This window comes from Nothobranchius furzeri, chromosome 7 (genome assembly GCF_043380555.1).
Source record: "Nothobranchius furzeri strain GRZ-AD chromosome 7, NfurGRZ-RIMD1, whole genome shotgun sequence".
Classification (NCBI taxonomy): Eukaryota; Metazoa; Chordata; class Actinopteri; order Cyprinodontiformes; family Nothobranchiidae; genus Nothobranchius; species Nothobranchius furzeri.
The window spans coordinates 11,893,610-12,037,788 of NC_091747.1; positions in this window are offsets into that span (position 1 = coordinate 11,893,610).

A 144,179-nucleotide genomic window follows, 5' to 3' on the forward strand; every position below is an offset into this window, starting at 1 on the left:
AACAAGCCTGACCTCTCTAGGACATTCAGAAGCCAAGTTATAATCCCACAAAGGTGTAACTGGACTACTTATTTAAAGTGACACCAGGCCCGGTGACCTTTGGGACATGGTTTGACCCTCTATAGGAATGTGCGATCATCATGAAACGTTCAGATCACTTACAACTCAATAGATTCTACCTTCTTGTAATGTTTCAGCCTGATTGGACCTTGTTTTCACACAAATGAACCCAGAATGATGTGAAATTGTGCTTCGTGCAACATAATTCTTTGTGCCATTTAAAAACCATAAGTGCTAATGACTCCATTCCTTTTTGTGGTTGTAGGGGCTGTTGATTGTAGTACTCTGAAACAAACCTGATCACTCTAGGACATTCAGAAGCCAAGTTATAAGCCCACAAATGTGTAACTGGACTACTTCTTTACATTGACACCAGGCCCGTTGACCTTTGAGACATGATTTGACCCCCTATAGGAATGTGCGATCATCATGAAACGTTCATATCACTTACAAATCAATAGATTCTACCTTCTTGTAACGTTTCAGCCTGATTGGACCTTGTTTTCACACAAATGGACCCAGAATGATGTGAAATTGTGCTTCGTGCAACATAATTCTGGGTGCCATTTACAAACCATAAGTTCTAATGACTCCATTCTTTTTTCTGGTTGTAGGGGCTGTTGATTGGAGTACACTATAAACAAACCTGATCTCTCTAGGACATTCAGAAGCCAAGTTATAAGCCCACAAATGTGTAACTGGACTACTTATTTAAAGTGACACGAGGCCCGGTGACCTTTGGGACATGGTTTGACCCCCTTTAGGAATGTGCGATCATCATGAATCGTTCAGATCACTTAAAACTCAATAGATTCTACCTTCTTGTAACGTTTCAGCCTGATTGGACCTTGTTTTCACCCAAATGGACCCAGAATGATGTGAAATTGTGCTTCGTGCAACATAATTCTGGGTGCCATTTAAAAACCATAAGTGCTAATGACTCCATTCCTTTTTGAGGTAATAGGGGCTGTTAATTTGAGTACTCTAAAACAAACCTGACATCTCTAGGATATTCAGAAGCCAAGTTATAAGCCCACAAATGTGTAACTGGACTACTTCTTTAAATTGACACCAGATCAGGTGACCTTTGGGACATGGTTTGACACCCTTACGAAAGTCCTATCATCATGAAACGTTCAGATCACTTACAACTCAATAGATTCTACCTTCCTGTAACGTTTCAGCCTGATTGGACCTTGTTTTCACACAAATGAACCCAGAATAATGTGAAATTGTGCTTCGTGCAACATAATTCTGGGTGCCATTTAAAAACCATAAGTGCTAATGACTCCATTCCTTTTTGTGGTTGTAGGGGCTGTTGATTGGAGTATACTAAAACAAACCTGATCTCTCTAGGACATTCAGAAGCCAAGTTATAAGCTCACAAATGTGTAACTGGACTACTTCTTTAAATTGACACCAGATCCGGTGACCTTTGGGACATGGTTTGACCCCCTTAGGAAAGTGCTATCATCATGAAACGTTCAGATCACTTACAACTCAATAGATTCTACCTTCCAGTAACGTTTCAGCCTGATTGGACCTTGTTTTCACACAAATGAACCCAGAATGTTGTGAAATTGTGCTTCGTGCAACATAATTCTGGGTGCCATTTAAAAACCATAAGTGCTAATGACTCCATTCCTTTTAATGGTAATGGGGGCTGTTGATTGGAGTACACTAAAACAAACCTGATCTCTCTAGGACATTCAGAAGCCAAGTTATAATCCCTCAAATGTGTAATTGGACTACTTCTTTAAAGTGACACCAGGCCCGGTGACCTTTGGGACATGGTTTTACCCCCTATAGGAATGTGCGATCATCATGAAACGTTCATATCACTTAAAACTCAATAGATTCTACCTTCTTGTAACGTTTCAGCCTGATTGGACCTTGTTTTCACACAAATGGACCCAGAATGATGTGAAATTGTGCTTCGTGCAACATAATTCTGGGTGCCATTTAAAAACCATAAGTGCTAATGACTCCATTCCTTATAACTTGGCTTCTGAATGTCCTAGAGAGATCAGGTTTGTTTTAGTGTACTCCAATCAACAGCCCCTAAAACCACAAAAAGGAATGGAGTCATTAGCACTTATGGTTTTTAAATGGCACCCAGAATTATGTTGCACGAAGCACAATTTCACATCATTCTGGGTTCATTTGTGTGAAAACAAGGTCCAATCAGGCTGAAACGTTACAAGAAGGTAGAATCAATTGAGTTTTAAGTGATATGAACGTTTCATGATGATCGCACATTCATATAGGGGGTCAAACCATGTCCCAAAGGTCACCGGGCCTGGTGTCACTTTAAAGAAGTAGTCCAGTTACACCTTTGTGGGCTTATAACTTGGCTTCTGAATATCCTAGAGAGGTCAGGTTTAATTTAGAGTACTCCAATTAACAGCCCCCATTACCCCAAAAAGGAATGGAGTCATTAGATCTTATGGTTTTTAAATGGCACCCAGAATTATGTTGCACGAAGCACAATTTCACATCATTCTGGGTTCATTTGTGTGAAAACAAGGTCCAATCAGGCTGAAACGTTACAAGAAGGTAGAATCTATTGAGTTGTAAGTGATCTGAAAGTTTCATGATGATCGCACATTCCTAAGGGGGTCAAGTTATGTCCCAAAGGTCACCGGATCTGGTGTCACTTTAAAGAAGTAGTCCAGTTACACCTTTGTGGGCTTATAACTTGGCTTCTGAATGTCCTAGAGAGATCAGGTTTGTTTTGGTGTACTCCAATCAACAGCCCCTACAACCACAAAAAGGAATGGAGTCATTAGCACTTATGGTTTGTAAATGGCACCCAGAATTATGTTGCACGAAGCACAATTTCACATCATTCTGGGTCCATTTGTGTGAAAACAAGGTCCATTAAGGCTGAAACGTTACAAGAAGGTAGAATCTATTGAGTTGTAAGTGATCTGAACGTTTCATGATGATCGCACATTCCTATAGGGGGTCAAACCATGTCCCAAAGGTATCCGGGCCTGGTGTCACTTTAAAGAAGTAGTCCAGTTACACCTTTGTGGGCTTATAACTTGGCTTCTGAATGTCCTAGAGAGGTCAGGCTTGTTTTAGTGTTCTCCAATCAACAGCCCCTACAGCCACAAAAAGGAATGGAGTCATTGGCACTTATGGTTTGTAAATGGCACCCAGAATTATGTTGCACGAAGCACAATTTCACATCATTCTGGGTCCATTTGTGTGAAAACAAGGTCCAATCAGGCTGAAACGTTACAGGAAGGTAGAATCTATTGAGTTGTAAGTGATCTGAACGTTTCATGATGATAGCACTTTCCTAAGGGGGTCAAACCATGTCCCAAAGGTCACCGGGCCTGGTGTCACTTTAAAGAAGTAGTCCAGTTACACATTTGTGGGCTTATAACTTGGCTTCTGAATATCCTAGAGAGGTCAGGTTTAATTTAGAGTACTCCAATTAACAGCCCCCATTACCCCAAAAAGGAATTTAGTCATTAACACTTATGGTTTTTAAATGGCACCCAGAATTATGTTGCATGAAGCACAATTTCACATCATTCTGGGTCCATTTGTGTGAAAACAAGGTCCAATCAGGCTGAAACGTTACAGGAAGGTAGAATCTATTGAGTTGTAAGTGATCTGAACGTTTCATGATGATAGCACTTTCCTAAGGGGGTCAAACCATGTCCCAAAGGTCACCGGATCGGTGTCAATTTAAAGAAGTAGTCCAGTTACACATTTGTGGGCTTATAACTTGGCTTCTGAATGTCCTAGAGTGATCAGGTTTGTTTCAGAGTACTCCAATACACAGCCCCTACAACCACAAAAAGGAATGGAGTCATTAGCACTTATGGTTTGTAAATGGCACCCAGAATTATGTTGCACGAAGCACAATTTCACATCATTCTGGGTCCATTTGTGTGAAAACAAGGTCCATTCAGGCTGAAACGTTACAAGAAGGTAGAATCTATTGAGTTGTAAGTGATCTGAACGTTTCATGATGATCGCACATTCCTATAGGGGGTCAAACCATGTCCCAAAGGTCACCGGGCCTGGTGTCACTTTAAAGAAGTAGTCCAGTTACACCTTTGTGGGCTTATAACTTGGCTTCTGAATGTCCTAGAGAGGTCAGGCTTGTTTTAGTGTACTCCAATCAACAGCCCCTACAGCCACAAAAAGGAATGGAGTCAAAAGCACTTATGGTTTGTAAATGGCACCCAGAATTATGTTGCACGAAGCACAATTTCACATCATTCTGGGTCCATTTGTGTGAAAACAAGGTCCAATCAGGCTGAAACGTTACAAGAAGGTAGAATCTATTGAGTTGTAGGTGATCTGAACGTTTCATGATGATCGCACATTCCTAATGGGGTCAAACCATGTCCCAAAGGTCACCGGGCCTGGTGTCACTTTAAAGAAGTAGTCCAGTCAAACCTTTGTGGGCTTATAACTTGGCTTCTGAATATCCTAAAGAGGTCAGGTTTGTTTTAGAGTACTCCAATCAACAGCCCCCATTACCCCAAAAAGGAATGGAGTCATTAGCACTTATGGTTTTTAAATGGCACCCAGAATTATGTTGCACAAAGCACAATTTCACATCATTCCGGGTTCATTTGTGTGAAAACAAGGTCCAATCAGGCTGAAACGTTACAGGATCGTAGAATCTATTGAGTTGTAAGTGATCTGAACGTTTCATGATGATCGCACTTTCCTAAGGGGTTCAAACCATGTCCTAAAGGTCACCGGATCTGGTGTCACTTTAAAGAAGTAGTCCAGTTACATATTTGTGGGCTTACAACTTGGCTTCTGAATATCCTAGAGAGGTCAGGTTTGTTTTAGAGTACTCCAATTAACAGCCCCTATTACCTCAAAAAGAAATGGAGTCATTAGCACTTATGGTTTTTAAATGGCACCCAGAATTATGTTGCACAAAGCACAATTTCACATCATTCTGGGTCCATTTGTGTGAAAACAAGGTCCAATCAGGCTGAAACGTTTCAAGAAGGTAGAATCTATTGAGTTGTAAGTGATCTGAACGTTTCATGATGATCTCACATTCCTAAGTGGGTCAAACCATGTCCCAAAAGTCACCGGATCTGGTGTCACTTTAAAGAAGTAGTCCAGTTACACATTTGTGGGCTTATAACTTGGCTTCTGAATGTCCTAGAGAGATCAGGTTTGTTTTAGTGTACTCCAATCAACAGCCCCTACAACCACAAAAAAGAATGGAGTCATTAGCACTTATGGTTTGTAAATGGCACCCAGAATTATGTTGCACGAAGCACAATTTCACATCATTCTGGGTCGATTTGTGTGAAAACAAGGTCCAATCAGGCTGAAATGTTACAAGAAGGTAGAATCTATTGAGTTGTAAGTGATATGAACGTTTCATGATGATTGCACATTCCTATAGGGGGTCAAACCATGTCCCAAAGGTCACCGGGCCTGGTGTCACTTTAAAGAAGTAGTCCAGTTACACCTTTTTGGGCTTATAACTTGGCTTCTGAATGTCCTAGAGAGATCAGGTTTGTTTTAGTGTACTCCAATCAACAGCCCCTACAACCACAAAAAGGAATGGAGTCATTAGCACTTATGGTTTGTAAATGGCACCCAGAATTATGTTGCACGAAGCACAATTTCACATCATTCTGGGTCCATTTGTGTGAAAACAAGGTCCAATCAGGCTGAAACGTTAAAGAAGGTAGAATCTATTGAGTTGTAAGTGATCTGAACGTTTCATGATGATCGCACATTCCTAAGGGGGTCAAGTTATGTCCCAAAGGTCACCGGATCTGGTGTCACTTTAAAGAAGTAGTCCAGTTACACCTTTGTGGGCTTATAACTTGGCTTCTGAATGTCCTAGAGAGATCAGGTTTGTTTTGGTGTACTCCAATCAACAGCCCCTACAACCACAAAAAGGAATGGAGTCATTAGCACTTATGGTTTGTAAATGGCACCCAGAATTATGTTGCACGAAGCACAATTTCACATCATTCTGGGTCCATTTGTGTGAAAACAAGGTCCATTAAGGCTGAAACGTTACAAGAAGGTAGAATCTATTGAGTTGTAAGTGATCTGAACGTTTCAAGATGATCGCACATTCCTATAGGGGGTCAAACCATGTCCCAAAGGTATCCGGGCCTGGTGTCACTTTAAAGAAGTAGTCCAGTTACACCTTTGTGGGCTTATAACTTGGCTTCTGAATGTCCTAGAGAGGTCAGGCTTGTTTTAGTGTTCTCCAATCAACAGCCCCTACAGCCACAAAAAGGACTGGAGTCATTGGCACTTATGGTTTGTAAATGGCACCCAGAATTATGTTGCACGAAGCACAATTTCACATCATTCTGGGTCCATTTGTGTGAAAACAAGGTCCTATCAGGCTGAAACGTTACAGGAAGTTAGAATCTATTGAGTTGTAAGTGATCTGAACGTTTCATGATGATAGCACTTTCCTAAGGGGGTCAAACCATGTCCCAAAGGTCACCGGGCCTGGTGTCACTTTAAAGAAGTAGTCCAGTTACACATTTGTGGGCTTATAACTTGTCTTCTGAATATCCTAGAGAGGTCAGGTTTAATTTAGAGTACTCCAATTAACAGCCCCCATTACCCCAAAAAGGAATTTAGTCATTAACACTTATGGTTTTTAAATGGCACCCAGAATTATGTTGCACGAAGCACAATTTCACATCATTCTGGGTCCATTTGTGTGAAAACAAGGTCCAATAAGGCTGAAACGTTACAGGAAGGTAGAATCTATTGAGTTGTAAGTGATCTGAACGTTTCATGATGATAGCACTTTCTTAAAGGGGGTCAAACCATGTCCCAAAGGTCACCGGATCGGTGTCAATTTAAAGAAGTAGTCCAGTTACACATTTGTGGGCTTATAACTTGGCTTCTGAATGTCCTAGAGTGATCAGGTTTGTTTCAGAGTACTCCAATCATCAGCCCCTACAACCACAAAAAGGAATGGAGTCATTAGCACTTATGGTTTGTAAATGGCACCCAGAATTATGTTGCACGAAGCACAATTTCACATCATTCTGGGTCCATTTGTGTGAAAACAAGGTCCATTCAGGCTGAAACGTTACAAGAAGGTAGAATCTATTGAGTTGTAAGTGATCTGAACGTTTCATGATGATCGCACATTCCTATAGGGGGTCAAACCATGTCCCAAAGGTCACCGGGCCTGGTGTCACTTTAAAGAAGTAGTCCAGTTACACCTTTGTGGGCTTATAACTTGGCTTCTGAATGTCCTAGAGAGGTCAGGCTTGTTTTAGTGTACTCCAATCAACAGCCCCTACAGCCACAAAAAGGAATGGAGTCAAAAGCACTTATGGTTTGTAAATGGCACCCAGAATTATGTTGCACGAAGCACAATTTCACATCATTCTGGGTCCATTTGTGTGAAAACAAGGTCCAATCAGGCTGAAACGTTACAAGAAGGTAGAATCTATTGAGTTGTAGGTGATCTGAACGTTTCATGATGATCGCACATTCCTAATGGGGTCAAACCATGTCTCAAAGGTCACCGGGCCTGGTGTCACTTTAAAGAAGTAGTCCAGTTACACCTTTGTGGGCTTATAACTTGGCTTCTGAATATCCTAGAGAGGTCAGTTTTAATTTAGAGTACTCCAGTTAACAGCCCCCATTACCCCAAAAAGGAATGGAGTCATTAGCACTTATGGTTTTTAAATGGCACCTAGAATTATGTTGCACGAAGCACAATTTCACATCATTCTGGGTCCATTTGTGTGAAAACAAGGTCCAATCAGGCTGAAACGTTACAAGAAGGTAGAATCTATTGAGTTGTAGGTGATCTGAACGTTTCATGATGATCGCACATTCCTAAGGGGGTCAAACCATGTCCCAAAGGTCACCGGGCCTGGTGTCACTTTAAAGAAGTAGTCCAGTTACACCTTTGTGGGCTTATAACTTGGCTTCTGAATATCCTAGAGAGGTCAGTTTTAATTTAGAGTACTCCAATTAACAGCCCCCATTACCCCAAAAAGGAATGGAGTCATTAGCACTTATGGTTTTTAAATGGCACCTAGAATTATGTTGCACTAAGCACAATTTCACATCATTCTGGGTTCATTTGTGTGAAAACAAGGTCCAATCAGGCTGAAACGTTACAGGAAGGTAGAATCTATTGAGTTGTAAGTGATCTGAACGTTTCATGATGATAGCACTTTCCTAAGGGGGTAAAACCATGTCCCAAAGGTCACCGGATCGGTGTCAATTTAAAGAAGTAGTCCAGTTACACATTTGTGGGCTTATAACTTGGCTTCTGAATGTCCTAGAGAGATCAGGTTTGTTTTACTGTACTCCAATCAACAGCCCCTACAACCACAAAAAGGAATGGAGTCATTAGCACTCATGGTTTGTAAATGGCACCCAGAATTATGTGGCACGAAGCACAATTTCACATCATTCTGGGTTCATTTGTGTGAAAACAAGGTCCAATCAGGCTGAAACGTTACAGGAAGGTAGAATCTATTGAGTTGTAAGTGATCTGAACGTTTCATGATGATAGCACTTTCCTAAGGAGGTAAAACCATGTCCCAAAGTTCACCGGATCGGTGTCAATTTAAAAAAGTAGTCCAGTTACACATTTGTGGGCTTATAACTTGGCTTCTGAATGTCCTAGAGAGATCAGGTTTGTTTTAGTGTACTCCAATCAACAGCCCCTACAACCACAAAAAGGAATGGAGTCATTGGCACTTATGGTTTTTAAATGGCACCCAGAATTATGTTGCACGAAGCACAATTTCACATCATTCTGGGTCCATTTGTGTGAAAACAAGGTCCAGTCAGACTGAAACGTTACAAGAAGGTAGAATCTGTTGAGTTGTAAGTGATCTGAACGTTTCATGATGATCGCACATTCCTATAGGGGGTCAAACCATGTCCCAAAGGTCACCGGGCCTGGTGTCACTTTAAAGAAGTAGTCCAGTTAAACATTTGTGGGCTTATAACTTGGCTTCTGAATATCCTAAAGAGGTCAGGTTTGTTTTAGAGTACTCCAATCAACAGCCCCCATTACCCCAAAAAGGAATGGAGTCATTAGCACTTATGGTTTTTAAATGGCACCCAGAATTATGTTGCACAAAGCACAATTTCACATCATTCTGGGTCAATTTGTGTGAAAACAAGGTCCAATCAGGCTGAAACGTTTCAAGAAGGTTGAATCTATTGAGTTGTAAGTGATCTGAACGTTTCATGATGATCTCACATTCCTAAGTGGGTCAAACCATGTCCCAAAAGTCACCGGATCTGGTGTCACTTTAAAGAAGTAGTCCAGTTACACATTTGTGGGCTTATAACTTGGCTTCTGAATGTCCTAGAGAGATCAGGTTTGTTTTAGTGTACTCCAATCAACAGCCCCTACAACCACAAAAAAGAATGGAGTCATTAGCACTTATGGTTTGTAAATGGCACCCAGAATTATGTTGCACGAAGCACAATTTCACATCATTCTGGGTCGATTTGTGTGAAAACAAGGTCCAATCAGGCTGAAACGTTACAAGAAGGTAGAATCTATTGAGTTGTAAGTGATCTGAACGTTTCATGATGATCGAACATTCCTACAGGGGGTCAAACCATGTCCCAAAGGTCACCGGGCCTGGTGTCACTTTAAAGAAGTAGTCCAGTTACACCTTTGTGGGCTTATAACTTGGCTTCTGAATGTCCTAGAGAGATCAGGCTTGTTTTAGTGTACTCCAATCAACAGCCCCTACAACCACAAAAAGGAATGGAGTCATAAGCACTTATGGTTTGTAAATGGCACCCAGAATTATGTTGCACGAAGCACAATTTCACAGCATTCTGGGTCCATTTGTGTGAAAACAAGGTCCAATCAGGCTGAAACGTTACAAGAAGGTAGAATCTATTGAGTTGTAAGTGATCTGAAAGTTTCATGATGATTGCACATTCCTAAGGGGGTCAAATTATGTCCCAAAGGTCACCGGATCTGGTGTCACTTTAAAGAAGTAGTCCAGTTACACCTTTGTGGGCTTATAACTTGGCTTCTGAATGTCCTAGAGAGATCAGGTTTGTTTTGGTGTACTCCAATCAACAGCCCCTACAACCACAAAAAGGAATGGAGTCATTAGCACTTATGGTTTGTAAATGGCACCCAGAATTATGTTGCACGAAGCACAATTTCACATCATTCTGGGTCCATTTGTGTGAAAACAAGGTCCATTAAGGCTGAAACGTTACAAGAAGGTAGAATCTATTGAGTTGTAAGTGATCTGAACGTTTCATGATGATCGCACATTCCTATAGGGGGTCAAACCATGTCCCAAAGGTCACCGGGCCTGGTGTCACTTTAAAGAAGTAGTCCAGTTACACCTTTGTGGGCTTATAACTTGGCTTCTGAATATCCTAGAGAGGTCAGTTTTAATTTAGAGTACTCCAGTTAACAGCCCCCATTACCCCAAAAAGGAATGGAGTCATTAGCACTTATGGTTTTTAAATGGCACCTAGAATTATGTTGCACGAAGCACAATTTCACATCATTCTGGGTCCATTTGTGTGAAAACAAGGTCCAATCAGGCTGAAACGTTACAAGAAGGTAGAATCTATTGAGTTGTAGGTGATCTGAACGTTTCATGATGATCGCACATTCCTAAGGGGGTCAAACCATGTCCCAAAGGTCACCGGGCCTGGTGTCACTTTAAAGAAGTAGTCCAGTTACACCTTTGTGGGCTTATAACTTGGCTTCTGAATATCCTAGAGAGGTCAGTTTTAATTTAGAGTACTCCAATTAACAGCCCCCATTACCCCAAAAAGGAATGGAGTCATTAGCACTTATGGTTTTTAAATGGCACCTAGAATTATGTTGCACTAAGCACAATTTCACATCATTCTGGGTTCATTTGTGTGAAAACAAGGTCCAATCAGGCTGAAACGTTACAGGAAGGTAGAATCTATTGAGTTGTAAGTGATCTGAACGTTTCATGATGATAGCACTTTCCTAAGGGGGTAAAACCATGTCCCAAAGGTCACCGGATCGGTGTCAATTTAAAGAAGTAGTCCAGTTACACATTTGTGGGCTTATAACTTGGCTTCTGAATGTCCTAGAGAGATCAGGTTTGTTTTACTGTACTCCAATCAACAGCCCCTACAACCACAAAAAGGAATGGAGTCATTAGCACTCATGGTTTGTAAATGGCACCCAGAATTATGTGGCACGAAGCACAATTTCACATCATTCTGGGTTCATTTGTGTGAAAACAAGGTCCAATCAGGCTGAAACGTTACAGGAAGGTAGAATCTATTGAGTTGTAAGTGATCTGAACGTTTCATGATGATAGCACTTTCCTAAGGAGGTAAAACCATGTCCCAAAGTTCACCGGATCGGTGTCAATTTAAAAAAGTAGTCCAGTTACACATTTGTGGGCTTATAACTTGGCTTCTGAATGTCCTAGAGAGATCAGGTTTGTTTTAGTGTACTCCAATCAACAGCCCCTACAACCACAAAAAGGAATGGAGTCATTGGCACTTATGGTTTTTAAATGGCACCCAGAATTATGTTGCACGAAGCACAATTTCACATCATTCTGGGTCCATTTGTGTGAAAACAAGGTCCAGTCAGACTGAAACGTTACAAGAAGGTAGAATCTGTTGAGTTGTAAGTGATCTGAACGTTTCATGATGATCGCACATTCCTATAGGGGGTCAAACCATGTCCCAAAGGTCACCGGGCCTGGTGTCACTTTAAAGAAGTAGTCCAGTTAAACATTTGTGGGCTTATAACTTGGCTTCTGAATATCCTAAAGAGGTCAGGTTTGTTTTAGAGTACTCCAATCAACAGCCCCCATTACCCCAAAAAGGAATGGAGTCATTAGCACTTATGGTTTTTAAATGGCACCCAGAATTATGTTGCACAAAGCACAATTTCACATCATTCTGGGTCAATTTGTGTGAAAACAAGGTCCAATCAGGCTGAAACGTTTCAAGAAGGTAGAATCTATTGAGTTGTAAGTGATCTGAACGTTTCATGATGATCTCACATTCCTAAGTGGGTCAAACCATGTCCCAAAAGTCACCGGATCTGGTGTCACTTTAAAGAAGTAGTCCAGTTACACATTTGTGGGCTTATAACTTGGCTTCTGAATGTCCTAGAGAGATCAGGTTTGTTTTAGTGTACTCCAATCAACAGCCCCTACAACCACAAAAAAGAATGGAGTCATTAGCACTTATGGTTTGTAAATGGCACCCAGAATTATGTTGCACGAAGCACAATTTCACATCATTCTGGGTCGATTTGTGTGAAAACAAGGTCCAATCAGGCTGAAACGTTACAAGAAGGTAGAATCTATTGAGTTGTAAGTGATCTGAACGTTTCATGATGATCGAACATTCCTATAGGGGGTCAAACCATGTCCCAAAGGTCACCGGGCCTGGTGTCACTTTAAAGAAGTAGTCCAGTTACACCTTTGTGGGCTTATAACTTGGCTTCTGAATGTCCTAGAGAGATCAGGCTTGTTTTAGTGTACTCCAATCAACAGCCCCTACAACCACAAAAAGGAATGGAGTCATAAGCACTTATGGTTTGTAAATGGCACCCAGAATTATGTTGCACGAAGCACAATTTCACAGCATTCTGGGTCCATTTGTGTGAAAACAAGGTCCAATCAGGCTGAAACGTTACAAGAAGGTAGAATCTATTGAGTTGTAAGTGATCTGAAAGTTTCATGATGATTGCACATTCCTAAGGGGGTCAAATTATGTCCCAAAGGTCACCGGATCTGGTGTCACTTTAAAGAAGTAGTCCAGTTACACCTTTGTGGGCTTATAACTTGGCTTCTGAATGTCCTAGAGAGATCAGGTTTGTTTTGGTGTACTCCAATCAACAGCCCCTACAACCACAAAAAGGAATGGAGTCATTAGCACTTATGGTTTGTAAATGGCACCCAGAATTATGTTGCACGAAGCACAATTTAACATCATTCTGGGTCCATTTGTGTGAAAACAAGGTCCATTAAGGCTGAAACGTTACAAGAAGGTAGAATCTATTGAGTTGTAAGTGATCTGAACGTTTCATGATGATCGCACATTCCTATAGGGGGTCAAACCATGTCCCAAAGGTCACCGGGCCTGGTGTCACTTTAAAGAAGTAGTCCAGTTACACCTTTGTGGGCTTATAACTTGGCTTCTGAATATCCTAGAGAGGTCAGTTTTAATTTAGAGTACTCCAGTTAACAGCCCCCATTACCCCAAAAAGGAATGGAGTCATTAGCACTTATGGTTTTTAAATGGCACCTAGAATTATGTTGCACGAAGCACAATTTCACATCATTCTGGGTCCATTTGTGTGAAAACAAGGTCCAATCAGGCTGAAACGTTACAAGAAGGTAGAATCTATTGAGTTGTAGGTGATCTGAACGTTTCATGATGATCGCACATTCCTAAGGGGGTCAAACCATGTCCCAAAGGTCACCGGGCCTGGTGTCACTTTAAAGAAGTAGTCCAGTTACACCTTTGTGGGCTTATAACTTGGCTTCTGAATATCCTAGAGAGGTCAGTTTTAATTTAGAGTACTCCAATTAACAGCCCCCATTACCCCAAAAAGGAATGGAGTCATTAGCACTTATGGTTTTTAAATGGCACCTAGAATTATGTTGCACTAAGCACAATTTCACATCATTCTGGGTTCATTTGTGTGAAAACAAGGTCCAATCAGGCTGAAACGTTACAGGAAGGTAGAATCTATTGAGTTGTAAGTGATCTGAACGTTTCATGATGATAGCACTTTCCTAAGGGGGTAAAACCATGTCCCAAAGGTCACCGGATCGGTGTCAATTTAAAGAAGTAGTCCAGTTACACATTTGTGGGCTTATAACTTGGCTTCTGAATGTCCTAGAGAGATCAGGTTTGTTTTACTGTACTCCAATCAACAGCCCCTACAACCACAAAAAGGAATGGAGTCATTAGCACTCATGGTTTGTAAATGGCACCCAGAATTATGTGGCACGAAGCACAATTTCACATCATTCTGGGTTCATTTGTGTGAAAACAAGGTCCAATCAGGCTGAAACGTTACAGGAAGGTAGAATCTATTGAGTTGTAAGTGATCTGAACGTTTCATGATGATAGCACTTTCCTAAGGAGGTAAAACCATGTCCCAAAGTTCACCGGATCGGTGTCAATTTAAAAAAGTAGTCCAGTTACACATTTGTGGGCTTATAACTTGGCTTCTGAATGTCCTAGAGAGATCAGGTTTGTTTTAGTGTACTCCAATCAACAGCCCCTACAACCACAAAAAGGAATGGAGTCATTGGCACTTATGGTTTTTAAATGGCACCCAGAATTATGTTGCCCGAAGCACAATTTCACATCATTCTGGGTCCATTTGTGTGAAAACAAGGTCCAGTCAGACTGAAACGTTACAAGAAGGTAGAATCTGTTGAGTTGTAAGTGATCTGAACGTTTCATGATGATCGCACATTCCTATAGGGGGTCAAACCATGTCCCAAAGGTCACCGGGCCTGGTGTCACTTTAAAGAAGTAGTCCAGTTAAACATTTGTGGGCTTATAACTTGGCTTCTGAATATCCTAAAGAGGTCAGGTTTGTTTTAGAGTACTCCAATCAACAGCCCCCATTACCCCAAAAAGGAATGGAGTCATTAGCACTTATGGTTTTTAAATGGCACCCAGAATTATGTTGCACAAAGCACAATTTCACATCATTCTGGGTCAATTTGTGTGAAAACAAGGTCCAATCAGGCTGAAACGTTTCAAGAAGGTAGAATCTATTGAGTTGTAAGTGATCTGAACGTTTCATGATGATCTCACATTCCTAAGTGGGTCAAACCATGTCCCAAAAGTCACCGGATCTGGTGTCACTTTAAAGAAGTAGTCCAGTTACACATTTGTGGGCTTATAACTTGGCTTCTGAATGTCCTAGAGAGATCAGGTTTGTTTTAGTGTACTCCAATCAACAGCCCCTACAACCACAAAAAAGAATGGAGTCATTAGCACTTATGGTTTGTAAATGGCACCCAGAATTATGTTGCACGAAGCACAATTTCACATCATTCTGGGTCGATTTGTGTGAAAACAAGGTCCAATCAGGCTGAAACGTTACAAGAAGGTAGAATCTATTGAGTTGTAAGTGATCTGAACGTTTCATGATGATCGCACATTCCTATAGGGGGTCAAACCATGTCCCAAAGGTCACCGGGCCTGGTGTCACTTTAAAGAAGTAGTCCAGTTACACCTTTGTGGGCTTATAACTTGGCTTCTGAATGTCCTAGAGAGATCAGGCTTGTTTTAGTGTACTCCAATCAACAGCCCCTACAACCACAAAAAGGAATGGAGTCATAAGCACTTATGGTTTGTAAATGGCACCCAGAATTATGTTGCACGAAGCACAATTTCACAGCATTCTGGGTCCATTTGTGTGAAAACAAGGTCCAATCAGGCTGAAACGTTACAAGAAGGTAGAATCTATTGAGTTGTAAGTGATCTGAAAGTTTCATGATGATTGCACATTCCTAAGGGGGTCAAATTATGTCCCAAAGGTCACCGGATCTGGTGTCACTTTAAAGAAGTAGTCCAGTTACACCTTTGTGGGCTTATAACTTGGCTTCTGAATGTCCTAGAGAGATCAGGTTTGTTTTGGTGTACTCCAATCAACAGCCCCTACAACCACAAAAAGGAATGGAGTCATTAGCACTTATGGTTTGTAAATGGCACCCAGAATTATGTTGCACGAAGCACAATTTCACATCATTCTGGGTCCATTTGTGTGAAAACAAGGTCCATTAAGGCTGAAACGTTACAAGAAGGTAGAATCTATTGAGTTGTAAGTGATCTGAACGTTTCATGATGATCGCACATTCCTATAGGGGGTCAAACCATGTCCCAAAGGTCACCGGGCCTGGTGTCACTTTAAAGAAGTAGTCCAGTTACACTTTTGTGGGCTTATAACTTGGCTTCTGAATGTCCTAGAGAGATCAGGTTTGTTTTAGTGTACTCCAATCAACAGCCCCTACAACCACAAAAAGGAATGGAGTCATTAGCACTTATGGTTTGTAAATGGCACCCAGAATTATGTTGCACGAAGCACAATTTCACATCATTCTGGGTCCATTTGTGTGAAAACAAGGTCCAATCAGGCTTAAACGTTACAAGAAGGTAGAATCTATTGAGTTGTAAGTGATCTGAAAGTTTCATGATGATTGCACATTCCTAAGGGGGTCAAATTATATCCCAAAGGTCACCGGATCTGGTGTCACTTTAAAGAAGTAGTCCAGTTACACCTTTGTGGGCTTATAACTTGGCTTCTGAATGTCCTAGAGAGATCAGGTTTGTTTTGGTGTACTCCAATCAACAGCCCCTACAACCACAAAAAGGAATGGAGTCATTACCACTTATGGTTTGTAAATGGCACCCAGAATTATGTTGCACGAAGCACAATTTCACATCATTCTGGGTCCATTTGTGTGAAAACAAGGTCCATTAAGGCTGAAACGTTACAAGAAGGTAGAATCTATTGAGTTGTAAGTGATCTGAACGTTTCATGATGATCGCACATTCCTATAGGGGGTCAAACCATGTCCCAAAGGTATCCGGGCCTGGTGTCACTTTAAAGAAGTAGTCCAGTTACACCTTTGTGGGCTTATAACTTGGCTTCTGAATGTCCTAGAGAGGTCAGGCTTGTTTTAGTGTACTCCAATCAACAGCCCCTACAGCCACAAAAAGGAATGGAGTCATTGGCACTTATGGTTTGTAAATGGCACCCAGAATTATGTTGCACGAAGCACAATTTCACATCATTCTGGGTCCATTTGTGTGAAAACAAGGTCCAATCAGGCTGAAACGTTACAGGAAGGTAGAATCTATTGAGTTGTAAGTGATCTGAACGTTTCATGATGATAGCACTTTCCTAAGGGGGTCAAACCATGTCCCAAAGGTCACCGGGCCTGGTGTCACTTTAAAGAAGTAGTCCAGTTACACATTTGTGGGCTTATAACTTGGCTTCTGAATATCCTAGAGAGGTCAGGTTTAATTTAGAGTACTCCAATTAACAGCCCCCATTACCCCAAAAAGGAATTTAGTCATTAACACTTATGGTTTTTAAATGGCACCCAGAATTATGTTGCACGAAGCACAATTTCACATCATTCTGGGTCCATTTGTGTGAAAACAAGGTCCAATCAGGCTGAAACGTTACAGGAAGGTAGAATCTATTGAGTTGTAAGTGATCTGAACGTTTCATGATGATAGCACTTTCCTAAGGGGGTAAAACCATGTCCCAAAGGTCACCGGATCGGTGTCAATTTAAAGAAGTAGTCCAGTTACACATTTGTGGGCTTATAACTTGGCTTCTGAATGTCCTAGAGAGATCAGGTTTGTTTTACTGTACTCCAATCAACAGCCCCTACAACCACAAAAAGGAATGGAGTCATTAGCACTCATGGTTTGTAAATGGCACCCAGAATTATGTGGCACGAAGCACAATTTCACATCATTCTGGGTTCATTTGTGTGAAAACAAGGTCCAATCAGGCTGAAACGTTACAGGAAGGTAGAATCTATTGAGTTGTAAGTGATCTGAACGTTTCATGATGATAGCACTTTCCTAAGGAGGTAAAACCATGTCCCAAAGTTCACCGGATCGGTGTCAATTTAAAAAAGTAGTCCAGTTACACATTTGTGGGCTTATAACTTGGCTTCTGAATGTCCTAGAGAGATCAGGTTTGTTTTAGTGTACTCCAATCAAATGCCCCTACAACCACAAAAAGGAATGGAGTCATTGGCACTTATGGTTTTTAAATGGCACCCAGAATTATGTTGCACGAAGCACAATTTCACATCATTCTGGGTCCATTTGTGTGAAAACAAGGTCCAGTCAGACTGAAACGTTACAAGAAGGTAGAATCTGTTGAGTTGTAAGTGATCTGAACGTTTCATGATGATCGCACATTCCTATAGGGGGTCAAACCATGTCCCAAAGGTCACCGGGCCTGGTGTCACTTTAAAGAAGTAGTCCAGTTAAACATTTGTGGGCTTATAACTTGGCTTCTGAATATCCTAAAGAGGTCAGGTTTGTTTTAGAGTACTCCAATCAACAGCCCCCATTACCCCAAAAAGGAATGGAGTCATTAGCACTTATGGTTTTTAAATGGCACCCAGAATTATGTTGCACAAAGCACAATTTCACATCATTCTGGGTCAATTTGTGTGAAAACAAGGTCCAATCAGGCTGAAACGTTTCAAGAAGGTAGAATCTATTCAGTTGTAAGTGATCTGAACGTTTCATGATGATCTCACATTCCTAAGTGGGTCAAACCATGTCCCAAAAGTCACTGGATCTGGTGTCACTTTAAAGAAGTAGTCCAGTTACACATTTGTGGGCTTATAACTTGGCTTCTGAATGTCCTAGAGAGATCAGGTTTGTTTTAGTGTACTCCAATCAACAGCCCCTACAACCACAAAAAAGAATGGAGTCATTAGCACTTATGGTTTGTAAATGGCACCCAGAATTATGTTGCACGAAGCACAATTTCACATCATTCTGGGTCGATTTGTGTGAAAACAAGGTCCAATCAGGCTGAAACGTTACAAGAAGGTAGAATCTATTGAGTTGTAAGTGATCTGAACGTTTCATGATGATCGCACATTCCTATAGGGGGTCAAACCATGTCCCAAAGGTCACCGGGCCTGGTGTCACTTTAAAGAAGTAGTCCAGTTACACCTTTGTGGGCTTATAACTTGGCTTCTGAATGTCCTAGAGAGATCAGGCTTGTTTTAGTGTACTCCAATCAACAGCCCCTACAACCACAAAAAGGAATGGAGTCATAAGCACTTATGGTTTGTAAATGGCACCCAGAATTATGTTGCACGAAGCACAATTTCACAGCATTCTGGGTCCATTTGTGTGAAAACAAGGTCCAATCAGGATGAAACGTTACAAGAAGGTAGAATCTATTGAGTTGAAAGTGATCTGAAAGTTTCATGATGATTGCACATTCCTAAGGGGGTCAAATTATGTCCCAAAGGTCACCGGATCTGGTGTCACTTTAAAGAAGTAGTCCAGTTACACCTTTGTGGGCTTATAACTTGGCTTCTGAATGTCCTAGAGAGATCAGGTTTGTTTTGGTGTACTCCAATCAACAGCCCCTACAACCACAAAAAGGAATGGAGTCATTAGCACTTATGGTTTGTAAATGGCACCCAGAATTATGTTGCACGAAGCACAATTTCACATCATTCTGGGTCCATTTGTGTGAAAACAAGGTCCATTAAGGCTGAAACGTTACAAGAAGGTAGAATCTATTGAGTTGTAAGTGATCTGAACGTTTCATGATGATCGCACATTCCTATAGGGGGTCAAACCATGTCCCAAAGGTCACCGGGCCTGGTGTCACTTTAAAGAAGTAGTCCAGTTACACTTTTGTGGGCTTATAACTTGGCTTCTGAATGTCCTAGAGAGATCAGGTTTGTTTTAGTGTACTCCAATCAACAGCCCCTACAACCACAAAAAGGAATGGAGTCATTAGCACTTATGGTTTGTAAATGGCACCCAGAATTATGTTGCACGAAGCACAATTTCACATCATTCTGGGTCCATTTGTGTGAAAACAAGGTCCAATCAGGCTTAAACGTTACAAGAAGGTAGAATCTATTGAGTTGTAAGTGATCTGAAAGTTTCATGATGATTGCACATTCCTAAGGGGGTCAAATTATATCCCAAAGGTCACCGGATCTGGTGTCACTTTAAAGAAGTAGTCCAGTTACACCTTTGTGGGCTTATAACTTGGCTTCTGAATGTCCTAGAGAGATCAGGTTTGTTTTGGTGTACTCCAATCAACAGCCCCTACAACCACAAAAAGGAATGGAGTCATTACCACTTATGGTTTGTAAATGGCACCCAGAATTATGTTGCACGAAGCACAATTTCACATCATTCTGGGTCCATTTGTGTGAAAACAAGGTCCATTAAGGCTGAAACGTTACAAGAAGGTAGAATCTATTGAGTTGTAAGTGATCTGAACGTTTCATGATGATCGCACATTCCTATAGGGGGTCAAACCATGTCCCAAAGGTATCCGGGCCTGGTGTCACTTTAAAGAAGTAGTCCAGTTACACCTTTGTGGGCTTATAACTTGGCTTCTGAATGTCCTAGAGAGGTCAGGCTTGTTTTAGTGTACTCCAATCAACAGCCCCTACAGCCACAAAAAGGAATGGAGTCATTGGCACTTATGGTTTGTAAATGGCACCCAGAATTATGTTGCACGAAGCACAATTTCACATCATTCTGGGTCCATTTGTGTGAAAACAAGGTCCAATCAGGCTGAAACGTTACAGGAAGGTAGAATCTATTGAGTTGTAAGTGATCTGAACGTTTCATGATGATAGCACTTTCCTAAGGGGGTCAAACCATGTCCCAAAGGTCACCGGGCCTGGTGTCACTTTAAAGAAGTAGTCCAGTTACACATTTGTGGGCTTATAACTTGGCTTCTGAATATCCTAGAGAGGTCAGGTTTAATTTAGAGTACTCCAATTAACAGCCCCCATTACCCCAAAAAGGAATTTAGTCATTAACACTTATGGTTTTTAAATGGCACCCAGAATTATGTTGCACGAAGCACAATTTCACATCATTCTGGGTCCATTTGTGTGAAAACAAGGTCCAATCAGGCTGAAACGTTACAGGAAGGTAGAATCTATTGAGTTGTAAGTGATCTGAACGTTTCACGATGATAGCACTTTCCTAAGGGGGTCAAACCATGTCCCAAAGGTCACCGGATCGGTGTCAATTTAAAGAAGTAGTCCAGTTACACATTCGTGGGCTTATAACTTGGCTTCTGAATGTCCTAGAGTGATCAGGTTTGTTTCAGAGTTCTCCAATCAACAGCCCCTACAACCACAAAAAGGAATGGAGTCATTAGCACTTATGGTTTGTAAATGGCACCCAGAATTATGTTGAACGAAGCACAATTTCACATCATTCTGGGTCCATTTGTGTGAAAACAAGGTCCATTCAGGCTGAAACGTTACAAGAAGGTAGAATCTATTGAGTTGTAAGTGATCTGAACGTTTCATGATGATCGCACATTCCTATAGGGGGTCAAACCATGTCCCAAAGGTCACCGGGCCTGGTGTCACTTTAAAGAAGTAGTCCAGTTACACCTTTGTGGGCTTATAACTTGGCTTCTGAATGTCCTAGAGAGGTCAGGCTTGTTTTAGTGTACTCCAATCAACAGCCCCTACAGCCACAAAAAGGAATGGAGTCAAAAGCACTTATGGTTTGTAAATGGCACCCAGAATTATGTTGCACGAAGCACAATTTCACATCATTCTGGGTCCATTTGTGTGAAAACAAGGTCCAATCAGGCTGAAACGTTACAGGAAGGTAGAATCTATTGAGTTGTAAGTGATCTGAACGTTTCATGATGATCGCACTTTCCTAAGGAGGTAAAACCATGTCCCAAAGGTCACCGGATCGGTGTCAATTTAAAAAAGTAGTCCAGTTACACATTTGTGGGCTTATAACTTGGCTTCTGAATGTCCTAGAGAGATCAGGTTTGTTTTAGTGTACTCCAATCAACAGCCCCTACAACCACAAAAAGGAATGGAGTCATTAGCACTTATGGTTTTTAAATGGCACCCAGAATTATGTTGCACGAAGCACAATTTCACATCATTCTGGGTCCATTTGTGTGAAAACAAGGTCCAATCAGGCTGAAACGTTACAGGAAGGTAGAATCTATTTAATTGTAAGTGATCTGAACGTTTCATGATGATAGCACTTTCCTAAGGGGGTCAAACCATGTCCCAGAGGTCACCGGATCTGTTGTCAATTTAAAGAAGTAGTCCAGTTACACATTTGTGGGCTTATAACTTGGCTTCTCAATGTCCTAGAGAGATCAGGTTTGTTTTAGTGTACTCCAATCAACAGCCCCTACAACCACAAAAAGGAATGGAGTCATTAGCACTTATGGTTTTTAAATGGCACCCAGAATTATGTTGCACGAAGCACAATTTCACATCATTCTGGGTCCATTTGTGTGAAAACAAGGTCCAGTCAGGCTGAAACGTTACAAGAAGGTAGAATCTGTTGAGTTGTAAGTGATCTGAACGTTTCATGATGATCGCACATTCCTATAGGGGGTCAAACCATGTCCCAAAGGTCACCGGGCCTGGTGTCACTTTAAAGAAGTAGTCCAGTTAAACCTTTGTGGGCTTATAACTTGGCTTCTGAATATCCTAAAGAGGTCAGGTATGTTTTAGAGTACTCCAATTAACAGCCCCCATTACCCCAAAAAGGAATGGAGTCATTAGCACTTATGGTTTTTAAATGGCACCCAGAATTATGTTGCACAAAGCACAATTTCACATCATTCTGGGTTCATTTGTGTGAAAACAAGGTCCAATCAGGCTGAAACGTTACAGGATGGTAGAATCTTTGAGTTGTAAGTGATCTGAACGTTTCATGATGATCGCACTTTCCTAAGGGGGTCAAACCATGTCCTAAAGGTCACCAGATCTGGTGTCACTTTAAAGAAGTAGTCCAGTTACACATTTGTGGGCTTATAACTTGGCTTCTGAATATCCTAGAGAGGTCAGGTTTGTTTTAGAGTACTCCAATTAACAGCCCCTATTACCTCAAAAAGAAATGGAGTCATTAGCACTTATGGTTTTTAAATGGCACCCAGAATTATGTTGCACGAAGCACAATTTCACATCATTCTGGGTCCATTTGTGTGAAAACAAGGTCCAATCAGGCTGAAACGTTACAAGAAGGTAGAATCTATTGAGTTGTAAGTGATCTGAACGTTTCATGATGATCGCACATTCCTAAGGGGTCAAATTATGTCCCAAAGGTCACCGGATCTGGTGTCACTTTAAAGAAGTAGTCCAGTTACACCTTTGTGGGCTTATAACTTGGCTTCTGAATGTCCTAGAGAGATCAGGTTTGTTTTGGTGTACTCCAATCAACAGCCCCTACAACCACAAAAAGGAATGGAGTCATTAGCACTTATGGTTTGTAAATGGCACCCAGAATTATGTTGCACGAAGCACAATTTCACATCATTCTGGGTCCATTTGTGTGAAAACAAGGTCCATTAAGGCTGAAACGTTACAAGAAGGTAGAATATATTGAGTTGTAAGTGATCTGAACGTTTCATGATGATCGCTCATTCCTATAGGGGGTCAAACCATGTCCCAAAGGTATCCGGGCCTGGTGTCACTTTAAAGAAGTAGTCCAGTTACACCTTTGTGGGCTTATAACTTGGCTTCTGAATGTCCTAGAGAGGTCAGGCTTGTTTTAGTGTACTCCAATCAACAGCCCCTACAGCCACAAAAAGGAATGGAGTCAAAAGCACTTATGGTTTGTAAATGGCACCCAGAATTATGTTGCACGAAGCACAATTTCACATCATTCTGGGTCCATTTGTGTGAAAACAAGGTCCAATCAGGCTGAAACGTTACAAGAAGGTAGAATCTATTGAGTTGTAAGTGATCTGAACGTTTCATGATGATAGCACTTTCCTAAGGGGGTCAAACCATGTCCCAAAGGTCACCGGGCCTGGTGTCACTTTAAAGAAGTAGTCCAGTTACACATTTGTGGGCTTATAACTTGGCTTCTGAATATCCTAGAGAGGTCAGGTTTAATTTAGAGTACTCCAATTAACAGCCCCTATTACCCCAAAAAGGAATTTAGTCATTAGCACTTATGGTTTTTAAATGGCACCCAGAAATATGTTGCACGAAGCACAATTTCACATCATTCTGGGTTCATTTGTGTGAAAACAAGGTCCAATCAGGCTGAAACGTTACAGGAAGGTAGAATCTATTGAGTTGTAAGTGATCTGAACGTTTCATGATGATAGCACTTTCCTAAGGGGGTAATACCATGTCCCAAAGGTCACCGGATCGGTGTCAATTTAAAGAAGTAGTCCAGTTACACATTTGTGGGCTTATAACTTGGCTTCTGAATATCCTAGAGAGGTCAGGTTTGTTTTAGAGTACTCCAATTAACAGCCCTATTACCTCAAAAAGAAATGGAGTCATTAGCACTTATGGTTTTTAAATGGCACCCAGAATTATGTTGCACGAAGCACAATTTCACATCATTCTGGGTCCATTTGTGTGAAAACAAGGTCCAATCAGGCTGAAACGTTTCAAGAAGGTAGAATCTATTGAGTTGTAAGTGATCTGAATGTTTCATGATGATCGCACATTCCTAAGTGGGTCAAACCATGTCCCAAAAGTCACCGGATCTGGTGTCACTTTAAAGAAGTAGTCCAGTTACACATTTGTGGGCTTATAACTTGGCTTCTGAATGCCCTAGAGAGATCAGGTTTGTTTTAGTGTACTCCAATCAACAGCCCCTACAACCACAAAAAAGAATGGAGTCATTAGCACTTATGGTTTGTAAATGGCACCCAGAATTATGTTGCACGAAGCACAATTTCACATCATTCTGGGTCGATTTGTGTGAAAACAAGGTCCAATCAGGCTGAAACGTTACAAGAAGGTAGAATCTATTGAGTTGTAAGTGATATGAACGTTTCATGATGATCGCACATTCCTATAGGGGGTCAAACCATGTCCCAAAGGTCACCGGGCCTGGTGTCACTTTAAAGAAGTAGTCCAGTTACACCTTTGTGGGCTTATAACTTGGCTTCTGAATGTCCTAGAGAGATCAGGTTTGTTTTAGTGTACTCCAATCAACAGCCCCTACAACCACAAAAAGGAATGGAGTCATTAGCACTTATGGTTTCTAAATGGCACCCAGAATTATGTTGCACGAAGCACAATTTCACATCATTCTGGGTCCATTTGTGTGAAAACAAGGTCCAATCAGGCTGAAACGTTACAAGAAGGTAGAATCTATTGAGTTGTAAGTGATCTGAAAGTTTCATGATGATCACACATTCCTAAGGGGGTCAAATTATGTCCCAAAGGTCACCGGATCTGGTGTCACTTTAAAGAAGTAGTCCAGTTACACCTTTGTGGGCTTATAACTTGGCTTCTGAATGTCCTAGAGAGATCAGGTTTGTTTTGGTGTACTCCAATCAACAGCCCCTACAACCACAAAAAGGAATGGAGTCATTAGCACTTATGGTTTTTAAATGGCACCCAGAATTATGTTGCACGAAGCACAATTTCACATCATTCTGGGTTCATTTGTGTGAAAACAAGGTCCAATCATGCTGAAACGTTACAAGAAGGTAGAATCTATTGAGTTGTAAGTGATCTGAACGTTTCATGATGATCGCACATTCCTATAGGGGGTCAAACCATGTCCCAAAGGTCACCGGGCCTGGTCTCACTTTAAAGAATAAGTCCAGTTACACCTTTGTGGGCTTATAACTTGGCTTCTGAATATCCTAGAGAGGTCAGGTTTATTTTAGTGTACTCCAATCAACAGCCCCTACAACCACAAAAAGGAATAAAGCCATTAGCACTTATGGTTTGTAAATGGCACCCAGAATTATGTTGCACGAAGCACAATTTCACATCATTCTGGGTCCATTTGTGTGAAAACAAGGTCCAATCAGGCTGAAACGTTACAAGAAGGTAGAATCTATTGAGTTGTAAGTGATCTGAATGTTTCATGATGATCGCACATTCCTATAGGGGGTCAAACCATGTCCCAAAGGTCACCGGGCCTGGTGTCACTTTAAACAAGTAGTCCAGTTTCACATTTGTGGGCTTATAACTTGGCTTCTGAATGTCCTAGAGAGGTCAGGTTTGTTTTAGTGTACTCCAATCAACAGCCCCTACAACCACAAAAATGAATGGAGTCATTAGCACTTATGGTTTGTAAATGGCACCCAGAATTATGTTGCACGAAGCACAATTTCACATCATTCTGGGTTCATTTGTGTGAAAACAAGGCCCAATCAGGCTGAAACGTTACAAGAAGGTAGAATCTATTGAGTTGTAAGTGATCTGAACGTTTCATGATGATCGCACATTCCTATAGGGGGTCAAACCATGTCCCAAAGGTCACAGGGCCTGGTGTCACTTTAAAGATGTAGTCCAGTTACACCTTTGTGGGCTTATAACTTGGCTTCTGAATATCCTAGAGAGGTCAGGTTTGTTTGAGAGTACTCCAATTAACAGCACCCATTACCCCAAAAAGGAATGGAGTCATTAGCACTTATGGTTTTTAAATGTCACCCAGAATTATGTTGCACGAAGCACAATTTCACATCATTCTGGGTTTATTTGTGTGAAAACAATGTCCAATCATGCTGAAACGTTACAAGAAGGTAGAATCTATTGAGTTTTAAGTGATCTGAACGTTTCATGATGATCGCACATTCCTATAGGGGGTCAAACCATGTCCCAAAGGTCACCGGGCCTGGTCTCACTTTAAAGAATAAGTCCAGTTACACCTTTGTGGGCTTATAACTTGGCTTCTGAATATCCTAGAGAGGTCAGGTTTGTTTTAGTGTACTCCAATCAACAGCCCCTACAACCACAAAAAGGAATAAAGCCATTAGCACTTATGGTTTGTAAATGGCACCCAGAATTATGTTGCACGAAGCACAATTTCACATCATTCTGGGTCCATTTGTGTGAAAACAAGGTCCAATCAGGCTGAAACGTTACAAGAAGGTAGAATCTATTGAGTTGTAAGTGATCTGAACGTTTCATGATGATCGCACATTCCTAAGGGGGTCAAACCATGTCCCAAAGGTCACCGGTCCTGGTGTCACTTTAAATAAGTAGTCCAGTTACACCTTTGTGGGCTTATAACATGGCTTCTGGATATCCTAGAGAGGTCATGTTTAATTTAGAGTACTCCAATTAACAGCCCCCATTACCCCAAAATGTAATGGAGTCATTAGCACTTATGGTTTTTAAATGGCACCCAGAATTATGTTGCACGAAGCACAATTTCACATCATTCTGGGTTCATTTGCGTGAAAACAAGGTCCAATCAGGCTGAAACATTACAAGAAGGTAGAATCTATTGAGTTTTAAGTGATCTGAACGTTTCATGATGATAGCACTTTCCTAAGGGGGTAAAACCATGTCCCAAAGGTCACCGGATCAGTGTCAATTTAAAGAAGTAGTCCAGTTACACATTTGTGGGCTTATAACTTGGCTTCTGAATGTCCTAGAGAGATCAGGTTTGTTTTAGTGTACTCCAATCAACAGCCCCCATTACCCCAAAAAGGAATGGAGTCATTAGCACTTATGGTTTTTAAATGGCACCCAGAATTATGTTGCACGAAGCACAATTTCACATCATTCTGGGTCCATTTGTGTGAAAACAAGGTCCAGTCAGGCTGAAACGTTACAAGAAGGTAGAATCTGTTGAGTTGTAAGTGATCTGAACGTTTCATGATGATCGCACATTCCTATAGGGGGTCAAACCATGTCCCAAAGGTCACCGGGCCTGGTGTCACTTTAAAGAAGTAGTCCAGTTAAACCTTTGTGGGCTTATAACTTGGCTTCTGAATATCCTAAAGAGGTCAGGTTTGTTTTAGAGTACTCCAATCAACAGCCCCCATTACCCCAAAAAGGAATGGAGTCATTAGCACTTATGGTTTTTAAATGGCACCCAGAATTATGTTGCACAAAGCACAATTTCACATCATTCTGGGTTCATTTGTGTGAAAACAAGGTCCAATCAGGCTGAAACGTTACAGGAAGGTAGAATCTATTGAGTTGTAAGTGATCTGAACGTTTCATGATGATCGCACTTTCCTAAGGGGTTCAAACCATGTCCTAAAGGTCACCGGATCTGGTGTCACTTTAAAGAAGTAGTCCAGTTACATATTTGTGGGCTTATAACTTGGCTTCTGAATATCCTAGAGAGGTCAGGTTTGTTTTAGAGTACTCCAATTAACAGCCCCTATTACCTCAAAAAGAAATGGAGTCATTAGCACTTATGGTTTTTAAATGGCACCCAGAATTATGTTGCACAAAGCACAATTTCACATTATTCTGGGTCCATTTGTGTGAAAACAAGGTCCAATCAGGCTGAAACGTTTCAAGAAGGTAGAATCTATTGAGTTGTAAGTGATCTGAACGTTTCATGATGATCTCACATTCCTAAGTGGGTCAAACCATGTCCCAAAAGTCACCGGATCTGGTGTCACTTTAAAGAAGTAGTCCAGTTACACATTTGTGGGCTTATAACTTGGCTTCTGAATGTCCTAGAGAGATCAGGTTTGTTTTAGTGTACTCCAATCAACAGCCCCTACAACCACAAAAAAGAATGGAGTCATTAGCACTTATGGTTTGTAAATGGCACCCAGAATTATGTTGCACGAAGCACAATTTCACATCATTCTGGGTCGATTTGTGTGAAAACAAGGTCCAATCAGGCTGAAACGTTACAAGAAGGTAGAATCTATTGAGTTGTAAGTGATATGAACGTTTCATGATGATCGCACATTCCTATAGGGGGTCAAACCATGTCCCAAAGGTCACCGGGCCTGGTGTCACTTTAAAGAAGTAGTCCAGTTACACCTTTGTGGGCTTATAACTTGGCTTCTGAATGTCCTAGAGAGATCAGGTTTGTTTTAGTGTACTCCAATCAACAGCCCCTACAACCACAAAAAGGAATGGAGTCATTAGCACTTATGGTTTGTAAATGGCACCCAGAATTATGTTGCACGAAGCACAATTTCACATCATTCTGGGTCCATTTGTGTGAAAACAAGGTCCAATCAGGCTGAAACGTTACAAGAAGGTAGAATCTATTGAGTTGTAAGTGATCTGAAAGTTTCATGATGATCGCACATTCCTAAGGGGGTCAAATTATGTCCCAAAGGTCACCGGATCTGGTGTCACTTTAAAGAAGTAGTCCAGTTACACCTTTGTGGTCTTATAACTTGGCTTCTGAATGTCCTAGAGAGATCAGGTTTGTTTTGGTGTACTCCAATCAACAGCCCGTACAACCACAAAAAGGAATGGAGTCATTAGCACTTATGGTTTGTAAATGGCACCCAGAATTATGTTGCACGAAGCACAATTTCACATCATTCTGGGTCCATTTGTGTGAAAACAAGGTCCATTAAGGCTGAAACGTTACAAGACGGTAGAATCTATTGAGTTGTAAGTGATCTGAACGTTTCATGATGATCGCACATTCCTATAGGGGGTCAAACCATGTCCCAAAGGTATCCGGGCCTGGTGTCACTTTAAAGAAGTAGTCCAGTTACACCTTTGTGGGCTTATAACTTGGCTTCTGAATGTCCTAGAGAGGTCAGGCTTGTTTTAGTGTACTCCAATCAACAGCCCCTACAGCCACAAAAAGGAATGGAGTCATTGGCACTTATGGTTTGTAAATGGCACCCAGAATTATGTTGCACGAAGCACAATTTCACATCATTCTGGGTCCATTTGTGTGAAAACAAGGTCCAATCAGGCTGAAACGTTACAGGAAGGTAGAATCTATTGAGTTGTAAGTGATCTGAATGTTTCATGATGATCGCACATTCCTAAGTGGGTCAAACCATGTCCCAAAAGTCACCGGATCTGGTGTCACTTTAAAGAAGTAGTCCAGTTACACATTTGTGGGCTTATAACTTGGCTTCTGAATGCCCTAGAGAGATCAGGTTTGTTTTAGTGTACTCCAATCAACAGCCCCTACAACCACAAAAAAGAATGGAGTCATTAGCACTTATGGTTTGTAAATGGCACCCAGAATTATGTTGCACGAAGCACAATTTCACATCATTCTGGGTCGATTTGTGTGAAAACAAGGTCCAATCAGGCTGAAACGTTACAAGAAGGTAGAATCTATTGAGTTGTAAGTGATATGAACGTTTCATGATGATCGCACATTCCTATAGGGGGTCAAACCATGTCCCAAAGGTCACCGGGCCTGGTGTCACTTTAAAGAAGTAGTCCAGTTACACCTTTGTGGGCTTATAACTTGGCTTCTGAATGTCCTAGAGAGATCAGGTTTGTTTTAGTGTACTCCAATCAACAGCCCCTACAACCACAAAAAGGAATGGAGTCATTAGCACTTATGGTTTCTAAATGGCACCCAGAATTATGTTGCACGAAGCACAATTTCACATCATTCTGGGTCCATTTGTGTGAAAACAAGGTCCAATCAGGCTGAAACGTTACAAGAAGGTAGAATCTATTGAGTTGTAAGTGATCTGAAAGTTTCATGATGATCACACATTCCTAAGGGGGTCAAATTATGTCCCAAAGGTCACCGGATCTGGTGTCACTTTAAAGAAGTAGTCCAGTTACACCTTTGTGGGCTTATAACTTGGCTTCTGAATGTCCTAGAGAGATCAGGTTTGTTTTGGTGTACTCCAATCAACAGCCCCTACAACCACAAAAAGGAATGGAGTCATTAGCACTTATGGTTTTTAAATGGCACCCAGAATTATGTTGCACGAAGCACAATTTCACATCATTCTGGGTTCATTTGTGTGAAAACAAGGTCCAATCATGCTGAAACGTTACAAGAAGGTAGAATCTATTGAGTTGTAAGTGATCTGAACGTTTCATGATGATCGCACATTCCTATAGGGGGTCAAACCATGTCCCAAAGGTCACCGGGCCTGGTCTCACTTTAAAGAATAAGTCCAGTTACACCTTTGTGGGCTTATAACTTGGCTTCTGAATATCCTAGAGAGGTCAGGTTTATTTTAGTGTACTCCAATCAACAGCCCCTACAACCACAAAAAGGAATAAAGCCATTAGCACTTATGGTTTGTAAATGGCACCCAGAATTATGTTGCACGAAGCACAATTTCACATCATTCTGGGTCCATTTGTGTGAAAACAAGGTCCAATCAGGCTGAAACGTTACAAGAAGGTAGAATCTATTGAGTTGTAAGTGATCTGAATGTTTCATGATGATCGCACATTCCTATAGGGGGTCAAACCATGTCCCAAAGGTCACCGGGCCTGGTGTCACTTTAAACAAGTAGTCCAGTTTCACATTTGTGGGCTTATAACTTGGCTTCTGAATGTCCTAGAGAGGTCAGGTTTGTTTTAGTGTACTCCAATCAACAGCCCCTACAACCACAAAAATGAATGGAGTCATTAGCACTTATGGTTTGTAAATGGCACCCAGAATTATGTTGCACGAAGCACAATTTCACATCATTCTGGGTTCATTTGTGTGAAAACAAGGCCCAATCAGGCTGAAACGTTACAAGAAGGTAGAATCTATTGAGTTGTAAGTGATCTGAACGTTTCATGATGATCGCACATTCCTATAGGGGGTCAAACCATGTCCCAAAGGTCACAGGGCCTGGTGTCACTTTAAAGATGTAGTCCAGTTACACCTTTGTGGGCTTATAACTTGGCTTCTGAATATCCTAGAGAGGTCAGGTTTGTTTGAGAGTACTCCAATTAACAGCACCCATTACCCCAAAAAGGAATGGAGTCATTAGCACTTATGGTTTTTAAATGTCACCCAGAATTATGTTGCACGAAGCACAATTTCACATCATTCTGGGTTTATTTGTGTGAAAACAATGTCCAATCATGCTGAAACGTTACAAGAAGGTAGAATCTATTGAGTTTTAAGTGATCTGAACTTTTCATGATGATCGCACATTCCTATAGGGGGTCAAACCATGTCCCAAAGGTCACCGGGCCTGGTCTCACTTTAAAGAATAAGTCCAGTTACACCTTTGTGGGCTTATAACTTGGCTTCTGAATATCCTAGAGAGGTCAGGTTTGTTTTAGTGTACTCCAATCAACAGCCCCTACAACCACAAAAAGGAATAAAGCCATTAGCACTTATGGTTTGTAAATGGCACCCAGAATTATGTTGCACGAAGCACAATTTCACATCATTCTGGGTCCATTTGTGTGAAAACAAGGTCCAATCAGGCTGAAACGTTACAAGAAGGTAGAATCTATTGAGTTGTAAGTGATCTGAACGTTTCATGATGATCGCACATTCCTAAGGGGGTCAAACCATGTCCCAAAGGTCACCGGTCCTGGTGTCACTTTAAATAAGTAGTCCAGTTACACCTTTGTGGGCTTATAACATGGCTTCTGGATATCCTAGAGAGGTCATGTTTAATTTAGAGTACTCCAATTAACAGCCCCCATTACCCCAAAATGTAATGGAGTCATTAGCACTTATGGTTTTTAAATGGCACCCAGAATTATGTTGCACGAAGCACAATTTCACATCATTCTGGGTTCATTTGCGTGAAAACAAGGTCCAATCAGGCTGAAACATTACAAGAAGGTAGAATCTATTGAGTTTTAAGTGATCTGAACGTTTCATGATGATAGCACTTTCCTAAGGGGGTAAAACCATGTCCCAAAGGTCACCGGATCAGTGTCAATTTAAAGAAGTAGTCCAGTTACACATTTGTGGGCTTATAACTTGGCTTCTGAATGTCCTAGAGAGATCAGGTTTGTTTTAGTGTACTCCAATCAACAGCCCCCATTACCCCAAAAAGGAATGGAGTCATTAGCACTTATGGTTTTTAAATGGCACCCAGAATTATGTTGCACGAAGCACAATTTCACATCATTCTGGGTCCATTTGTGTGAAAACAAGGTCCAGTCAGGCTGAAACGTTACAAGAAGGTAGAATCTGTTGAGTTGTAAGTGATCTGAACGTTTCATGATGATCGCACATTCCTATAGGGGGTCAAACCATGTCCCAAAGGTCACCGGGCCTGGTGTCACTTTAAAGAAGTAGTCCAGTTAAACCTTTGTGGGCTTATAACTTGGCTTCTGAATATCCTAAAGAGGTCAGGTTTGTTTTAGAGTACTCCAATCAACAGCCCCCATTACCCCAAAAAGGAATGGAGTCATTAGCACTTATGGTTTTTAAATGGCACCCAGAATTATGTTGCACAAAGCACAATTTCACATCATTCTGGGTTCATTTGTGTGAAAACAAGGTCCAATCAGGCTGAAACGTTACAGGAAGGTAGAATCTATTGAGTTGTAAGTGATCTGAACGTTTCATGATGATCACACTTTCCTAAGGGGTTCAAACCATGTCCTAAAGGTCACCGGATCTGGTGTCACTTTAAAGAAGTAGTCCAGTTACATATTTGTGGGCTTATAACTTGGCTTCTGAATATCCTAGAGAGGTCAGGTTTGTTTTAGAGTACTCCAATTAACAGCCCCTATTACCTCAAAAAGAAATGGAGTCATTAGCACTTATGGTTTTTAAATGGCACCCAGAATTATGTTGCACAAAGCACAATTTCACATTATTCTGGGTCCATTTGTGTGAAAACAAGGTCCAATCAGGCTGAAACGTTTCAAGAAGGTAGAATCTATTGAGTTGTAAGTGATCTGAACGTTTCATGATGATCTCACATTCCTAAGTGGGTCAAACCATGTCCCAAAAGTCACCGGATCTGGTGTCACTTTAAAGAAGTAGTCCAGTTACACATTTGTGGGCTTATAACTTGGCTTCTGAATGTCCTAGAGAGATCAGGTTTGTTTTAGTGTACTCCAATCAACAGCCCCTACAACCACAAAAAAGAATGGAGTCATTAGCACTTATGGTTTGTAAATGGCACCCAGAATTATGTTGCACGAAGCACAATTTCACATCATTCTGGGTCGATTTGTGTGAAAACAAGGTCCAATCAGGCTGAAACGTTACAAGAAGGTAGAATCTATTGAGTTGTAAGTGATATGAACGTTTCATGATGATCGCACATTCCTATAGGGGGTCAAACCATGTCCCAAAGGTCACCGGGCCTGGTGTCACTTTAAAGAAGTAGTCCAGTTACACCTTTGTGGGCTTATAACTTGGCTTCTGAATGTCCTAGAGAGATCAGGTTTGTTTTAGTGTACTCCAATCAACAGCCCCTACAACCACAAAAAGGAATGGAGTCATTAGCACTTATGGTTTGTAAATGGCACCCAGAATTATGTTGCACGAAGCACAATTTCACATCATTCTGGGTCCATTTGTGTGAAAACAAGGTCCAATCAGGCTGAAACGTTACAAGAAGGTAGAATCTATTGAGTTGTAAGTGATCTGAAAGTTTCATGATGATCGCACATTCCTAAGGGGGTCAAATTATGTCCCAAAGGTCACCGGATCTGGTGTCACTTTAAAGAAGTAGTCCAGTTACACCTTTGTGGTCTTATAACTTGGCTTCTGAATGTCCTAGAGAGATCAGGCTTGTTTTGGTGTACTCCAATCAACAGCCCGTACAACCACAAAAAGGAATGGAGTCATTAGCACTTATGGTTTGTAAATGGCACCCAGAATTATGTTGCACGAAGCACAATTTCACATCATTCTGGGTCCATTTGTGTGAAAACAAGGTCCATTAAGGCTGAAACGTTACAAGACGGTAGAATCTATTGAGTTGTAAGTGATCTGAACGTTTCATGATGATCGCACATTCCTATAGGGGGTCAAACCATGTCCCAAAGGTATCCGGGCCTGGTGTCACTTTAAAGAAGTAGTCCAGTTACACCTTTGTGGGCTTATAACTTGGCTTCTGAATGTCCTAGAGAGGTCAGGCTTGTTTTAGTGTACTCCAATCAACAGCCCCTACAGCCACAAAAAGGAATGGAGTCATTGGCACTTATGGTTTGTAAATGTCACCCAGAATTATGTTGCACGAAGCACAATATCACATTATTCTGGGTCCATTTGTGTGAAAACAAGGTCCAATCAGGCTGAAACGTTACAGGAAGGTAGAATCTATTGAGTTGTAAGTGATCTGAACGTTTCATGATGATAGCACTTTCCTAAGGGGGGTCAAACCATGTCCCAAAGGTCACCGGGCCTGGTGTCACTTTAAAGAAGTAGTCCAGTTACACATTTGTGGGCTTATAACTTGGCTTCTGAATATCCTAGAGAGGTCAGGTTTAATTTAGAGTACTCCAATTAACAGCCCCCATTACCCCAAAAAGGAATTTAGTCATTAACACTTATGGTTTTTAAATGGCACCCAGAATTATGTTGCACGAAGCACAATTTCACATCATTCTGGGTCCATTTGTGTGAAAACAAGGTCCAATCAGGCTGAAACGTTACAGGAAGGTAGAATCTATTGAGTTGTAAGTGATCTGAACGTTTCATGATGATAGCACTTTCCTAAGGGGGTCAAACCATGTCCCAAAGGTCACCGGATCGGTGTCAATTTAAAGAAGTAGTCCAGTTACACATTTGTGGGCTTATAACTTGGCTTCTGAATGTCCTAGAGTGATCAGGTTTGTTTCAGAGTACTCCAATCAACAGCCCCTACAACCACAAAAAGGAATGGAGTCATTAGCACTTATGGTTTGTAAATGGCACCCAGAATTATGTTGCACGAAGCACAATTTCACATCATTCTGGGTCCATTTGTGTGAAAACAAGGTCCATTCAGGCTGAAACGTTACAAGAAGGTAGAATCTATTGAGTTGTAAGTGATCTGAACGTTTCATGATGATCGCACATTCCTATAGGGGGTCAAACCATGTCCCAAAGGTCACCGGGCCTGGTGTCACTTTAAAGAAGTAGTCCAGTTACACTTTTGTGGGCTTATAACTTGGCTTCTGAATGTCCTAGAGAGGTCAGGCTTGTTTTAGTGTACTCCAATCAACAGCCCCTACAGCCACAAAAAGGAATGGAGTCAAAAGCACTTATGGTTTGTAAATGGCACCCAGAATTATGTTGCACGAAGTACAATTTCATATCATTCTGGGTCCATTTGTGTGAAAACAAGGTCCAATCAGGCTGAAACGTTACAAGAAGGTAGAATCTATTGAGTTGTAAGTGATCTGAACGTTTCATGATGATCGCACATTCCTAAGGGGGTCAAACCATGTCCCAAAGGTCACCGGGCCTGGTGTCACTTTAAAGAAGTAGTCCAGTTACACCTTTGTGGGCTTATAACTTGGCTTCTGAATATCCTAGAGAGGTCAGTTTTAATTTAGAGTACTCCAAATAACAGCCCCCATTACCCCAAAAAGGAATGGAGTCATTAGCACTTATGGTTTTTAAACGGAACCCAGAATTAAGATGCAAGAGGGACAATTTCACATCATTCTGGGTTCATTTGTGTGAAAACAAGGTCCAATCAGGCTGAAACGTTACAGGAAGGTAGAATCTATTGAGTTGTAAGTGATCTGAACGTTTCATGATAATAGCACTTTCCTAAGGTGGTAAAACCATGTCCCAAAGGTCACCGGATCGGTGTCAATTTAAAGAAGTAGTCCAGTTACACATTCGTGGGCTTATAACTTGGCTTCTGAATGTCCTAGAGAGATCAGGTTTGTTTTAGTGTACTCCAATCAACAGCCCCTACAACCACAAAAAGGAATGGAGTCATTAGCACTCATGGTTTGTAAATGGCACCCAGAATTATGTGGCACGAAGCACAAGTTCACATCATTCTGGGTTCATTTGTGTGAAAACAAGGTCCAATCAGGCTGAAACGTTACAGGAAGGTAGAATCTATTGAGTTGTAAGTGATCTGAACGTTTCATGATGATAGCACTTTCCTAAGGAGGTAAAACCATGTCCCAAAGGTCACCGGATCGGTGTCAATTTAAAAAAGTAGTCCAGTTACACAATTGTGGGCTTATAACTTGGCTTCTGAATGTCCTAGAGAGATCAGGTTTGTTTTAGTGTACTCCAATCAACAGCCCCTACAACCACAAAAAGGAATGGAGTCATTAGCACTTATGGTTTTTAAATGGCACCCAGAATTATGTTGCACGAAGCACAATTTCACATCATTCTGGGTCCATTTGTGTGAAAACAAGGTCCAATCAGGCTGAAACGTTACAGGAAGGTAGGATCTATTTAGTTGTAAGTGATCTGAACGTTTCATGATGATAGCACTTTCCTAAGGGGGTCAAACCATGTCCCAGAGGTCACCGGATCTGTTGTCAATTTAAAGAAGTAGTCCAGTTACACATTTGTGGGCTTATAACTTGGCTTCTCAATGTCCTAGAGAGATCAGGTTTGTTTTAGTGTACTCCAATCAACAGCCCCTACAACCACAAAAAGGAATGGAGTCATTAGCACTTATGGTTTTTAAATGGCACCCAGATCTATGTTGCACGAAGCACAATTTCACATCATTCTGGGTCCATTTGTGTGAAAACAAGGTCCAGTCAGGCTGAAACGTTACAAGAAGGTAGAATCTGTTGAGTTGTAAGTGATCTGAACGTTTCATGATGATCGCACATTCCTATAGGGGGTCAAACCATGTCCCAAAGGTCACTGGGCCTGGTGTGACTTTAAAGAAGTAGTCCAGTTAAACCTTTGTGGGCTTATAACTTGGCTTCTGAATATCCTAAAGAGGTCAGGTTTGTTTTAGAGTACTCCACTCAACAGCCCCCATTACCCCAAAAAGGAATGGAGTCATTAGCACTTATGGTTTTTAAATGGCACCCAGAATTATGTTGCACAAAGCACAATTTCACATCATTCTGAGTTCATTTGTGTGAAAACAAGGTCCAATCAGGCTGAAACGTTACAGGATGGTAGAATCTATTGAGTTGTAAGTGATCTGAATGTTTCATGATGATCGCACTTTCCTAAGGGGTTCAAACAATGTCCTAAAGGTCACCGGATCTGGTGTCACTTTAAAGAAGTAGTCCAGTTACATATTTGTGGGCTTATAACTTGGCTTCTGAATATCCTAGAGAGGTCAGGTTTGTTTTAGAGTACTCCAATTAACAGCCCCTATTGCCTCAAAAAGAAATGGAGTCATTAGCACTTATGGTTTTTAAATGGCACCCAGAATTATGTTGCACAAAGCACAATTTCACATCATTCTGGGTCCATTTGTGTGAAAACAAGGTCCAATCAGGCTGAAACGTTTCAAGAAGGTAGAATCTATTGAGTTGTAAGTGATCTGAACGTTTCATGATGATCTCACATTCCTAAGTGGGTCAAACCATGTCCCAAAAGTCACCGGATCTGGTGTCACTTTAAAGAAGTAGTCCAGTTACACATTTGTGGGCTCATAACTTGGCTTCTGAATGTCCTAGAGAGATCAGGTTTGTTTTAGTGTACTCCAATCAACAGCCCCTACAACCACAAAAAAGAATGGAGTCATTAGCACTTATGGTTTGTAAATGGCACCCAGAATTATGTTGCACGAAGCACAATTTCACATCATTCTGGGTCGATTTGTGTGAAAACAAGGTCCAATCAGGCTGAAACTTTACAAGAAGGTAGAATCTATTGAGTTGTAAGTGATATGAACGTTTCATGATGATCGCACATTCCTATAGGGGGTCAAACCATGTCCCAAAGGTCACCGGGCCTGGTGTCACTTTAAAGAAGTAGTCCAGTTACACCTTTGTGGGCTAATAACTTGGCTTCTGAATGTCCTAGAGAGATCAGGTTTGTTTTGGTGTACTCCAATCAACAGCCCCTACAACCACAAAAAGGAATGGAGTCATTAGCACTTATGGTTTGTAAATGGCACCCAGAATTATGTTGCACGAAGCACAATTTCACATCATTCTGGGTCCATTTGTGTGAAAACAAGGTCCATTAAGGCTGAAACGTTACAGGAAGGTAGAATCTATTGAGTTGTAAGTGATCTGAACGTTTCATGATGATAGCACTTTCCTAAGGGGGTCAAACCATGTCCCAAAGGTCACCGGGCCTGGTGTCACTTTAAAGAAGTAGTCCAGTTACACATTTGTGGGCTTATAACTTGGCTTCTGAATATCCTAGAGAGGTCAGGTTTAATTTAGAGTACTCCAATTAACAGCCCCCATTACCCCAAAAAGGAATTTAGTCATTAACACTTATGGTTTTTAAATGGCACCCAGAATTATGTTGCACGAAGCACAATTTCACATCATTCTGGGTCCATTTGTGTGAAAACAAGGTCCAATCAGGCTGAAACGTTACAGGAAGGTAGAATCTATTGAGTTGTAAGTGATCTGAACGTTTCATGATGATAGCACTTTCCTAAGGGGGTCAAACCATGTCCCAAAGGTCACCGGATCGGTGTCAATTTAAAGAAGTAGTCCAGTTACACATTTGTGGGCTTATAACTTGGCTTCTGAATGTCCTAGAGTGATCAGGTTTGTTTCAGAGTACTCCAATCAACAGCCCCTACAACCACAAAAAGGAATGGAGTCATTAGCACTTATGGTTTGTAAATGGCACCGAGAATTATGTTGCACGAAGCACAATTTCACATCATTCTGGGTCCATTTGTGTGAAAACAAGGTCCAATCAGGCTGAAACGTTACAAGAAGGTAGAATCTATTGAGTTGTAAGTGATCTGAACGTTTCATGATGATCGCACATTCCTAAGGGGGTCAAACCATGTCCCAAAGGTCACCGGGCCTGGTGTCACTTTAAAGAAGTAGTCCAGTTACACCTTTGTGGGCTTATAACTTGGCTTCTGAATATCCTAGAGAGGTCAGTTTTAATTTAGAGTACTCCAAATAACAGCCCCCATTACCCCAAAAAGGAATGGAGTCATTAGCACTTATGGTTTTTAAATGGCACCCAGAATTATGTTGCACGAAGCACAATTTCACATCATTCTGGGTTCATTTGTGTGAAAACAAGGTCCAATCAGGCTGAAACGTTACAGGAAGGTAGAATCTATTGAGTTGTAAGTGATCTGAACGTTTCATGATGATAGCACTTTCCTAAGGTGGTAAAACCATGTCCCAAAGGTCACCAGATCGGTGTCAATTTAAAGAAGTAGTCCAGTTACACATTTGTGGGCTTATAACTTGGGTTCTGAATGTCCTAGAGAGATCAGGTTTGTTTTAGTGTACTCCAATCAACAGCCCCTACAACCACAAAAAGGAATGGAGTCATTAGCACTCATGGTTTGTAAATGGCACCCAGAATTATGTGGCACGAAGCACAATTTCACATCATTCTGGGTCCATTTGTGTGAAAACAAGGTCCAATCAGGCTGAAACGTTACAGGAAGGTAGGATCTATTTAGTTGTAAGTGATCTGAACGTTTCATGATGATAGCACTTTCCTAAGGGGGTCAAACCATGTCCCAGAGGTCACCGGATCTGTTGTCAATTTAAAGAAGTAGTCCAGTTACACATTTGTGGGCTTATAACTTGGCTTCTCAATGTCCTAGAGAGATCAGGTTTGTTTTAGTGTACTCCAATCAACAGCCCCTACAACCACAAAAAGGAATGGAGTCATTAGCACTTATGGTTTTTAAATGGCACCCAGATCTCTGTTGCACGAAGCACAATTTCACATCATTCTGGGTCCATTTGTGTGAAAACAAGGTCCAGTCAGGCTGAAACGTTACAAGAAGGTAGAATCTGTTGAGTTGTAAGTGATCTGAACATTTCATGATGATCGCACATTCCTATAGGGGGTCAAACCATGTCCCAAAGGTCACCGGGCCTGGTGTCACTTTAAAGAAGTAGTCCAGTTAAACCTTTGTGGGCTTATAACTTGGCTTCTGAATATCCTAAAGAGGTCAGGTTTGTTTTAGAGTACTCCAATCAACAGCCCCCATTACCCCAAAAAGGAATGGAGTCATTAGCACTTATGGTTTTTAAATGGCACCCAGAATTATGTTGCACGAAGCACAATTTCACATCATTCTGGGTTCATTTGTGTGAAAACAAGGTCCAATCAGGCTGAAACGTTACAGGATGGTAGAATCTATTGAGTTGTAAGTGATCTGAACGTTTCATGATGATCGCACTTTCCTAAGGGGTTCAAACCATGTCCTAAAGGTCACCGGATCTGGTGTCACTTTAAAGAAGTAGTCCAGTTACATATTTGTGGGCTTATAACTTGGCTTCTGAATATCCTAGAGAGGTCAGGTTTGTTTTAGAGTACTCCAATTAACAGCCCCTATTACCTCAAAAAGAAATGGAGTCATTAGCACTTATGGTTTTTAAATGGCACCCAGAATTATGTTGCACAAAGCACAATTTCACATCATTCTGGGTCCATTTGTGTGAAAACAAGGTCCAATCAGGCTGAAACGTTTCAAGAAGGTAGAATCTATTGAGTTGTAAGTGATCTGAACGTTTCATGATGATCTCACATTCCTAAGTGGGTCAAACCATGTCCCAAAAGTCACCGGATCTGGTGTCACTTTAAAGAAGTAGTCCAGTTACACATTTGTGGGCTTATAACTTGGCTTCTGAATGTCCTAGAGAGATCAGGTTTGTTTTAGTGTACTCCAATCAACAGCCCCTACAACCACAAAAAAGAATGGAGTCATTAGCACTTATGGTTTGTAAATGGCACCCAGAATTATGTTGCACGAAGCACAATTTTACATCATTCTGGGTCGATTTGTGTGAAAACAAGGTCCAATCAGGCCGAAACGTTACAAGAAGGTAGAATCTATTGAGTTGTAAGTGATATGAACGTTTCATGATGATCGCACATTCCTATAGGGGGTCAAACCATGTCCCAAAGGTCACCGGGCCTGGTGTCACTTTAAAGAAGTAGTCCAGTTACACCTTTGTGGGCTTATAACTTGGCTTCTGAATGTCCTAGAGAGATTAGGTTTGTTTTAGTGTACTCCAATCAACAGCCCCTACAACCACAAAAAGGAATGGAGTCATTAGCACTTATGGTTTGTAAATGGCACCCAGAATTATGTTGCATGAAGCACAATTTCACATCATTCTGGGTCCATTTGTGTGAAAACAAGGTCCAATCAGGCTGAAACATTACAAGAAGGTAGATTCTATTGAGTTGTAAGTGATCTGAAAGTTTCATGATGATCGCACATTCCTAAGGGGGTCAAATTATGTCCCAAATGTCACCGGATCTGGTGTCACTTTAAAGAAGTAGTCCAGTTACACCTTTGTGGGCTTATAACTTGGCTTCTGAATGTCCTAGAGAGATCAGGTTTGTTTTGGTGTACTCCAATCAACAGCCCCTACAACCACAAAAAGGAATGGAGTCATTAGCACTTATGGTTTGTAAATGGCACCCAGAATTATGTTGCACGAAGCACAATTTCACATCATTCTGGGTCCATTTGTGTGAAAACAAGGTCCATTAAGGCTGAAACGTTACAAGAAGGTAGAATCTATTGAGTGGTAAGTGATCTGAACGTTTCATGATGATCGCACATTCCTATAGGGGGTCAAACCATGTCCCAAAGGTATCCGGGCCTGGTGTCACTTTAAAGAAGTAGTCCAGTTACACCTTTGTGGGCTTATAACTTGGCTTCTGAATGTCCTAGAGAGGTCAGGCTTGTTTTAGTGTACTCCAATCAACAGCCCCTACAGCCACAAAAAGGAATGGAGTCATTGGCACTTATGGTTTGTAAATGGCACCCAGAATTATGTTGCACGAAGCACAATTTCACATCATTCTGGGTCCATTTGTGTGAAAACAAGGTCCAATCAGGCTGAAACGTTACAGGAAGGTAGAATCTATTGAGTTGTAAGTGATCTGAACGTTTCATGATGATAGCACTTTCCTAAGGGGGTCAAACCATGTCCCAAAGGTCACCGGGCCTGGTGTCACTTTAAAGAAGTAGTCCAGTTACACATTTGTGGGCATATAACTTGGCTTCTGAATATCCTAGAGAGGTCAGGTTTAATTTAGAGTACTCCAATTAACAGCCCCCATTACCCCAAAAAGGAATTTAGTCATTAACACTTATGGTTTTTAAATGGCACCCAGAATTATGTTGCACGAAGCACAATTTCACATCATTCTGGGTCCATTTGTGTGAAAACAAGGTCCAATCAGGCTGAAACGTTACAAGAAGGTAGAATCTATTGAGTGGTAAGTGATCTGAACGTTTCATGATGATCGCACATTCCTATAGGGGGTCAAACCATGTCCCAAAGGTCACCGGGCCTGGTGTCACTTTAAAGAAGTAGTCCAGTTACACCTTTGTGGGCTTATAACTTGGCTTCTGAATATCCTAGAGAGGTCAGTTTTAATTTAGAGTACTCCAATTAACAGCCCCCATTACCCCAAAAAGGAATGGAGTCATTAGCACTTATGGTTTTTAAATGGCACCCAGAATTATGTTGCACGAAGCACAATTTCACATCATTCTGGGTTCATTTGTGTGAAAACAAGGTCCAATCAGGCTGAAACGTTACAGGAAGGTAGAATCTATTGAGTTGTAAGTGATCTGAACGTTTCATGATGATAGCACTTTCCTAAGGGGGTAAAACCATGTCCCAAAGGTCACCGGATCGGTGTCAATTTAAAGAAGTAGTCCAGTTACACATTTGTGGGCTTATAACTTGGCTTCTGAATGTCCTAGAGAGATCAGGTTTGTTTTAGTGTACTCCAATCAACAGCCCCTACAACCACAAAAAGGAATGGAGTCATTAGCACTCATGGTTTGTAAATGGCACCCAGAATTATGTGGCACGAAGCACAATTTCACATCATTCTGGGTTCATTTGTGTGAAAACAAGGTCCAATCAGGCTGAAACGTTACAGGAAGGTAGAATCTATTGAGTTGTAAGTGATCTGAACGTTTCATGATGATAGCACTTTCCTAAGGAGGTAAAACCATGTCCCAAAGGTCTCCGGATCGGTGTCAATTTAAAAAAGTAGTCCAGTTACACATTTGTGGGCTTATAACTTGGCTTCTGAATGTCCTAGAGAGATCAGGTTTGTTTTAGTGTACTCCAATCAACAGCCCCTACAACCACAAAAAGGAATGGAGTCATCAGCACTTATGGTTTTTAAATGGCACCCAGAATTATGTTGCACGAAACACAATTTCACATCATTCTGGGTCCATTTGTGTGAAAACAAGGTCCAATCAGGCTGAAACATTACAGGAAGGTAGAATCTATTTAGGTGTAAGTGATCTGAACGTTTCATGATGATAGCACTTTCCTAAGGGGGTCAAACCATGTCCCAGAGGTCACCGGATCTGTTGTCAATTTAAAGAAGTAGTCCAGTTACACATTTGTGGGCTTATAACTTGGCTTCTCAATGTCCTAGAGAGATCAGGTTTGTTTTAGTGTACTCCAATCAACAGCCCCTACAACCACAAAAAGGAATGGAGTCATTAGCACTTATGGTTTTTAAATGGCACCCAGAATTATGTTGCACGAAGCACAATTTCACATCATTCTGGGTCCATTTGTGTGAAAACAAGGTCCAGTCAGGCTGAAACGTTACAAGAAGGTAGAATCTGTTGAGTTGTAAGTGATCTGAACGTTTCATGATGATCGCACATTCCTATAGGGGGTCAAACCATGTCCCAAAGGTCACCGGGCCTGGTGTCACTTTAAAGAAGTAGTCCAGTTAAACCTTTGTGGGCTTATAACTTGGCTTCTGAATATCCTAAAGAGGTCAGGTATGTTTTAGAGTACTCCAATTAACAGCCCCCATTACCCCAAAAAGGAATGGAGTCATTAGCACTTATGGTTTTTAAATGGCACCCAGAATTATGTTGCACAAAGCACAATTTCACATCATTCTGGGTTCATTTGTGTGAAAACAAGGTCCAATCAGGCTGAAACGTTACAGGATGGTAGAATCTATTGAGTTGTAAGTGATCTGAACGTTTCATGATGATCGCACTTTCCTAAGGGGGTCAAACCATGTACTAAAGGTCACTGGATCTGGTGTCACTTTAAAGAAGTAGTCCAGTTACACATTTGTGGGCTTATAAGTTGGCTTCTGAATATCCTAGAGAGGTCAGGTTTGTTTTAGAGTACTCCAATTAACAGCCCCTATTACCTCAAAAAGAAATGGAGTCATTAGCACTTATGGTTTTTAAATGGCACCCAGAATTATGTTGCACGAAGCACAATTTCACATCATTCTGGGTCCATTTGTGTGAAAACAAGGTCCAATCAGGCTGAAACGTTTCAAGAAGGTAGAATCTATTGAGTTGTAAGTGATCTGAACGTTTCATGATGATCGCACATTCCTAAGTGGGTCAAACCATGTCCCAAAAGTCACCGGATCTGGTGTCACTTTAAAGAAGTAGTCCAGTTACACATTTGTGGGCTTATAACTTGGCTTCTGAATGTCCTAGAGAGATCAGGTTTGTTTTAGTGTACTCCAATCAACAGCCCCTACAACCACAAAAAGGAATGGAGTCATTAGCACTTATAGTTTGTAAATGGCACCCAGAATTATGTTGCACGAAGCACAATTTCACATCATTCTGGGTCCATTTGTGTGAAAACAAGGTCCAATCAGGCTGAAACGTTACAAGAAGGTAGAATCTATTGAGTTGTAAGTGATCTGAAAGTTTCATGATGATCGCACATTCCTAAGGGGTCAAATTATGTCCCAAAGGTCACCGGATCTGGTGTCACTTTAAAGAAGTAGTCCAGTTACACCTTTGTGGGCTTATAACTTGGCTTCTGAATGTCCTAGAGAGATCAGGTTTGTTTTGGTGTACTCCAATCAACAGCCCCTACAACCACAAAAAGGAATGGAGTCATTAGCACTTATGGTTTGTAAATGGCACCCAGAATTATGTTGCACGAAGCACAATTTCACATCATTCTGGGTCCATTTGTGTGAAAACAAGGTCCATTAAGGCTGAAACATTACAAGAAGGTAGAATCTATTGAGTTGTAAGTGATCTGAACGTTTCATGATGATCGCACATTCCTATAGGGGGTCAAACCATGTCCCAAAGGTATCCGGGCCTGGTGTCACTTTAAAGAAGTAGTCCAGTTACACCTTTGTGGGCTTATAACTTGGCTTCTGAATGTCCTAGAGAGGTCAGGCTTGTTTTAGTGTACTCCAATCAACAGCCCCTACAGCCACAAAAAGGAATGGAGTGATTGGCACTTATGGTTTGTAAATGGCACCCAGAATTATGTTGCACGAAGCACAATTTCACATCATTCTGGGTCCATTTGTGTGAAAACAAGGTCCAATCAGGCTGAAACGTTACAAGAAGGTAGAATCTATTGAGTTGTAAGTGATCTGAACGTTTCATGATGATAGCACTTTCCTAAGGGGGTCAAACCATGTCCCAAAGGTCACCGGAACTGGTGTCACTTTAAAGAAGTAGTCCAGTTACACATTTGTGGGCTTATAACTTGGCTTCTGAATATCCTAGAGAGGTCAGGTTTAATTTAGAGTACTCCAATTAACAGCCCCCATTACCCCAAAAAGGAATTTAGTCATTAGCACTTATGGTTTTTAAATGGCACCCAGAATTATGTTGCACGAAGCACAATTTCACATCATTCTGGGTTCATTTGTGTGAAAACAAGGTCCAATCAGGCTGAAACGTTACAGGAAGGTAGAATCTATTGAGTTGTAAGTGATCTGAACGTTTCATGATGATAGCACTTTCCTAAGGGGGTCAAACCATGTCCCAAAGGTCACCGGATCGGTGTCAATTTAAAGAAGTAGTCCAGTTACACATTTGTGGGCTTATAACTTGGCTTCTGAATGTCCTAGAGTGATCAGGTTTGTTTCAGAGTACTCCAATCAACAGCCCCTACAACCACAAAAAGGAATGGAGTCATTAGCACTTATGGTTTGTAAATGGCACCGAGAATTATGTTGCACGAAGCACAATTTCACATCATTCTGGGTCCATTTGTGTGAAAACAAGGTCCATTCAGGCTGAAACGTTACACGAAGGTAGAATCTATTGAGTTGTAAGTGATCTGAACATTTCATGATGATCGCACATTCCTATAGGGGGTCAAACCATGTCCCAAAGGTCACCGGGCCTGGTGTCACTTTAAAGAAGTAGTCCAGTTACACCTTTGTGGGCTTATAACTTGGCTTCTGAATGTCCTAGAGAGGTCAGGCTTGTTTTAGTGTACTCCAATCAACAGCCCCTACAGCCACAAAAAGGAATGGAGTCAAAAGCACTTATGGTTTGTAAATGGCACCCAGAATTATGTTGCACGAAGCACAATTTCACATCATTCTGGGTCCATTTGTGTGAAAGCAAGGTCCAATCAGGCTGAAACGTTAGAAGAAGGTAGAATCTATTGAGTTGTAAGTGATCTGAACGTTTCATGATGATCGCACATTCCTAAGGGGGTCAAACCATGTCCCAAAGGTCACCGGGCCTGGTGTCACTTTAAAGAAGTAGTCCAGTTACACCTTTGTGGGCTTATAACTTGGCTTCTGAATATCCTAGAGAGGTCAGTTTTAATTTAGAGTACTCCAATTAACAGCCCCCATTACCCCAAAAAGGAATGGAGTCATTAGCACTTATGGTTTTTAAATGGCACCCAGAATTATGTTGCACGAAGCACAATTTCACATCATTCTGGGTTCATTTGTGTGAAAACAAGGTCCAATCAGGCTGAAACGTTACAGGAAGGTAGAATCTATTGAGTTGTAAGTGATCTGAACGTTTCATGATGATAGCACTTTCCTAAGGGGGTAAAACCATGTCCCAAAGGTCACCGGATCGGTGTCAATTTAAAGAAGTAGTCCAGTTACACATTTGTGGGCTTATAACTTGGCTTCTGACTGTCCTAGAGAGATCAGGTTTGTTTTAGTGTACTCCAATCAACAGTCCCTACAACCACAAAAAGGAATGGAGTCATTAGCACTCATGGTTTGTAAATGGCACCCAGAATTATGTGGCACGAAGCACAATTTAACATCATTCTGGGTTCATTTGTGTGAAAACAAGGTCCAATCAGGCTGAAACGTTACAGGAAGGTAGAATCTATTGAGTTGTAAGTGATCTGAACGTTTCATGATGATAGCACTTTCCTAAGGAGGTAAAACCATGTCCCAAAGGTCTCCGGATCGGTGTCAATTTAAAAAAGTAGTCCAGTTACACATTTGTGGGCTTATAACTTGGCTTCTGAATGTCCTAGAGAGATCAGGTTTGTTTTAGTGTACTCCAATCAACAGCCCCTACAACCACAAAAAGGAATGGAGTCATCAGCACTTATGGTTTTTAAATGGCACCCAGAATTATGTTGCACGAAACACAATTTCACATCATTCTGGGTCCATTTGTGTGAAAACAAGGTCCAATCAGGCTGAAACATTACAGGAAGGTTAAATCTATTTAGTTGTAAGTGATCTGAACGTTTCATGATGATAGCACTTTCCTAAGGGGGTCAAACCATGTCCCAGAGGTCACCGGATCTGTTGTCAATTTAAAGAAGTAGTCCAGTTACACATTTGTGGGCTTATAACTTGGCTTCTCAATGTCCTAGAGAGATCAGGTTTGTTTTAGTGTACTCCAATCAACAGCCCCTACAACCACAAAAAGGAATGCAGTCATTAGCACTTATGGTTTTTAAATGGCACCCAGAATTATGTTGCACGAAGCACAATTTCACATCATTCTGGGTCCATTTGTGTGAAAACAAGGTCCAGTCAGGCTGAAACGTTACAAGAAGGTAGAATCTGTTGAGTTGTAAGTGATCTGAACGTTTCATGATGATCGCACATTCCTATAGGGGGTCAAACCATGTCCCAAAGGTCACCGGGCCTGGTGTCACTTTGAAGAAGTAGTCCAGTTAAACCTTTGTGGGCTTATAACTTGGCTTCTGAATATCCTAAAGAGGTCAGGTATGTTTTAGAGTACTCCAATTAACAGCCCCCATTACCCCAAAAAGGAATGGAGTCATTAGCACTTATGGTTTTAAATGGCACCCAGAATTATGTTGCACAAAGCACAATTTCACATCATTCTGGGTTCATTTGTGTGAAAACAAGGTCCAATCAGGCTGAAACGTTACAGGATGGTAGAATCTATTGAGTTGTAAGTGATCTGAACGTTTCATGATGATCGCACTTTCCTAAGGGGGTCAAACCATGTACTAAAGGTCACTGGATCTGGTGTCACTTTAAAGAAGTAGTCCAGTTACACATTTGTGGGCTTATAACTTGGCTTCTGAATATCCTAGAGAGGTCAGGTTTGTTTTAGAGTACTCCAATTAACAGCCCCTATTACCTCAAAAAGAAATGGAGTCATTAGCACTTATGGTTTTTAAATGGCACCCAGAATTATGTTGCACGAAGCACAATTTCACATCATTCTGGGTCCATTTGTGTGAAAACAAGGTCCAATCAGGCTGAAACGTTTCAAGAAGGTAGAATCTATTGAGTTGTAAGTGATCTGAACGTTTCATGATGATCGCACATTCCTAAGTGGGTCAAACCATGTCCCAAAAGTCACCGGATCTGGTGTCACTTTAAAGAAGTAGTCCAGTTACACATTTGTGGGCTTATAACTTGGCTTCTGAATATCCTAGAGAGGTCAGGTTTGTTTTAGAGTACTCCAATTAACAGCCCCTATTACCTCAAAAAGAAATGGAGTCATTAGCACTTATGGTTTTTAAATGGCACCCAGAATTATGTTGCACGAAGCACAATTTCACATCATTCTGGGTTCATTTGCGTGAAAACAAGGTCCAATCAGGCTGAAACATTACAGGAAGGTTAAATCTATTTAGTTGTAAGTGATCTGAACGTTTCATGATGATAGCACTTTCCTAAGGGGGTCAAACCATGTCCCAGAGGTCACCGGATCTGTTGTCAATTTAAAGAAGTAGTCCAGTTACACATTTGTGGGCTTATAACTTGGCTTCTCAATGTCCTAGAGAGATCAGGTTTGTTTTAGTGTACTCCAATCAACAGCCCCTACAACCACAAAAAGGAATGCAGTCATTAGCACTTATGGTTTTTAAATGGCACCCAGAATTATGTTGCACGAAGCACAATTTCACATCATTCTGGGTCCATTTGTGTGAAAACAAGGTCCAGTCAGGCTGAAACGTTACAAGAAGGTAGAATCTGTTGAGTTGTAAGTGATCTGAACGTTTCATGATGATCGCACATTCCTATAGGGGGTCAAACCATGTCCCAAAGGTCACCGGGCCTGGTGTCACTTTAAAGAAGTAGTCCAGTTAAACCTTTGTGGGCTTATAACTTGGCTTCTGAATATCCTAAAGAGGTCAGGTATGTTTTAGAGTACTCCAATTAACAGCCCCCATTACCCCAAAAAGGAATGGAGTCATTAGCACTTATGGTTTTAAATGGCACCCAGAATTATGTTGCACAAAGCACAATTTCACATCATTCTGGGTTCATTTGTGTGAAAACAAGGTCCAATCAGGCTGAAACGTTACAGGATGGTAGAATCTATTGAGTTGTAAGTGATCTGAACGTTTCATGATGATCGCACTTTCCTAAGGGGGTCAAACCATGTACTAAAGGTCACTGGATCTGGTGTCACTTTAAAGAAGTAGTCCAGTTACACATTTGTGGGCTTATAACTTGGCTTCTGAATATCCTAGAGAGGTCAGGTTTGTTTTAGAGTACTCCAATTAACAGCCCCTATTACCTCAAAAAGAAATGGAGTCATTAGCACTTATGGTTTTTAAATGGCACCCAGAATTATGTTGCACGAAGCACAATTTCACATCATTCTGGGTCCATTTGTGTGAAAACAAGGTCCAATCAGGCTGAAACGTTTCAAGAAGGTAGAATCTATTGAGTTGTAAGTGATCTGAACGTTTCATGATGATCGCACATTCCTAAGTGGGTCAAACCATGTCCCAAAAGTCACCGGATCTGGTGTCACTTTAAAGAAGTAGTCCAGTTACACATTTGTGGGCTTATAACTTGGCTTCTGAATGTCCTAGAGAGATCAGGTTTGTTTTAGTGTACTCCAATCAACAGCCCCTACAACCACAAAAAGGAATGGAGTCATTAGCACTTATGGTTTGTAAATGGCACCCAGAATTATGTTGCACGAAGCACAATTTCACATCATTCTGGGTCCATTTGTGTGAAAACAAGGTCCAATCAGGCTGAAACGTTACAAGAAGGTAGAATCTATTGAGTTGTAAGTGATCTGAAAGTTTCATGATGATCGCACATTCCTAAGGGGTCAAATTATGTCCCAAAGGTCACCGGATCTGGTGTCACTTTAAAGAAGTAGTCCAGTTACACCTTTGTGGGCTTATAACTTGGCTTCTGAATGTCCTAGAGAGGTCAGGCTTGTTTTAGTGTACTCCAATCAACAGCCCCTACAGCCACAAAAAGGAATGGAGTGATTGGCACTTATGGTTTGTAAATGGCACCCAGAATTATGTTGCACGAAGCACAATTTCACATCATTCTGGGTCCATTTGTGTGAAAACAAGGTCCAATCAGGCTGAAACGTTACAAGAAGGTAGAATCTATTGAGTTGTAAGTGATCTGAACGTTTCATGATGATAGCACTTTCCTAAGGGGGTCAAACCATGTCCCAAAGGTCACCGGAACTGGTGTCACTTTAAAGAAGTAGTCCAGTTACACATTTGTGGGCTTATAACTTGGCTTCTGAATATCCTAGAGAGGTCAGGTTTAATTTAGAGTACTCCAATTAACAGCCCCCATTACCCCAAAAAGGAATTTAGTCATTAGCACTTATGGTTTTTAAATGGCACCCAGAATTATGTTGCACGAAGCACAATTTCACATCATTCTGGGTTCATTTGTGTGAAAACAAGGTCCAATCAGGCTGAAACGTTACAGGAAGGTAGAATCTATTGAGTTGTAAGTGATCTGAACGTTTCATGATGATAGCACTTTCCTAAGGGGGTCAAACCATGTCCCAAAGGTCACCGGGCCTGGTGTCACTTTAAACAAGTAGTCCAGTTTCACATTTGTGGGCTTATAACTTGGCTTCTGAATGTCCTAGAGAGGTCAGGTTTGTTTTAGTGTACTCCAATCAACAGCCCCTACAACCACAAAAATGAATGGAGTCATTAGCACTTATGGTTTGTAAATGGCACCCAGAATTATGTTGCACGAAGCACAATTTCACATCATTCTGGGTTCATTTGTGTGAAAACAAGGTCCAATCAGGCTGAAACGTTACAAGAAGGTAGAATCTATTGAGTTGTAAGTGATCTGAACGTTTCATGATGATCGCACATTCCTATAGGGGGTCAAACCATGTCCCAAAGGTCACAGGGCCTGGTGTCACTTTAAAGATGTAGTCCAGTTACACCTTTGCGGGCTTATAACTTGGCTTCTGAATATCCTAGAGAGGTCAGGTTTGTTTGAGAGTACTCCAATTAACAGCCCCCATTACCCCAAAAAGGAATGGAGTCATTAGCACTTATGGTTTTTAAATGTCACCCAGAATTATGTTGCACGAAGCACAATTTCACATCATTCTGGGTTCATTTGTGTGAAAACATTGTCCAATCATGCTGAAACGTTACAAGAAGGTAGAATCTATTGAGTTGTAAGTGATCTGAACGTTTCATGAGGATCGCACATTCCTATAGGGGGTCAAACCATGTCCCAAAGGTCACCGGGCCTGGTCTCACTTTAAAGAATAAGTCCAGTTACACCTTTGTGGGCTTATAACTTGGCTTCTGAATATCCTAGAGAGGTCAGGTTTGTTTTAGTGTACTCCAATCAACAGCCCCTACAACCACAAAAAGGAATAAAGCCATTAGCACTTATGGTTTGTAAATGGCACCCAGATTTATGTTGCACGAAGCACAATTTCACATCATTCTGGGTCCATTTGTGTGAAAACAAGGTCCAATCAGGCTGAAACGTTACAAGAAGGTAGAATATATTGAGTTGTAAGTGATCTGAACGTTTCATGATGATCGCACATTCCTAAGGGGGTCAAACCATGTCCCAAAGGTCACCGGGCCTGGTGTCACTTTAAATAAGTAGTCCAGTTACACCTTTGTGGGCTTATAACATGGCTTCTGGATATCCTAGAGAGGTCATGTTTAATTTAGAGTACTCCAATTAACAGCACCCATTACCCCAAAATGGAATGGAGTCATTAGCACTTATGGTTTTTAAATGGCACCCAGAATTATGTTGCACGAAGCACAATTTCACATCATTCTGGGTTCATTTGTGTGAAAACAAGGTCCAATCAGGCTGAAACATTACAGGAAGGTAGAATCTATTCAGTTTTAAGTGATCTGAACGTTTCATGATGATAGCACTTTCCTAAGGGGGTAAAACCATGTCCCAAAGGTCACCGGATCAGTGTCAATTTAAAGAAGTAGTCCAGTTACACATTTGTGGGCTTATAACTTGGCTTCTGAATGTCCTAGAGAGATCAGGTTTGTTTTAGTGTACTCCAATCAACAGCCCCTACAACCACAAAAAGGAATGGAGTCATTAGCACTTATGGTTTGTAAATGGCACCCAGAATTATGTGGCACGAAGCACAATTTCACATCATTCTGGGTTCATTTGTGTGAAAACAAGGTCCAATCAGGCTGAAACGTTACAGGAAGTTAGAATCTTTTGAGTTGTAAGTGATCTGAACGTTTCATGATGATAGCACTTTCCTAAGGAGGTAAAACCATGTCCCAAAGGTCACCGGATCGGTGTCAATTTCAAAAAGTAGTCCAGTTACACATTTGTGGGCTTATAACTTGGCTTCTGAATGTCATAGAGAGATCAGGTTTGTTTTAGTGTACTCCAATCAACAGCCCCTAAAACCACAAAAAGGAATGGAGTCATTAGCACTTATGGTTTTTAAATGGCACCCAGAATTATGTTGCACAAAGCACAATTTCACATCATTCTGGGTTCATATGTGTGAAAACAAGGTCCAATCAGGCTGAAACGTTACTGGAAGGTAGAATCTATTGAGTTGTAAGTGATCTGAACGTTTCATGACGATAGCACTTTCCTAAGGGGGTAAAACCATGTCCCAAAGGTCACCGGGCCTGGTGTCACTTTAAAGAAGTAGTCCAGTAACACCTTTGTGGGCTTATAACTTGGCTTCTGAATGTCCTAGAGAGGTCAGGCTTGTTTTAGTGTACTCCAATCAACAGCCCCCATTACCCCAAAAAGGAATGGAGTCATTAGCACTTATAGTTTTTAAATGGCACCCAGAATTATGTTGCACGAAGCACAATTTCACATCATTCTGGGTTCATTTGTGTGAAAACAAGGTCCAATCAGGCTGAAACGTTACAGAAAGGTAGAATCTATTGAGTTGTAAGTGATCTGAACGTTTCATGATGATAGCACTTTCCTAAGGGGGTAAAACCATGTCCCAAAGGTCACCGGATCGGTGTCAATTTAAAGAAGTAGTCCAGTTACACATTTGTGGGCTTATAACTTGGCTTCTGAATGTCCTAGAGAGATCAGGTTTGTTTTAGTGTACTCCAATCAACAGCCCCTACAACCACAAAAAGGAATGGAGTCATTGGCACTCATGGTTTGTAAATGGCACCCAGAATTATGTGGCACGAAGCACAATTTCACATCATTCTGGGTTCATTTGTGTGAAAACAAGGTCCAATCAGGCTGAAACGTTACAGGAAGGTGGAATCTATTGAGTTGTAAGTGATCTGAACGTTTCATGATGATAGCACTTTCCTAAGGAGGTAAAACCATGTCCCAAAGGTCACCGGATCGGTGTCAATTTAAAAAAGTAGTCCAGTTACACATTTGTGGGCTTATAACTTGGCTTCAGAATGTCCTAGAGAGATCAGGTTTGTTTTAGTGTACTCCAATCAACAGCCCCTACAACCACAAAAAGGAATGGAGTCATTAGCACTTATGGTTTTTAAATGGCACCCAGAATTATGTTGCACGAAGCACAATTTCACATCATTCTGGGTCCATTTGTGTGAAAACAAGGTCCAGTCAGGCTGAAACGTTACAAGAAGGTAGAATCTGTTGAGTTGTAAGTGATCTGAACGTTTCATGATGATCGCACATTCCTATAGGGGGTCAAACCATGTCCCAAAGGTCACGGGGCCTGGTGTCACTTTAAAGAAGTAGTCCAGTTAAACCTTTGTGGGCTTATAACTTGGCTTCTGAATATCCTAAAGAGGTCAGGTTTGTTTTAGAGTACTCCAATTAACAGCCCCCATTACCCCAAAAAGGAATGGAGTCATTAGCACTTATGGTTATTAAATGGCACCCAGAATTATGTTGCACAAAGCACAATTTCACATCATTCTGGGTTCATTTGTGTGAAAAGAAGGTCCAATCAGGCTGAAACGTTACAGGATGGTAGAATCTATTGAGTTGTAAGTGATCTGAACGTTTCATGATGATCGCACTTTCCTAAGGTGGTCAAACCATGTCCTAAAGGTCACCGGATCTGGTGTCACTTTAAAGAAGTAGTCCAGTTACACATTTGTGGGCTTATAACTTGGCTTCTGAATATCCTAGAGAGGTCAGGTTTGTTTTAGAGTACTCCAATTAACAGCCCCTATTACCTCAAAAAGAAATGGAGTCATTAGCACTTATGGTTTTTAAATGGCACCCAGAATTATGTTGCACGAAGCACAATTTCACATCATTCTGGGTCCATTTGTGTGAAAACAAGGTCCAATCAGGCTGAAACGTTTCAAGAAGGTAGAATCTATTGAGTTGTAAGTGATCTGAACGTTTCATGATGATCGCACATTCCTAAGTGGGTCAAACCATGTCCCAAAAGTCACCGGATCTGGTGTCACTTTAAAGAAGTAGTCCAGTTACACATTTGTGGGCTTATAACTTGGCTTCTGAATGTCCTAGAGAGATCAGGCTTGTTTTAGTGTACTCCAATCAACAGCCCCTACAACCACAAAAAAGAATGGAGTCATTAGCACTTATGGTTTGTAAATTGCACCCAGAATTATGTTGCACGAAGCACAATTTCACATCATTCTTGGTCGATTTGTGTGAAAACAAGGTCCAATCAGGCTGAAACGTTACAAGAAGGTAGAATCTATTGAGTTGTAAGTGATATGAACGTTTCATGATGATCGCACATTCCTATAGGGGGTCAAACCATGTCCCAAAGGTCACCGGGCCTGGTGTCACTTTAAAGAAGTAGTCCAGTTACACCTTTGTGGGCTTTTAACTTGGCTCCTGAATGTCCTAGAGAGGTCAGGCTTGTTTTAGTGTACTCCAATCAACAGCCCCTACAGCAACAAAAAGGAATGGAGTCATTGGCACTTATGGTTTGTAAATGGCACCCAGAATTATGTTGCACGAAGCACAATTTCACATCATTCTGGGTCCATTTGTGTGAAAACAAGGTCCAATCAGGCTGAAACGTTACAGGAAGGTAGAATCTATTGAGTTGTAAGTGATCTGAACGTTTCATGATGAGAGCACTTTCCTAAGGGGGTCAAACCATGTCCCAAAGGTCACCGGGCCTGGTGTCACTTTAAAGAAGTAGTCCAGTTACACATTTGTGGGCTTATAACTTGGCTTTTGAATATCCTAGAGAGGTCAGGTTTAATTTAGAGTACTCCAATTAACAGCCCCCATTACCCCAAAAAGGAATTTAGTCATTAGCACTTATGGTTTTTAAATGGCACCCAGAATTATGTTGCACAAAGCACAATTTCACCTCATTCTGGGTCCATTTGTGTAAAAACATGGTCCAATCAGGCTGAAACGTTACAAGAAGGTAGAATCTATTGAGTTGTAAGTGATCTGAATGTTTCATGATGATCGCACATTCCTATAGGGGGTCAAACCATGTCCCAAAGGTCACCGGGCCTGGTGTCACTTTAAACAAGTAGTCCAGTTTCACATTTGTGGGCTTATAACTTGGCTTCTGAATGTCCTAGAGAGGTCAGGTTTGTTTTAGTGTACTCCAATCAACAGCCCCTACAACCACAAAAAGGAATGGAGTCATTAGCACTTATGGTTTGTAAATGGCACCCAGAATTATGTTGCACGAAGCACAATTTCACATCATTCTGGGTTCATTTGTGTGAAAACAAGGTCCAATCAGGCTGAAACGTTACAAGAAGTTAGAATCTATTGAGTTGTAAGTGATCTGAACGTTTCATGATGATCGCACATTCCTATAGGGGGTCAAACCATGTCCCAGAGGTCACAGGGCCTGGTGTCACTTTAAAGATGTAGTCCAGTTACACCTTTGTGGGCTTATAACTTGGCTTCTGAATATCCTAGAGAGGTCAGGTTTGTTTGAGAGTACTCCAATTAACAGCCCCCATTACCACGAAAAGGAATGGAGTCATTAGCACTTATGGTTTTTAAATGGCACCCAGAATTATGTTGCACGAAGCACAATTTCACATCATTCTGGGTTCATTTGTGTGAAAACAAGGTCCAATCAGGCTGAAACGTTACAGGAAGGTAGAATCTATTGAGTTGTAAGTGATCTGAACGTTTCATGATGATAGCACTTTCCTAAGGGGGTAAAACCATGTCCCAAAGGTCACCGGATCGGTGTCAATTTAAAGAAGTAGTCCAGTTACACATTTGTGGGCTTATAACTTGGCTTCTGAATGTCCTAGAGAGATCAGGTTTGTTTTAGTGTACTCCAATCAACAGCCCCTACAACCACAAAAAGGAATGGAGTCATTGGCACTCATGGTTTGTAAATGGCACCCAGAATTATGTGGCACGAAGCACAATTTCACATCATTCTGGGTTCATTTGTGTGAAAACAAGGTCCAATCAGGCTGAAACGTTACAGGAAGGTAGAATCTATTGAGTTGTAAGTGATCTGAACGTTTCATGATGATAGCACTTTCCTAAGGAGGTAAAACCATGTCCCAAAGGTCACCGGATCGGTGTCAATTTAAAAAAGTAGTCCAGTTACACATTTGTGGGCTTATAACTTGGCTTCAGAATGTCCTAGAGAGATCAGGTTTGTTTTAGTGTACTCCAATCAACAGCCCCTACAACCACAAAAAGGAATGGAGTCATTAGCACTTATGGTTTTTAAATGGCACCCCGAATTATTTTGCACGAAGCACAATTTCACATCATTCTGGGTCCATTTGTGTGAAAACAAGGTCCAGTCAGGCTGAAACGTTACAAGAAGGTAGAATCTGTTGAGTTGTAAGTGATCTGAACGTTTCATGATGATCGCACATTCCTATAGGGGGTCAAACCATGTCCCAAAGGTCACGGGGCCTGGTGTCACTTTAAAGAAGTAGTCCAGTTAAACCTTTGTGGGCTTATAACTTGGCTTCTGAATATCCTAAAGAGGTCAGGTTTGTTTTAGAGTACTCCAATTAACAGCCCCCATTACCCCAAAAAGGAATGGAGTCATTAGCACTTATGGTTATTAAATGGCACCCAGAATTATGTTGCACAAAGCACAATTTCACATCATTCTGGGTTCATTTGTGTGAAAAGAAGGTCCAATCAGGCTGAAACGTTACAGGATGGTAGAATCTATTGAGTTGTAAGTGATCTGAACGTTTCATGATGATCGCACTCTCCTAAGGTGGTCAAACCATGTCCTAAAGGTCACCGGATCTGGTGTCACTTTAAAGAAGTAGTCCAGTTACACATTTGTGGGCTTACAACTTGGCTTCTGAATATCCTAGAGAGGTCAGGTTTGTTTTAGAGTACTCCAATTAACAGCCCCTATTACCTCAAAAAGAAATGGAGTCATTAGCACTTATGGTTTTTAAATGGCACCCAGAATTATGTTGCACGAAGCACAATTTCACATCATTCTGGGTCCATTTGTGTGAAAACAAGGTCCAATCAGGCTGAAACGTTTCAAGAAGGTAAAATCTATTGAGTTGTAAGTGATCTGAACGTTTCATGATGATCGCACATTCCTAAGTGGGTCAAACCATGTCCCAAAAGTCACCGGATCTGGTGTCACTTTAAAGAAGTAGTCCAGTTACACATTTGTGGGCTTATAACTTGGCTTCTGAATGTCCTAGAGAGATCAGGCTTGTTTTAGTGTACTCCAATCAACAGCCCCTACAACCACAAAAAAGAATGGAGTCATTAGCACTCATGGTTTGTAAATGGCACCCAGAATTATGTTGCACGAAGCACAATTTCACATCATTCTTGGTCGATTTGTGTGAAAACAAGGTCCAATCAGGCTGAAACGTTACAAGAAGGTAGAATCTATTGAGTTGTAAGTGATCTGAACGTTTCATGATGATCGCACATTCCTATAGGGGGTCAAACCATGTCCCAAAGGTCACCGGGCCTGGTGTCACTTTAAACAAGTAGTCCAGTTTCACATTTGTGGGCTTATAACTTGGCTTCTGAATGTCCTAGAGAGGTCAGGTTTGTTTTAGTGTACTCCAATCAACAGCCCCTACAACCACAAAAATGAATGGAGTCATTAGCACTTATGGTTTGTAAATGGCACCCAGAATTATGTTGCACGAAGCACAATTTCACATCATTCTGGGTTCATTTGTGTGAAAACAAGGTCCAATCAGGCTGAAACGTTACAAGAAGTTAGGATCTATTGAGTTGTAAGTGATCTGAACGTTTCATGATGATCGCACATTCCTATAGGGGGTCAAACCATGTCCCAGAGGTCACAGGGCCTGGTGTCACTTTAAAGATGTAGTCCAGTTACACCTTTGTGGACTTATAACTTGGCTTCTGAATATCCTAGAGAGGTCAGGTTTAATTTAGAGTACTCCAATTAACAGCCCCCATTACCCCAAAAAGGAATTTAGTCATTAGCACTTATGGTTTTTAAATGGCACCCAGAATTATGTTGCACGAAGCACAATTTCACCTCATTCTGGGTCCATTTGTGTGAAAACAAGGTCCAATCAGGCTAAAACGTTACAAGAAGGTAGAATCTATTGAGTTGTAAGTGATCTGAATGTTTCATGATGATCGCACATTCCTATAGGGGGTCAAACCATGTCCCAAAGGTCACCGGGCCTGGTGTCACTTTAAACAAGTAGTCCAGTTTCACATTTGTGGGCTTATAACTTGGCTTCTGAATGTCCTAGAGAGGTCAGGTTTGTTTTAGTGTACTCCAATCAACAGCCCCTACAACCACAAAAATGAATGGAGTCATTAGCACTTATGGTTTTTAAATGGCACCCAGAATTATGTTGCACGAAGCACAATTTCACCTCATTCTGGGTCCATTTGTGTGAAAACAAAGTCCAATCAGGCTGAAACGTTACAAGAAGGTAGAATCTATTGAGTTGTAAGTGATCTGAATGTTTCATGATGATCGCACATTCCTATAGGGGGTCAAACCATGACCCAAAGGTCACCGGGCCTGGTGTCACTTTAAACAAGTAGTCCAGTTACACCTTTTTGGGCTTATATCTTGGCTTCTGAATATCCTAGAGAGGTCAGGTTTGTTTGAGAGTACTCCAATTAACAGCCCCCATTACCCCAAAAAGGAATGGAGTCATTAGCACTTATGGTTTTTAAATGGCACCCAGAATTATTTTGCACGAAGCACAATTTCACATCATTCTGGGTTCATTTGTGTGAAAACAAGGTCCAATCAGGCTGAAACGTTACAGGAAGGTAGAATCTATTGAGTTGTAAGTGATGTGAACGTTTCATGATGATCGCACATTCCTATAGGGGGTCAAACCATGTCCCAAATGTCACCGGGCCTGGTGTCACTTTAAAGAAGTAGTCCAGTTACACCTTTGTGGGCTTATAACTTGGCTTCTGAATGTCCTAGAGAGGTCAGGCTTGTTTTAGTGTACTCCAATCAACAGCCCCTTTAGCCACAAAAAGGAATGGAGTCATTGGCACTTATGGTTTTTAAATGGCACCCAGAATTATGTTGCACGAAGCACAATTTCACATCATTCTGGGTCCATTTGTGTGAAAACAAGGTCCAATCAGGCTGAAACGTTACAGGAAGGTAGAATCTATTGAGTTGTAAGTGATCTGAACGTTTCATGATGAGAGCACTTTCCTAAGGGGGTCAAACCATGTCCCAAAGGTCACCGGGCCTGGTGTCACTTTAAAGAAGTAGTCCAGTTACACATTTGTGGGCTTATAACTTGGCTTTTGAATATCCTAGAGAGGTCAGGTTTAATTTAGAGTACTCCAATTAACAGCCCCCATTACCCCAAAAAGGAATTTAGTCATTAGCACTTATGGTTTGTAAATGGCACCCAGAATTATGTTGCACGAAGCACAATTTCACCTCATTCTGTGTCCATTTGTGTGAAAACAAGGTCCAATCAGGCTGAAACGTTACAAGAAGGTAGAATCTATTGAGTTGTAAGTGATCTGAATGTTTCATGATGATCGCACATTCCTATAGGGGGTCAAACCATGTCCCAAAGGTCACCGGGCCTGGTGTCACTTTAAACAAGTAGTCCAGTTTCACATTTGTGGGCTTATAACTTGGCTTCTGAATGTCCTAGAGAGGTCAGGTTTGTTTTAGTGTACTCCAATCAACAGCCCCTACAACCACAAAAAGGAATGGAGTCATTAGCACTTATGGTTTGTAAATGGCACCCAGAATTATGTTGCACGAAGCACAATTTCACATCATTCTGGGTCCATTTGTGTGAAACCAAGGTCCAATCAGGCTGAAACGTTACAAGAAGGTAGAATCTATTGAGTTGTAAGTGATCTGAACGTTTCATGATGATCGCACATTCCTATAGGGGGTCAAACCATGTCCCAGAGGTCACAGGGCCTGGTGTCACTTTAAAGATGTAGTCCAGTTACACCTTTGAGGGCTTAGAACTTGGCTTCTGAATATCCTAGAGAGGTCAGGTTTGTTTGAGAGTACTCCAATTAACAGCCCCCATTACCCCAAAAAGGAATGGAGTCATTAGCACTTATGGTTTTTAAATGGCACCCAGAATTTTTTTGCACGAAGCACAATTTCAAATCATTCTGGGTCCATTTGTGTGAAAACAAGGTCCAATCAGGCTGAAACGTTACAAGAAGGTAGAATCTATTGAGTTGTAAGTGATCTGAATGTTTCATGATGATCGCACATTCCTATAGGGGGTCAAACCATGTCCCAAAGGTCACCGGGCCTGGTGTCACTTTAAACAAGTAGTCCAGTTTCACATTTGTGGGCTTATAACTTGGCTTCTGAATGTCCTAGAGAGGTCAGGTTTGTTTTAGTGTACTCCAATCAACAGCCCCTACAACCACAAAAATGAATGGAGTCATTAGCACTTATGGTTTGTAAATGGCACCCAGAATTATGTTGCACGAAGCACAATTTCACATCATTCTGGGTTCATTTGTGTGAAAACAAGGTCCAATCAGGCTGAAACGTTACAAGAAGTTAGAATCTATTGAGTTGTAAGTGATCTGAACGTTTCATGATGATCGCACATTCCTATAGGGGGTCAAACCATGTCCGAGAGGTCACAGGGCCTGGTGTCACTTTAAAGATGTAGTCCAGTTACACCTTTGTGGGCTTATAACTTGGCTTCTGAATGTCCTAGAGAGGTCAGGTTTGTTTGAGAGTACTCCAATTAACAGCCCCCATTACCCCAAAAAGGAATGGAGTCATTAGCACTTATGGTTTTTAAATGGCACCCAGAATTATGTTGCACAAAGCACAATTTCACATCATTCTGGGTTCATTTGTGTGAAAACAAGGTCCAATCAGGCTGAAACGTTACAGGAAGGTAGAATCTATTGAGTTGTAAGTGATCTGAACGTTTCATGATGATCGCACATTCCTATAGGGGGTCAAACCATGTCCCAGAGGTCACCGGTCCTGGTGTCACTTTAAAGAAGTAGTCCAGTTACACCTTTGTGGGCTTATAACTTGGCTTCTGAATGTCCTAGAGAGGTCAGGCTTGTTTTAGTGTACTCCAATCAACAGCCCCTACAGCCACAAAAAGGAATGGAGTCATTGGCACTTATGGTTTTTAAATGGCACCCAGAATTATGTTGCACGAAGCACAATTTCACATCATTCTGGGTCCATTTGTGTGAAAACAAGGTCCAATCAGGCTGAAACGTTACAGGAAGGTAGAATCTATTGAGTTGTAAGTGATCTGAACGTTTCATGATGAGAGCACTTTCCTAAGGGGGTCAAACCATGTCCCAAAGGTCACCGGGCCTGGTGTCACTTTAAATAAGTAGTCCAGTTACACATTTGTGGGCTTATAACTTGGCTTCTGAATATCCTAGAGAGGTCAGGTTTAATTTAGAGTACTCCAATTAACAGCCCCCATTACCCCAAAAAGGAATTTAGTCATTAGCACTTATGGTTTTTAAATGGCACCCAGAATTATGTTGCACGAACCACAATTTCACCTCATTCTGGGTTCATTTGTGTGAAAACAAGGTCCAATCAGGCTGAAACGTTACAAGAAGGTAGAATCTATTGAGTTGTAAGTGATCTGAATGTTTCATGATGATCGCACATTCCTATAGGGGGTCAAACCATGTCCCAAAGGTCACCGGGCCTGGTGTCACTTTAAACAAGTAGTCCAGTTTCACATTTGTGGGCTTATAACTTGGCTTCTGAATGTCCTAGAGAGGTCAGGTTTGTTTTAGTGTACTCCAATCAACAGCCCCTACAACCTCAAAAATGAATGGAGTCATTAGCACTTATGGTTTGTAAATGGCACCCAGAATTATGTTGCACGAAGCACAATTTCACATCATTCTGGGTTCATTTGTGTGAAAACAAGGTCAAATCAGGCTGAAACGTTACAAGAAGGTAGAATCTATTGAGTTGTAAGTGATCTGAACGTTTCATGATGATCGCACATTCCTATAGGGGGTCAAACCATGTCCCAAAGGTCACAGGGCCTGGTGTCACTTTAAAGATGTAGTCCAGTTACACCTTTGAGGGCTTAGAACTTGGCTTCTGAATATCCTAGAGAGGTCAGGTTTGTTTGAGAGTACTCCAATTAAAAGCCCCCATTACCCCAAAAAGGAATGGAGTCATTAGCAATTTAGGTTTTTAAATGTCACCCAGAATTTTGTTGCACGAAGCACAATTTCACATCATTCTGGGTTCATTTGTGTGAAAACAACGTCCAATCAGGCTGAAACGTTACAGGAAGGTAGAATCTATTGAGTTGTAAGTGATCTGAATGTTTCATGATGATAGCACTTTCCTAAGGGGGTCAAACCATGTCCCATAGGTCACCGGATCTGGTGTCAATTTAAAGAAGTGGTCCAGTTACACATTTGTGGGCTTATAACTTGGCTTCTGAATGTCCTAGAGAGATCAGGTTTGTTTTAGTGTACTCCAATCAACAGCCCCTACAACCACAAAAAGGAATGGAGTCATTAGCAATTATGGTTTTTAAATGGCACCCAGAATTATGTTGCACGAAGCACAATTTCACATCATTCTGGGTTCATTTGTGTGAAAACAATGGTCCAATCATGCTGAAACGTTACAAGAAGGTAGAATCTATTGAGTTGTAAGTGATCTGAACGTTTCATGATGATCGCACATTCCTATAGGGGGTCAAACCATGTCCCAAAGGTCACCGGGCCTGGTCTCACTTTAAAGAATAAGTCCAGTTTCACATTTGTGGGCTTATAACTTGGCTTCTGAATATCCTAGAGAGGTCAGGTTTGTTTTAGTGTACTCCAATCAACAGCCCCTACAACCACAAAAAGGAATAAAGTCATTAGCACTTATGGTTTGGAAATGGCACCCAGAATTATGTTGCACGAAGCACAATTTCACATCATTCTGGGTCCATTTGTGTGAAAACAAGGTCCAATCAGGCTGAAACGTTACAAGAACGTAGAATCTATTGAGTTGTAAGTGATCTGAACGTTTCATGATGATCTCACATTCCTAAGGGGGTCAAACCATGTCCCAAAGGTCACCGGGCCTGGTGTCACTTTAAATAAGTAGTCCAGTTACACCTTTGTGGGCTTATAACATGGCTTCTGAATATCCTAGAGAGGTCATGTTTAATTTAGAGTACTCCAATTAACAGCCCCCATTACCCCAAAATGGTATGGAGTCATTAGCACTTATGGTTTTTAAATGGCACCCAGAATTATGTTGCACGAAGCACAATTTCACATCATTCTGGGTCCATTTGTGTGAAAACAAGGTCCAATCAGGCTGAAACATTACAGGAAGGTAGAATCTATTGAGTTTTAAGTGATCTGAACGTTTCATGATGATAGCACTTTCCTAAGGGGGTAAAACCATTTCCCAAAGGTCACCGGATCAGTGTCAATTTAAAGAAGTAGTCCAGTTACACATTTGTGGGCTTATAACTTGGCTTCTGAATGTCCTAGAGAGATCAGGTTTGTTTTAGTGTACTCCAATCAACAGCCCCTACAACCACAAAAAGGAATGGAGTCATTAGCACTTATGGTTTGTAAATGGCACCCAGAATTATGTGGCACGAAGCACAATTTCACATCATTCTGGGTTCATTTATGTGAAAACAAGGTCCAGTCAGGCTGAAACGTTACAGGAAGTTAGAATCTTTTGAGTTGTAAGTGATCAGAACGTTTCATGATGATAGCACTTTCCTAAGGAGGTAAAACCATGTCCCAAAGGTCACCGGATCGTTGTCAATTTCAAAAAGTAGTCCAGTTACACATTTGTGGGCTTATAACTTGGCTTCTGAATGTCCTAGAGAGATCAGGTTTGTTTTAGTGTACTCCAATCAACAGCCCCTAAAACCACAAAAAGGAATGGAGTCATTAGCACTTATGGTTTTTAAATGGCACCCAGAATTATGTTGCACGAAGCACAATTTCACATCATTCTGGGTTCATATGTGTGAAAACAAGGTCCAATCAGGCTGAAACGTTACAGGAAGGTAGAATCTATTGAGTTGTAAGTGATCTGAACGTTTCATGACGATAGCACATTCCTAAGGGGGTCAAACCATGTCCCAAAGGTCACCGGGCCTGGTGCCACTTTAAAGAAGTAGTCCAGTTACACCTTTGTGGGCTTATAACTTGGCTTCTGAATGTCCTAGACAGGCCAGGCTTGTTTTAGTGTACTTCAATAAACAGCCCCTACAACCACAAAAAGGAATGGAGTCATTAGCACTTATGGTTTTTAAATGGCACCCAGAATTATGTTGCACGAAGCACAATTTCACATCATTCTGGGTTCATTTGTGTGAAAACAAGGTCCAATCAGGCTGAAATGTTACAGGAAGGTAGAATCTATTGAGTTGTAAGTGATCTGAACGTTTCATGATGATAGCACTTTCCTAAGGGGGTCAAACCATGTCCCAAAGGTCACCGGGCCTGGTGTCACTTTAAAGAAGTAGTCCAGTAACACCTTGGTGGGCTTATAACTTGGCTTCTGAATGTCCTAGAGAGGTCAGGCTTGTTTTAGTGTACTCCAATCAACAGCCCCTACAGCCACAAAAAGGAATGGAGTCATTAGCACTTATGGTTTGTAAATGTCACCCAGAATTATGTTGCACGAAGCACAATTTCACATCATTCTGGGTCAATTTGTGTGAAAACAAGGTGCAATCAGGCTGAAACGTTACAAGAAGGTAGAATCTATTGAGTTGTAAGTGATATGAACGTTTCATGATGATCGCACATTCCTATAGGGTGTCAAACCATGTCCCAAAGGTCACCGGGCCTGGTGTCACTTTAAAGAAGTAGTCCAGTTACACCTTTGTGGGCTTATAACTTGGCTTCTGAATGTCCTAGAGAGATCAGGTTTGTTTTAGTGTACTCCAATCAACAGCCCCTACAACCACAAAAAGGAATGGAGTCATTAGCACTTATAGTTTGTAAATGGCACCCAGAATTATTTTGCACGAAGCACAATTTCACATCATTCTGGGTCCATTTGTGTGAAAACAAGGTCCATTAAGGCTGAAACGTTACAAGAAGGTAGAATCTATTGAGTTGTAAGTGATCTGAACGTTTCATGATGATCGCACATTCCTATAGGGGGTCAAACCATGTCCCAAAGGTCACCGGGCCTGGTGTCACTTTAAAGTAGTAGTCCAGTTACACCTTTGTGGGCTTCTAACTTGGCTTCTGAATGTCCTAGAGAGGTCAGGCTTGTTTTAGTGTACTCCAATCAACAGCCCCTACAGCCACAAAAAGGAATGGAGTCATTGGCACTTATGGTTTGTAAATGGCACCCAGAATTATGTTGCACGAAGCACAATTTCACATCATTCTGGGTCCATTTGTGTGAAAACAAGGTCCAATCAGGCTGAAACGTTACAGGAAGGTAGAATCTATTGAGTTGTAAGTGATCTGAACGTTTCATGATGATAGCACTTTCCTAAGGGGGTCAAACCATGTCCCAAAGGTCACCGGGCCTGGTGTCACTTTAAAGAAGTAGTCCAGTTACACATTTGTGGGCTCATAACTTGGCTTCTGAATATCCTAGAGAGGTCAGGTTTAATTTAGAGTACTCCAATTAACAGCCCCCATTACCCCAAAAAGGAATTTAGTCATTAGCACTTATGGTTTTTAAATGGCACCCAGAATTATGTTGCACGAAGCACAATTTCACATCATTCTGGGTCCATTTGTGTGAAAACAAGGTCCAATCAGGCTGAAACATTACAAGAAGGTAGAATCTATTGAGTTGTAAGTGATCTGAATGTTTCATGATGATCGCACATTCCTATAGGGGGTCAAACCATGTCCCAAAGGTCACCGGGCCTGGTGTCACTTTAAACAAGTAGTCCAGTTTCACATTTGTTGGCTTATAACTTGGCTTCTGAATGTCCTAGAGAGGTCAGGTTTGTTTTAGTGTACTCCAATCAACAGCCCCTACAACCACAAAAATGAATGGAGTCATTAGCACTTATGGTTTGTAAATGGCACCCAGAATTATGTTGCACGAAGCACAATTTCACATCATTCTGGGTTCATTTGTGTGAAAACAAGGTCCAGTCAGGCTGAAACGTTACAGGAAGGTAGAATCTATTGAGTTGTAAGTGATCTGAACGTTTCATGATGATAGCACTTTCCTAAGGGGGTCAAACGATGTCCCAAAGGTCACCGGGCCTGGTGTCACTTTAAAGAAGTAGTCCAGTTACACCTTTGTGGGCTTATAACTTGGCTTCTGAATGTCCTAGAGAGGTCAGGCTTGTTTTAGTGTACTCCAATCAACAACCCCTACAGCCACAAAAAGGAATGGAGTCATTAGCACTTATGGTTTTTAAATGGCACCCAGAATTATGTTGCACGAAGCACAATTTCACATCATTCTGGGTCCATTTGTGTGAAAACAAGGTCCAATCAGGCTGAAACATTACAAGAAGGTAGAATCTATTGAGTTGTAAGTGATCTGAACGTTTCATGATGATCGCACATTCCTATAGGGGGTCAAACCATGCCCCAAAGGTCACCGTGCCTGGTGTCACTTTAAAGAAGTAGTCCAGTTTCACATTTGTGGGCTTATAACTTGGCTTCTGAATGTCCTTGATAGGTCAGGCTTGTTTTAGTGTACTCCAATCAACAGCCCCTACAGCCACAAAAAGGAATGGAGTTATTAGCACTTATGGTTTGTAAATGGCACCCAGAATTATGTTGCACGAAGCACAATTTCACATCATTCTGGGTCCATTTGTGTGAAAACAAGGTCCAATCAGGCTGAAACGTTACAAGAAGGTAGAATCTATTGAGTTGTAAGTGATCTGAACGTTTCATGATGATAGCACTTTCCTAAGGGGGTCAAACCATGTCCCAAAGGTCACCGGGCCTGGTGTCACTTTAAAGAAGTAGTCCAGTTACACCTTTGTGGGCTTATAACTTGGCTTCTGAATGTCCTAGAGAGGTCAGGCTTGTTTTAGTGTACTCCAATCAACAGCCCCTACAGCCACAAAAAGGAATGGAGTCATTAGCACTTATGGTTTGTAAATGGCACCCAGAATTATGTTGCACGAAGCACAATTTCACATCATTCTGGGTTCATTTGTGTGAAAACAAGGTCCATTAAGGCTGAAACGTTACAAGAAGGTAGAATCTATTAAGTTGTAAGTGATCTGAACGTTTCATGATGATCGCACATTCCTATAGGGGGTCAAACCATGTCCCAAAGGTCACCGGGCCTGGTGTCACTTTAAAGAAGTAGTCCAGTTACACCTTTGTGGGCTTATAACTTGGCTTCTGAATATCCTAGAGAGGTCAGGTTTGTTTTAGAGTACTCCAATTAACAGCCCCCTTTACCCCAAAAAGGAATGGAGTCATTAGCACTTATGGTTTTTAAATGGCACCCAGAATTATGTTGCACGAAGCACAATTTCACATCATTCTGGGTCCATTTGTGTGAAAACAAGGTCCAGTCAGGCTGAAACGTTACAGGAAGGTAGAATCTATTGAGTTGTAAGTGATCTGAACGTTTCATGATGATAGCACTTTCCTAAGGGGATCAAACCATGTCCCAGAGGTCACCGGATCTGGTGTCAATGTAAAGAAGTAGTCCAGTTACACATTTGTGGGCTTATAACTTGGCTTCTGAATGTCCTAGAGAGATCAGGTTTGTTTTAGTGTACTCCAATCAACAGCCCCTACAACCACAAAAATGAATGGAGTCATTATCACTTATGGTTTGTAAATGGCACCCAGAATTATGTTGCACGAAGCACAATTTCACATCATTCTGGGTTCATTTGTGTGAAAACAAGGTCCAATCAGGCTGAAACGTTACAAGAAGGTAGAATCTATTGAGTTGTAAGTGATCTGAACGTTTCATGATGATCGCACATTCCTATAGGGGGTCAAACCATGTCCCAAAGGTCACCGGGCCTGGTGTCACTTTAAAGATGTAGTCCAGTTACACCTTTGTGGGCTTATAACTTGGCTTCTGAATATCCTAGAGAGGTCAGGTTTGTTTTAGAGTACTCCATTTAACAGCCCCCATTACCCCAAAAAGGAATGGAGTCATTAGCACTTATGGTTTTCAAATGGTACCCAAAATTATGTTGCAAGAAGCACAATTTCACATCATTCTGGGTTCATTTGTGTGAAAACAAGGTCCAATCAGGCTGAAACGTTACAAGAAGGTAGAATCTATTGAGTTGTAAGTGATCTGAACGTTTCATGATGATCGCACATTCCTATAGGGGGTCAAACCATGTCCCAAAGGTCACCGGGCCTGGTGTCACTTTAAAGATGTAGTCCAGTTACACCTTTGTGGGCTTATAACTTGGCTTCTGAATATCCTAGAGAGGTCAGGTTTGTTTTAGAGTACTCCATTTGACAGCCCCCATTACCCCAAAAAGGAATGGAGTCATTAGCACTTATGGTTTTCAAATGGTACCCAGAATTATGTTGCACGAAGCACAATTTCACATCATTCTGGGTTCATTTGTGTGAAAACAAGGTCCAGTCAGGCTGAAACGTTACAGGAAGGTAGAATCTATGGAGTTGTAAGTGATTTGAACGTTTCATGATGATAGCACTTTCCTAAGGGGGTCAAACCATGTCCCAAAGGTCACCGGGCCTGGTGTCACTTTAAAGAAGTAGTCCAGTTACACATTTGTGGGCTTATAACTTGGCTTCTGAATGTCCTAGAGAGGTCAGGTTTGTTTTAGTGTACTCCAATCAACAGCCCCTACAACCACAAAAATGAATGGAGTCATTAGCACTTATGGTTTGTAAATGGCACCCAGAATTATGTTGCACGAAGCACAATTTCACATCATTCTGGGTTCATTTGTGTGAAAACAAGGTCCAATCAGGCTGAAACGTTACAAGAAGGTAGAATCTATTGAGTTGTAAGTGATCTGAACGTTTCATGATGATCGCACATTCCTATAGGGGGTCAAACCATGTCCCAAAGGTCACAGGGCCTGGTGTCACTTTAAAGATGTAGTCCAGTTACACCTTTGAGGGCTTAGAACTTGGCTTCTGAATATCCTAGAGAGGTCAGGTTTGTTTGAGAGTACTCCAATTAACAGCCCCCATTACCCCAAAAAGGAATGGAGTCATTAGCACTTATGGTTTTTAAATGTCACCCAGAATTTTGTTGCACGAAGCACAATTTCACATCATTCTGGGTTCATTTGTGTGAAAACAATGGTCCAATCATGCTGAAACGTTACAAGAAGGTAGAATCTATTGAGTTGTAAGTGATCTGAACGTTTCATGATGATCTCACATTCCTAAGGGGGTCAAACCATGTCCCAAAGGTCACCGGGCCTGGTGTCACTTTAAATAAGTAGTCCAGTTACACCTTTGTGGGCTTATAACATGGCTTCTGAATATCCTAGAGAGGTCATGTTTAATTTAGAGTACTCCAATTAACAGCCCCCATTACCCCAAAATGGTATGGAGTCATTAGCACTTATGGTTTTTAAATGGCACCCAGAATTATGTTGCACGAAGCACAATTTCACATCATTCTGGGTCCATTTGTGTGAAAACAAGGTCCAATCAGGCTGAAACATTACAGGAAGGTAGAATCTATTGAGTTTTAAGTGATCTGAACGTTTCATGATGATAGCACTTTCCTAAGGGGGTAAAACCATGTCCCAAAGGTCACCGGATCAGTGTCAATTTAAAGAAGTAGTCCAGTTACACATTTGTGGGCTTATAACTTGGCTTCTGAATGTCCTAGAGAGATCAGGTTTGTTTTAGTGTACTCCAATCAACAGCCCCTACAACCACAAAAAGGAATGGAGTCATTAGCACTTATGGTTTGTAAATGGCACCCAGAATTATGTGGCACGAAGCACAATTTCACATCATTCTGGGTTCATTTGTGTGAAAACAAGGTCCAATCAGGCTGAAACGTTACAGGAAGTTAGAATCTTTTGAGTTGTAAGTGATCTGAACGTTTCATGATGATAGCACTTTCCTAAGGAGGTCAAACCATGTCCCAGAGGTCACTGGATCGTTGTCAATTTCAAAAAGTAGTCCAGTTACACATTTGTGGGCTTATAACTTGGCTTCTGAATGTCGTAGAGAGATCAGGTTTGTTTTAGTGTACTCCAATCAACAGCCCCTAAAACCACAAAAAGGAATGGAGTCATTAGCACTTATGGTTTTTAAATGGCACCCAGAATTATGTTGCACGAAGCACAATTTCACATCATTCTGGGTTCATATGTGTGAAAACAAGGTCCAATCAGGCTGAAACGTTACAGGAAGGTAGAATCTATTGAGTTGTAAGTGATCTGAACGTTTCATGACGATAGCACTTTCCTAAGGGGGTCAAACCATGTCCCAAAGGTCACCGGGCCTGGTGCCACTTTAAAGAAGTAGTCCAGTTACACCTTTGTGGGCTTATAACTTGGCTTCTGAATGTCCTAGACAGGCCAGGCTTGTTTGAGTGTACTTCAATAAACAGCCCCTACAACCACAAAAAGGAATGGAGTCATTAGCACTTATGGTTTTTAAATGGCACCCAGAATTATGTTGCACGAAGCACAATTTCACATCATTCTGGGTTCATTTGTGTGAAAACAAGGTCCAATAAGGCTGAAACGTTACAGGAAGGTAGAATCTATTGAGTTGTAAGTGATCTGAACGTTTCATGATGATAGCACTTTCCTAAGGGGGTCAAACCATGTCCCAAAGGTCTCCGGGCCTGGTGTCACTTTAAAGAAGTAGTCCAGTAACACCTTGGTGGGCTTATAACTTGGCTTCTGAATGTCCTAGAGAGGTCAGGCTTGTTTTAGTGTACTCCAATCAACAGCCCCTACAGCCACAAAAAGGAATGGAGTCATTAGCACTTATGGTTTGTAAATGTCACCCAGAATTATGTTGCACGAAGCACAATTTCACATCATTCTGGGTCAATTTGTGTGAAAACAAGGTCCAATCAGGCTGAAACGTTACAAGAAGGTAGAATCTATTGAGTTGTAAGTGAGCTGAACGTTTCATGATGATAGCACTTTCCTAAGGGGGTCAAACCATGTCCCAAAGGTCACCGGATCAGTGTCAATTTAAAGAAGTAGTCCAGTTACACATTTGTGGGCTTATAACTTGGCTTCTGAATGTCCTAGAGAGATCAGGTTTGTTTTAGTGTACTCCAATCAACAGCCCCTACAACCACAAAAAGGAATGGAGTCATTAGCACTTATGGTTTGTAAATGGCACCCAGAATTATGTGGCACGAAGCACAATTTCACATCATTCTGGGTTCATTTGTGTGAAAACAAGGTCCAATCAGGCTGAAACGTTACAGGAAGTTAGAATCTTTTGAGTTGTAAGTGATCTGAACGTTTCATGATGATAGCACTTTCCTAAGGAGGTAAAACCATGTCCCAAAGGTCACTGGATCGTTGTCAATTTCAAAAAGTAGTCCAGTTACACATTTGTGGGCTTATAACTTGGCTTCTGAATGTCGTAGAGAGATCAGGTTTGTTTTAGTGTACTCCAATCAACAGCCCCTAAAACCACAAAAAGGAATGGAGTCATTAGCACTTATGGTTTTTAAATGGCACCCAGAATTATGTTGCACGAAGCACAATTTCACATCATTCTGGGTTCATATGTGTGAAAACAAGGTCCAATCAGGCTGAAACGTTACAGGAAGGTAGAATCTATTGAGTTGTAAGTGATCTGAACGTTTCATGACGATAGCACTTTCCTAAGGGGGTCAAACCATGTCCCAAAGGTCACCGGGCCTGGTGCCACTTTAAAGAAGTAGTCCAGTTACACCTTTGTGGGCTTATAACTTGGCTTCTGAATGTCCTAGACAGGCCAGGCTTGTTTGAGTGTACTTCAATAAACAGCCCCTACAACCACAAAAAGGAATGGAGTCATTAGCACTTATGGTTTTTAAATGGCACCCAGAATTATGTTGCACGAAGCACAATTTCACATCATTCTGGGTTCATTTGTGTGAAAACAAGGTCCAATAAGGCTGAAACGTTACAGGAAGGTAGAATCTATTGAGTTGTAAGTGATCTGAACGTTTCATGATGATAGCACTTTCCTAAGGGGGTCAAACCATGTCCCAAAGGTCACCGGGCCTGGTGTCACTTTAAAGAAGTAGTCCAGTAACACCTTGGTGGGCTTATAACTTGGCTTCTGAATGTCCTAGAGAGGTCAGGCTTGTTTTAGTTTACTCCAATCAACAGCCCCTACAGCCACAAAAAGGAATGGAGTCATTAGCACTTATGGTTTGTAAATGTCACCCAGAATTATGTTGCACGAAGCACAATTTCACATCATTCTGGGTCAATTTGTGTGAAAACAAGGTCCAATCAGGCTGAAACGTTACAGAAAGGTAGAATCTATTGAGTTGTAAGTGATATGAACGTTTCATGATGATCGCACATTCCTATAGGGTGTCAAACCATGTCCCAAAGGTCACCGGGCCTGGTGTCACTTTAAAGAAGTAGTCCAGTTACACATTTGTGGGCTCATAACTTGGCTTCTGAATATCCTAGAGAGGTCAGGTTTAATTTAGAGTACTCCAATTAACAGCCCCCATTACCCCAAAAAGGAATTTAGTCATTAGCACTTATGGTTTTTAAATGGCACCCAGAATTATGTTGCACGAAGCACAATTTCACATCATTCTGGGTCCATTTGTGTGAAAACAAGGTCCAATCAGGCTGAAACGTTACAAGAAGGTAGAATCTATTGAGTTGTAAGTGATCTGAATGTTTCATGATGATCGCACATTCCTATAGGGGGTCAAACCATGTCCCAAAGGTCACCGGGCCTGGTGTCACTTTAAACAAGTAGTCCAGTTTCACATTTGTGGGCTTATAACTTGGCTTCTGAATGTCCTAGAGAGGTCAGGTTTGTTTTAGTGTACTCCAATCAACAGCCCCTACAACCACAAAAATGAATGGAGTCATTAGCACTTATGGTTTGTAAATGGCACCCAGAATTATGTTGCACGAAGCACAATTTCACATCATTCTGGGTTCATTTGTGTGAAAACAAGGTCCAGTCAGGCTGAAACGTTACAGGAAGGTAGAATCTATTGAGTTGTAAGTGATCTGAACGTTTCATGATGATAGCACTTTCCTAAGGGGGTCAAACGATGTCCCAAAGGTCACCGGGCCTGGTGTCACTTTAAAGAAGTAGTCCAGTTACACCTTTGTGGGCTTATAACTTGGCTTCTGAATGTCCTAGAGAGGTCAGGTTTGTTTTAGTGTACTCCAATCAACAGCCCCTACAGCCACAAAAAGGAATGGAGTCATTAGCACTTATGGTTTTTAAATGGCACCCAGAATTATGTTGCACGAAGCACAATTTCACATCATTCTGGGTCCATTTGTGTGAAAACAAGGTCCAATCAGGCTGAAACGTTACAAGAAGGTAGAATCTATTGAGTTGTAAGTGATCTGAACGTTTCATGATGATCGCACATTCCTATAGGGGGTCAAACCATGTCCCAAAGGTCACCGGGCCTGGTGTCACTTTAAAGAAGTAGTCCAGTTTCACATTTGTGGGCTTATAACTTGGCTTCTGAATGATCTTGATAGGTCAGGCTTGTTTTAGTGTACTCCAATCAACAGCTCCTACAGCCACAAAATGGAATGGAGTCATTAGCACTTATGGTTTGTAAATGGCACCCAGAATTATGTTGCACGAAGCACAATTTCACATCATTCTGGGTCCATTTGTGTGAAAACAAGGTCCAATCAGGCTGAAACGTTACAAGAAGGTAGAATCTATTGAGTTGTAAGTGATCTGAACGTTTCATGATGATAGCACTTTCCTAAGGGGGTCAAACCATGTCCCAAAGGTCACCGGGCCTGGTGTCACTTTAAAGTAGTAGTCCAGTTACACCTTTGTGGGCTTATAACTTGGCTTCTGAATGTCCTAGAGAGGTCAGGCTTGTTTTAGTGTACTCCAATCAACAGCCCCTACAGCCACAAAAAGGAATGGAGTCATTAGCACTTATGGTTTGTAAATGGCACCCAGAATTATGTTGCACGAAGCACAATTTCACATCATTCTGGGTTCATTTGTGTGAAAACAAGGTCCATTAAGGCTGAAACGTTACAAGAAGGTAGAATCTATTGAGTTGTAAGTGATCTGAACGTTTCATGATGATCGCACATTCCTATAGGGGGTCAAACCATGTCCCAAAGGTCACCGGGCCTGGTGTCACTTTAAAGAAGTAGTCCAGTTACACCTTTGTGGGCTTATAACTTGGCTTCTGAATATCCTAGAGAGGTCAGGTTTGTTTTAGAGTACTCCAATTAACAGCCCCCTTTACCCCAAAAAGGAATGGATTCATTAGCACTTATGGTTTTTAAATGGCACCCAGAATTATGTTGCACGAAGCACAATTTCACATCATTCTGGGTCCATTTGTGTGAAAACAAGGTCCAATCAGGCTGAAACGTTACAAGAAGGTAGAATCTATTGAGTTGTAAGTGATCTGAACGTTTCATGATGATCGCACATTCCTATAGGGGGTCAAACCATGTCCCAAAGGTATCCGGGCCTGGTGTCACTTTAAAGAAGTAGTCCAGTTTCACATTTGTGGGCTTATAACTTGGCTTCTGAATGTCCTTGATAGGTCAGGCTTGTTTTAGTGTACTCCAATCAACAGCCCCTACAGCCACAAAAAGGAATGGAGTCATTAGCACTTATGGTTTGTAAATGGCACCCAGAATTATGTTGCACGAAGCACAATTTCACATCATTCTGGGTCCATTTGTGTGAAAACAAGGTCCAATCAGGCTGAAACGTTACAAGAAGGTAGAATCTATTGAGTTGTAAGTGATCTGAACGTTTCATGATGATAGCACTTTCCTAAGGGGGTCAAACCATGTCCCAAAGGTCACCGGGCCTGGTGTCACTTTAAAGAAGTAGTCCAGTTACACCTTTGTGGGCTTATAACTTGGCTTCTGAATGTCCTAGAGAGGTCAGGCTTGTTTTATTGTACTCCAATCAACAGCCCCTACAGCCACAAAAAGGAATGGAGTCATTAGCACTTATGGTTTGTAAATGGCACCCAGAATTATGTTGCACGAAGCACAATTTCACATCATTCTGGGTTCATTTGTGTGAAAACAAGGTCCATTAAGGCTGAAAAGTTACAAGAAGGTAGAATCTATTGAGTTGTAAGTGATCTGAACGTTTCATGATGATCGCACATTCCTATAGGGGGTCAAACCATGTCCCAAAGGTCACCGGGCCTGGTGTCACTTTAAAGAAGTAGTCCAGTTACACCTTTGTGGGCTTATAACTTGGCTTCTGAATATCCTAGAGAGGTCAGGTTTGTTTTAGAGTACTCCAATTAACAGCCCCCTTTACCCCAAAAAGGAATGGAGTCATTAGCACTTATGGTTTTTAAATGGCACCCAGAATTATGTTGCACGAAGCACAATTTCACATCATTCTGGGTCCATTTGTGTGAAAACAAGGTCCAGTCAGGCTGAAACGTTACAGGAAGGTAGAATCTATTGAGTTGTAAGTGATCTGAACGTTTCATGATGATAGCACTTTCCTAAGGGGATCAAACCATGTCCCAGAGGTCACCGGATCTGGTGTCAATGTAAAGAAGTAGTCCAGTTACACATTTGTGGGCTTATAACTTGGCTTCTGAATGTCCTAGAGAGATCAGGTTTGTTTTAGTGTACTCCAATCAACAGTCCCTACAACCACAAAAAGGAATGGAGTCATTATCACTAATGGTTTGTAAATGGCACCCAGAATTATGTTGCACGAAGCACAATTTCACATCATTCTGGGTCCATTTGTGTGAAAACAAGGTCCAGTCAGGCTGAAACGTTACAAGAAGGTAGAATCTATTGAGTTGTAAGTGATCTGAACGTTTCATGATGATCGCACATTCCTATAGGGGGTCAAACCATGTCCCAAAGTTCACCGGGCCTGGTGTCACTTTAAGGATGTAGTCCAGTTACACCTTTGTGGGCTTATAACTTGTCTTCTGAATATCCTAGAGAGGTCAGGTTTGTTTTAGAGTACTCCATTCAACAGCCCCCATTACCCCAAAAAGGAATGGAGTCATTAGCACTTATGGTTTTCAAATGGCACCGAGAATTATGTTGCACGAAGCACAATTTCACATCATTCTGGGTTCATTTGTGTGAAAACAAGGTCCAGTCAGGCTGAAACGTTACAGGAAGGTAGAATCTATTGAGTTGTAAGTGATCTGAACGATTCATGATGATAGCACTTTCCTAAGGGGGTCAAACGATGTCCCAAAGTTCACCGGGCCTTGTGTCACTTTAAAGAAGTAGTCTAGTTACACCTTTGTGGGCTTATAACTTGGCTTCTGAATGTCCTAGAGAGGTCAGGCTTGTTTTAGTGTACTCCAATCAACAGCCCCTACAGCCACAAAAAGGAATGGAGTCATTAGCACTTATGGTTTTTAAATGGCACCCAGAATTATGTTGCACGAAGCACAATTTCACATCATTGCGGGTCCATTTGTGTGAAAACAAGGTCCAATCAGGCTGAAACGTTACAAGAAGGTAGAATCTATTGAGTTGTAAGTGATCTGAACGTTTCATGATGATCGCACATTCCTATAGGGGGTCAAACCATGTCCCAAAGGTCACCGGGCCTGGTGTCACTTTAAAGATGTAGTCCAGTTACACCTTTGTGGGCTTATAACTTGGCTTCTGAATATCCTAGAGAGGTCAGGTTTAATTTAGAGTACTCCAATTAACAGCCCCCATTACCCCAAAAAGGAATTTAGTCATTAGCACTTATGGTTTTTAAATGGCACCCAGAATTATGTTGCACGAAGCACAATTTCACATCATTCTGGGTCCATTTGTGTGAAAACAAGGTCCAATCAGGCTGAAACGTTACAGGAAGTTAGAATCTATTGAGTTGTAAGTGATCTGAACGTTTCATGATGATCGCACATTCCTATAGGGGGTCAAACCATGTCCCAAAGGTCACCGGGCCTGGTGTCACTTTAAAAAAGTAGTCCAGTTACACCTTTGTGGGCTTATAACTTGGCTTCTGAACGTCCTAGAGAGGTCAGGTTTGTTTTAGTGTACTCCAATCAACAGCCCCTACAACCACAAAAATGAATGGAGTCATTAGCACTTATGGTTTGTAAATGGCACCCAGAATTATGTTGCACGAAGCACAATTTCACATCATTCTGGGTTCATTTGTGTGAAAACAAGGTCCAATCAGGCTGAAACGTTACAAGAAGGTAGAATCTATTGAGTTGTAAGTGATCTGAACGTTTCATGATGATCGCACATTCCTAAGGGGGTCAAACCATGTCCCAAAGGTCACCGGGCCTGGTGTCACTTTAAAGAAGTAGTCCAGTTACACCTTTGTGGGCTTATAACTTGGCTTCTGAATATCCTAGAGAGGTCAGGTTTAATTTAGAGTACTCCAATTAACAGCCCCCATTACCCCAAAAAGGAATGGAGTCATTAGCACTTATGGTTTTTAAATGGCACCCAGAATTATGTTGCACGAAGCACAATTTCACATCATTCTGGGTTCATTTGTGTGAAAACAAGGTCCAATCAGGCTGAAACGTTACAGGAAGGTAGAATCTATTGAGTTGTAAGTGATCTGAACGTTTCATGATGATAGCACTTTCCTAAGGGGGTAAAACCATGTCCCAAAGGTCACCGGATCGGTGTCAATTTAAAGAAGTAGTCCAGTTACACATTTGTGGGCTTATAACTTGGCTTCTGAATGTCCTAGAGAGATCAGGTTTGTTTTAGTGTACTCCAATCAACAACCCCTACAACCACAAAAAGGAATGGAGTCATTAGCACTCATGGTTTGTAAATGGCACCCAGAATTATGTGGCACAAAGCACAATTTCACATCATTCTGGGTTCATTTGTGTGAAAACAAGGTCCAATCAGGCTGAAACGTTACAGGAAGGTAGAATCTATTGAGTTGTACGTGATCTGAACGTTTCATGATGATAGCACTTTCCTAAGGAGGTAAACCCATGTCCCAAAGGTCACCGGATCGGTGTCAATTTAAAAAAGTAGTCCAGTTACACATTTGTGGGCTTATAACTTGGCTTCTGAATGTCCTAGAGAGATCAGGTTTGTTTTAGTGTACTCCAGTCAACAGCCCCTACAACCACAAAAAGGAATGGAGTCATTAGCACTTATGGTTTTTAAATGGCACCCAGAATTATGTTGCACGAAGCACAATTTCACATCATTCTGGGTCCATTTGTGTGAAAACAAGGTCCAATCAGGCTGAAACGTTACAGGAAGGTAGAATCTATTGAGTTGTAAGTGATCTGAACGTTTCATGATGATAGCACTTTCCTAAGGGGGTCAAACCATGTCCCAGAGGTCACCGGATCTGTTGTCAATTTAAAGAAGTAGTCCAGTTACACATTTGTGGGCTTATAACTTGGCTTCTGAATGTCCTAGAGAGATCAGGGTTATTTTAGTGTACTCCAATCAACAGCCCCTACAACCACAAAAAGTAATGGAGTCATTAGCACTTATGGTTTTTAAATGGCACCCAGAATTATGTTGCACGAAGCACAATTTCACATCATTCTGGGTCCATTTGTGTGAAAACAAGGTCCAGTCAGGCTGAAATGTTACAAGAAGGTAGAATCTGTTGTGTTGTAAGTGATCTGAACGTTTCATGATGATAGCACATTCCTATAGGGGGTCAAACCATGTCCCAAAGGTCACCGGGCCTGGTGTCACTTTAAAGAAGTAGTCCAGTTAAACCTTTGTGGGCTTATAACTTGGCTTCTGAATATCCTAAAGAGGTCAGGTTTGTTTTAGAGAACTCCAATTAACAGCCCCCATTACCCCAAAAAGGAATGGAGTCATTAGCACTTATGGTTTTTAAATGGCACCCAGAATTATGTTGCACAAAGCACAATTTCACATCATTCTGGGTTCATTTGTGTGAAAACAAGGTCCAATCAGGCTGAAACGTTACAGGATGGTAGAATCTATTGAGTTGTAAGTGATCTGAACGTTTCATGATGATCGCACTTTCCTAAGGGGGTCAAACCATGTCCTAAAGGTCACCGGATCTGGTGTCACTTTAAAGAAGTAGTCCAGTTACACATTTGTGGGCTTATAACTTGGCTTCTGAATATCCTAGAGAGGTCAGGTTTGTTTTGGAGTACTCCAATTAACAGCCCCTACAACCACAAAAAGAAATGGAGTCATTAGCACTTATGGTTTGTAAATGGCACCCAGAATTATGTTGCATGAAGCACAATTTCACATCATTCTGGGTCCATTTGTGTGAAAACAAGGTCCAATCAGGCTGAAACGTTACAAGAAGGTACAATCTATTGAGTTTTAAGTGATCTGAAAGTTTCATGATGATCGCACATTCCTAAGGGGGTCAAATTATATCCCAAACGTCACCGGATCTGGTGTCACTTTAAAGAAGTAGTCCAGTTACACCTTTGTGGGCTTATAACTTGGCTTCTGAATGTCCTAGAGAGATCAGGTTTGTTTTGGTGTACTCCAATCAACAGCCCCTACAACCACAAAAAGGAATGGAGTCATTAGCACTTATGGTTTGTAAATGGCACCCAGAATTATGTTGCACGAAGCACAATTTCACATAATTCTGGGTTCATTTGTGTGAAAACAAGGTCCAATCAGGCTGAAACGTTACAGGAAGGTAGAATCTATTGAGTTGTAAGTGATCTGAACGTTTCATGATGATAGCACTTTCCTAAGGGGGTCAAACCATGTCCCAAAGGTCACCGGATCTGGTGTCAATTTAAAGAAGTAGTCCAGTTACACATTTGTGGGCTTATAACTTGGCTTCTGAATATCCTAGAGAGATCAGGTTTGTTTCAGAGTACTTCAATCAACAGCCCCTACAACCAAAAAAAGGAATGGAGTCATTAGCACTTATGGTTTGTAAATGGCACCCAGAATTATGTTGCACAAAGCACAATTTCACATCATTCTGGGTCCATTTGTGTGAAAACAAGGTCCATTAAGGCTGAAACGTTACAAGAAGGTAGAATCTATTGAGTTGTAAGTGATCTGAACGTTTCATGATGATCGCACATTCCTATAGGGGGTCAAACCATGTCCCAAAGGTCCCCGGGCCTGGTGTCACTTTAAAGAAGTAGTCCAGTTACACCTTTGTGGGCTTATAACTTGGCTTCTGAATGTCCTAGAGAGGTCAGGCTTGTTTTAGTGTACTCCAATCAACAGCCCCTACAGCCACAAAAAGGAATGGAGTCATTGGCACTTATGGTTTGTAAATGGCACCCAGAATTATGTTGCACGAAGCACAATTTCACATCATTCTGGGTCCATTTGTGTGAAAACAAGGTACAATCAAGCTGAAACGTTACAGGAAGGTAGAATCTATTGAGTTGTAAGTGATCTGAACGTTTCATGATGATAGCACTTTCCTAAGGGGGTCAAACCATGTCCCAAAGGTCACCGGGCCTGGTGTCACTTTAAAGAAGTAGTCCAGTTACACATTTGTGGGCTTATAACTTGGCTTCTGAATATCCTAGAGAGGTCAGGTTTAATTTAGAGTACTCCAATTAACAGCCCCCATTACCCCAAAAAGGAATTTAGTCATTAGCACTTATGGTTTTTAAATGGCACCCAGAATTATGTTGCACGAAGCACAATTTCACATCATTCTGGGTCCATTTGTGTGAAAACAAGGTCCAATCAGGCTGAAACGTTACAAGAAGGTAGAATCTATTGAGTTGTAAGTGATCTGAATGTTTCATGATGATCGCACATTCCTATAGGGGGTCAAACCATGTCCCAAAGGTCACCGGGCCTGGTGTCACTTTAAACAAGTAGTCCAGTTTCACATTTGTGGGCTTATAACTTGGCTTCTAAATGTCCTAGAGAGGTCAGGTTTGTTTTCGTGTACTCCAATCAACAGCCCCTACAACCACAAAAATGAATGGAGTCATTGGCACTTATGGTTTGTAAATGGCACCCAGAATTATGTTGCACGAAGCACAATTTCACATCATTCTGGGTCCATTTGTGTGAAAACAAGGTCCAATCAGGCTGAAACGTTACAGGAAGGTAGAATCTATTGTGTTGTAAGTGATCTGAACGTTTCATGATGATAGCACTTTCCTAAGGGGGTCAAACCATGTCCCAAAGGTCACCGGGCCTGGTGTCACTTTAAAGAAGTAGTCCAGTTACACATTTGTGGGCTTATAACTTGGCTTCTGAATATCCTAGAGAGATCAGGTTTGTTTCAGAGTACTTCAATCAACAGCCCCTACAACCACAAAAAGGAATGGAGTCATTAGCACTTATGGTTTTTAAATGGCACCCAGAATTATGTTGCACGAAGCACAATTTCACATCATTCTGGGTCCATTTGTGTGAAAACAAGGTCCAATCAGGCTGAAACGTTACAAGAAGGTAGAATCTATTGAGTTGTAAGTGATCTGAATGTTTCATGATGATCGCACATTCCTATAGGGGGTCAAACCATGTCCCAAAGGTCACCGGGCCTGGTGTCACTTTAAACAAGTAGTCCAGTTACACCTTTGTGGGCTTATAACTTGGCTTCTGAATGTCCTAGAGAGGTCAGGCTTGTTTTAGTGTACTCCAATCAACAGCCCCTACAGCCACAAAAAGGAATTTAGTCATTAGCACTTATGGTTTTTAAATGGCACCCAGAATTATGTTGCACGAAGCACAATTTCACATCATTCTGGGTCCATTTGTGTGAAAACAAGGTCCAATCAGGCTGAAACGTTACAGGAAGGTAGAATCTATTGAGTTGTAAGTGATCTGAACGTTTCATGATGATAGCACTTTCCTAAGGGGGTCAAACCATGTCCCAAAGGTCACCGGATCTGCTGTCAATTTAAAGAAGTGGTCCAGTTACACATTTGTCGGCTTATAACTTGGCTTCTGAATGTCCTAGAGATATCAGGTTTGTTTTAGTGTACTCCAATGAACAGCCCCTACAACCACAAAAAGGAATGGAGTCATTAGCACTTATGGTTTGTAAATGGCACCCAGAATTATGTTGCACGATGCACAATTTTACATCATTCTGGGTCCATTTGTGTGAAAACGAGGTCCAATCAGGCTGAAACGTTACAAGAAGGTAGAATCTATTGAGTTGTAAGTGACCTGAACGTTTCATGATGATCGCACATTCCTATAGGGGGTCAAACCATGTCCCAAAGGTCACCGGGCCTGGTGTCACTTTAAAGAAGTAGTGCATTTACACCTTTGTGGGCTTATAACTTGGCTTCTGAATATCCTAGAGAGGTCAGGTTTAATTTAGAGTACTCCAATTAACAGCCCCCATTACCCCAAAAAGGAATGGAGTCATTAGCACTTATGGTTTTTAAATGGCACCCAGAATTATGTTGCACGAAGCACAATTTCACATCATTCTGGGTCCATTTGTGTGAAAACAAGGTCCAATCAGGCTGAAACGTTACAAGAAGGTAGAATCTATTGAGTTGTAAGTGATCTGAACGTTTCATGATGATCGCACATTCCTAAGGGGGTCAAACCATGTCCCAAAGGTCACCGGGCCTGGTGTCACTTTAAAGAAGTAGTCCAGTTACACCTTTGTGGGCTTATAACTTGGCTTCTGAATGTCCTAGAGAGGTCAGTTTTAATTTAGAGTACTCCAAATAACAGCCCCCATTACCCCAAAAAGGAATGGAGTCATTAGCACTTATGGTTTTTAAATGGCACCCAGAATTATGTTGCACGAAGCACAATTTCACATCATTCTGGGTTCATTTGTGTGAAAACAAGGTCCAATCAGGCTGAAACGTTACAGGAAGGTAGAATCTATTGAGTTGTAAGTGATCTGAACGTTTCATGATGATAGCACTTTCCTAAGGGGGTAAAACCATGTCCCAAAGGTCACCGGATCGGTGTCAATTTAAAGAAGTAGTCCAGTTACACATTCGTGGGCTTATAACTTGGCTTCTGAATGTCCTAGAGAGATCAGGTTTGTTTTAGTGTACTCCAATCAACAGCCCCTACAACCACAAAAAGGAATGGAGTCATTAGCACTCATGGTTTGTAAATGGCACCCAGAATTATGTGGCACGAAGCACAATTTCACATCATTCTGGGTTAATTTGTGTGAAAACAAGGTCCAATCAGGCTGAAACGTTACAGAAAGGTAGAATCTATTGAGTTGTAAGTGATCTGAATGTTTCATGATGATAGCACTTTCCTAAGGAGGTAAAACCATGTCCCAAAGGTCACCGGATCGGTGTCAATTTAAAAAAGTAGTCCAGTTACACATTTGTGGGCTTATAACTTGGCTTCTGAATGTCCTAGACAGATCAGGTTTGTTTTAGTGTACTCCAATCAACAGCCCCTACAACCACAAAAAGGAATGGAGTCATTAGCAATTATGGTTTTTAAATGGCACCCAGAATTATGTTGCACGAAGCACAATTTCACATCATTCTGGGTCCATTTGTGTGAAAACAAGGTCCAATAGGGCTGAAACGTTACAGGAAGGTAGGATCTATTTAGTTGTAAGTGATCTGAACGTTTCATGATGATAGCACTTTCCTAATGGGGTCAAACCATGTCCCAGAGGTCACCGGATCTGTTGTCAATTTAAAGAAGTAGTCCAGTTACACATTTGTGGGCTTATAACTTGGCTTCTCAATGTCCTAGAGAGATCAGGTTTGTTTTAGTGTACTCCAATCAACAGCCCCTACAACCACAAAAAGGAATGGAGTCATTAGCACTTATGGTTTTTAAATGGCACCCAGATCTATGTTGCACGAAGCACAATTTCACATCATTCTGGGTCCATTTGTGTGAAAACAAGGTCCAGTCAGGCTGAAACGTTACAAGAAGGTAGAATCTGTTGAGTTGTAAGTGATCTGAACGTTTCATGATGATCGCACATTCCTATAGGGGGTCAAACCATGTCCCAAATGTCACCGGGCCTGGTGTCACTTTAAAGAAGTAGTCCAGTTAAACCTTTGTGGGCTTATAACTTGGCTTCTGAATATCCTAAAGAGGTCAGGTTTGTTTTAGAGTACTCCAATCAACAGCCCCCATTACCCCAAAAAGGAATGGAGTCATTAGCACTTATGGTTTTTAAATGGCACCCAGAATTATGTTGCACAAAGCACAATTTCACATCATTCTGGGTTCATTTGTGTGAAAACAAGGTCCAATCAGGCTGAAATGTTTCAAGAAGGTAGAATCTATTGAGTTGTAAGTGATCTGAAAGTTTCATGATGATCGCACATTCCTAAGGGGGTCAAATTATGTCCCAAAGGTCACCGGATCTGGTGTCACTTTAAAGAAGTAGTCCAGTTACACCTTTGTGGGCTTATAACTTGGCTTCTGAATGTCCTAGAGAGATCAGGTTTGTTTTGGTGTACTCCAATCAACAGCCCCTACAACCACAAAAAGGAATGGAGTCATTAGCACTTATGGTTTGTAAATGGCACCCAGAATTATGTTGCACGAAGCACAATTTTACATCATTCTGGGTCCATTTGTGTGAAAACAAGGTCCATTAAGACTGAAACGTTACAAGAAGGTAGAATCTATTGAGTTGTAAGTGATCTGAACGTTTCATGATGATCGCACATTCCTATAGGGGGTCAAACCATGTCCCAAAGGTATCCGGGCCTGGTGTCACTTTAAAGAAGTAGTCCAGTTACACCTTTGTGGGCTTATAACTTGGCTTCTGAATGTCCTAGAGAGGTCAGGCTTGTTTTAGTGTACTCCAATCAACAGCCCCTACAGCCACAAAAAGGAATTGGAGTCATTGGCACTTATGGTTTGTAAATGGCACCCAGAATTATGTTGCACGAAGCACAATTTCACATCATTCTGGGTCCATTTGTGTGAAAACAAGGTCCAATCAGGCTGAAACGTTACAGGAAGGTAGAATCTATTGAGTTGTAAGTGATCTGAACGTTTCATGATGATAGCACTTTCCTAAGGGGGTCAAACCATGTCCCAAAGGTCACCGGGCCTGGTGTCACTTTAAAGAAGTAGTCCAGTTACACATTTGTGGGCTTATAACTTGGCTTCTGAATATCCTAGAGAGGTCAGGTTTAATTTAGAGTACTCCAATTAACAGCCCCCATTACCCCAAAAAGGAATTTAGTCATTAACACTTATGGTTTTTAAATGGCACCCAGAATTATGTTGCACGAAGCACAATTTCACATCATTCTGGGTCCATTTGTGTGAAAACAAGGTCCAATCAGGCTGAAACGTTACAGTAAGGTAGAATCTATTGAGTTGTAAGTGATCTGAACGTTTCATGATGATAGCACTTTCCTAAGGGGGTCAAACCATGTCCCAAAGGTCACCGGATCGGTGTCAATTTAAAGAAGTAGTCCAGTTACACATTTGTGGGCTTATAACTTGGCTTCTGAATGTCCTAGAGTGATCAGGTTTGTTTCAGAGTACTCCAATCAACATCCCCTACAACCACAAAAAGGAATGGAGTCATTAGCACTTATGGTTTGTAAATGGCACCCAGAATTATGTTGCACGAAGCACAATTTCACATCATTCTGGGTCGATTTGTGTGAAAACAAGGTCCATTCAGGCTGAAACGTTACAAGAAGGTAGAATCTATTGAGTTGTAAGTGATCTGAACGTTTCATGATGATCGCACATTCCTATAGGGGGTCAAACCATGTCCCAAAGGTCAACGGGCCTGGTGTCACTTTAAAGAAGTAGTCCAGTTACACCTTTGTGGGCTTATAACTTGGCTTCTGAATGTCCTAGAGAGGTCAGGCTTGTTTTAGTGTACTCCAATCAACAGCCCCTACAGCCACAAAAAGGAATGGAGTCAAAAGCACTTATGGTTTGTAAATGGCACCCAGAATTATGTTGCACAAAGCACAATTTCACATCATTCTGGGTCCATTTGTGTGAAAACAAGGTCCAATCAGACTGAAACGTTACAAGAAGGTAGAATCTATTGAGTTGTAAGTGATCTGAACGTTTCATGATGATCGCACATTCCTAAGGGTGTCAAACCATGTCCCAAAGGTCACCGGGCCTGGTGTCACTTTAAAGAAGTAGTCCAGTTACACCTTTGTGGGCTTATAACTTGGCTTCTGAATATCCTAGAGAGGTCAGTTTTAATTTAGAGTACTCCAAATAACAGCCCCCATTACCCCAAAAAGGAATGGAGTCATTAGCACTTATGGTTTTTAAATGGCACCCAGAATTAAGTTGCAAGAGGGACAATTTCACATCATTCTGGTTTCATTTGTGTGAAAACAAGGTCCAATCAGGCTGAAACGTTACAGGAAGGTAGAATCTATTGAGTTGTAAGTGATCTGAACGTTTCATGATGATAGCACTTTCCTAAGGTGGTAAAACCATGTCCCAAAGGTCACCGGATCGGTGTCAATTTAAAGAAGTAGTCCAGTTACACATTCGTGGGCTTATAACTTGGCTTCTGAATGTCCTAGAGGGATCAGGTTTGTTTTAGTGTACTCCAATCAACAGCCCCTACAACCACAAAAAGGAATGGAGTCATTAGCACTCATGGTTTGTAAATGGCACCCAGAATTATGTTGCACGAAGCACAATTTCACATCATTCTGGGTTCATTTGTGTGAAAACAAGGTCCAATCAGGCTGAAACGTTACAGGAAGGTAGAATCTATTGAGTTGTAAGTGATCTGAACGTTTCATGATGATAGCACTTTCCTAAGGAGGTAAAACCATGTCCCAAAGGTCACCGGATCGGTGTCAATTTAAAAAAGTAGTCCAGTTACACATTTGTGGGCTTATAACTTGGCTTCTGAATGTCCTAGAGAGATCAGGTTTGTTTCAGTGTACTCCAATCAACAGCCCCTACAACCACAAAAAGGAATGGAGTCATTAGCACTTATGGTTTTTAAATGGCACCCAGAATTATGTTGCACGAAGCACAATTTCACATCATTCTGGGTCCATTTGTGTGAAAACAAGGTCCAATCAGGCTGAAACGTTACAGGAAGGTAGGATCTATTTAGTTGTAAGTGATCTGAACGTTTCATGATGATAGCACTTTCCTAAGGGGGTCAAACCATGTCCCAGAGGTCACCGGATCTGTTGTCAATTTAAAGAAGTAGTCCAGTTACACATTTGTGGGCTTATAACTTGGCTTCTCAATGTCCTAGAGAGATCAGATTTGTTTTAGTGTACTCCAATCAACAGCCCCTACAACCACAAAAAGGAATGGAGTCATTAGCACTTTTGGTTTTTAAATGGCACCCAGATCTATGTTGCACGAAGCACAATTTCACATCATTCTGGGTCCATTTGTGTGAAAACAAGGTCCAGTCAGGCTGAAACGTTACAAGAAGGTAGAATCTGTTGAGTTGTAAGTGATCTGAACGTTTCATGATGATCGCACATTCCTATAGGGGGTCAAACCATGTCCCAAAGGTCACCGGGCCTGGTGTCACTTTAAAGAAGTAGTCCAGTTAAACCTTTGTGGGCTTATAACTTGGCTTCTGAATATCCTAAAGAGGTCAGGTTTGTTTTAGAGTACTCCAATCAACAGCCCCCATTACCCCAAAAAGGAATGGAGTCATTAGCACTTATGGTTTTTAAATGGCACCCAGAATTATGTTGCACAAAGCACAATTTCACATCATTCTGGGTTCATTTGTGTGAAAACAAGGTCCAATCAGGCTGAAACGTTACAGGATGGTAGAATCTATTGAGTTGTAAGTGATCTGAACGTTTCATGATGATCGCACTTTCCTAAGGGGTTCAAACCATGTCCTAAAGGTCACCGGATCTGGTGTCACTTTAAAGAAGTAGTCCAGTTACATATTTGTGGGCTTATAACTTGGCTTCTGAATATCCTAGAGAGGTCAGGTTTGTTTTAGAGTACTCCAATTAACAGCCCCTATTACCTCAAAAAGAAATGGAGTCATTAGCACTTATGGTTTTTAAATGGCACCCAGAATTATGTTGCACAAAGCACAATTTCACATCATTCTGGGTCCATTTGTGTGAAAACAAGGTCCAATCAGGCTGAAACGTTTCAAGAAGGTAGAATCTATTGAGTTGTAAGTGATCTGAACGTTTCATGATGATCTCACATTCCTAAGTGGGTCAAACCATGTCCCAAAAGTCACCGGATCTGGTGTCACTTTAAAGAAGTAGTCCAGTTACACATTTGTGGGCTTATAACTTGGCTTCTGAATGTCCTAGAGAGATCAGGTTTGTTTTAGTGTACTCCAATCAACAGCCCCTACAACCACAAAAAAGAATGGAGTCATTAGCACTTATGGTTTGTAAATGGCACCCAGAATTATGTTGCACGAAGCACAATTTCACATCATTCTGGGTCGATTTGTGTGAAAACAAGGTCCAATCAGGCTGAAACGTTACAAGAAGGTAGAATCTATTGAGTTGTAAGTGATATGAACGTTTCATGATGATCGCACATTCCTATAGGGGGTCAAACCATGTCCCAAAGGTCACCGGGCCTGGTGTCACTTTAAAGAAGTAGTCCAGTTACACCTTTGTGGGCTTATAACTTGGCTTCTGAATGTCCTAGAGAGATCAGGTTTGTTTTAGTGTACTCCAATCAACAGCCCCTACAACCACAAAAAGGAATGGAGTCATTAGCACTTATGGTTTGTAAATGGCACCCAGAATTATGTTGCACGAAGCACAATTTCACATCATTCTGGGTCTATTTGTGTGAAAACAAGGTCCAATCAGGCTGAAACGTTACAAGAAGGTAGAATCTATTGAGTTGTAAGTGATCTGAAAGTTTCATGATGATCGCACATTCCTAAGGGGGTCAAATTATGTCCCAAAGGTCACCGGATCTGGTGTCACTTTAAAGAAGTAGTCCAGTTACACCTTTGTGGGCTTATAACTTGGCTTCTGAATGTCCTAGAGAGATCAGGTTTGTTTTGGTGTACTCCAATCAACAGTCCCTACAACCACAAAAAGGAATGGAGTCATTAGCACTTATGGTTTGTAAATGGCACCCAGAATTATGTTGCACGAAGCACAATTTCACATCATTCTGGGTCCATTTGTGTGAAAACAAGGTCCATTAAGGCTGAAACGTTTCAAGAAGGTAGAATCTATTGAGTTGTAAGTGATCTGAACGTTTCATGATGATCTCACATTCCTAAGTGGGTCAAACCATGTCCCAAAAGTCACCGGATCTGGTGTCACTTTAAAGAAGTAGTCCAGTTACACATTTGTGGGCTTATAACTTGGCTTCTGAATGTCCTAGAGAGATCAGGTTTGTTTTAGTGTACTCCAATCAACAGCCCCTACAACCACAAAAAGGAATGGAGTCATTAGCACTTATGGTTTGTAAATGGCACCCAGAATTATGTTGCACGAAGCACAATTTCACATCATTCTGGGTCCATTTGTGTGAAAACAAGGTCCAATCAGGCTGAAACGTTACAAGAAGGTAGAATCTATTGAGTTGTAAGTGATCTGAAAGTTTCATGATGATCGCACATTCCTAAGGGGGTCAAATTATGTCCCAAAGGTCACCGGATCTGGTGTCACTTTAAAGAAGTAGTCCAGTTACACCTTTGTGGGCTTATAACTTGGCTTCTGAATGTCCTAGAGAGATCAGGTTTGTTTTGGTGTACTCCAATCAACAGTCCCTACAACCACAAAAAGGAATGGAGTCATTAGCACTTATGGTTTGTAAATGGCACCCAGAATTATGTTGCACGAAGCACAATTTCACATCATTCTGGGTCCATTTGTGTGAAAACAAGGTCCATTAAGGCTGAAACGTTACAAGACGGTAGAATCTATTGAGTTGTAAGTGATCTGAACGTTTCATGATGATAGCACTTTCCTAAGGGGGTCAAACCATGTCCCAAAGGTCACCGGGCCTGGTGTCACTTTAAAGAAGTAGTCCAGTTACACATTTGTGGGCTTATAACTTGGCTTCTGAATATCCTAGAGAGGTCAGGTTTAATTTAGAGTACTCCAATTAACAGCCCCCATTACCCCAAAAAGGAATTTAGTCATTAACACTTATGGTTTTTAAATGGCACCCAGAATTATGTTGCACGAAGCACAATTTCACATCATTCTGGGTCCATTTGTGTGAAAACAAGGTCCAATCAGGCTGAAACGTTACAGGAAGGTAGAATCTATTGAGTTGTAAGTGATCTGAACGTTTCATGATGATAGCACTTTCCTAAGGGGGTCAAACCATGTCCCAAAGGTCACCGGATCGGTGTCAATTTAAAGAAGTAGTCCAGTTACACATTTGTGGGCTTATAACTTGGCTTCTGAATGTCCTAGAGTGATCAGGTTTGTTTCAGAGTACTCCAATCAACAGCCCCTACAACCACAAAAAGGAATGGAGTCATTAGCACTTATGGTTTGTAAATGGCACCCAGAATTATGTTGCACGAAGCACAATTTCACATCATTCTGGGTCCATTTGTGTGAAAACAAGGTCCATTCAGGCTGAAACGTTACAAGAAGGTAGAATCTATTGAGTTGTAAGTGATCTGAACGTTTCATGATGATCGCACATTCCTATAGGGGGTCAAACCATGTCCCAAAGGTCACCGGGCCTGGTGTCACTTTAAAGAAGTAGTCCAGTTACACCTTTGTGGGCTTATAACTTGGCTTCTGAATGTCCTAGAGAGGTCAGGCTTGTTTTAGTGTACTCCAATCAACAGCCCCTACAGCCACAAAAAGGAATGGAGTCAAAAGCACTTATGGTTTGTAAATGGCACCCAGAATTATGTTGCACGAAGCACAATTTCACATCATTCTGGGTCCATTTGTGTGAAAACAAGGTCCAATCAGGCTGAAACGTTACAAGAAGGTAGAATCTATTGAGTTGTAAGTGATCTGAACGTTTCATGATGATCGCACATTCCTAAGGGGGTCAAACCATGTCCCAAAGGTCACCGGGCCTGGTGTCACTTTAAAGAAGTAGTCCAGTTACACCTTTGTGGGCTTATAACTTGGCTTCTGAATATCCTAGAGAGGTCAGTTTTAATTTAGAGTACTCCAAATAACAGCCCCCATTACCCCAAAAAGGAATGGAGTCATTAGCACTTATGGTTTTTAAACGGAACCCAGAATTAAGTTGCAAGAGGGACAATTTCACATCATTCTGGGTTCATTTGTGTGAAAACAAGGTCCAATCAGGCTGAAACGTTACAGGAAGGTAGAATCTATTGAGTTGTAAGTGATCTGAACGTTTCATGATGATAGCACTTTCCTAAGGTGGTAAAACCATGTCCCAAAGGTCACCGGATCGGTGTCAATTTAAAGAAGTAGTCCAGTTACACATTCGTGGGCTTATAACTTGGCTTCTGAATGTCCTAGAGAGATCAGGTTTGTTTTAGTGTACTCCAATCAACAGCCCCTACAACCACAAAAAGGAATGGAGTCATTAGCACTCATGGTTTGTAAATGGCACCCAGAATTATGTGGCACGAAGCACAATTTCACATCATTCTGGGTTCATTTGTGTGAAAACAAGGTCCAATCAGGCTGAAACGTTACAGGAAGGTAGAATCTATTGAGTTGTAAGTGATCTGAACGTTTCATGATGATAGCACTTTCCTAAGGAGGTAAAACCATGTCCCAAAGGTCACCGGATCGGTGTCAATTTAAAAAAGTAGTCCAGTTACACATTTGTGGGCTTATAACTTGGCTTCTGAATGTCCTAGAGAGATCAGGTTTGTTTTAGTGTACTCCAATCAACAGCCCCTACAACCACAAAAAGGAATGGAGTCATTAGCACTTATGGTTTTTAAATGGCACCCAGAATTATGTTGCACGAAGCACAATTTCACATCATTCTGGGTCCATTTGTGTGAAAACAAGGTCCAATCAGGCTGAAACGTTACAGGAAGGTAGGATCTATTTAGTTGTAAGTGATCTGAACGTTTCATGATGATAGCACTTTCCTAAGGGGGTCAAACCATGTCCCAGAGGTCACCGGATCTGTTGTCAATTTAAAGAAGTAGTCCAGTTACACATTTGTGGGCTTATAATTTGGCTTCTCAATGTCCTAGAGAGATCAGGTTTGTTTTAGTGTACTCCAATCAACAGCCCCTACAACCACAAAAAGGAATGGAGTCATTAGCACTTATGGTTTTTAAATGGCACCCAGATCTATGTTGCACGAAGCACAATTTCACATCATTCTGGGTCCATTTGTGTGAAAACAAGGTCCAGTCAGGCTGAAACGTTACAAGAAGGTAGAATCTGTTGAGTTGTAAGTGATCTGAACGTTTCATGATGATCGCACATTCCTATAGGGGGTCAAACCATGTCCCAAAGGTCAACGGGCCTGGTGTCACTTTAAAGAAGTAGTCCAGTTAAACCTTTGTGGGCTTATAACTTGGCTTCTGAATATCCTAAAGAGGTCAGGTTTGTTTTAGAGTACTCCAATCAACAGCCCCCATTACCCCAAAAAGGAATGGAGTCATTAGCACTTATGGTTTTTAAATGGCACCCAGAATTATGTTGCACAAAGCACAATTTCACATCATTCTGGGTTCATTTGTGTGAAAACAAGGTCCAATCAGGCTGAAACGTTACAGGATGGTAGAATCTATTGAGTTGTAAGTGATCTGAATGTTTCATGATGATCGCACTTTCCTAAGGGGTTCAAACCATGTGCTAAAGGTCACCAGATCTGGTGTCACTTTAAAGAAGTAGTCCAGTTACATATTTGTGGGCTTATAACTTGGCTTCTGAATATCCTAGAGAGGTCAGGTTTGTTTTAGAGTACTCCAATTAACAGCCCCTATTACCTCAAAAAGAAATGGAGTCATTAGCACTTATGGTTTTTAAATGGCACCCAGAATTATGTTGCACAAAGCACAATTTCACATCATTCTGGGTCCATTTGTGTGAAAACAAGGTCCAATCAGGCTGAAACGTTTCAAGAAGGTAGAATCTATTGAGTTGTAAGTGATCTGAACGTTTCATGATGATCTCACATTCCTAAGTGGGTCAAACCATGTCCCAAAAGTCACCGGATCTGGTGTCACTTTAAAGAAGTAGTCCAGTTACACATTTGTGGGCTCATAACTTGGCTTCTGAATGTCCTAGAGAGATCAGGTTTGTTTTAGTGTACTCCAATCAACAGCCCCTACAACCACAAAAAAGAATGGAGTCATTAGCACTTATGGTTTGTAAATGGCACCCAGAATTATGTTGCACGAAGCACAATTTCACATCATTCTGGGTTGATTTGTGTGAAAACAAGGTCCAATCAGGCTGAAACTTTACAAGAAGGTAGAATCTATTGAGTTGTAAGTGATATGAACGTTTCATGATGATCGCACATTCCTATAGGGGGTCAAACCATGTCCCAAAGGTCACCGGGCCTGGTGTCACTTTAAAGAAGTAGTCCAGTTACACCTTTGTGGGCTTATAACTTGGCTTCTGAATGTCCTAGAGAGATCAGGTTTGTTTTAGTGTACTCCAATCAACAGCCCCTACAACCACAAAAAGGAATGGAGTCATTAGCACTTATGGTTTGTAAATGGCACCCAGAATTATGTTGCACGAAGCACAATTTCACATCATTCTGGGTCCATTTGTGTGAAAACAAGGTCCAATCAGGCTGAAACGTTACAAGAAGGTAGAATCTATTGAGTTGTAAGTGATCTGAAAGTTTCATGATGATCGCACATTCCTAAGGGGGTCAAATTATGTCCCAAAGGTCACCGGATCTGGTGTCACTTTAAAGAAGTAGTCCAGTTACACCTTTGTGGGCTTATAACTTGGCTTCTGAATGTCCTAGAGAGATCAGGTTTGTTTTGGTGTACTCCAATCAACAGTCCCTACAACCACAAAAAGGAATGGAGTCATTAGCACTTATGGTTTGTAAATGGCACCCAGAATTATGTTGCACGAAGCACAATTTCACATCATTCTGGGTCCATTTGTGTGAAAACAAGGTCCATTAAGGCTGAAACGTTACAAGACGGTAGAATCTATTGAGTTGTAAGTGATCTGAACGTTTCATGATGATAGCACTTTCCTAAGGGGGTCAAACCATGTCCCAAAGGTCACCGGGCCTGGTGTCACTTTAAAGAAGTAGTCCAGTTACACATTTGTGGGCTTATAACTTGGCTTCTGAATATCCTAGAGAGGTCAGGTTTAATTTAGAGTACTCCAATTAACAGCCCCCATTACCCCAAAAAGGAATTTAGTCATTAACACTTATGGTTTTTAAATGGCACCCAGAATTATGTTGCACGAAGCACAATTTCACATCATTCTGGGTCCATTTGTGTGAAAACAAGGTCCAATCAGGCTGAAACGTTACAGGAAGGTAGAATCTATTGAGTTGTAAGTGATCTGAACGTTTCATGATGATAGCACTTTCCTAAGGGGGTCAAACCATGTCCCAAAGGTCACCGGATCGGTGTCAATTTAAAGAAGTAGTCCAGTTACACATTTGTGGGCTTATAACTTGGCTTCTGAATGTCCTAGAGTGATCAGGTTTGTTTCAGAGTACTCCAATCAACAGCCCCTACAACCACAAAAAGGAATGGAGTCATTAGCACTTATGGTTTGTAAATGGCACCCAGAATTATGTTGCACGAAGCACAATTTCACATCATTCTGGGTCCATTTGTGTGAAAACAAGGTCCATTCAGGCTGAAACGTTACAAGAAGGTAGAATCTATTGAGTTGTAAGTGATCTGAACGTTTCATGATGATCGCACATTCCTATAGGGGGTCAAACCATGTCCCAAAGGTCACCGGGCCTGGTGTCACTTTAAAGAAGTAGTCCAGTTACACCTTTGTGGGCTTATAACTTGGCTTCTGAATGTCCTAGAGAGGTCAGGCTTGTTTTAGTGTACTCCAATCAACAGCCCCTACAGCCACAAAAAGGAATGGAGTCAAAAGCACTTATGGTTTGTAAATGGCACCCAGAATTATGTTGCACGAAGCACAATTTCACATCATTCTGGGTCCATTTGTGTGAAAACAAGGTCCAATCAGGCTGAAACGTTACAAGAAGGTAGAATCTATTGAGTTGTAAGTGATCTGAACGTTTCATGATGATCGCACATTCCTAAGGGGGTCAAACCATGTCCCAAAGGTCACCGGGCCTGGTGTCACTTTAAAGAAGTAGTCCAGTTACACCTTTGTGGGCTTATAACTTGGCTTCTGAATATCCTAGAGAGGTCAGTTTTAATTTAGAGTACTCCAAATAACAGCCCCCATTACCCCAAAAAGGAATGGAGTCATTAGCACTTATGGTTTTTAAACGGAACCCAGAATTAAGTTGCAAGAGGGACAATTTCACATCATTCTGGGTTCATTTGTGTGAAAACAAGGTCCAATCAGGCTGAAACGTTACAGGAAGGTAGAATCTATTGAGTTGTAAGTGATCTGAACGTTTCATGATGATAGCACTTTCCTAAGGTGGTAAAACCATGTCCCAAAGGTCACCGGATCGGTGTCAATTTAAAGAAGTAGTCCAGTTACACATTCGTGGGCTTATAACTTGGCTTCTGAATGTCCTAGAGAGATCAGGTTTGTTTTAGTGTACTCCAATCAACAGCCCCTACAACCACAAAAAGGAATGGAGTCATTAGCACTCATGGTTTGTAAATGGCACCCAGAATTATGTGGCACGAAGCACAATTTCACATCATTCTGGGTTCATTTGTGTGAAAACAAGGTCCAATCAGGCTGAAACGTTACAGGAAGGTAGAATCTATTGAGTTGTAAGTGATCTGAACGTTTCATGATGATAGCACTTTCCTAAGGAGGTAAAACCATGTCCCAAAGGTCACCGGATCGGTGTCAATTTAAAAAAGTAGTCCAGTTACACATTTGTGGGCTTATAACTTGGCTTCTGAATGTCCTAGAGAGATCAGGTTTGTTTTAGTGTACTCTAATCAACAGCCCCTACAACCACAAAAAGGAATGGAGTCATTAGCACTTATGGTTTTTAAATGGCACCCAGAATTATGTTGCACGAAGCACAATTTCACATCATTCTGGGTCCATTTGTGTGAAAACAAGGTCCAATCAGGCTGAAACGTTACAGGAAGGTAGGATCTATTTAGTTGTAAGTGATCTGAACGTTTCATGATGATAGCACTTTCCTAAGGGGGTCAAACCATGTCCCAGAGGTCACCGGATCTGTTGTCAATTTAAAGAAGTAGTCCAGTTACACATTTGTGGGCTTATAATTTGGCTTCTCAATGTCCTAGAGAGATCAGGTTTGTTTTAGTGTACTCCAATCAACAGCCCCTACAACCACAAAAAGGAATGGAGTCATTAGCACTTATGGTTTTTAAATGGCACCCAGATCTATGTTGCACGAAGCACAATTTCACATCATTCTGGGTCCATTTGTGTGAAAACAAGGTCCAGTCAGGCTGAAACGTTACAAGAAGGTAGAATCTGTTGAGTTGTAAGTGATCTGAACGTTTCATGATGATCGCACATTCCTATAGGGGGTCAAACCATGTCCCAAAGGTCACCGGGCCTGGTGTCACTTTAAAGAAGTAGTCCAGTTAAACCTTTGTGGGCTTATAACTTGGCTTCTGAATATCCTAAAGAGGTCAGGTTTGTTTTAGAGTACTCCAATCAACAGCCCCCATTACCCCAAAAAGGAATGGAGTCATTAGCACTTATGGTTTTTAAATGGCACCCAGAATTATGTTGCACAAAGCACAATTTCACATCATTCTGGGTTCATTTGTGTGAAAACAAGGTCCAATCAGGCTGAAACGTTACAGGATGGTAGAATCTATTGAGTTGTAAGTGATCTGAATGTTTCATGATGATCGCACTTTCCTAAGGGGTTCAAACCATGTGCTAAAGGTCACCAGATCTGGTGTCACTTTAAAGAAGTAGTCCAGTTACATATTTGTGGGCTTATAACTTGGCTTCTGAATATCCTAGAGAGGTCAGGTTTGTTTTAGAGTACTCCAATTAACAGCCCCTATTACCTCAAAAAGAAATGGAGTCATTAGCACTTATGGTTTTTAAATGGCACCCAGAATTATGTTGCACAAAGCACAATTTCACATCATTCTGGGTCCATTTGTGTGAAAACAAGGTCCAATCAGGCTGAAACGTTTCAAGAAGGTAGAATCTATTGAGTTGTAAGTGATCTGAACGTTTCATGATGATCTCACATTCCTAAGTGGGTCAAACCATGTCCCAAAAGTCACCGGATCTGGTGTCACTTTAAAGAAGTAGTCCAGTTACACATTTGTGGGCTCATAACTTGGCTTCTGAATGTCCTAGAGAGATCAGGTTTGTTTTAGTGTACTCCAATCAACAGCCCCTACAACCACAAAAAAGAATGGAGTCATTAGCACTTATGGTTTGTAAATGGCACCCAGAATTATGTTGCACGAAGCACAATTTCACATCATTCTGGGTCGATTTGTGTGAAAACAAGGTCCAATCAGGCTGAAACTTTACAAGAAGGTAGAATCTATTGAGTTGTAAGTGATATGAACGTTTCATGATGATCGCACATTCCTATAGGGGGTCAAACCATGTCCCAAAGGTCACCGGGCCTGGTGTCACTTTAAAGAAGTAGTCCAGTTACACCTTTGTGGGCTTATAACTTGGCTTCTGAATGTCCTAGAGAGATCAGGTTAGTTTTGGTGTACTCCAATCAACAGCCCCTACAACCACAAAAAGGAATGGTGTCATTAGCACTTATGGTTTGTAAATGGCACCCAGAATTATGTTGCACGAAGCACAATTTCACATCATTCTGGGTCCATTTGTGTGAAAACAAGGTCCATTAAGGCTGAAACGTTACAAGAAGGTAGAATCTATTGAGTTGTAAGTGATCTGAACGTTTCATGATGATCGCACATTCCTATAGGGGGTCAAACCATGTCCCAAAGGTATCCGGGCCTGGTGTCACTTTAAAGAAGTAGTCCAGTTACACCTTTGTGGGCTTATAACTTGGCTTCTGAATGTCCTAGAGAGGTCAGGCTTGTTTTAGTGTACTCCAATCAACAGCCCCTACAGCCACAAAAAGGAATGGAGTCATTGGCACTTATGGTTTGTAAATGGCACCCAGAATTATGTTGCACGAAGCACAATTTCACATCATTCTGGGTCCATTTGTGTGAAAACAAGGTCCAATCAGGCTGAAACGTTACAGGAAGGTAGAATCTATTGAGTTGTAAGTGATCTGAACGTTTCATGATGATAGCACTTTCCTAAGGGGGTCAAACCATGTCCCAAAGGTCACCGGGCCTGGTGTCACTTTAAAGAAGTAGTCCAGTTACACATTTGTGGGCTTATAACTTGGCTTCTGAATATCCTAGAGAGGTCAGGTTTAATTTAGAGTACTCCAATTAACAGCCCCCATTACCCCAAAAAGGAATTTAGTCATTAACACTTATGGTTTTTAAATGGCACCCAGAATTATGTTGCACGAAGCACAATTTCACATCATTCTGGGTCCATTTGTGTGAAAACAAGGTCCAATCAGGCTGAAACGTTACAGGAAGGTAGAATCTATTGAGTTGTAAGTGATCTGAACGTTTCATGATGATAGCACTTTCCTAAGGGGGTCAAACCATGTCCCAAAGGTCACCGGATCGGTGTCAATTTAAAGAAGTAGTCCAGTTACACATTTGTGGGCTTGTAACTTGGCTTCTGAATGTCCTAGAGTGATCAGGTTTGTTTCAGAGTACTCCAATCAACAGCCCCTACAACCACAAAAAGGAATGGAGTCATTAGCACTTATGGTTTGTAAATGGCACCGAGAATTATGTTGCACGAAGCACAATTTCACATCATTCTGGGTCCATTTGTGTGAAAACAAGGTCCAATCAGGCTGAAACGTTACAAGAAGGTAGAATCTATTGAGTTGTAAGTGATCTGAACGTTTCATGATGATCGCACATTCCTAAGGGGGTCAAACCATGTCCCAAAGGTCACCGGGCCTGGTGTCACTTTAAAGAAGTAGTCCAGTTACACCTTTGTGGGCTTATAACTTGGCTTCTGAATATCCTAGAGAGGTCAGTTTTAATTTAGAGTACTCCAAATAACAGCCCCCATTACCCCAAAAAGGAATGGAGTCATTAGCACTTATGGTTTTTAAATGGCACCCAGAATTATGTTGCACGAAGCACAATTTCACATCATTCTGGGTTCATTTGTGTGAAAACAAGGTCCAATCAGGCTGAAACGTTACAGGAAGGTAGAATCTATTGAGTTGTAAGTGATCTGAACGTTTCATGATGATAGCACTTTCCTAAGGTGGTAAAACCATGTCCCAAAGGTCACCAGATCGGTGTCAATTTAAAGAAGTAGTCCAGTTACACATTCGTGGGCTTATAACTTGGCTTCTGAATGTCCTAGAGAGATCAGGTTTGTTTTTAGTGTACTCCAATCAACAGCCCCTACAACCACAAAAAGGAATGGAGTCATTAGCACTCATGGTTTGTAAATGGCACCCAGAATTATGTGGCACGAAGCACAATTTCACATCATTCTGGGTCCATTTGTGTGAAAACAAGGTCCAATCAGGCTGAAACGTTACAGGAAGGTAGGATCTATTTAGTTGTAAGTGATCTGAACGTTTCATGATGATGGCACTTTCCTAAGGGGGTCAAACCATGTCCCAGAGGTCACCGGATCTGTTGTCAATTTAAAGAAGTAGTCCAGTTACACATTTGTGGGCTTATAACTTGGCTTCTCAATGTCCTAGAGAGATCAGGTTTGTTTTAGTGTACTCCAATCAACAGCCCCTACAACCACAAAAAGGAATGGAGTCATTAGCACTTATGGTTTTTAAATGGCACCCAGATCTCTGTTGCACGAAGCACAATTTCACATCATTCTGGGTCCATTTGTGTAAAAACAAGGTCCAGTCAGGCTGAAACGTTACAAGAAGGTAGAATCTGTTGAGTTGTAAGTGATCTGAACGTTTCATGATGATCGCACATTCCTATAGGGGGTCAAACCATGTCCCAAAGGTCACCGGGCCTGGTGTCACTTTAAAGAAGTAGTCCAGTTACATATTTGTGGGCTTATAACTTGGCTTCTGAATATCCTAGAGAGGTCAGGTTTGTTTTAGAGTACTCCAATTAACAGCCCCTATTACCTCAAAAAGAAATGGAGTCATTAGCACTTATGGTTTTTAAATGGCACCCAGAATTATGTTTCACAAAGCACAATTTCACATCATTCTGGGTCCATTTGTGTGAAAACAAGGTCCAATCAGGCTGAAACGTTTCAAGAAGGTAGAATCTATTGAGTTGTAAGTGATCTGAACGTTTCATGATGATCTCACATTCCTAAGTGGGTCAAACCATGTCCCAAAAGTCACCGGATCTGGTGTCACTTTAAAGAAGTAGTCCAGTTACACATTTGTGGGCTTATAACTTGGCTTCTGAATGTCCTAGAGAGATCAGGTTTGTTTTAGTGTACTCCAATCAACAGCCCCTACAACCACAAAAAAGAATGGAGTCATTAGCACTTATGGTTTGTAAATGGCACCCAGAATTATGTTGCACGAAGCACAATTTTACATCATTCTGGGTCGATTTGTGTGAAAACAAGGTCCAATCAGGCCGAAACGTTACAAGAAGGTAGAATCTATTGAGTTGTAAGTGATATGAACGTTTCATGATGATCGCACATTCCTATAGGGGGTCAAACCATGTCCCAAAGGTCACCGGGCCTGGTGTCACTTTAAAGAAGTAGTCCAGTTACACCTTTGTGGGCTTATAACTTGGCTTCTGAATGTCCTAGAGAGATTAGGTTTGTTTTAGTGTACTCCAATCAACAGCCCCTACAACCACAAAAAGGAATGGAGTCATTAGCACTCATGGTTTGTAAATGGCACCCAGAATTATGTTGCACGAAGCACAATTTCACATCATTCTGGGTCCATTTGTGTGAAAACAAGGTCCAATCAGGCTGAAACGTTACAAGAAGGTAGAATCTATTGAGTTGTAAGTGATCTGAAAGTTTCATGATGATCGCACATTCCTAAGGGGGTCAAATTATGTCCCAAAGGTCACCGGATCTGGTGTCACTTTAAAGAAGTAGTCCAGTTACACCTTTGTGGGCTTATAACTTGGCTTCTGAATGTCCTAGAGAGATCAGGTTTGTTTTGGTGTACTCCAATCAACAGCCCCTACAACCACAAAAAGGAATGGAGTCATTAGCACTTATGGTTTGTAAATGGCACCCAGAATTATGTTGCACGAAGCACAATTTCACATCATTCTGGGTCCATTTGTGTGAAAACAAGGTCCATTAAGGCTGAAACGTTACAAGAAGGTAGAATCTATTGAGTGGTAAGTGATCTGAACGTTTCATGATGATCGCACATTCCTATAGGGGGTCAAACCATGTCCCAAAGGTATCCGGGCCTGGTGTCACTTTAAAGAAGTAGTCCAGTTACACCTTTGTGGGCTTATAACTTGGCTTCTGAATGTCCTAGAGAGGTCAGGCTTGTTTTAGTGTACTCCAATCAACAGCCCCTACAGCCACAAAAAGGAATGGAGTCATTGGCACTTATGGTTTGTAAATGGCACCCAGAATTATGTTGCACGAAGCACAATTTCACATCATTCTGGGTCCATTTGTGTGAAAACAAGGTCCAATCAGGCTGAAACGTTACAGGAAGGTAGAATCTATTGAGTTGTAAGTGATCTGAACGTTTCATGATGATAGCACTTTCCTAAGGGGGTCAAACCCTGTCCCAAAGGTCACCGGGCCTGGTGTCACTTTAAAGAAGTAGTCCAGTTACACATTTGTGGGCATATAACTTGGCTTCTGAATATCCTAGAGAGGTCAGGTTTAATTTAGAGTACTCCAATTAACAGCCCCCATTACCCCAAAAAGGAATTTAGTCATTAACACTTATGGTTTTTAAATGGCACCCAGAATTATGTTGCACGAAGCACAATTTCACATCATTCTGGGTCCATTTGTGTGAAAACAAGGTCCAATCAGGCTGAAACGTTACAGGAAGGTAGAATCTATTGAGTTGTAAGTGATCTGAACGTTTCATGATGATAGCACTTTCCTAAGGGGGTCAAACCATGTCCCAAAGGTCACCGGATCGGTGTCAATTTAAAGAAGTAGTCCAGTTACACATTTGTGGGCTTATAACTTGGCTTCTGAATGTCCTAGAGTGATCAGGTTTGTTTCAGAGTACTCCAATCAACAGCCCCTACAACCACAAAAAGGAATGGAGTCATTAGCACTTATGGTTTGTAAATGGCACCCAGAATTATGTTGCACGAAGCACAATTTCACATCATTCTGGGTCCATTTGTGTGAAAACAAGGTCCATTCAGGCTGAAACGTTACAAGAAGGAAGAATCTATTGAGTTGTAAGTGATCTGAACGTTTCATGATGATCGCACATTCCTATAGGGGGTCAAACCATGTCCCAAAGGTCACCGGGCCTGGTGTCACTTTAAAGAAGTAGTCCAGTTACACCTTTGTGGGCTTATAACTTGGCTTCTGAATGTCCTAGAGAGGTCAGGCTTGTTTTAGTGTACTCCAATCAACAGCCCCTACAGCCACAAAAAGGAATGGAGTCAAAAGCACTTATGGTTTGTAAATGGCACCCAGAATTATGTTGCACGAAGCACAATTTCACATCATTCTGGGTCCATTTGTGTGAAAACAAGGTCCAATCAGGCTGAAACGTTAGAAGAAGGTAGAATCTATTGAGTTGTAAGTGATCTGAACGTTTCATGATGATCGCACATTCCTAAGGGGGTCAAACCATGTCCCAAAGGTCACCGGGCCTGGTGTCACTTTAAAGAAGTAGTCCAGTTACACCTTTGTGGGCTTATAACTTGGCTTCTGAATATCCTAGAGAGGTCAGTTTTAATTTAGAGTACTCCAATTAACAGCCCCCATTACCCCAAAAAGGAATGGAGTCATTAGCACTTATGGTTTTTAAATGGCACCCAGAATTATGTTGCACGAAGCACAATTTCACATCATTCTGGGTTCATTTGTGTGAAAACAAGGTCCAATCAGGCTGAAACGTTACAGGAAGGTAGAATCTATTGAGTTGTAAGTGATCTGAACGTTTCATGATGATAGCACTTTCCTAAGGGGGTAAAACCATGTCCCAAAGGTCACCGGATCGGTGTCAATTTAAAGAAGTAGTCCAGTTACACATTTGTGGGCTTATAACTTGGCTTCTGAATGTCCTAGAGAGATCAGGTTTGTTTTAGTGTACTCCAATCAACAGCCCCTACAACCACAAAAAGGAATGGAGTCATTAGCACTCATGGTTTGTAAATGGCACCCAGAATTATGTGGCACGAAGCACAATTTCACATCATTCTGGGTTCATTTGTGTGAAAACAAGGTCCAATCAGGCTGAAACGTTACAGGAAGGTAGAATCTATTGAGTTGTAAGTGATCTGAACGTTTCATGATGATAGCACTTTCCTAAGGAGGTAAAACCATGTCCCAAAGGTCTCCGGATCGGTGTCAATTTAAAAAAGTAGTCCAGTTACACATTTGTGGGCTTATAACTTGGCTTCTGAATGTCCTAGAGAGATCAGGTTTGTTTTAGTGTACTCCAATCAACAGCCCCTACAACCACAAAAAGGAATGGAGTCATCAGCACTTATGGTTTTTAAATGGCACCCAGAATTATGTTGCACGAAACACAATTTCACATCATTCTGGGTCCATTTGTGTGAAAACAAGGTCCAATCAGGCTGAAACATTACAGGAAGGTAGAATCTATTTAGTTGTAAGTGATCTGAACGTTTCATGATGATAGCACTTTCCTAAGGGGGTCAAACCATGTCCCAGAGGTCACCGGATCTGTTGTCAATTTAAAGAAGTAGTCCAGTTACACACTTGTGGGCTTATAACTTGGCTTCTCAATGTCCTAGAGAGATCAGGTTTGTTTTAGTGTACTCCAATCAACAGCCCCTACAACCACAAAAAGGAATGGAGTCATTAGCACTTATGGTTTTTAAATGGCACCCAGAATTATGTTGCACAAAGCACAATTTCACATCATTCTGGGTTCATTTGTGTGAAAACAAGGTCCAATCAGGCTGAAACGTTACAGGATGGTAGAATCTATTGAGTTGTAAGTGATCTGAACGTTTCATGATGATCGCACTTTCCTAAGGGGGTCAAACCATGTACTAAAGGTCACTGGATCTGGTGTCACTTTAAAGAAGTAGTCCAGTTACACATTTGTGGGCTTATAACTTGGCTTCTGAATATCCTAGAGAGGTCAGGTTTGTTTTAGAGTACTCCAATTAACAGCCCCTATTACCTCAAAAAGAAATGGAGTCATTAGCACTTATGGTTTTTAAATGGCACCCAGAATTATGTTGCACGAAGCACAATTTCACATCATTCTGGGTCCATTTGTGTGAAAACAAGGTCCATTCAGGCTGAAACGTTACAAGAAGGTAGAATCTATTGAGTTGTAAGTGATCTGAACGTTTCATGATGATCGCACATTCCTATAGGGGGTCAAACCATGTCCCAAAGGTCACCGGGCCTGGTGTCACTTTAAAGAAGTAGTCCAGTTACACCTTTGTGGGCTTATAACTTGGCTTCTGAATGTCCTAGAGAGGTCAGGCTTGTTTTAGTGTACTCCAATCAACAGCCCCTACAGCCACAAAAAGGAATGGAGTCAAAAGCACTTATGGTTTGTAAATGGCACCCAGAATTATGTTGCACGAAGCACAATTTCAAATCATTCTGGGTCCATTTGTGTGAAAACAAGGTCCAATCAGGCTGAAACGTTAGAAGAAGGTAGAATCTATTGAGTTATAAGTGATCTGAACGTTTCATGATGATCGCACATTCCTAAGGGGGTCAAACCATGTCCCAAAGGTCACCGGGCCTGGTGTCACTTTAAAGAAGTAGTCCAGTTACACCTTTGTGGGCTTATAACTTGGCTTCTGAATATCCTAGAGAGGTCAGTTTTAATTTAGAGTACTCCAATTAACAGCCCCCATTACCCCAAAAAGGAATGGAGTCATTAGCACTTATGGTTTTTAAATGGCACCCAGAATTATGTTGCACGAAGCACAATTTCACATCATTCTGGGTTCATTTGTGTGAAAACAAGGTCCAATCAGGCTGAAACGTTACAGGAAGGTAGAATCTATTGAGTTGTAAGTGATCTGAACGTTTCATGATGATAGCACTTTCCTAAGGGGGTAAAACCATGTCCCAAAGGTCACCGGATCGGTGTCAATTTAAAGAAGTAGTCCAGTTACACATTTGTGGGCTTATAACTTGGCTTCTGAATGTCCTAGAGAGATCAGGTTTGTTTTAGTGTACTCCAATCAACAGCCCCTACAACCACAAAAAGGAATGGAGTCATTAGCACTCATGGTTTGTAAATGGCACCCAGAATTATGTGGCAAGAAGCACAATTTCACATCATTCTGGGTTCATTTGTGTGAAAACAAGGTCCAATCAGGCTGAAACGTTACAGGAAGGTAGAATCTATTGAGTTGTAAGTGATCTGAACGTTTCATGATGATAGCACTTTCCTAAGGAGGTAAAACCATGTCCCAAAGGTCTCCGGATCGGTGTCAATTTAAAAAAGTAGTCCAGTTACACATTTGTGGGCTTATAACTTGGCTTCTGAATGTCCTAGAGAGATCAGGTTTGTTTTAGTGTACTCCAATCAACAGCCCCTACAACCACAAAAAGGAATGGAGTCATCAGCACTTATGGTTTTTAAATGGCACCCAGAATTATGTTGCACGAAACACAATTTCACATCATTCTGGGTCCATTTGTGTGAAAACAAGGTCCAATCAGGCTGAAACATTACAGGAAGGTAGAATCTATTTAGTTGTAAGTGATCTGAACGTTTCATGATGATAGCACTTTCCTAAGGGGGTCAAACCATGTCCCAGAGGTCACCGGATCTGTTGTCAATTTAAAGAAGTAGTCCAGTTACACATTTGTGGGCTTATAACTTGGCTTCTCAATGTCCTAGAGAGATCAGGTTTGTTTTAGTGTACTCCAATCAACAGCCCCTACAACCACAAAAAGGAATGGAGTCATTAGCACTTATGGTTTTTAAATGGCACCCAGAATTATGTTGCACAAAGCACAATTTCACATCATTCTGGGTTCATTTGTGTGAAAACAAGGTCCAATCAGGCTGAAACGTTACAGGATGGTAGAATCTATTGAGTTGTAAGTGATCTGAACGTTTCATGATGATCGCACTTTCCTAAGGGGGTCAAACCATGTACTAAAGGTCACTGGATCTGGTGTCACTTTAAAGAAGTAGTCCAGTTACACATTTGTGGGCTTATAACTTGGCTTCTGAATATCCTAGAGAGGTCAGGTTTGTTTTAGAGTACTCCAATTAACAGCCCCTATTACCTCAAAAAGAAATGGAGTCATTAGCACTTATGGTTTTTAAATGGCACCCAGAATTATGTTGCACGAAGCACAATTTCACATCATTCTGGGTCCATTTGTGTGAAAACAAGGTCCAATCAAGCTGAAACGTTTCAAGAAGGTAGAATCTATTGAGTTGTAAGTGATCTGAACGTTTCATGATGATCGCACATTCCTAAGTGGGTCAAACCATGTCCCAAAAGTCACCGGATCTGGTGTCACTTTAAAGAAGTAGTCCAGTTACACATTTGTGGGCTTATAACTTGGCTTCTGAATGTCCTAGAGAGATCAGGTTTGTTTTAGTGTACTCCAATCAACAGCCCCTACAACCACAAAAAGGAATGGAGTCATTAGCACTTATGGTTTGTAAATGGCACCCAGAATTATGTTGCACGAAGCACAATTTCACATCATTCTGGGTCCATTTGTGTGAAAACAAGGTCCAATCAGGCTGAAACGTTACAAGAAGGTAGAATCTATTGAGTTGTAAGTGATCTGAAAGTTTCATGATGATCGCACATTCCTAAGGGGTTAAATTATGTCCCAAAGGTCACCGGATCTGGTGTCACTTTAAAGAAGTAGTCCAGTTACACATTTGTGGGCTTATAACTTGGCTTCTGAATGTCCTAGAGAGATCAGGTTTGTTTTAGTGTACTCCAATCAACAGCCCCTACAACCACAAAAAGGAATGGAGTCATTAGCACTCATGGTTTGTAAATGGCACCCAGAATTATGTGGCAAGAAGCACAATTTCACATCATTCTGGGTTCATTTGTGTGAAAACAAGGTCCAATCAGGCTGAAACGTTACAGGAAGGTAGAATCTATTGAGTTGTAAGTGATCTGAACGTTTCATGATGATAGCACTTTCCTAAGGAGGTAAAACCATGTCCCAAAGGTCTCCGGATCGGTGTCAATTTAAAAAAGTAGTCCAGTTACACATTTGTGGGCTTATAACTTGGCTTCTGAATGTCCTAGAGAGATCAGGTTTGTTTTAGTGTACTCCAATCAACAGCCCCTACAACCACAAAAAGGAATGGAGTCATCAGCACTTATGGTTTTTAAATGGCACCCAGAATTATGTTGCACGAAACACAATTTCACATCATTCTGGGTCCATTTGTGTGAAAACAAGGTCCAATCAGGCTGAAACATTACAGGAAGGTAGAATCTATTTAGTTGTAAGTGATCTGAACGTTTCATGATGATAGCACTTTCCTAAGGGGGTCAAACCATGTCCCAGAGGTCACCGGATCTGTTGTCAATTTAAAGAAGTAGTCCAGTTACACACTTGTGGGCTTATAACTTGGCTTCTCAATGTCCTAGAGAGATCAGGTTTGTTTTAGTGTACTCCAATCAACAGCCCCTACAACCACAAAAAGGAATGGAGTCATTAGCACTTATGGTTTTTAAATGGCACCCAGAATTATGTTGCACAAAGCACAATTTCACATCATTCTGGGTTCATTTGTGTGAAAACAAGGTCCAATCAGGCTGAAACGTTACAGGATGGTAGAATCTATTGAGTTGTAAGTGATCTGAACGTTTCATGATGATCGCACTTTCCTAAGGGGGTCAAACCATGTACTAAAGGTCACTGGATCTGGTGTCACTTTAAAGAAGTAGTCCAGTTACACATTTGTGGGCTTATAACTTGGCTTCTGAATATCCTAGAGAGGTCAGGTTTGTTTTAGAGTACTCCAATTAACAGCCCCTATTACCTCAAAAAGAAATGGAGTCATTAGCACTTATGGTTTTTAAATGGCACCCAGAATTATGTTGCACGAAGCACAATTTCACATCATTCTGGGTCCATTTGTGTGAAAACAAGGTCCATTCAGGCTGAAACGTTACAAGAAGGTAGAATCTATTGAGTTGTAAGTGATCTGAACGTTTCATGATGATCGCACATTCCTATAGGGGGTCAAACCATGTCCCAAAGGTCACCGGGCCTGGTGTCACTTTAAAGAAGTAGTCCAGTTACACCTTTGTGGGCTTATAACTTGGCTTCTGAATGTCCTAGAGAGGTCAGGCTTGTTTTAGTGTACTCCAATCAACAGCCCCTACAGCCACAAAAAGGAATGGAGTCAAAAGCACTTATGGTTTGTAAATGGCACCCAGAATTATGTTGCACGAAGCACAATTTCAAATCATTCTGGGTCCATTTGTGTGAAAACAAGGTCCAATCAGGCTGAAACGTTAGAAGAAGGTAGAATCTATTGAGTTATAAGTGATCTGAACGTTTCATGATGATCGCACATTCCTAAGGGGGTCAAACCATGTCCCAAAGGTCACCGGGCCTGGTGTCACTTTAAAGAAGTAGTCCAGTTACACCTTTGTGGGCTTATAACTTGGCTTCTGAATATCCTAGAGAGGTCAGTTTTAATTTAGAGTACTCCAATTAACAGCCCCCATTACCCCAAAAAGGAATGGAGTCATTAGCACTTATGGTTTTTAAATGGCACCCAGAATTATGTTGCACGAAGCACAATTTCACATCATTCTGGGTTCATTTGTGTGAAAACAAGGTCCAATCAGGCTGAAACGTTACAGGAAGGTAGAATCTATTGAGTTGTAAGTGATCTGAACGTTTCATGATGATAGCACTTTCCTAAGGGGGTAAAACCATGTCCCAAAGGTCACCGGATCGGTGTCAATTTAAAGAAGTAGTCCAGTTACACATTTGTGGGCTTATAACTTGGCTTCTGAATGTCCTAGAGAGATCAGGTTTGTTTTAGTGTACTCCAATCAACAGCCCCTACAACCACAAAAAGGAATGGAGTCATTAGCACTCATGGTTTGTAAATGGCACCCAGAATTATGTGGCAAGAAGCACAATTTCACATCATTCTGGGTTCATTTGTGTGAAAACAAGGTCCAATCAGGCTGAAACGTTACAGGAAGGTAGAATCTATTGAGTTGTAAGTGATCTGAACGTTTCATGATGATAGCACTTTCCTAAGGAGGTAAAACCATGTCCCAAAGGTCTCCGGATCGGTGTCAATTTAAAAAAGTAGTCCAGTTACACATTTGTGGGCTTATAACTTGGCTTCTGAATGTCCTAGAGAGATCAGGTTTGTTTTAGTGTACTCCAATCAACAGCCCCTACAACCACAAAAAGGAATGGAGTCATCAGCACTTATGGTTTTTAAATGGCACCCAGAATTATGTTGCACGAAACACAATTTCACATCATTCTGGGTCCATTTGTGTGAAAACAAGGTCCAATCAGGCTGAAACATTACAGGAAGGTAGAATCTATTTAGTTGTAAGTGATCTGAACGTTTCATGATGATAGCACTTTCCTAAGGGGGTCAAACCATGTCCCAGAGGTCACCGGATCTGTTGTCAATTTAAAGAAGTAGTCCAGTTACACATTTGTGGGCTTATAACTTGGCTTCTCAATGTCCTAGAGAGATCAGGTTTGTTTTAGTGTACTCCAATCAACAGCCCCTACAACCACAAAAAGGAATGGAGTCATTAGCACTTATGGTTTTTAAATGGCACCCAGAATTATGTTGCACAAAGCACAATTTCACATCATTCTGGGTTCATTTGTGTGAAAACAAGGTCCAATCAGGCTGAAACGTTACAGGATGGTAGAATCTATTGAGTTGTAAGTGATCTGAACGTTTCATGATGATCGCACTTTCCTAAGGGGGTCAAACCATGTACTAAAGGTCACTGGATCTGGTGTCACTTTAAAGAAGTAGTCCAGTTACACATTTGTGGGCTTATAACTTGGCTTCTGAATATCCTAGAGAGGTCAGGTTTGTTTTAGAGTACTCCAATTAACAGCCCCTATTACCTCAAAAAGAAATGGAGTCATTAGCACTTATGGTTTTTAAATGGCACCCAGAATTATGTTGCACGAAGCACAATTTCACATCATTCTGGGTCCATTTGTGTGAAAACAAGGTCCAATCAAGCTGAAACGTTTCAAGAAGGTAGAATCTATTGAGTTGTAAGTGATCTGAACGTTTCATGATGATCGCACATTCCTAAGTGGGTCAAACCATGTCCCAAAAGTCACCGGATCTGGTGTCACTTTAAAGAAGTAGTCCAGTTACACATTTGTGGGCTTATAACTTGGCTTCTGAATGTCCTAGAGAGATCAGGTTTGTTTTAGTGTACTCCAATCAACAGCCCCTACAACCACAAAAAGGAATGGAGTCATTAGCACTTATGGTTTGTAAATGGCACCCAGAATTATGTTGCACGAAGCACAATTTCACATCATTCTGGGTCCATTTGTGTGAAAACAAGGTCCAATCAGGCTGAAACGTTACAAGAAGGTAGAATCTATTGAGTTGTAAGTGATCTGAAAGTTTCATGATGATCGCACATTCCTAAGGGGTTAAATTATGTCCCAAAGGTCACCGGATCTGGTGTCACTTTAAAGAAGTAGTCCAGTTACACCTTTGTGGGCTTATAACTTGGCTTCTGAATGTCCTAGAGAGATCAGGTTTGTTTTGGTGTACTCCAATCAACAGCCCCTACAACCACAAAAAGGAATGGAGTCATTAGCACTTATGGTTTGTAAATGGCACCCAGAATTATGTTGCACGAAGCACAATTTCACATCATTCTGGGTCCATTTGTGTGAAAACAAGGTCCATTAAGGCTGAAACGTTACAAGAAGGTAGAATCTATTGAGTTGTAAGTGATCTGAATGTTTCATGATGATCGCACATTCCTATAGGGGGTCAAACCATGTCCCAAAGGTATCCGGGCCTGGTGTCACTTTAAAGAAGTAGTCCAGTTACACCTTTGTGGGCTTATAACTTGGCTTCTGAATGTCCTAGAGAGGTCAGGCTTGTTTTAGTGTACTCCAATCAACAGCCCCTACAGCCACAAAAAGGAATGGAGTGATTGGCACTTATGGTTTGTAAATGGCACCCAGAATTATGTTGCACGAAGCACAATTTCACATCATTCTGGGTCCATTTGTGTGAAAACAAGGTCCAATCAGGCTGAAACGTTACAAGAAGGTAGAATCTATTGAGTTGTAAGTGATCTGAACGTTTCATGATGATAGCACTTTCCTAAGGGGGTCAAACCATGTCCCAAAGGTCACCGGAACTGGTGTCACTTTAAAGAAGTAGTCCAGTTACACATTTGTGGGCTTATAACTTGGCTTCTGAATATCCTAGAGAGGTCAGGTTTAATTTAGAGTACTCCAATTAACAGCCCCCATTACCCCAAAAAGGAATTTAGTCATTAGCACTTATGGTTTTTAAATGGCACCCAGAATTATGTTGCACGAAGCACAATTTCACATCATTCTGGGTCCATTTGTGTGAAAACAAGGTCCAATCAAGCTGAAACGTTTCAAGAAGGTAGAATCTATTGAGTTGTAAGTGATCTGAACGTTTCATGATGATCGCACATTCCTAAGTGGGTAAAACCATGTCCCAAAAGTCACCGGATCTGGTGTCACTTTAAAGAAGTAGTCCAGTTACACATTTGTGGGCTTATAACTTGGCTTCTGAATGTCCTAGAGAGATCAGGTTTGTTTTAGTGTACTTCAATCAACAGCCCCTACAACCACAAAAAGGAATGGAGTCATTAGCACTTATGGTTTGTAAATGGCACCCAGAATTATGTTGCACGAAGCACAATTTCACATCATTCTGGGTCCATTTGTGTGAAAACAAGGTCCAATCAGGCTGAAACGTTACAAGAAGGTAGAATCTATTGAGTTGTAAGTGATCTGAAAGTTTCATGATGATCGCACATTCCTAAGGGGTTAAATTATGTCCCAAAGGTCACCGGATCTGGTGTCACTTTAAAGAAGTAGTCCAGTTACACCTTTGTGGGCTTATAACTTGGCTTCTGAATGTCCTAGAGAGATCAGGTTTGTTTTGGTGTACTCCAATCAACAGCCCCTACAACCACAAAAAGGAATGGAGTCATTAGCACTTATGGTTTGTAAATGGCACCCAGAATTATGTTGCACGAAGCACAATTTCACATCATTCTGGGTCCATTTGTGTGAAAACAAGGTCCATTAAGGCTGAAACGTTACAAGAAGGTAGAATCTATTGAGTTGTAAGTGATCTGAACGTTTCATGATGATCGCACATTCCTATAGGGGGTCAAACCATGTCCCAAAGGTATCCGGGCCTGGTGTCACTTTAAAGAAGTAGTCCAGTTACACCTTTGTGGGCTTATAACTTGGCTTCTGAATGTCCTAGAGAGGTCAGGCTTGTTTTAGTGTACTCCAATCAACAGCCCCTACAGCCACAAAAAGGAATGGAGTGATTGGCACTTATGGTTTGTAAATGGCACCCAGAATTATGTTGCACGAAGCACAATTTCACATCATTCTGGGTCCATTTGTGTGAAAACAAGGTCCAATCAGGCTGAAACGTTACAAGAAGGTAGAATCTATTGAGTTGTAAGTGATCTGAACGTTTCATGATGATAGCACTTTCCTAAGGGGGTCAAACCATGTCCCAAAGGTCACCGGAACTGGTGTCACTTTAAAGAAGTAGTCCAGTTACACATTTGTGGGCTTATAACTTGGCTTCTGAATATCCTAGAGAGGTCAGGTTTAATTTAGAGTACTCCAATTAACAGCCCCCATTACCCCAAAAAGGAATTTAGTCATTAGCACTTATGGTTTTTAAATGGCACCCAGAATTATGTTGCACGAAGCACAATTTCACATCATTCTGGGTTCATTTGTGTGAAAACAAGGTCCAATCAGGCTGAAACGTTACAGGAAGGTAGAATCTATTGAGTTGTAAGTGATCTGAACGTTTCATGATGATAGCACTTTCCTAAGGGGGTCAAACCATGTCCCAAAGGTCACCGGATCGGTGTCAATTTAAAGAAGTAGTCCAGTTACACATTTGTGGGCTTATAACTTGGCTTCTGAATGTCCTAGAGTGATCAGGTTTGTTTCAGAGTACTCCAATCAACAGCCCCTACAACCACAAAAAGGAATGGAGTCATTAGCACTTATGGTTTGTAAATGGCACCGAGAATTATGTTGCACGAAGCACAATTTCACATCATTCTGGGTCCATTTGTGTGAAAACAAGGTCCATTCAGGCTGAAACGTTACAAGAAGGTAGAATCTATTGAGTTGTAAGTGATCTGAACGTTTCATGATGATCGCACATTCCTATAGGGGGTCAAACCATGTCCCAAAGGTCACCGGGCCTGGTGTCACTTTAAAGAAGTAGTCCAGTTACACCTTTGTGGGCTTATAACTTGGCTTCTGAATGTCCTAGAGAGGTCAGGCTTGTTTTAGTGTACTCCAATCAACAGCCCCTACAGCCACAAAAAGGAATGGAGTCAAAAGCACTTATGGTTTGTAAATGGCACCCAGAATTATGTTGCACGAAGCACAATTTCACATCATTCTGGGTCCATTTGTGTGAAAACAAGGTCCAATCAGGCTGAAACGTTAGAAGAAGGTAGAATCTATTGAGTTGTAAGTGATCTGAACGTTTCATGATGATCGCACATTCCTAAGGGGGTCAAACCATGTCCCAAAGGTCACCGGGCCTGGTGTCACTTTAAAGAAGTAGTCCAGTTACACCTTTGTGGGCTTATAACTTGGCTTCTGAATATCCTAGAGAGGTCAGTTTTAATTTAGAGTACTCCAATTAACAGCCCCCATTACCCCAAAAAGGAATGGAGTCATTAGCACTTATGGTTTTTAAATGGCACCCAGAATTATGTTGCACGAAGCATAATTTCACATCATTCTGGGTTCATTTGTGTGAAAACAAGGTCCAATCAGGCTGAAACGTTACAGGAAGGTAGAATCTATTGAGTTGTAAGTGATCTGAACGTTTCATGATGATAGCACTTTCCTAAGGGGGTAAAACCATGTCCCAAAGGTCACCGGATCGGTGTCAATTTAAAGAAGTAGTCCAGTTACACATTTGTGGGCTTATAACTTGGCTTCTGAATGTCCTAGAGAGATCAGGTTTGTTTTAGTGTACTCCAATCAACAGCCCCTACAACCACAAAAAGGAATGGAGTCATTAGCACTCATGGTTTGTAAATGGCACCCAGAATTATGTGGCACGAAGCACAATTTCACATCATTCTGGGTTCATTTGTGTGAAAACAAGGTCCAATCAGGCTGAAACGTTACAGGAAGGTAGAATCTATTGAGTTGTAAGTGATCTGAACGTTTCATGATGATAGCTCTTTCCTAAGGAGGTAAAACCATGTCCCAAAGGTCTCCGGATCGGTGTCAATTTAAAAAAGTAGTCCAGTTACACATTTGTGGGCTTATAACTTGGCTTCTGAATGTCCTAGAGAGATCAGGTTTGTTTTAGTGTACTCCAATCAACAGCCCCTACAACCACAAAAAGGAATGGAGTCATCAGCACTTATGGTTTTTAAATGGCACCCAGAATTATGTTGCACGAAACACAATTTCACATCATTCTGGGTCCATTTGTGTGAAAACAAGGTCCAATCAGGCTGAAACATTACAGGAAGGTAGAATCTATTTAGTTGTAAGTGATCTGAACGTTTCATGATGATAGCACTTTCCTAAGGGGGTCAAACCATGTCCCAGAGGTCACCGGATCTGTTGTCAATTTAAAGAAGTAGTCCAGTTACACCTTTGTGGGCTTATAACTTGGCTTCTGAATGTCCTAGAGAGGTCAGGCTTGTTTTAGTGTACTCCAATCAACAGCCCCTACAGCCACAAAAAGGAATGGAGTCAAAAGCACTTATGGTTTGTAAATGGCACCCAGAATTATGTTGCACGAAGCACAATTTCACATCATTCTGGGTCCATTTGTGTGAAAACAAGGTCCAATCAGGCTGAAACGTTAGAAGAAGGTAGAATCTATTGAGTTGTAAGTGATCTGAACGTTTCATGATGATCGCACATTCCTAAGGGGGTCAAACCATGTCCCAAAGGTCACCGGGCCTGGTGTCACTTTAAAGAAGTAGTCCAGTTACACCTTTGTGGGCTTATAACTTGGCTTCTGAATATCCTAGAGAGGTCAGTTTTAATTTAGAGTACTCCAATTAACAGCCCCCATTACCCCAAAAAGGAATGGAGTCATTAGCACTTATGGTTTTTAAATGGCACCCAGAATTATGTTGCACGAAGCACAATTTCACATCATTCTGGGTTCATTTGTGTGAAAACAAGGTCCAATCAGGCTGAAACGTTACAGGAAGGTAGAATCTATTGAGTTGTAAGTGATCTGAACGTTTCATGATGATAGCACTTTCCTAAGGGGGTAAAACCATGTCCCAAAGGTCACCGGATCGGTGTCAATTTAAAGAAGTAGTCCAGTTACACATTTGTGGGCTTATAACTTGGCTTCTGAATGTCCTAGAGAGATCAGGTTTGTTTTAGTGTACTCCAATCAACAGCCCCTACAACCACAAAAAGGAATGGAGTCATTAGCACTCATGGTTTGTAAATGGCACCCAGAATTATGTGGCACGAAGCACAATTTCACATCATTCTGGGTTCATTTGTGTGAAAACAAGGTCCAATCAGGCTGAAACGTTACAGGAAGGTAGAATCTATTGAGTTGTAAGTGATCTGAACGTTTCATGATGATAGCACTTTCCTAAGGAGGTAAAACCATGTCCCAAAGGTCTCCGGATCGGTGTCAATTTAAAAAAGTAGTCCAGTTACACATTTGTGGGCTTATAACTTGGCTTCTGAATGTCCTAGAGAGATCAGGTTTGTTTTAGTGTACTCCAATCAACAGCCCCTACAACCACAAAAAGGAATGGAGTCATCAGCACTTATGGTTTTTAAATGGCACCCAGAATTATGTTGCACGAAACACAATTTCACATCATTCTGGGTCCATTTGTGTGAAAACAAGGTCCAATCAGGCTGAAACATTACAGGAAGGTAGAATCTATTTAGTTGTAAGTGATCTGAACGTTTCATGATGATAGCACTTTCCTAAGGGGGTCAAACCATGTCCCAGAGGTCACCGGATCTGTTGTCAATTTAAAGAAGTAGTCCAGTTACACATTTGTGGGCTTATAACTTGGCTTCTCAATGTCCTAGAGAGATCAGGTTTGTTTTAGTGTACTCCAATCAACAGCCCCTACAACCACAAAAAGGAATGGAGTCATTAGCACTTATGGTTTTTAAATGGCACCCAGAATTATGTTGCACGAAGCACAATTTCACATCATTCTGGGTCCATTTGTGTGAAAACAAGGTCCAGTCAGGCTGAAACGTTACAAGAAGGTAGAATCTGTTGAGTTGTAAGTGATCTGAACGTTTCATGATGATCGCACATTCCTATAGGGGGTCAAACCATGTCCCAAAGGTCACCGGGCCTGGTGTCACTTTAAAGAAGTAGTCCAGTTAAACCTTTGTGGGCTTATAACTTGGCTTCTGAATATCCTAAAGAGGTCAGGTATGTTTTAGAGTACTCCAATTAACAGCCCCCATTACCCCAAAAAGGAATGGAGTCATTAGCACTTATGGTTTTTAAATGGCACCCAGAATTATGTTGCACAAAGCACAATTTCACATCATTCTGGGTTCATTTGTGTGAAAACAAGGTCCAATCAGGCTGAAACGTTACAGGATGGTAGAATCTATTGAGTTGTAAGTGATCTGAACGTTTCATGATGATCGCACTTTCCTAAGGGGGTCAAACCATGTACTAAAGGTCACTGGATCTGGTGTCACTTTAAAGAAGTAGTCCAGTTACACATTTGTGGGCTTATAACTTGGCTTCTGAATATCCTAGAGAGGTCAGGTTTGTTTTAGAGTACTCCAATTAACAGCCCCTATTACCTCAAAAAGAAATGGAGTCATTAGCACTTATGGTTTTTAAATGGCACCCAGAATTATGTTGCACGAAGCACAATTTCACATCATTCTGGGTCCATTTGTGTGAAAACAAGGTCCAATCAGGCTGAAACGTTTCAAGAAGGTAGAATCTATTGAGTTGTAAGTGATCTGAACGTTTCATGATGATCGCACATTCCTAAGTGGGTCAAACCATGTCCCAAAAGTCACCGGATCTGGTGTCACTTTAAAGAAGTAGTCCAGTTACACATTTGTGGGCTTATAACTTGGCTTCTGAATGTCCTAGAGAGATCAGGTTTGTTTTAGTGTACTCCAATCAACAGCCCCTACAACCACAAAAAGGAATGGAGTCATTAGCACTTATGGTTTGTAAATGGCACCCAGAATTATGTTGCACGAAGCACAATTTCACATCATTCTGGGTCCATTTGTGTGAAAACAAGGTCCAATCAGGCTGAAACGTTACAAGAAGGTAGAATCTATTGAGTTGTAAGTGATCTGAAAGTTTCATGATGATCGCACATTCCTAAGGGGTCAAATTATGTCCCAAAGGTCACCGGATCTGGTGTCACTTTAAAGAAGTAGTCCAGTTACACCTTTGTGGGCTTATAACTTGGCTTCTGAATGTCCTAGAGAGATCAGGTTTGTTTTGGTGTACTCCAATCAACAGCCCCTACAACCACAAAAAGGAATGGAGTCATTAGCACTTATGGTTTGTAAATGGCACCCAGAATTATGTTGCACGAAGCACAATTTCACATCATTCTGGGTCCATTTGTGTGAAAACAAGGTCCATTAAGGCTGAAACGTTACAAGAAGGTAGAATCTATTGAGTTGTAAGTGATCTGAACGTTTCATGATGATCGCACATTCCTATAGGGGGTCAAACCATGTCCCAAAGGTATCCGGGCCTGGTGTCACTTTAAAGAAGTAGTCCAGTTACACCTTTGTGGGCTTATAACTTGGCTTCTGAATGTCCTAGAGAGGTCAGGCTTGTTTTAGTGTACTCCAATCAACAGCCCCTACAGCCACAAAAAGGAATGGAGTGATTGGCACTTATGGTTTGTAAATGGCACCCAGAATTATGTTGCACGAAGCACAATTTCACATCATTCTGGGTCCATTTGTGTGAAAACAAGGTCCAATCAGGCTGAAACGTTACAAGAAGGTAGAATCTATTGAGTTGTAAGTGATCTGAACGTTTCATGATGATAGCACTTTCCTAAGGGGGTCAAACCATGTCCCAAAGGTCACCGGAACTGGTGTCACTTTAAAGAAGTAGTCCAGTTACACATTTGTGGGCTTATAACTTGGCTTCTGAATATCCTAGAGAGGTCAGGTTTAATTTAGAGTACTCCAATTAACAGCCCCCATTACCCCAAAAAGGAATTTAGTCATTAGCACTTATGGTTTTTAAATGGCACCCAGAATTATGTTGCACGAAGCACAATTTCACATCATTCTGGGTTCATTTGTGTGAAAACAAGGTCCAATCAGGCTGAAACGTTACAGGAAGGTAGAATCTATTGAGTTGTAAGTGATCTGAAAGTTTCATGATGATAGCACTTTCCTAAGGGGGTCAAACCATGTCCCAAAGGTCACCGGGCCTGGTGTCACTTTAAACAAGTAGTCCAGTTTCACATTTGTGGGCTTATAACTTGGCTTCTGAATGTCCTAGAGAGGTCAGGTTTGTTTTAGTGTACTCCAATCAACAGCCCCTACAACCACAAAAATGAATGGAGTCATTAGCACTTATGGTTTGTAAATGGCACCCAGAATTATGTTGCACGAAGCACAATTTCACATCATTCTGGGTTCATTTGTGTGAAAACAAGGTCCAATCAGGCTGAAACGTTACAAGAAGGTAGAATCTATTGAGTTGTAAGTGATCTGAACGTTTCATGATGATCGCACATTCCTATAGGGGGTCAAACCATGTCCCAAAGGTCACAGGGCCTGGTGTCACTTTAAAGATGTAGTCCAGTTACACCTTTGCGGGCTTATAACTTGGCTTCTGAATATCCTAGAGAGGTCAGGTTTGTTTGAGAGTACTCCAATTAACAGCCCCCATTACCCCAAAAAGGAATGGAGTCATTAGCACTTATGGTTTTTAAATGTCACCCAGAATTATGTTGCACGAAGCACAATTTCACATCATTCTGGGTTCATTTGTGTGAAAACAATGTCCAATCATGCTGAAACGTTACAAGAAGGTAGAATCTATTGAGTTGTAAGTGATCTGAACGTTTCATGAGGATCGCACATTCCTATAGGGGGTCAAACCATGTCCCAAAGGTCACCGGGCCTGGTCTCACTTTAAAGAATAAGTCCAGTTACACCTTTGTGGGCTTATAACTTGGCTTCTGAATATCCTAGAGAGGTCAGGTTTGTTTTAGTGTACTCCAATCAACAGCCCCTACAACCACAAAAAGGAATAAAGCCATTAGCACTTATGGTTTGTAAATGGCACCCAGATTTATGTTGCACGAAGCACAATTTCACATCATTCTGGGTCCATTTGTGTGAAAACAAGGTCCAATCAGGCTGAAACGTTACAAGAAGGTAGAATCTATTGAGTTGTAAGTGATATGAACGTTTCATGATGATCGCACATTCCTAAGGGGGTCAAACCATGTCCCAAAGGTCACCGGGCCTGGTGTCACTTTAAATAAGTAGTCCAGTTACACCTTTGTGGGCTTATAACATGGCTTCTGGATATCCTAGAGAGGTCATGTTTAATTTAGAGTACTCCAATTAACAGCACCCATTACCCCAAAATGGAATGGAGTCATTAGCACTTATGGTTTTTAAATGGCACCCAGAATTATGTTGCACGAAGCACAATTTCACATCATTCTGGGTTCATTTGTGTGAAAACAAGGTCCAATCAGGCTGAAACATTACAGGAAGGTAGAATCTATTGAGTTTTAAGTGATCTGAACGTTTCATGATGATAGCACTTTCCTAAGGGGGTAAAACCATGTCCCAAAGGTCACCGGATCAGTGTCAATTTAAAGAAGTAGTCCAGTTACACATTTGTGGGCTTATAACTTGGCTTCTGAATGTCCTAGAGAGATCAGGTTTGTTTTAGTGTACTCCAATCAACAGCCCCTACAACCACAAAAAGGAATGGAGTCATTAGCACTTATGTTTTGTAAATGGCACCCAGAATTATGTGGCACGAAGCACAATTTCACATCATTCTGGGTTCATTTGTGTGAAAACAAGGTCCAATCAGGCTGAAACGTTACAGGAAGTTAGAATCTTTTGAGTTGTAAGTGATCTGAACGTTTCATGATGATAGCACTTTCCTAAGGAGGTAAAACCATGTCCCAAAGGTCACCGGATCGGTGTCAATTTCAAAAAGTAGTCCAGTTACACATTTGTGGGCTTATAACTTGGCTTCTGAATGTCATAGAGAGATCAGGTTTGTTTTAGTGTACTCCAATCAACAGCCCCTAAAACCACAAAAAGGAATGGAGTCATTAGCACTTATGGTTTTTAAATGGCACCCAGAATTATGTTGCACGAAGCACAATTTCACATCATTCTGGGTTCATATGTGTGAAAACAAGGTCCAATCAGGCTGAAACGTTACTGGAAGGTAGAATCTATTGAGTTGTAAGTGATCTGAACGTTTCATGACGATAGCACTTTCCTAAGGGGGTAAAACCATGTCCCAAAGGTCACCGGGCCTGGTGTCACTTTAAAGAAGTAGTCCAGTAACACCTTTGTGGGCTTATAACTTGGCTTCTGAATGTCCTAGAGAGGTCAGGCTTGTTTTAGTGTACTCCAATCAACAGCCCCCATTACCCCAAAAAGGAATAGAGTCAGTAGCACTTATGGTTTTTAAATGGCACCCAGAATTATGTTGCACGAAGCACAATTTCACATCATTCTGGGTTCATTTGTGTGAAAACAAGGTCCAATCAGGCTGAAACGTTACAGGAAGGTAGAATCTATTGAGTTGTAAGTGATCTGAACGTTTCATGATGATAGCACTTTCCTAAGGGGGTAAAACCATGTCCCAAAGGTCACCGGATCGGTGTCAATTTAAAGAAGTAGTCCAGTTACACATTTGTGGGCTTATAACTTGGCTTCTGAATGTCCTAGAGAGATCAGGTTTGTTTTAGTGTACTCCAATCAACAGCCCCTACAACCACAAAAAGGAATGGAGTCATTGGCACTCATGGTTTGTAAATGGCACCCAGAATTATGTGGCACGAAGCACAATTTCACATCATTCTGGGTTCATTTGTCTGAAAACAAGGTCCAATCAGGCTGAAACGTTACAGGAAGGTAGAATCTATTGAGTTGTAAGTGATCTGAACGTTTCATGATGATAGCACTTTCCTAAGGAGGTAAAACCATGTCCCAAAGGTCACCGGATCGGTGTCAATTTAAAAAAGTAGTCCAGTTACACATTTGTGGGCTTATAACTTGGCTTCAGAATGTCCTAGAGAGATCAGGTTTGTTTTAGTGTACTCCAATCAACAGCCCCTACAACCACAAAAAGGAATGGAGTCATTAGCACTTATGGTTTTTAAATGGCACCCAGAATTATGTTGCACGAAGCACAATTTCACATCATTCTGGGTCCATTTGTGTGAAAACAAGGTCCAATCAGGCTGAAACGTTACAGGAAGGTAGAATCTATTGAGTTGTAAGTGATCTGAACGTTTCATGATGATAGCACTTTCCTAAGGGGGTCAAACCATGTCCCAGAGGTCACCGGATCTGTTGTCAATTTAAAGAAGTAGTCCAGTAACACCTTTGTGGGCTTATAACTTGGCTTCTGAATGTCCTAGAGTGATCAGGTTTGTTTCAGAGTACTACAATCAGAACCCAGAATGATGTGAAATTGTGCTTCGTGCAACATAATTCTGGGTGCCATTTAAAAACGATAAGTGCTAATTACTCCATTCCTTTTTGGGGTAATGGGGGCTGTTAATTGGAGTACTCTAAAACAAACCTGACCTCTTTAGGATATTCAGAAGCCAAGTTATAAGCCCACAAAGGTGTAACTGGACTACTTCTTTAAAGTGACACCAGGCCCGGTGACCTTTGGGACATGGTTTGACCCCCTGTAGGAATGTGCGATCATCATGAAACGTTCAGATCACTTACAACTCAATAGATTCTACCTTCTTGTAACGTTTCAGCCTGATTGGACCTTGTTTTCACACGAATGGACCCAGAATGATGTGAAATTGTGCTTCGTGCCACATAATTCTGGGTGCCATTTACAAACCATAAGTGCTAATGACTCTATTCCTTTTTGTGGTTGTAGGGGCTGTTGATTGGAGTACACTAAAACAAACCTGATCTCTCTAGGACATTCAGAAGCCAAGTTATAAGCCCACAAATGTGTAACTGGACTACTTCTTTAAATTTACACCGATCCAGTGACCTTTGGGACATGGTTTGACCCCCTATAGGAAAGTGCTATCATCATGAAACGTACAGATCACTTACAACTCAATAGATTCTACCTTCCTGTAACGTTTCAGCCTGATTGGACCTTGTTTTCACACAAATGAACCCAGAATGATGTGAAATTGTGCTTCGTGCAACATAATTCTGGGTGCCATTTAAAAACCATAAGTTCTAATGACTCCATTCCTTTTTGGGGTAATGGGGGCTGTTAATTGGAGTACTCTAAATTAAACCTGACCTCTCTAGGATATTCAGAAGCCAAGTTATAAGCCCACAAAGGTGTAACTGGACTACTTCTTTAAAGTGACACCAGGCCCGGTGACCTTTGGGACATGGTTTGACCCCCTTAGGAATGTGCGATCATCATGAAACGTTCAGATCACTTACAACTCAATAGATTCTACCTTCTTGTAACGTTTCAGCCTGATTGGACCTTGTTTTCACACAAATGGACCGAGAATGATGTGAAATTGTGCTTCATGCAACATAATTCTGGGTGCCATTTACAAACCATAATGACTCCATTCCTTTTTGTGGTTGTAGGGGCTGTTGATTGTAGTACACTAAAACAAACCTGATCTCTCTAGGACATTCAGAAGCCAAGTTATAAGCCCACAAAGGTGTAACTGGACTACTTCTTTAAAGTGACACCAGGCCCGGTGACCTTTGGGACATGGTTTGACCCCCTATAGGAATGTGCGATCATCATGAAACGTTCATATCACTTAAAACTCAATAGATTCTACCTTCTTGTAACGTTTCAGCCTGATTGGACCTTGTTTTCACCCAAATGGACCCAGAATGATGTGAAATTGTGCTTCGTGCAACATCATTCTGGGTGCCATTTAAAAACCATAAGTGCTAATGACTCCATTCCTTTTTGAGGTAATAGGGGCTGTTAATTTGAGTACTCTAAAACAAACCTGAGCTCTCTAGGATATTCAGAAGCCAAGTTATAAGCCCACAAATGTGTAACTGGACTACTTCTTTAAAGTGACACCAGATCCGGTGACCTTTAGGACATGGATTGACACCCTTAGGAAAGTGCTATCATCATGAAACGTTCAGATCACTTACAACTCAAAGATTCTACCTTCCTGTAACGTTTCAGCCTGATTGGACCTTGTTTTCACACAAATGGACCCAGAATGATGTGAAATTGTGCTTCGTGCAACATAATTCTGGGTGCCATTTAAAAACCATAAGTGCTAATGACTCCATTCCTTTTTGTGGCTGTAGGGGCTGTTGATTGGAGTACACTAAAACAAACCTCCTGTTAATTGGAGTACTCTAAATTAAACCTGACCTCTCTAGGATATTCAGAAGCCAAGTTATAAGCCCACAAAGGTGTAACTGGACTACTTCTTTAAAGTGACACCAGGCCCGGTGACCTTTGGGACATGGTTTGACCCCCTTAGGAATGTGCGATCATCATGAAACGTTCAGATCACTTACAACTCAATAGATTCTACCTTCTTGTAACGTTTCAGCCTGATTGGACCTTGTTTTCACACAAATGGACCCAGAATGATGTGAAATTGTGCTTCATGCAACATAATTCTGGGTGCCATTTACAAACCATAATGACTCCATTCCTTTTTGTGGTTGTAGGGGCTGTTGATTGGAGTACACTAAAACAAACCTGATCTCTCTAGGACATTCAGAAGCCAAGTTATAAGCCCACAAAGGTGTAACTGGACTACTTCTTTAAAGTGACACCAGGCCCGGTGACCTTTGGGACATGGTTTGACCCCCTATAGGAATGTGCGATCATCATGAAACGTTCATATCACTTAAAACTCAATTGATTCTACCTTCTTGTAACGTTTCAGCCTGATTGGACCTTGTTTTCACACAAATGAACCCAGAATGATGTGAAATTGTGCTTTGTGCAACATAATTCTGTTTGCCATTTAAAAACCATAAGTGCTAATGACTCCATTCCTTTTTGGGGTAATGGGGGCTGTTAATTGGAGTACTCTAAAACAAACCTGACCTCTGTAGGATATTCAGAAGCCAAGTTATAAGCCCACAAAGGTGTAACTGGACTACTTCTTTAAAGTGACACCAGGCCCGGTGACCTTTGGTACATGGTTTGACCCACTTAGGAATGTGCGATCATCATGAAACGTTCAGATCACTTACAACTCAATAGATTCTACCTTCTTGTAACGTTTCAGCCTGATTGGACCTTGTTTTCACCCAAATGGACCCAGAATGATGTGAAATTGTGCTTCGTGCAACATAATTCTGGGTGCCATTTAAAAACCATAAGTGCTAATGACTCCATTCCTTTTTGAGGTAATAAGGGCTGTTAATTGGAGTACTATAAAACAAACCTGACCTCTCTAGGATATTCAGAAGCCAAGTTATAAGCCCACAAATGTGTAACTGGACTACTTCTTTAAAGTGACACCAGATCCGGTGACCTTTAGGACATGGATTGACACCCTTAGGAAACTGCTATCATCATGAAACGTTCAGATCACTTACAACTCAATAGATTCTACCTTCCTGTAACGTTTCAGCCTGATTGGACCTTGTTTTCACACAAATGAACCAGGAATGATGTGAAATTGTGCTTTGTGCAACATAATTCTGGGTGCCATTTAAAAACCATGAGTGCTAATGACTCCATTCCTTTTTGGGGTAATGGGGGCTGTTAATTGGAGTACTCTAAAACAAACCTGACCTCTTTAGGTTATTCAGAAGCCAAGTTATAAGCCCACAAAGGTGTAACTGGACTACTTCTTTAAAGTGACACCAGGCCCGGTGACCTTTGGGACATGGTTTGACCCCCTGTAGGAATGTGCGATCATCATGAAACGTTCAGATCACTTACAACTCAATAGATTCTACCTTCTTGTAACGTTTCAGCTTGATTGGACCATGTTTTCACACGAATGGACCCAGAATGATGTGAAATTGTGCTTCGTGCCACATAATTCTGGGTGCCATTTACAAACCATAAGTGCTAATGACTCTATTCCTTTTTGTGGTTGTAGGGGCTGTTGATTGGAGTACACTAAATTAAACCTGATCTCTCTAGGACATTCAGAAGCCAAGTTATAAGCCCACAAATGTGTAACTGGACTACTTCTTTAAATTTACACCGATCCAGTGACCTTTGGGACATGGTTTGACCCCCTATAGGAAAGTGCTATCATCATGAAACGTTCAGATCACTTACATCTCAATAGATTCTACCTTCCTGTAACGTTTCAGCCTGATTGGACCTTTTTTTTCACACAAATGAACCCAGAATGATGTGAAATTGTGCTTCGTGCAACATAATTCTGGGTGCCATTTAAAAACCATAAGTTCTAATGACTCCATTCCTTTTTGGGGTAATGGGGGCTGTTAATTGGAGTACTCTAAATTAAACCTGACCTCTCTAGGATATTCAGAAGCCAAGTTATAAGCCCACAAAGGTGTAACTGGACTACTTCTTTAAAGTCACACCAGGCCCGGTGACCTTTGGGACATGGTTTGACCCCCTTAGGAATGTGCGATCATCATGAAACGTTCAGATCACTTACAACTCAATAGATTCTACCTTCTTGTAACGTTTCAGCCTGATTGGACCTTGTTTTCACACAAATGGACCCAGAATGATGTGAAATTGTGCTTCATGCAACATAATTCTGGGTGCCATTTACAAACCATAATGACTCCATTCCTTTTTGTGGTTGTAGGGGCTGTTGATTGGAGTACACTAAAACAAACCTGATCTCTCTAGGACATTCAGAAGCCAGGTTATAAAGCCACAAATGTGTAACTGGACTACTTCTTTAAATTGACACCAGGCCCGGTGACCTTTGGGACATGGTTTGACCACCTATAGGAATGTGCGATCATCATGAAACGTTCATATCAATTACAACTCAATAGATTCTACCTTCTTGTAACGTTTCAGCCTGATTGGACCTTGTTTTCACACAAATGGACCCAGAATGATGTGAAATTGTGCTTCGTGCAACATAATTCTGGGTGCCATTTACAAACCATAAGTGCTAATGACTGAATTCTTTTTTGTGGTTGTAGGGGCTATTGATTGGAGTGCACTAAAACAAACCTGATCTCTATAGGACATTCAGAAGCCAAGTTATAAGCCCACAAATGTGTAACTGGACTACTTCTTTAAAGTGACACCAGATCCGGTGACATTTGGGACATGGTTTGACCCACTTAGGAATGTGCGATCATCATGAAACGTTCAGATCACTTACAACTCAATAGATTCTACCTTCTTGTAACGTTTCAGCCTGATTGGACATTGTTTTCACACAAATGGACCCAGAATGATGTGAAATTGTGCTTCGTGCAACATAATTCTGGGTGCCATTTAAAAACCATAAGTGCTAATGACTCCATTCCTTTTTGAGGTAATAGGGGCTGTTAATTGGAGTACTCTAAAACAAACCTGACCTCTTTAGGATATTCAGAAGCCAAGTTATAAGCCCACAAAGGTGTAACTGGACTACTTCTTTAAAGTGACACCAGGCCCGGTGACCTTTGGGACATGGTTTGACCCCCTATAGGAATGTGCGATCATCATGAAACTTTCAGATCACTTACAACTCAACAGATTCTACCTTCATGTAACGTTTCAGCCTGACTGGACCTTGTTTTCACACAAATGGACCCAGAATGATGTGAAATTGTGCTTCGTGCAACATAATTCTGGGTGCCATTTAAAAACCATAAGTGCTAATGACTCCATTCCTTTTTGTGGTTGTAGGGGCTGTTGATTGGAGTACACTAAAACAAACCTGATCTCTCTAGGAAATTCAGAAGCCAAGTTATAAGACAACAAATGTGTAACTGGACTACTTCTTTAAAGTGACACCAGATCCGGTGACATTTGGGACATGGTTTGACCCACTTAAGAATGTGCGATCATCATGAAACGTTCAGATCACTTACAACTCAATAGATTCTACCTTCTTGTAACGTTTCAGCCTGATTGGACCTTGTTTTCACACAAATGGACCCAGAATGATGTGAAATTGTGCTTCGTGCAACATAATTCTGGGTGCCATTTAAAAACCATAAGTGCTAATGACTCCATTCCTTTTTGAGGTAATATGGGCTGTTAATTGGAGTACTCTAAAACAAACCTGACCTCTCTAGGATATTCAGAAGCCAAGTTATAAGCCCACAAATGTGTAACTGGACTACTTCTTTAAAGTGACACCAGATCCGGTGACCTTTAGGACATGGTTTGACCCCCTTAGGAAAGTGCTATAATCATGAAACGTTCAGATCACTTACAACTCAATAGATTCTACCTTCCTGTAACGTTTCAGCCTGATTGGACCTTGTTTTCACACAAATGAACCCAGAATGATGTGAAATTGTGCTTTGTGCAACATAATTCTGGGTGCCATTTAAAAACCATAAGTGCTAATGACTCCATTCCTTTTTGGGGTAATGGGGGCTGTTAATTGGAGTACTCTAAAACAAACCTGACCTCTGTAGGATATTCAGAAGCCAAGTTATAAGCCCACAAAGGTGTAACTGGACTACTTCTTTAAAGTGACACCAGGCCCGGTGACCTTTGGGACATGGTTTGACCCCCTATAGGAATGTGATATCATCATGAAACTTTCAGATCACTTACAACTCAACAGATTCTACCTTCTTGTAACGTTTCAGCCTGACTGGACCTTGTTTTCACACAAATGGACCCAGAATGATGTGAAATTGTGCTTCGTGCAACATAATTCTGGGCGCCATTTAAAAGCCATAAGTGCTAATGACTCCATTCCTTTTTGTGGTTGTAGGGGCTGTTGATTGGAGTACACTAAAACAAACCTGATTTCTCTAAGACATTCAGAAGCCAAGTTATAAGCCCACAAATGTGTAACTGGACTACTTCTTTAAATTGACAACAGATCCGGTGACCTCTGGGACATGGTTTGACCCCCTTAGGAAAGTGCTATCATCATGAAACGTTCAGATCACTTACAACTCAATAGATTCTACCTTCCTGTAACGTTTCAGCCTGATTGGACCTTGTTTTCACACAAATGAACCCAGAATGATGTGAAATTGTGCTTTGTGCAACATAATTCTGGGTGCCATTTAAAAACCATAAGTGCTAATGACTTCATTCCTTTTTGTGGTTGTAGGGGCTGTTTATTGAAGTACACTAAAACAAGCCTGACCTCTCTAGGACATTCAGAAGCCAAGTTATAAGCCCACAAAGGTGTAACTGGACTACTTCTTTAAAGTGGCACCAGGCCCGGTGACCTTTGGGACACGGTTTGACCCCCTTTGGAATGTGCTATCATCATGAAACGTTCAGATCCCTTCAACTCAATAGATTCTACCTTCCTGTAACGTTTCAGCCTGATTGGACCTTGTTTTCACACAAATGAACCCAGAATGATGTGAAATTGTGCTTCGTGCAACATAATTCTGGGTGCCATTTAAAAACCATAAGTGCTAATGACTCCATTCCTTTTTGTGATTGTAGGGGCTGTTGATTGGAGTACACTAAAACAAACCTGATCTCTCTCGGACATTCTGAAGCCAAGTTATAAGCCCACAAATGTGTAACTGGACTACTTTTTTAAATTGACACCGATCCGGTGACCTTTGGGACATGGTTTTACCTCCTTAGGAAAGTGCTATCATCATGAAACGTTCAGATCACTTACAACTCAATAGATTCTACCTTCTTGTAACGTTTCAGCCTGATTGGACCTTGTTTTCACACAAATGGACCCAGAATGATGTGAAATTGTGCTTCGTGCAACATAATTCTGGGTGCCATTTACAAACCATGAGTTCTAATGACTCCATTCTTTTTCGTGGTTGTAGGGGCTGTTGATTGGAGTACACTAAAACAAACCTGATCTCTCTAGGACATTCAGAAGCCAAGTTATAAGCCCACAAATGTGTAACTGGACTACTTCTTTAAAGTGACACCAGATCCGGTGACCTTTGGTACATGGTTTGACCCACTTAGGAATGTGCGATCATCATGAAACGTTCAGATCACTTACAACTCAATAGATTCTACCTTCTTGTAACGTTTCAGCCTGATTGGACCTTGTTTTCACCCAAATGGACCCAGAATGATGTGAAATTGTGCTTCGTGCAACATAATTCTGGGTGCCATTTAAAAACCATAAGTGCTAATGACTCCATTCCTTTTTGAGGTAATAGGGGCTGTTAACTGGAGTACTATAAAACAAACCTGACCTCTCTAGGTTATTCAGAAGCCAAGTTATAAGCCCACAAATGTGTAACTGGACTACTTCTTTAAAGTGACACCAGATCCGGTGACCTTTAGGACATGGATTGACACCCTTAGGAAACTGCTATCATCATGAAACGTTCAGATCACTTACAACTCAATAGATTCTACCTTCCTGTAACGTTTCAGCCTGATTGGACCTTGTTTTCACACAAATGAACCCAGAATGATGTGAAATTGTGCTTTGTGCAACATAATTCTGGGTGCCATTTAAAAACCATAAGTGCTAATGACTCCATTCCTTTTTGGGGTAATGGGGGCTGTTAATTGGAGTACTCTAAAACAAACCTGACCTCTTTAGGATATTCAGAAGCCAACTTATAAGCCCACAAAGGTGTAACTGGACTACTTCTTTAAAGTGACACCAGGCCCGGTGACCTTTGGGACATGGTTTGACCCCCTGTAGGAATGTGCGATCATCATGAAACGTTCAGATCACTTACAACTCAATAGATTCTACCTTCTTGTAACGTTTCAGCCTGATTGGACCTTGTTTTCACACGAATGGACCCAGAATGATGTGAAATTGTGCTTCGTGCCACATAATTCTGGGTGCCATTTACAAACCATAAGTGCTAATGACTCTATTCCTTTTTGTGGTTGTAGGGGCTGTTGATTGGAGTACACTAAATTAAACCTGATCTCTCTAGGACATTCAGAAGCCAAGTTATAAGCCCACAAATGTGTAACTGGACTACTTCTTTAAATTTACACCGATCCAGTGACCTTTGGGACATGGTTTGACCCCCTATAGGAAAGTGCTATCATCATGAAACGTTCAGATCACTTACAACTCAATAGATTCTACCTTCCTGTAACGTTTCAGCCTGATTGGACCTTGTTTTCACCCAAATGGACCCAGAATGATGTGAAATTGTGCTTCGTGCAACATCATTCTGGGTGCCATTTAAAAACCATAAGTGCTAATGACTCCATTCCTTTTTGAGGTAATAGGGGCTGTTAATTTGAGTACTCTAAAACAAACCTGAGCTCTCTAGGATATTCAGAAGCCAAGTTATAAGCCCACAAATGTGTAACTGGACTACTTCTTTAAAGTGACACCAGATCCGGTGACCTTTAGGACATGGATTGACACCCTTAGGAAAGTGCTATCATCATGAAACGTTCAGATCACTTACAACTCAAAGATTCTACCTTCCTGTAACGTTTCAGCCTGATTGGACCTTGTTTTCACACAAATGGACCCAGAATGATGTGAAATTGTGCTTCGTGCAACATAATTCTGGGTGCCATTTAAAAACCATAAGTGCTAATGACTCCATTCCTTTTTGTGGCTGTAGGGGCTGTTGATTGGAGTACACTAAAACAAACCTCCTGTTAATTGGAGTACTCTAAATTAAACCTGACCTCTCTAGGATATTCAGAAGCCAAGTTATAAGCCCACAAAGGTGTAACTGGACTACTTCTTTAAAGTGACACCAGGCCCGGTGACCTTTGGGACATGGTTTGACCCCCTTAGGAATGTGCGATCATCATGAAACGTTCAGATCACTTACAACTCAATAGATTCTACCTTCTTGTAACGTTTCAGCCTGATTGGACCTTGTTTTCACACAAATGGACCCAGAATGATGTGAAATTGTGCTTCATGCAACATAATTCTGGGTGCCATTTACAAACCATAATGACTCCATTCCTTTTTGTGGTTGTAGGGGCTGTTGATTGGAGTACACTAAAACAAACCTGATCTCTCTAGGACATTCAGAAGCCAAGTTATAAGCCCACAAAGGTGTAACTGGACTACTTCTTTAAAGTGACACCAGGCCCGGTGACCTTTGGGACATGGTTTGACCCCCTATAGGAATGTGCGATCATCATGAAACGTTCATATCACTTAAAACTCAATTGATTCTACCTTCTTGTAACGTTTCAGCCTGATTGGACCTTGTTTTCACACAAATGAACCCAGAATGATGTGAAATTGTGCTTCATGCAACATAATTCTGGGTGCCATTTACAAACCATAATGACTCCATTCCTTTTTGTGGTTGTAGGGGCTGTTGATTGGAGTACACTAAAACAAACCTGATCTCTCTAGGACATTCAGAAGCCAAGTTATAAGCCCACAAAGGTGTAACTGGACTACTTCTTTAAAGTGACACCAGGCCCGGTGACCTTTGGGACATGGTTTGACCCCCTATAGGAATGTGCGATCATCATGAAACGTTCATATCACTTAAAACTCAATTGATTCTACCTTCTTGTAACGTTTCAGCCTGATTGGACCTTGTTTTCACACAAATGAACCCAGAATGATGTGAAATTGTGCTTTGTGCAACATAATTCTGTTTGCCATTTAAAAACCATAAGTGCTAATGACTCCATTCCTTTTTGGGGTAATGGGGGCTGTTAATTGGAGTACTCTAAAACAAACCTGACCTCTGTAGGATATTCAGAAGCCAAGTTATAAGCCCACAAAGGTGTAACTGGACTACTTCTTTAAAGTGACACCAGGCCCGGTGACCTTTGGTACATGGTTTGACCCACTTAGGAATGTGCGATCATCATGAAACGTTCAGATCACTTACAACTCAATAGATTCTACCTTCTTGTAACGTTTCAGCCTGATTGGACCTTGTTTTCACCCAAATGGACCCAGAATGATGTGAAATTGTGCTTCGTGCAACATAATTCTGGGTGCCATTTAAAAACCATAAGTGCTAATGACTCCATTCCTTTTTGAGGTAATAAGGGCTGTTAATTGGAGTACTATAAAACAAACCTGACCTCTCTAGGATATTCAGAAGCCAAGTTATAAGCCCACAAATGTGTAACTGGACTACTTCTTTAAAGTGACACCAGATCCGGTGACCTTTAGGACATGGATTGACACCCTTAGGAAACTGCTATCATCATGAAACGTTCAGATCACTTACAACTCAATAGATTCTACCTTCCTGTAACGTTTCAGCCTGATTGGACCTTGTTTTCACACAAATGAACCAGGAATGATGTGAAATTGTGCTTTGTGCAACATAATTCTGGGTGCCATTTAAAAACCATGAGTGCTAATGACTCCATTCCTTTTTGGGGTAATGGGGGCTGTTAATTGGAGTACTCTAAAACAAACCTGACCTCTTTAGGTTATTCAGAAGCCAAGTTATAAGCCCACAAAGGTGTAACTGGACTACTTCTTTAAAGTGACACCAGGCCCGGTGACCTTTGGGACATGGTTTGACCCCCTGTAGGAATGTGCGATCATCATGAAACGTTCAGATCACTTACAACTCAATAGATTCTACCTTCTTGTAACGTTTCAGCTTGATTGGACCATGTTTTCACACGAATGGACCCAGAATGATGTGAAATTGTGCTTCGTGCCACATAATTCTGGGTGCCATTTACAAACCATAAGTGCTAATGACTCTATTCCTTTTTGTGGTTGTAGGGGCTGTTGATTGGAGTACACTAAATTAAACCTGATCTCTCTAGGACATTCAGAAGCCAAGTTATAAGCCCACAAATGTGTAACTGGACTACTTCTTTAAATTTACACCGATCCAGTGACCTTTGGGACATGGTTTGACCCCCTATAGGAAAGTGCTATCATCATGAAACGTTCAGATCACTTACATCTCAATAGATTCTACCTTCCTGTAACGTTTCAGCCTGATTGGACCTTTTTTTTCACACAAATGAACCCAGAATGATGTGAAATTGTGCTTCGTGCAACATAATTCTGGGTGCCATTTAAAAACCATAAGTTCTAATGACTCCATTCCTTTTTGGGGTAATGGGGGCTGTTAATTGGAGTACTCTAAATTAAACCTGACCTCTCTAGGATATTCAGAAGCCAAGTTATAAGCCCACAAAGGTGTAACTGGACTACTTCTTTAAAGTGACACCAGGCCCGGTGACCTTTGGGACATGGTTTGACCCCCTTAGGAATGTGCGATCATCATGAAACGTTCAGATCACTTACAACTCAATAGATTCTACCTTCTTGTAACGTTTCAGCCTGATTGGACCTTGTTTTCACACAAATGGACCCAGAATGATGTGAAATTGTGCTTCATGCAACATAATTCTGGGTGCCATTTACAAACCATAATGACTCCATTCCTTTTTGTGGTTGTAGGGGCTGTTGATTGGAGTACTCTAAAACAAACCTGACCTCTTTAGGATATTCAGAAGCCAAGTTATAAGCCCACAAAGGTGTAACTGGACTACTTCTTTAAAGTGACACCAGGCCCGGTGACCTTTGGGACATGGTTTGACCCCCTATAGGAATGTGCGATCATCATGAAACTTTCAGATCACTTACAACTCAACAGATTCTACCTTCATGTAACGTTTCAGCCTGACTGGACCTTGTTTTCACACAAATGGACCCAGAATGATGTGAAATTGTGCTTCGTGCAACATAATTCTGGGTGCCATTTAAAAACCATAAGTGCTAATGACTCCATTCCTTTTTGTGGTTGTAGGGGCTGTTGATTGGAGTACACTAAAACAAACCTGATCTCTCTAGGAAATTCAGAAGCCAAGTTATAAGACAACAAATGTGTAACTGGACTACTTCTTTAAAGTGACACCAGATCCGGTGACATTTGGGACATGGTTTGACCCACTTAAGAATGTGCGATCATCATGAAACGTTCAGATCACTTACAACTCAATAGATTCTACCTTCTTGTAACGTTTCAGCCTGATTGGACCTTGTTTTCACACAAATGGACCCAGAATGATGTGAAATTGTGCTTCGTGCAACATAATTCTGGGTGCCATTTAAAAACCATAAGTGCTAATGACTCCATTCCTTTTTGAGGTAATATGGGCTGTTAATTGGAGTACTCTAAAACAAACCTGACCTCTCTAGGATATTCAGAAGCCAAGTTATAAGCCCACAAATGTGTAACTGGACTACTTCTTTAAAGTGACACCATATCCGGTGACCTTTAGGACATGGTTTGACCCCCTTAGGAAAGTGCTATAATCATGAAACGTTCAGATCACTTACAACTCAATAGATTCTACCTTCCTGTAACGTTTCAGCCTGATTGGACCTTGTTTTCACACAAATGAACCCAGAATGATGTGAAATTGTGCTTTGTGCAACATAATTCTGGGTGCCATTTAAAAACCATAAGTGCTAATGACTCCATTCCTTTTTGGGGTAATGGGGGCTGTTAATTGGAGTACTCTAAAACAAACCTGACCTCTGTAGGATATTCAGAAGCCAAGTTATAAGCCCACAAAGGTGTAACTGGACTACTTCTTTAAAGTGACACCAGGCCCGGTGACCTTTGGGACATGGTTTGACCCCCTATAGGAATGTGATATCATCATGAAACTTTCAGATCACTTACAACTCAACAGATTCTACCTTCTTGTAACGTTTCAGCCTGACTGGACCTTGTTTTCACACAAATGGACCCAGAATGATGTGAAATTGTGCTTCGTGCAACATAATTCTGGGCGCCATTTAAAAGCCATAAGTGCTAATGACTCCATTCCTTTTTGTGGTTGTAGGGGCTGTTGATTGGAGTACACTAAAACAAACCTGATTTCTCTAAGACATTCAGAAGCCAAGTTATAAGCCCACAAATGTGTAACTGGACTACTTCTTTAAATTGACAACAGATCCGGTGACCTCTGGGACATGGTTTGACCCCCTTAGGAAAGTGCTATCATCATGAAACGTTCAGATCACTTACAACTCAATAGATTCTACCTTCCTGTAACGTTTCAGCCTGATTGGACCTTGTTTTCACACAAATGAACCCAGAATGATGTGAAATTGTGCTTTGTGCAACATAATTCTGGGTGCCATTTAAAAACCATAAGTGCTAATGACTCCATTCCTTTTTGTGGTTGTAGGGGCTGTTTATTGAAGTACACTAAAACAAGCCTGACCTCTCTAGGACATTCAGAAGCCAAGTTATAAGCCCACAAAGGTGTAACTGGACTACTTCTTTAAAGTGGCACCAGGCCCGGTGACCTTTGGGACACGGTTTGACCCCCTTTGGAATGTGCTATCATCATGAAACGTTCAGATCCCTTCAACTCAATAGATTCTACCTTCCTGTAACGTTTCAGCCTGATTGGACCTTGTTTTCACACAAATGAACCCAGAATGATGTGAAATTGTGCTTCGTGCAACATAATTCTGGGTGCCATTTAAAAACCATAAGTGCTAATGACTCCATTCCTTTTTGTGATTGTAGGGGCTGTTGATTGGAGTACACTAAAACAAACCTGATCTCTCTCGGACATTCTGAAGCCAAGTTATAAGCCCACAAATGTGTAACTGGACTACTTTTTTAAATTGACACCGATCCGGTGACCTTTGGGACATGGTTTTACCTCCTTAGGAAAGTGCTATCATCATGAAACGTTCAGATCACTTACAACTCAATAGATTCTACCTTCTTGTAACGTTTCAGCCTGATTGGACCTTGTTTTCACACAAATGGACCCAGAATGATGTGAAATTGTGCTTCGTGCAACATAATTCTGGGTGCCATTTACAAACCATGAGTTCTAATGACTCCATTCTTTTTCGTGGTTGTAGGGGCTGTTGATTGGAGTACACTAAAACAAACCTGATCTCTCTAGGACATTCAGAAGCCAAGTTATAAGCCCACAAATGTGTAACTGGACTACTTCTTTAAAGTGACACCAGATCCGGTGACCTTTGGTACATGGTTTGACCCACTTAGGAATGTGCGATCATCATGAAACGTTCAGATCACTTACAACTCAATAGATTCTACCTTCTTGTAACGTTTCAGCCTGATTGGACCTTGTTTTCACCCAAATGGACCCAGAATGATGTGAAATTGTGCTTCGTGCAACATAATTCTGGGTGCCATTTAAAAACCATAAGTGCTAATGACTCCATTCCTTTTTGAGGTAATAGGGGCTGTTAACTGGAGTACTATAAAACAAACCTGACCTCTCTAGGTTATTCAGAAGCCAAGTTATAAGCCCACAAATGTGTAACTGGACTACTTCTTTAAAGTGACACCAGATCCGGTGACCTTTAGGACATGGATTGACACCCTTAGGAAACTGCTATCATCATGAAACGTTCAGATCACTTACAACTCAATAGATTCTACCTTCCTGTAACGTTTCAGCCTGATTGGACCTTGTTTTCACACAAATGAACCCAGAATGATGTGAAATTGTGCTTTGTGCAACATAATTCTGGGTGCCATTTAAAAACCATAAGTGCTAATGACTCCATTCCTTTTTGGGGTAATGGGGGCTGTTAATTGGAGTACTCTAAAACAAACCTGACCTCTTTAGGATATTCAGAAGCCAACTTATAAGCCCACAAAGGTGTAACTGGACTACTTCTTTAAAGTGACACCAGGCCCGGTGACCTTTGGGACATGGTTTGACCCCCTGTAGGAATGTGCGATCATCATGAAACGTTCAGATCACTTACAACTCAATAGATTCTACCTTCTTGTAACGTTTCAGCCTGATTGGACCTTGTTTTCACACGAATGGACCCAGAATGATGTGAAATTGTGCTTCGTGCCACATAATTCTGGGTGCCATTTACAAACCATAAGTGCTAATGACTCTATTCCTTTTTGTGGTTGTAGGGGCTGTTGATTGGAGTACACTAAATTAAACCTGATCTCTCTAGGACATTCAGAAGCCAAGTTATAAGCCCACAAATGTGTAACTGGACTACTTCTTTAAATTTACACCGATCCAGTGACCTTTGGGACATGGTTTGACCCCCTATAGGAAAGTGCTATCATCATGAAACGTTCAGATCACTTACAACTCAATAGATTCTACCTTCCTGTAACGTTTCAGCCTGATTGGACCTTGTTTTCACACAAATGAACCCAGAATGATGTGAAATTGTGCTTCGTGCAACATAATTCTGGGTGCCATTTAAAAACCATAAGTTCTAATGACTCCATTCCTTTTTGGGGTAATGGGGGCTGTTAATTGGAGTACTCTAAATTAAACCTGACTTCTCTAGGATATTCAGAAGCCAAGTTATAAGCCCACAAAGGTGTAACTGGACTACTTCTTTAAAGTGACACCAGGCCCGGTGACCTTTGGGACATGGTTTGACCCCCTTAGGAATGTGCGATCATCATGAAACGTTCAGATCACTTACAACTCAATAGATTCTACCTTCTTGTAATGTTTCAGCCTGATTGGACCTTGTTTTCACACAAATGGACCCAGAATGATGTGAAATTGTGCTTCATGCAACATAATTCTGGGTGCCATTTACAAACCATAATGACTCCATTCCTTTTTGTGGTTGTAGGGGCTGTTGATTGGAGTACACTAAAACAAACCTGATCTCTCTAGGACATTCAGAAGCCAAGTTATAAGCCCACAAAGGTGTAACTGGACTACTTCTTTAAAGTGACACCAGGCCCGGTGACCTTTGGGACATGGTTTGACCCCCTATAGGAGTGTGCGATCATCATGAAACGTTCATATCACTTAAAACTCAATTTATTCTACCTTCTTGTAACGTTTCAGCCTGATTGGACCTTGTTTTCACACAAAAGAATCCAGAATGATGTGAAATTGTGCTTTGTGCAACATAATTCTGTTTGCCATTTAAAAACCATAAGTGCTAATGACTCCATTCCTTTTTGGGGTAATGGGGGCTGTTAATTGGAGTACTCTAAAACAAACCTGACCTCTGTAGGATATTCAGAAGCCAAGTTATAAGCCCACAAAGGTGTAACTGGACTACTTCTTTAAAGTGACACCAGGCCCGGTGACCTTTGGTACATGGTTTGACCCACTTAGGAATGTGCGATCATCATGAAACGTTCAGATCACTTACAACTCAATAGATTCTACCTTCTTGTAACGTTTCAGCCTGATTGGACCTTGGTTTCACCCAAATGGACCCAGAATGATGTGAAATTGTGCTTCGTGCAACATAATTCTGGGTGCCATTTAAAAACCATAAGTGCTAATGACTCCATTCCTTTTTGGGGTAATGGGGGCTGTTAATTGGAGTACTCTAAAACAAACCTGACCTCTTTAGGATATTCAGAAGCCAAGTTATAAGCCCACAAAGGTGTAACTGGACTACTTCTTTAAAGTGACACCAGGCCCGGTGACCTTTGGGACATGGTTTGACCCCCTGTAGGAATGTGCGATCATCATGAAACGTTCAGATCACTTACAACTCAATAGATTCTACCTTCTTGTAACGTTTCAGCCTGATTGGACCTTGTTTTCACACGAATGGACCCAGAATGATGTGAAATTGTGCTTCGTGCCACATAATTCTGGGTGCCATTTACAAACCATAAGTGCTAATGACTCTATTCCTTTTTGTGGTTGTAGGGGCTGTTTATTGGAGTACACTAAATTAAACCTGATCTCTCTAGGACATTCAGAAGCCAAGTTATAAGCCCACAAATGTGTAACTGGACTACTTCTTTAAATTTACACCGATCCAGTGACCTTTGAGACATGGTTTGACCCCCTATAGGAAAGTGCTATCATCATGAAACGTTCAGATCACTTACAACTCAATAGATTCTACCTTCTTGTAACGTTTCAGCCTGATTGGACCTTGTTTTCACACGAATGGACCCAGAATGATGTGAAATTGTGCTTCGTGCCACATAATTCTGGGTGCCATTTACGAACCATAATGACTCCATTCCTTTTTGTGGTTGTAGGGGCTGTTGATTGGAGTACACTAAAACAAACCTGATCTCTCTAGGACATTCAGAAGCCAGGTTATAAGCCCACAAAGGTGTAACTGGACTACTTCTTTAAAGTGACACCAGGCCCGGTGACCTTTGGGACATGGTTTGACCCCCTATAGGAATGTGCGATCATCATGAAACGTTCATATCACTTAAAACTCAATTGATTCTACCTTCTTGTAACGTTTCAGCCTGATTGGACCTTGTTTTCACACAAATGAACCCAGAATGATGTGAAATTGTGCTTTGTGCAACATAATTCTGTTTGCCATTTAAAAACCATAAGTGCTAATGACTCCATTCCTTTTTGGGGTAATGGGGGCTGTTAATTGGAGTACTCTGAAACAAACCTGACCTCTGTAGGATATTCAGAAGCCAAGTTATAAGCCCACAAAGGTGTAACTGGACTACTTCTTTAAAGTGACACCAGGCCCGGTGACCTTTGGGACATGGTTTGGCCCCCTGTAGGAATGTGCGATCATCATGAAACTTTCAGATCACTTACAACTCAACAGATTCTACCTTCTTGTAACGTTTCAGCCTGACTGGACCTTGTTTTCACACAAATGGACCCAGAATGATGTGAAATTGTGCTTCGTGCAACATAATTCTGGGTGCCATTTAAAAGCCATAAGTGCTAATGACTCCATTCCTTTTTGTGGTTGTAGGGGCTGTTGATTGGAGTACACTAAAACAAACCTGATCTCTCTAGGACATTCAGAAGCCAAGTTATAAGCCCACAAATGTGTAACTGGACTACTTCTTTAAATTGACACCAGATCCGGTGACCTCTGGGACATGGTTTGACCCCCTTAGGAAAGTGCTATCATCATGAAACGTTCAGATCACTTACAACTCAATAGATTCTACCTTCCTGTAACGTTTCAGCCTGATTGGACCTTGTTTTCACACAAATGAACCCAGAATGATGTGAAATTGTGCTTTGTGCAACATAATTCTGGGTGCCATTTAAAAACCATAAGTGCAAATGACTCCATTCCTTTTTGTGGTTGTAGGGGCTGTTTATTGAAGTACACTAAAACAAGCCTGACCTCTCTAGGACATTCAGAAGCCAAGTTATAAGCCCACAAATGTGTAACTGGACTACTTTTTTAAATTGACACCGATCCGGTGACCTTTGGGACATGGTTTTACCTCCTTAGGAAAGTGCTATCATCATGAAACGTTCAGATCACTTACAACTCAATAGATTCTACCTTCCTGTAACGTTTCACCCTGATTGGACCTTGTTTTCACACAAATGAACCCAGAATGATGTGAAATTTTGCTTCGTGCCACTCTCCTGGAGGTGCTCAGTCAGACCCAGAGATGACATGTGGCAAGACGCTCCTCGGGCCTCTCTCCTGGAGGAGCTCAGTAAGACCCAGTGTTGACATGTGGCAAGACGCTCCTCGGGTCACGTCTTGCTTGGGCCTCTCTCCTGGAAGCGCTCAGTCAGACCCAGTGTTGACATGTGGCAAGACGCTCCTCGGGGCGCGTCTTGCTTGGGCCTCTCTCCTGGAGGTGCTCAGTCAGACCCAGTGTTGACATGTGGCAAGACGCTTCCCGGGGCGCGTCTTGCTGGGGCTTCTCTCATGGAGGCACTCAGTCAGACCCAGTGTTGACATGTGGCAAGATGCTCCTCGGGGCACGTCTTGCTTGGGCCTCTCTCCTGGAGGCGCTCAGTCAGACCCAGAGGAGACATGTGTCAAGACGCTCCTCGGGGCGCGTCTTGCTTGGGCCTCTCTCCTGGAGGCGCTCAGTCAGACCGAGTGCTGACATGTGGCAAGACGCTCCTCCGGGCGCGTCTTGCTTGGGCCTCTCTCCTGGAGGCGCTCAGTCAGACCCAGTGTTCACATGTGGCAAGACGCTCCTCGGGGCGCGTCTTGCTTGGGCCTCTCTCCTGGAGGCGCTCAGTCAGACCGAGTGCTGACATGTGGCAAGACGCTCCTCGGGGCGCGTCTTGCTTGGGCTTCTCTCCTGGAGGCCCTCAGTCAGACCCATTGTTGACATGTGGCAAGACGCTCCTCGGGGTGCGTCTTATTTGGGCCTCTCTCCTGGAGGCCCTCAGTCAGACCCAGTGTTGACATGTGGCAAGACGCTCCTCGGAGCGCGTCTTGCTTGGGCTTCTCTCCTGGAGGCCCTCAGTCAGACCCATTGTTGACATGTGGCAAGACGCTCCTCGGGGCACGTCTTGCTTGGGCCTCTCTCCTGGAGGCGCTCAGTCAGACAGAGTAGTGACATGTGGCAAGACGCTCCTCGGGGCGCGTCTTGCTTGGACCTCCCTCCTGGAGGCGCTCAGTCAGACCGAGTAGTGACATGTGGCAAGACGCTCCTCGGGGCGCGTCTTGCTTGGACCTCTCTCCTGGAGGCGCTAAGTTAAACCGAGTAGTGACATGTGGCAAGACGCTCCTCGGGGCGCGTCTTGCTGGGGCCTCTCTCCTGGAGGAACTCAGTCAGACCCAGTGTTGACATGTTGCAAGACGCTCCTCGGGACGCGTCTTGCTTGGGCCTCTCTCCTGGAGGTGCTCAGTCAGACCCAGTGTTGACATGTGGCAAGACGCTTCTCGGGGCGCGTCTTGCTGGGGCTTCTCTCATGGAGGCACTCAGTCAGACCCAGTGTTGACATGTGGCAAGATGCTCCTCGGGGCACGTCTTGCTTGGGCCTCTCTCCTGGAGGCGCTCAGTCAGACCCAGAGGAGACATGTGTCAAGACGCTCCTCGGGGCGCGTCTTGCTTGGGCCTCTCTCCTGGAGGCGCTCAGTCAGACCGAGTGCTGACATGTGGCAAGACGCTCCTCTGGGCGCGTCTTGCTTGGGCCTCTCTCCTGGAGGCGCTCAGTCAGACCCAGTGTTCACATGTGGCAAGACGCTCCTCGGGGCGCGTCTTGCTTGTGCCTCTCTCCTGGAGGCGCTCAGTCAGACCGAGTGCTGACATGTGGCAAGACGCTCCTCGGGGCGCGTCTTGCTTGGGCTTCTCTCCTGGATGCCCTCAGTCAGACCCATTGTTGACATGTGGCAAGACGCTCCTCGGGGTGCGTCTTATTTGGGCCTCTCTCCTGGAGGCCCTCAGTCAGACCCAGTGTTGACATGTGGCAAGACGCTCCTCGGGGCGCGTCTTGCTTGGGCTTCTCTCCTGGAGGCCCTCAGTCAGACCCATTGTTGACATGTGGCAAGACGCTCCTCGGGGCACGTCTTGCTTGGGCCTCTCTCCTGGAGGCGCTCAGTCAGACAGAGTAGTGACATGTTGCAAGACGCTCCTCGGGGCGCGTCTTGCTTGGACCTCCCTCCTGGAGGCGTTCAGTCAGACCGAGTAGTGACATGTGGCAAGACGCTCCTCGGGGCGCGTCTTGCTTGGACCTCTCTCCTGG